Here is a 144,179-nt window from a genome sequence, read left to right as displayed (position 1 = left end):
TAAATCGCAGCCACCCGTTTCTGCCACTCAAACACCAACACAATATGGCCTCACACAGAGCTCTGAGATGCGGTTGCCATGGTAACCTCTATTCCCATCATCGTGAACTAATTGTTCAGTTTTAAAACTGCATGCTCCTGAGGTTCAGTGTGCTTCAACTCTGCCAGACCCCGCAGCCGGCAGGAAACTAAATGGTGTGTTATTATTCATCATAATTATTTGCCAACAATTTATATTTAGAAATGGGAGAGTTTCCGAAAAGGAGATTTTTTTTCAAGGGAGTCTTTTCAATCTAGGTAGGGCTCCTTTAAATATTGGCAATGGTTTTTTTTTGTTTTTTTTTTGTTTTTTTTGTGTTTTTTTTTTTTTTTGTGTCGTTGGAAAATTCTCTTCATTTTGACGGCCCATAGGTTGTACTGTCCCCATCACACACATCTATCTTTCAAGCATATTTGCATTTCCAGATAAGAGAACTTCATTGAATTGGCCTTCTTGGTTTTATTCTTTAGGAGACACCAAAGAATTGTGGGAGAATATATTATCAGTATGACTTAAGCTGTGGGAGGGGAAGAAAAAGCCTGTTAAAGGGAAAATGAACCAGCCAAAAAGTCTCCAAGTTCTCCATTATTTGGAAAAAGAAAATGGGTTTATATTGTGCAATTAATATATTAATGTAACTAGTATATGGTATGTTTTTGAAAGTATACTTATAGTAACTTGGGTCATAAAAATAAATGGAGATTTTCTTTCTATTCTTCTGACCACCCCTTTTTGAGGCAGGTTTCTATTGTGTAGCCAAGCTGGCCTCAAACTCAGTCTTTCAACTCTATCCCTTGAGTGCTGAGATTTCAGGCATTGAGAGCCATGCATGGTTTATATAACCCTTCTCATCCCCTCCCCCAAATATTGTAACCTTTATACTTAGATACTTTTCTTACTGATGGAATGCGTTAACTTCCTTCTCTGCTTGTGTTTTTACTCCTCCATTTTCAGTTCTAACCGTAATCCTCAACCTGAATCTTGGGGCCCTGAACTGTCACCAAGTATTAATGTGGAGAGATGCAGATGTAAAAGGTAGTTATGAGATGAATATAAAGTATCTTGTTCTGTTCCTGCTGCTAAAGATTATATTTATAAAAGGTATAAGTCTGCTTGTATTTATAATGTGTGGGGAGCCGACAGAAGGCGGCTCTCATCCTTGTAGCCATCTTGAGCCATATACCCTGGCAAGAGACTTGATTACATCGGCCTACAACAGCTGAGCACACTCTGATAACATCTTGGTTTAGATACCCAGGATCTTTCCTTGGGTGTGTGAGATTAAAGGTGTGTGACTTAAGGGCATGACTTAGAGATCAGATTTAGAGACAAGGCCTAAGGGCATGACTTAAAGGCGAGACCTAAAGGCATGGCTTAGAAGTGAGACATATAAAAGGCAAGAGGCAGACAGAAGAGTTCAGTACAACTTACAGTACAACTTACAGTACAACTTGGAGTTAGTTATTAGGCATTAGGTAGCAGGCACTTGGAAGAGAACTTGGAACTGGAAACTTGGAACTTGGAGGCACTAGGGACTAGGAACTAGAGACTAGGAACTCAAGACTTGGGACTTGGACTAGGAAGAGAGACTGAAGAATAAATGGGATTGAATCACACTCTGTCTGGTCTCCATTCCTTGTGTTCGTCCTCACTCTATCTCTTACTGAACCCCGACCCATGGACCGGAGCTGCTTGGGACAGTGCAGGACAATTGAGCCCCCAAGGCTTTTGGAAGTGCGGGTTCCAACACTGACAGAACGGTCCAAGACACTTGGGCCCCCAAATGTGGGACAGCTCGGGCTGTAACAATAATGTATATTAATTTCTATAAACAACAAGATCAAAGTCTCTCAGGGTGGTGGTGACATGCTCTTAACCCCAGCATGCAGGAGGCAAAATCAGGCTGTTGGAGTTGGAGGCCAACTGAGTCTAGAGAGTGAGTTCCAGGACAGCTGGGGCTACACAGAGAAACCCTGTCTTGAAAAGAAGAAGAAGAAGAAGAAAAAGAAGAAGAAGAAGAAGAAGAAGAAGAAGAAGCAGAAGAAGAAGAAGAAGAAGAAGAAGAAGAAGAAGAAGAAGAAGAAAAGGAGGAGGAGGAGGATGAAAAGGAGGACAAGGAGGAGGAGGAGAAAGAGGAGGAAGAAGATGAAGAAGACAAGGAGGAGGAGAGACAACAGGCAAAAAGAGAAAGACAGAGAGAGACAGAGAGAAGACATTGAAGCCTCATAGTTCTGGAGGCAGAAAAGCCCATAAACAAGGTCCCAGTAGATCAGTGTCTGAGGTGAACCTACTTACCCCTCAGGGTACTGTCTATGTATTCTTGAATAGCAGAAGGGAGAGGCAAACAGCCAAAGACCCTGGGCTGCTTTTATGAGGGTCCTAGTCTCGTTCGCAAGGACTTTACCCTCATGACTTCTTCACTTCCCAAATTTTCCTTTCTACCTCCTAATCTGCATTCGATTTCAATATATAAATTTCTACTCTTTTTTTCTTCCTTTTAAGATTTTATTTATTTATTTGAGTATACTGTCGCTGTCTTCAAACACACCAGAAGAGGGCATCAGATCCCCATTACAGATGGTTGTGAGCCACCATGTGGTGGCTGGGAATTGAACTCAGGACCTCTGGTAGAACAGTCCATGCTCTTAACCACTGAACTATCTCTTCAGCAGTTTGTCTTTTCTTAACAGATGTGTACATATACACACATGGAATATATATATATATATTCCAGAGTCCCTGTTCAAGAGATCCCATAGGCGCATGTGGCCCAGCTGGCTAGTGAAGTTCAGCAGGCAGTTATGTGAGCCAGCCACAGGATATCTCAGTGATTAAGAACACTTATTTCTGGGCTAGTGAGATGGCTCAGCGGTTAAAAGCACTGACTGCTCTTCTGGAGGTCATGAGTTCAAATCCCAGCAACCACATGGTGGCTCACAACCATCCGTAATGAGATCTGATGCCCTCTTATGGAGTATCTGAAGACAGTGACAGTGTACTTACATATAATAAATAAAAAACCTTTGGGCTGGAGTGAGTGGGACCCGAGCAAGAGGAAGAAGGGGGGCTGGAAGAAGGGGAGCTGCAGGGGGGAAGAACAATTCTTTCTCTTGTGGAAGGCCCGGGTTCAGTTCCCAGTACCCATGCAACAGCTCAAAACTATCCACAACTCCAGTATCAGGGAGTCCAACACCTTTGTTTGGCCTCCTAGGGCACCAGGCACACATTGGTACACATACATACACACAGGCAGAACACTCATACACATGAAATAAAGTAAATAAATCTTTTTTAAAAAATGTTTAATAATATGGTCACACTCCTTTCAAAAGAAAAGAAAGGCAGCTCAAAAGCTCACTATGTGGTGTGATCACTGGTAAATTACCCCTGTTTAACTCATGGTCAGTAATTGTTTCTGATTGGCTCTTGCACCAAGACCCAATGGATTAGAGGAAACCAACCAGACTGGAGTCAACTGGGGCAAACGGCCAATGGAAATTAACTTTGAAATTAGCCAGTTTTCTTAAAAAATAAAAACCTTAGAAGTGGCCTAGTTTCCCCAATCCAGTATAAGAAAGAACTTTCTCTTTCTTTCTTTCTTTCTTTCTTTCTTTCTTTCTTTCTTCCTTCCTTCCTTCCTTCTTTCTTTCTTTCTCTTTCTTTCTTTCTCTCTTTCCCTCTTCTTCTTCTTCTTCTTCTTCTTCTTCTTCTTCTTCTTCTTCTTCTTCTTCTTCTTCTTCTTCTTCTTCTTCTTCTTCTTCCTCTTCCTCTTCCTCTTCCTCTTCCTCTTCCTCTTCCTCTTCTTCGTTTTCTTTTTTTGAGACAGATTTTCTCCATGTAGCCCTGGCTGTCCTAGAACTCACTCTGTAGACTAGGGTGGCCTCGAACTCAGAGATCCACCCGCCTCTGCCTCCCATGTGCTGGGATCAAAGGTGTATGTCATCACAGGCCAGCAAGAAAGATCTTTTAGCATGAAAAGGAAAAGTACTCTGAAATAAACAATCATTACACATATTCATTACATATAGTTATTATTTTGTGCATATGAGTGAAGAATAATTTTGTTCTTCGTATGAAAGAAAGAACATATTGTTAGCCTGTAACATACAATAAAGAAAATATTATTTTCAGTGTCACTTGAAGCTCTAAGTTAGATGCCGTCTGACATCCTACATTTGAACCACACATGACCGCACAGGACATTAAAAGCGCCATCATTCGGACTGTAGCCTTCCACTCAGTCTGCTGCATAAGAAGCCCTGGAGAAAATAGTGATGCTGGACCAATTACAACTGATTCCCTTGAGATGTAGCCCCAGTGTGCATACTTCTAAAGCTTCCAGGAGATTCTTCACACAGCTGTGACTGAGAACAGCTGAGACTGTGGGTGAAAGTCACTCCATTGCTTTCCTGATCTCTCCTTCCCAACCCCCTTACCAGGTTGGCCAGATCACCGGCCGTCTACAAGCAGAGGTAGAGATGTCTCTTAAGATTGGGATTCCCGGAGCTGGAGGTAAAATGGCTCAGGGGTTAAGATCACTGGCTCTTCTTCCAGAGGTCCTGAGTTCAATTCCCAGCAACCACATGTAATGGAATCCAATGTCCTCTTCTAGTGTACATACACACACACACACACACACACACACACACAAATATGTATACATATAAGTCAGTTGCAAAGTATCTTCAGATTAGATGGTAGAAACCGAAAGGCTTTTTTCCTTTCACACAAACTAGTTCTTCTCTTCTCCAACATCCCCTGAGACCTACAAAAAAAAAAAAAAAAAAAAAAAAAAAAAAAAAAAAAAAAAAAAAAAAAAAGAAAAAAGAAAAGAAAAAGAAAGAAAGAAAGAAAGACCCTATAAGGAAGCTCTTTCCACTGTAGACAATCTATTCTAGAACCTGTGAGCCAAGAACCAGGGACAGAAAAAAAAATCAGGTATTAACTTTTATTGTAACAAACACATACATGTATGGACTCCCACATCTGTGTGTATGAAGGTGTATGTAATATCGATCTGAGAGCAAATAATTTTGCTTGGTGAAGCAAGACTATGTCTGAACAGAACAAAGCTCAATAAAATATGTGCCTTTCTCATCTCTTGTCTGTCGCAGACAGACAGCTGGGAAACAGGGAAAAACCTGAAGCTTCAAATCCTCCAGGCAAGTGAGAACAACAGAAATGTGCGGCTTTAGGTGCATTTCTTTAGAGGCATAGGAAGTCTGTCTATGAGAAAGGATGAAGAGTTCCCATACTCCTACCCACAGGACCAAGAGTCTTTCACTGAGGCCCAAGGTTTCAAGGGTAAGAATGTTTAACAGGACCTGTACTGTCCAGACCAGCCCAAGGTAGACTGATTTCTGAGAATCTATGACATTTCGACCCTTAAAAATAGTAACTTTCGGACTGGTGAGACGGCTCAGCAGTTAAGAGCACTGACTGCTCTTCTGGAGGTCATGAGTTCAGATCCCAGCAACCACATGGTGGCTCACAACCATCCACAATGAGATCTGATGCCCTCTTATGGGATGTCTGAAGACCGCTACAGTATACTTACATATAATAAATAAATAGATTAAAAAAAAAAAAAAACCTTTGGGCCAGATCGAGTGGGGGCCAGAGTGAGCAGGGGTCCAGAGCAAGCGGGAATGGAGCAAGAGAGAGAAGGGAAGGAGACAAATAAAATAATAACAATAAAAAAATAGTAACTTTCAGGAAAAGAAAAATAAGAGAGAGGGGGGAAGCTGAGGAAGTATACAATCTCACTTCACAAACGACACCAAAACCCAGAATCAGTGAATTAATTGATGATAAATTTGATAGTTTTTTACTTCAAGAATGCATACAAAAGTCAGGAATGAGGCAGGAGGATAACTTGTCTGAGTTAAGCCAAGGCAACACAGTAAAGCCTTGGCTCAAAATTGAAAGAAAATGAAAAGGAAAAAGAAAAGGAGGAAGGGAGGGAGAAAGAAAGAGAGAGGGAGAGAGGGAGGGAGGACTGACACACTTAAATTGGGGATAAATGACTTGAAATAAATGACTACAGTGCCTTACTTAAAGGCCATCTCAACTGTATTAACGCTTTCAGAATTTGAATGTAGAAGTAACGGGTTCATTTCTAAAATGCCTCAGACGCATGATTGATTTAATATTTGATAGTCTGTGTTCGATGTCTACAAGGTTGATTCTAAACACATGCACGTACCACTGCAGATATCCACCCCCCTGTCTAGATTCAAAGCCAGAATGCACAAAAGGATGCCAAGGACACATGAAGAACACACACAGCCTGAACTCTCAGGGACTGTTTCTCTCTCTTTATATGTCGATTTGCTTCTTGAAGGATCGGGTCTGAGTTGGGTCCTTTAGTTCAGTGCCTTGGAAATAAATGAAACTAACAATGAAATCAAGTCTTTACAGTTGCTTGAAAAGGGACAAAAATATATGAAAACCCTTTTTCATTCTTATTGTTTTTCGAGACAGGGTTTCTCTGTGTAGCCCCGGCTATCCTGGAACTCACTTTGTATACCAGGCTGGCCTCGAACTCAGAGATCCTCCTGCTTCTGCCTCCTGAGTGCTGAGGCATGTGCCATCACCACCTGGCTGAAAAACTCATATTTGCATAAATATCTAGAAATAAGAATTCTGAATATACTTTTCAAAAGAGAAAGTATGGTTCTTTGAGACCTTCATTATGTATTCTGTATTTTTTTTAAAGATTTATTTATTTTATTTATATGAATACACTGTTGCTGTCATCAGTCACACCAGAAAAGGGCATCAGATCCCATTACAGATGGTTGCGAGCCACTATGTGGTTGCTGGGAATTGAACTCAGGACTTCTAGAAGAGCAGTAAGTGCTCTTAACCACTGAGCCATCTCTCCAGCCCATATATTCTGTATTTTAATGTCACAGAATTGAAGCAAAGATAAAGTTTTACAATTTCTATGTTACTCAAGAAATTTCATTCTGCTGGGTGCAGTAGTGCATACCTTGAATTCCAGTGCCCAGGAGACAACAGAGCCAATCATATCTCTGTGAATTTAAGACCAGCCTGGTAGGCATATAATAAGACCCAGGCTAATCAGGGCTACACACAGGCTTCTCTCTCAAAAGACAATAAATAAATAAATGGGAAAAGAAAAAGATTTTGTTGTTGGATCAATTATGTCTTTGCAAAACCATTAAAAATTACAGATGAGGATCAATGAAGCCAACCACGAAGGCTACCAGGAGTGTCTCTCTCTCTCTCTCTCTCTCTCTCTCTCTCTCTCTCTCTCTCTCTCTCTCAACAGAGTTTCTCTTTATAGCCCGGGCTGTCCTGGAACTCACTCTGTAGAACAGGCTGGCCTCGAACTTGAAATCTGCCTGCCTCTGCCTCCCAAGTGCTGGGATTAAATGTGTGCACCACCACTGCCGGGCTGTAATTTTTCTCTTAATCAATAGAATACTAACTACTGTGTAGAGGTTTGTTTCCAACTCCTTAAAGCTCCTATGTCTCACTCTCCCCTCTCTAACACACACACACACACACACACACACACACACACACACACACACATCACACCCCCCAAACCACAAAATGGACCGTGTCTTTCTTCTAATAGGATCCTCGGGTGGTGGGAATTCGGCTGGCAGGGTGTCATGTGACCTGAACCATCCTAACGCATCTAGGCATTTCTCTGAACTTGCTCCCCTGCTCTATCTAGTGCCTTTCCTAAGGCAGGACTCTGTCATCTCTCAGCTCCATTGCCACCTGCCCTGACACTTTGCCACCTGTATTTGCCTTGTGCCTGAGCTCCCATTGGATTCCCAAAGGCAGCTGTGTCAGTATTCTCACCGGGGCAGCCTACAGGAACAAGTGAAAGATACCAGGAGCAGAGCACGGAACGCCGGCGTCCGCACTAAAATCCGGGCGGCAGCCATCAGGACCCGGACTCCAGGATAGACGGAATAAATAACAAACGCAACTACTGCTGATTCCAGGTCAGACAGGCAGGGGCAGCACAGAAGGCCCTGGCAAGGGTCAGTCTGCACTTTGGTGGTTCCTACCCATGAGAAAAACAGCCTGTTCCGATCTTGGATCTTCCATTGACCAACAGTGTAATTCCCCACAGGATGGATTTAATTCCTCTGAAGTGGGTCCACATTTGCAGGGAGAGATAAGCCCCATTCCCTACCCATCCCCCACCCAGTACTGACTAAGTAAGATAGGAGTGGTTCACCTTTCCTGTCCACCTCTTGGGAACTTCCTATCAAGCCATGGCAAATGCATGCCTCTGAATTCTTGCTGGAGTCACAAACCCGGGGGCCCTCCGCGCCCCTCCAGCCTCTCCCTCGTTCTGTTTTCCGTCACCGGACGAGCACACCATCTGTCTTAATCAGACATTCCACGCACATTACGGGTCGCCATTAGGTTCTCCGTGTGGGGTGAAGTGGGCGTGTCCCCCACTTTCATAATTTACAAGTCAAATTGGAGAAACAGATAACCAGTGACAACACTGTTAATGAATAAACTGGAGAAGATGCTATGGAAAAGAAATACCAGCCCTACTGGAATGAACACCACCGAGGCTTCTGTAAGGAAATGGCCTGAAGTAAGAGTTAAAAATGATAAAGGGAGTGTGAGGAAGAGGCGGCATAGGGAGCTGAGAGAAAGCCAGAGGAAATAGTGTAGAGACCATTAGGGGGGGATTAGGACTCTGGATTAGAGGAACGAGAAATCACTAAAGGGGTGTGGATAATAAAAGGAGACTTGCATTTTAAACATGCACACACCCCAGCACTCGTGGAGACAACACATTGCACTGGGGAAGGAGTGGAAATGGAGTGGACGGCGGGAAGCTGATGCTCACCGGCTGGATGGGGCACGTGACCTCCGGGACTGGGCCGGCGAGCACAGTGTGCTGCACACCGCAGAGCTGAGCGCTGCGGTGACAGGCTGAGCAAGATGGATTCGGTCTCTACTTCAGCCCAGCTTGTGAAAAAGCCAGTGAGCCAGCCGTCCGAACAGGGGTGCATACAAGGGGTGTGGAGACGCCCTGGCTGTCCCAGAACTCCTTCTGTAGAGCAGGCTGTCCTGGAACTCAGAGATCTGTCTGCCTCCACCTCCCGAGTGCTGAGATTAAAGGTGAGAGCCACAACATCTGGCAGGGACTGGAGTTCTCTGAATAGATAAGCAGAATTTCTAAAATACCGCCTCCCCCACCCCCCACGGTACTCTATCGTCTTCTGAGCTGGAGCCTGGCCCTACACAGTCCTTTCAGATAAACCTTGCCCCTTGAATCCCAGCTTAGAGGTTTAGGGATCTCACCTCAATGCTAACTAGGCTCTTTATTTATTCTGAAATAAGTACTGTATTTCAGAGTATTTCTTTGGAGATTTTACTTCTTTGAAAAAAGAAAAAAGAAATGGGCACCTCTTTAGTTCTACAATTCCAGTCTGTATCTTGCTTGTCTCCCCTGTAACCTTAGGTCCAGACAAGAACCTACTGAATGCTCTCAAGAATGCCAATTAGGAAAACCTGTGATAACGGCAGGTCCAACCAGGCGGGCATCCCAGCACCTGATTCACCCACGGGGGTGGGAGAGGATGTTAGGGGATCCCTACCCTCTCCTCTTGAGGCTCCTGTTGAGTCCTTCTGGCTCCAATATAAAGACAAGAGCACCCTTCCTTGATCGAGAAAGACACTTTTACAAAACAAAACAAAACAAAACCCTTCCATTTCCAGCTTCTGGGAAACAGGAAATTATATGTTCTCACGGTAATAGAATAACGACTGGTGAGCCGGGTGGTGGTGGCGCTCGCCTTTAATCCCAGCACTTGGGAGGCAGAGGCAGGCAGATTTCTGAGTTTGAGGCCAGCCTGGTCTACAGAGTGAGTTCCAGGACAGCCAGGGCTATACAGAGAAACCCTGTCTCGAAAAACCAAATAAATAAATAAATAAATAAATAAAAACCACGACTGGTTTGCTGAATTATATTTTTTACCATGATGAAACGATCTTAATACATTTAATAAACTATCTTAATATAAAAGGAGGCAGAGGGGAGCTAGCACATTCAAGGACTCTCGCACCAAATCCGTACTGACACTCTTTTCTGAGATAGGTGACTTTCTGGAAAGGACAGAATTCCCACGGTTGTCACATTAGGTTTCAGAGCACAAAAGGGAAAGGACAGCCTGCTAAAACTCCTGGAATCATGAAAGTAAGCTAGAAGAAAGAAAGAAAAAAAAATGGAATTTTACAGTAAGTCGTTAACCAAGTTTGGCGGGACTAGATTCACATGATAGGCTGCATGGTAAAAACCCGCTCTGAGTGTTTAATGCGTATTGCTGAATGATAATTTACACCAGTGCTGTCTGGTATACTCAGCGATTCATGCAGACTTAATAATGAGAAGCTTGAGGAGATAATAAGACTCTGCCTCAGTTAGAATAATGATTAATTCCCAACTGTAATTAGCACCTCAGAAGGTCTCAACAGAGATACTAGCTGGGTACGCAATGATGACGTAACTCAACTATGTCTGGACTGAGCCATATTGATGATGTTGGGGGCAGGGTACGGACTGTCTCTTCTTAAATATATTCACTTATTTTGTGTATACACATTGGAAAGGAGCAAACTCATGGAGGTCAGAATATAACTTGTGACACTCAGTGGATCCTGCTCTGAGGAGCAGACTCAGGTTGTCAAGCTTGGTGGCAGGTGTGTTTACACACTGAATCATCTCACCAGCCCTTCTGACTCCATATGGTTGTGGCTCATGCGTATGGGTATTTTGCCAGCATGCATATCTGTGCACCGTTATGTCATGCCTGGGGAGGCCAGAGAGAGAAATGGGTCCCCCGGAATTGTAGTAATACTTGCAAGCTGCCATGCAGGTGCTGGGAACCAAACTTGGGTCCTCTTGAAGAGCGCTTGGAAGTGCTCTTAACCGTTTAACCATCTCTCTAGGACCCCCCATCCCGTATTCTTTTGTTTTATTTTTTTAAGGATGACAGGCCCAGCAATTAGCCCAAGGCTTCTTTACTGACAGATCAAGAACCAATTGGGGAACAAGACCTTAGCATCAGAACTGCACCTACACAAGGGTTCAAAACCCTCCAGCTCTCTTTGAGGAGACCTTGAGAACTGACCTCCTGACTTTCTGACTGGAGTATCTGGAGTGCAGCCTGTTACTGGGGTGCACTGTTACTGGGAGTGAGAAGTGGAGCCTTCCCACAGCTTCAGAAATGGAGGAGAAATGTCAGAAGTCCTATAACAAGCCCTAGGTTATGAGGTGACACCCAAAAAGGCCCAACTGTGTGTATGCTATGTCATCTTCCTGGGGTTATATTTGGAAGAGGGCAAACAAACCCTGTCCCAGAGCCTTAATCCTCTGGAGAGCTGGAGGGTTTTTGAACCCCTAATCCTCCTGTCTCCATCTGTCATCTGGATGACAGGCAAGCTCCACCCCTCCCAGGCTTCAAGAACATTGAAGAACACTGACGATCTATATTGGCTATGTGGAGGACTGGGCAAGAGCAAGCCCAGGCTGAAGTCAGGCTCCTAGAGGGGTGGGCTGAGACCCTCAGCACCTGGGGCTGACAGAAGGAAAGAGCAGGTAAATCTTCCCAATTGTAGCTAATCCAGACTTGATTAAAGACAGTAATCTGTGGTCAGTAACAACTAAGCCATCAGGGAACTCTTAAGAACATGGTAGCCAGAGAGGATGCAACAACTGGAGAAATAGACAGTAGTCCTGGTCCTGAGGTGAGGAACAGAAAAAGAGAGGGCTTTTTATTCTAGCTGCACATTAGACACACTGGGAGTTTTAGTTGGTTGGTTGGATGGTTGGTTGGTTGGTTGGTTGGTTTTGAAACAGTGTCTGTTTGTAGACTGGCCTGGTCTTGAACTCACAGAGAGCCACCTGCCTCAGCCTCCAGGTGCTAGGATTAAAGCTTTATGCCACCTTGCCCTGCTGAGATATTAAAAAATCAACAACAAAAAACACGTGAGACTCTCAGGACACAAATTCTGATTTAGACTTTATTGATTTGAATGGAGTCCTAATCACTTGGAAGTGGTGTGTGTGTGTTACTGTATTTTTAATTTTTCTCAGGTTGTCCAATATGATGGCATAGACATTTAATTTTAGTGCTCAGGAAACTGAAGTAGGAGAATTACAAGTTTGAGGCTGGCCTGGGCTAAGCAGTGAGTTTGAGACCATCTGGGATATATGAATTGAGACCACTTTGAAAAAGATGATGAGGGTATTAGAGGAAGGGGAAAGAAGGAACAAAACCAGCATGCTTACCCAGAGACAGTCAAACACACTTTTAAACCAGCTAAAACTAGAAATGAATATTGGGCTGGTGAGATGGCTCAGTGGTTAAGAGCACTGACTGCTCTTCCAGAGGTCCTGAGTTCAATTCCCAGCAACCACATGGTGGCTCACAATCATCAGTAATGGGATCTGGTGCCCTCTTCTGGTGTGTGTGAAGACAGTGACAGTATAGCCACATACATAAAATAAATTTTAAAATCTTTAAAAGAAAGAAAGACAGCAGCCCGTAAGGCCTCCGCCTGCAGAGGGCACGGGCCCCTGCGCCTCTCGCTCCCCCGTGTCTCATGGGAAAAAGAAAGAAAGAAATGAAATGAAATGAAATGAATACCTACTTTGAAGAGACAGGATCTCAACCTGTAGCCCAAGTTGACCTTAAACTCACTATATGACTCAAACTGTTCTCAGCCTCTTAGTGCAGGAATTACAGATTACATCAGCACCACGTTCATTTCTATTTCTTTATTCACTTATTCATTTGTTTAATTATTGCCTTAGACACAGGGTCTCACTTTGTTCTTCTGGTTGACCTAAAATCACTTAGTAGACCAGGCTGGCCTGAAACTCATATAATATCGGTAGATCTGCCTCTGCCTCCCAAGTGCAGGGATTGAATGCACAACACCACCCCCACCGTCTATTTTTGTTTTAAATGGGGTTCCCAATTGCTAGTCTGGTAGGTCTGCATTGACCAGTGGTAGTACATCCAATAGAAGGCAGAGTTTCTGCATGATTTATCTGTATCAGTGAAGGGTTCGTGAGAACTGTACCAATAGGAATTTCTGTTTTTAGTGATGTCTGGAAAAAAAATAATAACGATGCAGTTGTTGACAGAAGGAGGGATTTAGTACACATTCGGTGGGTGTCAGGCTTAGTAACACGAATCAGCACAAAAGTCATCTTGGATATTATGCAGAGAACAAGGACATGAGTTATTTTTTTCAATATAGGAAGTGTCCCCACAGGATCACTGTCTTCTCAGGGCTGATACTTGAAGGTTGCACAGTGTTTAAATAATTATTTTTAAACTAATACAAAATTTTTATTACTTTGTCAAAGATTCGGGTGGACTATATATACAGCTATTTTCTTTTAATCAATCTGTTATGAGACAGACAATTCTACTTACTTTGGGACTTCAGACTAACATTGTGGTAAGCTGACAGCAATTCAAATATGATCTTAATATGGTTTCAAAGCATGACTTCCCAGGCTCTCGGAGCAAATGCACTGTCTCCCCTGCCCCCTATGGGTTGGAGCAAGAGAGACTGGCTCAGGTGCAACTGCTTAATTGGTAACCTAATATCTGTTTACAAAATTGGATGTGCAAGACACTTTGCTTGCCCAAGTCACCCCACAGAGCAGTTTGACCTTAACTAGCTCACAAATCTCTATTTTTGCAGACAAAAGATTAATTAGCACCCAAAACGAAATGAAGTGGTGTGTGACGATGACATATTGCTTCTCTAAGACCTTACAGGCAAATGTGATGTGTTAACTGTCAACTTGACAGAATCAAGAACCACATAGGAGTTTAACCTCCAGGTACTCAGCTAAGGGTTTATTGGGACTCTGGGCATGCCTCCAATGAATATGTTAATCAGGTTACTAATGCTAGGAAGACAAGCACTAAAAGGGGTTGGGGGAACCATTGTTAGCATCTTGTCTAGGCTCTGCCCCACAGTTACCTGGCAACAGCCAGGTGTGCCTGACTTACTATAAAAGGGGCTGCTGGCCCCCTCTGCTCTCTCTTCCTCTCTTGCCTTCTTGCTCTCTCTCTCTCTCTCTCTCTCTCTCTCTCTCTCTCTCTCTGTCCTCTTGCCCCTCCCTCTCTCCACGTGCTCATGGCTGGCCTCTATTCCTCTACTCTTTTTCTCTCTCTGCTTTTCTCTGTCTCTACTACCCTCTCAACTTCCCTCCGAGTGCTCTGAGTAAATAAACTTAGGGATGCCTCAGCATGGGAAAAGAAACTAAAACAGCAAGTTATCAAACTTGGTTTGTTCTTCATAGCCCACCTTGTCTGGTCACTGCTGAAAGGGTGGAATTGAAGAGCTCCAAACTCTGGAGACCCTTCCTCAAGCCTCAGGACATTGCTGCCACCCAAAGATCACAAGAAACCTGGATGCAATCAGCAGAGGATTATTAGGGAAAGAGCTGGCAGTGGTCTGACCAGGTACTCGAGCTGGAGTCAAGGTCCGACCTCCTTGGCCAGTCCTTGGAGGGTTTTAAAGGGAAAAACCACAAACCAGGGGAGTGGGAAGCGGGGTGAGGGGTTGTCAAAGATACAAAACATGAAAACAGTGGAACAATTCAGAGGTACTCACTCGCTGGGCGGTGGTGGCGCACGCCTTTAATCCCAGCACTTGGGAGGCAGAGACAGGCGGATTTCTGAGTTTGAGGCTAGCCTGCTCTACAAAGTGAGTTCCAGGACAGTCAGGACTATATAGAGAAACCCTGTCTCGAAAAACCAAAAAAAAAAAAAAAAAAAAAAAAAAAAAAACAAACAAACAGAGGTACTCACTCTAAATGATTAGTGTCATGTGGAAATCGCCCTGCATTCTTCTCAAGAATGTGGTTTTTACCATGCTATTGTGTCCTATCCAGCCATTTCAGATTACCATCTTTACTTTTTCCGGCTATAGGGCTATAGCCCCACCTAGGTGGTAGCATCTTTATCTGTAATCAGGAATGTCTTCCTGCCTTGGGCGAGGCTTGAGGAATGTAATCCAGCAAGTGTCCTTCACCTGGAATGTGAAGGCCTGAAATCTTATTTTCAGTTCCGCATTCTGTAAGGCGAAAAATCTACACATATTTCATAAAATGGCCTTTATAATTTTTCACTCTACAGAATCCTGTCTATTAAGCATCCCACAGTTTCCAAGAAAGAGAAAGTAATTTAGCAATTACTCTTTCTCTCTACCCTTACTCCTGCTGTCTCCTGCACACCCACCTGAGACCATTTCTAGAGATGAACCCATGGCCAAAATGCTTGAAGAAGCGCCACCCGATCTCAGCAGCTTCCTAGCCTCGCCAGGAAAGTGTAAAGTAAAAATTCACACTAATTCGATTCCAGGTTTTGTTTGTCCCACATCGAACTGTTCTCCTTCCTGTGATTATGAAGTGTGATAACCCTTCTCACACCTTATTTCCTCTGCCTAAAACTTCCTTAGGGCAAAGGGGTACCACTAACATTTGTATTTTGGCCCCTATGCCTCGGTGTGATGGGTTTAGGGGTGGAGCCTTGCGAGGTGGTTAGTGATGGGTTATTTCTCCGCTGGTGAAATGAGCCAATTCAAGCCAGATTAGAATATATTGAAGGCTGCTCTGACAACTTCAAGTTCACTGGCCCCAAGGATGGAGGCGAGGGGAGTCATGACGTGGCGGGGGATGGGACGTGGAGAAGAAAGGAATTGCGCGCAGAGAGAGACGAGAGGGAGAAGAGAAAGACTTTGAGACAAAAAGTGTCCAGATTAAACAGGGAAGAGCCTCAGGGGAGGGGCAGCCCAACCCCTGGGCCAGAGGAGAGTTCAGGGTTGGGGGCAGGGTGTGCCAGGTAGGGACAGTGGGATGCTGGGAGAACCTAGAGGCCAGGTCGGCTTTGTTATGTAAAATATGCACCTCAGCCCCTTGTACAGGAACAGCAACAGTTCCTGACAACTGAGCCTTCTGAATGGTATCAGAGCCCTTATGAAAGGGCTCCAGAAATCTCTGCTGCTTCTCTTTGAACCATAGAACTATATACACAGCCTGTGACAATCCGTGAACCAGGAAGCAAGCTCTCAGCGGTTGGGAGGACTTTCCCCCACAAGTTGCATCAAGCGGCCTGTAGGTGTGTCCCTGTATTTTCAATTGTCATTTGCTGTGCAGAGTAGAGAATTAAAGTTCTGGCAGAATGTTTGGTATTGTTCTTTGGATTGCCCATTACCAGGTTTCTATATGTAAAGGCTTATCCTTTTTCACCTTCAGAAAGGATGCTTCTCTGACATTATCATGTTAAAAAGCAAACTGTGTAGGCTTTTAGTCTAGGCTCCGCCCCAGGTGTGCCTGACTCACTATAAAAAGGGCTGCTTGCCCCCCCTTCTTGCCCTCTTGCTCCTGCTCCCTCTCACTCCCCATCCCCCCTCTCTCTCCAAGTGTTCATGGCCAACCTTCTCCCTCTCCCTTTTCCTCTTCCTCTCCCTCTCCCTCTCCCTCCCCCTCCCCCCCTCCCCTCTCCCCCTCTCTTTTTCAGCCCCCTCCCATACCTTGGATTGTTGGACTCTAAGATCCAAACGGGGGACATGCTCCTGCAGAAACACTCACGGACAGCGGATTCAATGCAATAACAAGAGGTTTACTGATAACTGGGGTTCCCTCACACACAGGCAAGAGGAACCCCGAACTAAAACTAAGAGCAGTTTTTATACAGTTTAAGGGGTGGACTAGAGAAAGTGACTAGGCACAATATGATTGGCAGAACAGTGTGACTTTTAAACTGATTGGTCTTTGGGGAATGAGGTGGCAAGGACCTCCCTTGTCTGTAAGTGGCAAGGGTTGGTCCATCCTTCGGAATGTGTCTACTGTGCTCTGGGCCTTCCGGACCTGCAGGTGGGTTCCCTTCCTTGTGGTCTGAGAATGTGAATCAACCTCTCCCTTCCTCCTCTGAATGTTAATCCAGCAAGTGTCCTCTGACTAAGGAATGTTAATTAGACTCTCCCATGGGGAGGTGGGGGAGATAAGTGTTCCAAAATTCCTCTTCATTCCCCCCTTTTCTCTTTGTGCATGCTTCAATCTTGAAGCTACTGGATAGTTACGTAGCTTGTATCTCTGGCCCTCTGTACTTAGCTCTTGATATCTTTGTCTCAGGACCATTAACTGTATTGTACCTATGTAATCTTAAAAGCAAACTGTGTTGGCTTTTAGTCTAGGCTCTGCCCCAGGTATGCCTGACTCACTATAAAAGGGGCTGCTTCCTATATTAAATTCTAAGAAGAAATTGAGCATCTTTGGAGTTACTCCAGTTGTGGTGAGGCAGCCACTAGACAAGAATTGCCTCTTTCCGTCCACAGACAAATTATTGTCCAGAAAAGGACACACTTGCAGAATAGTCAACTGATTATATCTGCCTAGACAGAGTAATCAGCCCTTAATAATTCTGCAGCACTAAGTTCTGTCAGATGATCCTGTGCCAGAAGGCAGAAGAACAGATGCTCCAACGTTTTGTAGTAGAGGGAGTGTCCAGGTGTTCAGAGGTCTCTATAAATTGGTTAAGTTTTAGAAGCTATGCTTTGTGCTTTCCACAATTATAGTTAACTCAGTCATTCTGGATTTCTGACAGGGTTGAAAACTTATAGCCTCATAGCCAATCCTGGCTATTTACCTTGAGAGAAAAGATTTGAGTGGATGGTCATCAGCTGACATTCATCCTAAAGCCAAGGAAAAAGCCAGGTTCAGAACTAAGTGTTTTAGTTAGGATAGATAACAGAGGTTCTGGTTAGTCAACAAAATGATGGACTGGGTATTAGGACTATCTTGTACCTCACTGGTACAAATTGGCATAATTATGCTCTAATTGTATTTTGAGAGAAAAGTTTCCTTTTAACAGGAAAGGTTATATGTAGGAGGAACTAAGGTAGGAGGAATACTGAGAAGAAGAGAAGGAGTAAGAAGAGGAGGAGAAGGAGAAGAGAAGCTAGGTGATGAGAGAGAGAAAGAGGGGGGAGACAGGGAGGCAGATGTTCATGTATCTCCACCAGTCAAAGATAGTTAATATATCTAGGTTGGGTAGTGGGTTACACCTCCGATTGTGCAATACCAAACTTATAAAGCCTTTGATTAACATTTTTTAAAAAAATGTATAAGTGCAAAAAGGAAAAGGGGGCATGGGATAGGGGTTTTCTAAGGGGGGGGGGAATGGGAAAAGGGGATGGCATCTGAAGTGTAAATAAAATATCCAATAAAAAAAACAAAAACAAACAAAAAAAAGGGGGCTGCTTGTCCCCCCTTCTTGCCCTCTTGCTCCTACTCCCCCTCGCTCTCCATCCCCTCTCTCTTAGTGAAGGCCAGCAGCCTTATAGTATACAGATGTCTCCGAGTCTTCATTACTAAACCTCAAGCCGGATTCCCAGAAGCCCCCACAATACTCAGCAGACTCTTCCAAGTTCCAGAACTCAAAGAATTAAACGTTTACTGTTTAAACCACTCAGCCCATAGTAGTTTCTGATAGTAGTCTGGAAAAACACTAGGTTAAAATGCCTTGGTAACTCTCCATCATGCAGAGTTGGAAGCCACTAGATAAAATAAATAAAACGATAAGTATAGGAGATTAGGTAAAAATAACAAGAAAATTAAGATAGACATAGCTAAACGTGTTAGGACTCATAGGGCTGGCTACTAGTTGGGAGGAGAGGGAGGAGGAAGGTTTATAATTGCATTTTAGACTGTCCTAAACTAATTTTTTTTTTTGCATCTGCATTACTTTTGCTATAATATTTTTAACTTGTAACTCTTTAATAAGCAGTGTATCTCAGAGATACCTGAGGCCTCTAGAGAGGAAGCAAGGTATTATTGTAAGTGTGGCTGGCAGCTATTTTCAGTTAACCCCAAGATGTCTAGGGGCCCAAACACTATGGACATTCAGTTTCCGATGTCAAGGTGATGAGCTACACAGCTGTAGGTGGTGAGCCAGGGCTGGAGGAACAAGAGGAGGGAGGAAAGCCTCTGTTCTACACAGTCACTTAAGAACCAAGGTGGGGGCTGGAAAGATGGCTCAGTGGTTAAGAGCACTTACTGTTCTTCCAGAGGTCCTGAGTTTAATTCCCAGCAACCACATGGTGGCTCACAACCATCTGTAATGGAATCCGATGCCCTTTTCTGGTTTTCTGAAGACAGCTACCATGTAACTCATATACATAAAATAAATAAATCTTTAAACAAACAAACAAGAAAGAAAGAACCAAGGTGGGTTGGCTTTTTCATTTTTAACTTGTAGTTATAAAGGTCACCATCCAGAAGACAGAAAAAGAAAGAACTCCGGACAGCATCCAGAAGAGGATTATTATGAGAGGCACAGCAGGCCATGTACTTCTGCCTACAGCGGTAAAAACTCAATCACTCAGCCCCACTAAACTACAAGGAAGCCTGGGCAGTATGGTCCCCATGCATTCTCTATGGAAAGGGCGAGCTGGACTTGGTCAGTAGCTAGCAGTCTGTCAGTGGGTTACCACTAATCCTTGGAAGATGCCTGGTTAGATCTAAAGACAGGAAACCTCATTCTAGAGATAAGAGAAGGCTGGGCGCCTCTCTCAGCCTGCCTTTTACTTCAGTGGAAGTTCAGCAGTCCCTAAGTTCGCACCTTGACTGGCCAGTAACTGAGCTTGTAACTGGAGTCATGGGATTGAAAGGTTGACATAAACCCCATTTGTCTTCCTTTAAGGACCAAACCTGATTTCAAAAACAAAGCCTTAAGACACCAGCTCCAGGAACAGACAATAAAACCCAGAACAAGATCCTAAAGCCCCCTTCCAAAGAACAGCCTGGGGATAACCACAAAAATGGGGAAATACCTTATCTCAGGATGGGCCAGCTGTGCTGGGCAGCCCTATCTCATCCTGTGGCTAAACATTCAAGACATAGGAATGCAGACCACTGACCACCTGTGACCTCCCCAGCACCCACCAATGCAATCTTAAATTACCTAATCCTTCTAGAGCGTCCCCCACCCCAACCCCGGCCCCATTTCCTATCAAAAGGCCTGCATGCCTTTGTCTGGGGTCGCCATTTCAAAGAATGGTTAACCCCTGCATGCTGGATGTTTCTGCAGTATAAACGTTCTTTGTCTTTGCATACTATCTGAGTCTGGGGTCTTCCTTCAGCGATTTTCAGACCCTTACAGGGATATAGGTAAGTTATCCTAAAAGTACAAAGGATGAAGACCCCCATGAACAAATCGGAAGGTGGAGTGGACCTGGCAGGTACGAGGAGAACCCATCAAGGTTTCCTTCATTTCAGACAGACAAAAAAAGAACTTCATGCTTCTCTATAGATGAATAGCTCAATGTATTGTAGTAATAAAATTGGAATAGTACACAGCAATGATGCAGGAAAACTAAAAAAATGGTATAAGTAACACATAGGCTGCATAGATATTAAGCTGAGTATAAGAAACATAATTTAAAAAAAAAAATCTATACCTATACCTGTATACCATCTAATTCCACTTTTACAAATCCAGAAATAGATAAAACTAATCAGTGAGATGACCTGGCATGGTAGCACACACCTATGACCCCAGCACATGGGAGATGGAGTGTACCCTTCCCCCCACCATGAGCAGGGCTGAGAGACCTTGTTTACCACAACAAGGTCAAGTGACAGGATCCAGGTGGAGTTACCCACCTTGGCTGCCCAGAACACAGAAGCAGAACTGCCCCTGGGCTTGCCTTGAGACATCTCCGACCGTGACCTGGACTGGACTATGGATTATCCCACCCATCTGAAACCAGGAGGGGTTGTGGGTTGGGTCTTCCCCTTTAAATTGAGAGCTGAACATTAAAGCTTGGGGCCTTGATCAGAGAACTTTGTCTTGGCCTCATCTCTTCTTGCCCTCCGTCCCCCTTCAATTCCCAGCCCCCCCTTTCAGGTGTACCCAGTTTACTTGTGGCAGCGGGCGGCTACAATGGAGGTCATCTTTAGCAAATTTGAATTGAATGTGGTCTGTGTAAAAGACCCTGTATTCTTTATAGTCCAGTGGACGATCTATATAGCCATGTGTCCACTTTAACTGAGTTTATCACGAATATAGCAAGCTGAAGGAAAAGAATAAATAGCAGGTTCCAGACAGCCAGACAGCCAGCAAGGAATCATCAACTTAGGTACTCAAAGCATTTAGCAGGGGCTGGAGAGGTGGCTCAGCAGTTAAGAGCACTAGCTGCTCTATCAGAAGTCCCAGGGTTCACAACCATCTGTAACTCCAGTTCCAAGAGATCTGAGGCCCTCTTCTAGCCCTCTACTGCATGCATGTGGCACACACACACCCAGGTCAAGCAAACATACACATAAAATAAAACAATTAGCAAACATTAACCAAAGAAGCCCCACTGAGGCAGTCAGCTGGAGTTCCTAATATAGAGAATCTCCAGCAAAGTAGAGTGTCCCTTTAGGTAAAGCTTTTGAACAAAAGAATAGTAATGAATAGAAATGACATCATACAGTCTGGTACTCACAGAGTTCTAAAGAAGTTAAGGCAGTTCCTGATTGACATTTGTCTCCACCGATGAGCTTCCTGTGAATGGCTGAACACCTGGGTCCTCTCTCAGTACAGGCACTTTTATATCATGGGATAAACAATAGTAATTTCTGTTTGGAAATGGTCCGTATTCTAGATATTTTCAAGGACATAATGTTATTGGCGGTTTTGTTATTTTGTTTGGTTTTTTCAGACAGGGTCTCCCTTTGTAGCCCTGGATGGCTTGGAACTCACTGGGTAAATCAGGCTGGTCTCAAACTCACAGGGATCTGCCCACCTCTACCTCCTGAGTTCTGAGATTACAGGTGGGTACCACCACAACTGGCCAAACAGTTTTACGCTTATAAGATTGCCTTCTACTCTCCCTGTCAGCGTTTAGGGAGCCACAAATCCCTACACAAGGGGCCTTGGAGAATACTTTGAGACAAACATGTTTAGCTCTGAAATGGAGGAAGGAGAAGAAGAAGCCCCACGTCCAGAACCAGATTCTCAGTAAGCTCAAACTGCACATGTCAATTTACCAATATTACAATATACCAAAGTATATGTAATATGTAGCTTCCTGTCTAAAACAAACAAACAAACAAACAACCACAAATAGACCAGACCTGGTGGCAAACACTTTTAATCCCCCCACGTAGTCAAGGAGGCAGAGGCAGGCGGATCTTGGTGAGTTTGAGGAGTCTGATTTACATGGTAAGCTCTAGGACAGGCAGGGCTCCATGATATGTCCCTGCTAAAACAAACACAAACAAGAAAACTAAAATCCACTATCCAAAGAAAAAAAGAAAGAAAGAAAAAAAGAAAAGAAAGGAAGAAAGAAAGAGAAAGAGAGAAAGAAAGAAGAGAAGAATGATCCACTCTAGGTGGGGATGCAGTACAGACTGAGAAGCAAAATGAACGGGGAAAGAAAGGACAGAGAGGGTGAGAGGCTAAGAGGGTAAGAGATTGAGGAGGGGGCAAGCAGCCCCTTTTCTAGTGAGTCAGGCACACCTGGCTGTTGCCAGGTAACTGTGGGGCGGAGCCTAGAGGGAATAAACGATAACACTCAGGATTGCTGCTTTTGCTGCATGTATATTGTCCCTCTCTGTACATATTTTAAAATGTTGACAGTTTTACCGTCATGAACTATTTGGAGAATGAGGGGACGTATTTGCCCCAAGCCTTGGCGAGCTGGAAACAGAAGGTATGGGGGTTACAGAGCATTTCTCATCGTAACCGACCACACCCTGCTAGCCTCTGGGGTGCAGGGCCGGAGTGTGCTCTCAGGACACCTGTCTGGAAGGCTGGTAGAGTTAAGGTCCTGGAAGCTCAGAATCCTGTCAAACATGTCTATGATCATTTTGACTCCTTTGGTGACATATAAAAGAAACAGTGTAGTCTCAGATAGAATTCCTCGGATTTAGAGCTAAAATGCAATTTCATGGGCGTGATGCAGGGTTGGAGTTTTTATTGCAGTAGCCAGTAATGGAGATCTGGGATGCAACTAACTTGTGTGAGCACAAATAAGCCCAGACCGGAATAGACAAGCAGGAGAGGCCTTCCCTTCCCTTCGGCTAAAATCATCCTAAAACTGCATCGAAATTTGTGGTGGCCCTGGGGTCCTCAATGAAGGGCGGGGCCCAGGGCACCTCTGAAAGCTTTCATTTATTGAGAAACCTCAGTTTAAATGAAGCAGCAGGTGAATCCTTTCTGACACCATTGTTATTAAAAGTCTAAATAAATCCCCCCCCCCATAACGTGGATATGAAAGCATAGTGAAACCACTGAACTAGACCACTCTGTGGGTAGGAAAAAGGTTTATTGGGGATCAAACTTGCCAAGGCCATGGGCGTTGGGAGCAAACAGACAGCTGCACAAATGACAGGAAAGCAAGCAGGTTTTCTATGACAACAGGTGGGGTCCATGAACTGACGCAGGCTGAGAATTAGATGTCCTTGCCCAATGTAGACCTTTGAGGTGGTTAAGAGAGGTTCCTGGTGGTTAAAGGGACATTCCTGGTAAACAGAAACCCACCTTTAGACCCCTGTTTACTCAGTAACAGCCATCCTGTTAACCCAGCTGATGTCCTTCTGTTTAGGACTTTGTCACCAGCACTGCCATTTGGGGGACTACTCTGAACCTAACACTAAGAAAGTTGGTGTTGGGCTGGAGAGATGGCTCAGTGGTTAAGAGCACTTTAGAACTAAGAGTCCTGATTTCTTGTTAAATCCATAGATACTTAATCACCCAGGAAGCTCCCCCTCCCAGTCTCCAGCTGACTGAATCTGCCCAGCCTGGCAAGAGACACACGGGTGTTTGTGTGCAGGTTGGATGCTTCCAGCCACTGTCAAACTGCAGCTGCATGAACAATCCTGACTGTGAACTACCTTCCTGAGCCCCATCCGTCAGCCACCATAGCCACAAGCACTCAGAATACTAACACAGATGTCTTCCAGTCAGGAAGTTGTAGCTCGTCATCCATCCCGAAGATGATTTTTGGTTTGATGCCTAACTCGCTTTTCCTTCAAAACTCCTAAAAGAAACTTCATCAGACAACTAAAGCACACATCAGCACCTAGTGACAATATAGAACAACCACACTTCTGCCTTAGTAGAGAATATATGATCTGTTTCCCACCCATATTAAATGTCTGGTTTAAGGTGATGCTTATTTAAAAAAAAAAAAAAAAAAAAAAAAACTATGGACAGGGATGTGTGTTTCTCTTGATTTTGTAGACACATTCTTTGATTTCATCCACACTTTGAAAGTTTCCAACTCAGCAGTATTTCTTTGGTGTCTAATAAATGAGCTATGAAGGCCATGCTACAACAGTGGTTCTCAACCTGTGGGTGTAGAGATCCCTGGGGGTTGGGGGGGGGGCATCGAATGACCCTTTCATAGGGCTTGGCATATCAGATATCCTGCATAGCAGACCTTTACATTACAACTCATGACAGTAGCAAAATTACAGTTATGAAGTAGCAACAGAAATGATTTTATAGTTGGGGGGGGTCACCACAGCACGAGGAGGAACTGTATTAAAGGGTTACAGCTTTAGGAAGGTTGAGAACCAGCTATACTAGAGCTTCATACTACAGCACTATACTATACATACTGTAGCTGTGAGAAAACTCTGTAGAATTTGCTATAGAATAGTATCCAGGGCTGTTTACCATACCCCCACAATGTTCCAAGAATAAAAGAGCAGATCAAAACTCAATCTTAAAGTTAATTTGTTGGCATTTAGTCTAGGCTCCGCCCCACAGTTACCTGGCAATAGCCAGGTGTGCCTGACTCACTATAAAAGGGGCTGCATGCCCCCTCCTCTCTCTCTTGCTCTGTGTTCTTGCTCCTGCTCCCCCTTTCCCCATTCCCCTCCCCCCTCTCCCTCCATGTGCTCATGACCAGCCTCTACTTCTCTCTCTCTCTCACTCTCTCTCTCTCTCTCTCTCTCTCTTTCTCTCTTTGTCTCTCTACTCCCTCAACTCCCTCCCCATGCCTTGAATAAACTCTATTCTATACTACACTGTCTCCTGGCTGGTCCCTCATGGGGAAGAGATGCCTCAGCATGGGGCTTCAGAGTCACCACCTTCCCCCACACCTGACGGCACATTCACCAAACATACTCCCTCTCTCCTCTTTATTTTTTATAAAACACAACATAATTTCCTATAAATCTTAAGAAACCATTAGCCTTTGTAGTCAAGATAACCATGCTTGGCTTCCGTTTCTTTCAGCAGAAAACCTAGTACCAATTTGCAGCTGGGCTTAGATAATTAGGTGCTGTCTTATTGCTTATGCATCGCCTTCCATTCAACTACCTTGTGCTTGCCGGATGTACGCGTCTCCTGATGCTGGCTTTATTTATTATTTATATTTCCTATTTGGCGCACGATCTATTACAAGCTTTCTCAAATCCCCGTGGAGGAAGACATAATAATTATAAAGCAAGAAGCAGACGAATATATAAGTGAATCAGCCTTCTGAGACCTTGCCAAATTATAGGCCTCCTATACGCCTGATTTGATGATTGGTTCATTTGCTTCCAAACATGGATTAAGCGTCTATTATGTCTGGGCAATTTATTACAGTTGAGGCTGAAAGAACGCTTGAACCCGTTGTCCTTACCTTTAACAAAACAGAATGCCTGAGGGATGTCCAAAGGCTTGAGGTCCAGTGACAGGAGCTGGTGATTTCAAATGGTGCCATCTCTGAGTGTCATACTTGTCATGAAGCCAGATCTCTCAATCTTTTCCATAAATAAGCCGGGGGTGGGGGGTGGGGTGAGGGGGTCTCTACAAGTTTGAATTTGTTTAGTTTGGATAGTTCAAACATTTTGAATAGTTTTGAATAGTTCCTCTAGTCATGGAGAAAAGAGTCGATAAAACCAGTACCTTGGAAAGCTTGGCTATTTCTACACTGACCGTGGAAAGATTTAGTTAGCCTCTACGGGGGGGGCAGTTCTCAACCTGTGGGTCGCGACCCCCTCTGGAGGTCGATGATCCATTCACAGAGGTCTCCTAAAACCATCAAAAATATCAGCTGTTTACACATCGATTCCTAACAGTAGCAAAATTACAGTTATGAGGTAGCAATGAAAATACTGTTATGGTTGGGGCTCACCACAGCATGAGAAACTGTATTAAAGGGTCGCAGCATTAGGAAGGTTGGAAACTGCTGATCTACCAAGGCTGACTCTTGTGTCACTCTGGCTTGTGACTTGGCCACTAGCTTCACTTTCACACTCACTCTTTTCTTCTTATTTAAGTCACCTGCAGCCTTCATTCACACATTTGTCTTTGGGGCATGCTAGACCCTCAAACCACAGAAACCCCCAGCTTGTCCTCCTCACTATTATAATGATAAATACAAACGTCCCTGTAACTTCCGCCCTTCTATTCTGGGTACCTCACTCTTGACCGCATTTTCTGCTGTTTGTGCTGGCCTTTGCTAGTCTTTGCCAGCAGGGGACGCTCTACACTTGTTACCAAGAATGCCTTCTACTTCCTGGGATATTTTTGTTTTGTTTTTTGTTTTTTTTTTTTGTTTGTTTGTTTGTTTTTTTGTTTTTCGAGACAGGGTTTCTCTGTGTAGCCTTGGCTGTCCTGGAACTCACTCTGTAGACCAGGCTGGCCTCGAACTCAGAAATCCGCCTGCCTCTGCCTCCCAAGTGCTGGGATTAAAGGCGTGCGCCACCACCACCCGGCTTCCTGGGATATTTTTATTTTTTTTCCAGAGTGATCTTTCTTCACTAGTAACATCTCTGGCAAATGGGATTAATACTCCCCATACCTTCAAATCTAGATAACAAAGATGTTCGACTTGCTAAAATAAAAATCACATCCAAGCAATGCGGGTCACATTCATCACTTCATCACAACCCTGAAGACAGAGGTCTTCTCTGAGCATCTGCTCAATCTATCCACACTATGGACCAATTGTGGGTAGTTGTGGCTGGGAACGCTGAGGGTTTCTCCAGGGGGAAGTTAGGCACCGCGGCTGTGGCTATAGCAGCTCATTAAAGTCTTCTCCAAGGTTCCTCACAGCGCAGACACAATGACGCGAGAAAGTCCATGAGTTTTACAGGCTTTATTTTCATGGCGGATGTAGATGGATCTGGATGTGCACGCCCCTGAAACCCAGGGCAGACCTGAGTTAAATAGGGAGGGAGAGAAGGGGGAGGGGCCAGGGAAGAATACTTAATTGGCTCCACCCCCTGGCCTTCAGGCATCTTATTAGTATGTAAATCTCTCTAGGGCCTGAGGCTTGTTCCTCATGACTGATGACCATAGACTTCTCTGTGGGATGGGTTGTGGAGGGTTGAAGCTAAATGAAAAGAACCAGGGCCCTGGAGCAGAGCTGTTTCTCACAGCCCACTATTGCCCCACAACCAATAGTTGGTTGGTGGCTTTCATTTAGTTTCTGTGCACGAGTGTTTTGCTAGCATGCATGACTATATCACATGAGAGCCTGGTAACTTCAGAGGCCAGAAGAGGTCATAGGATCACCTCCAACTGGAGTCAGATGGTTGTGAGCAGCCATATGGGTGCTGGTGTTGAGGCCTAAGCTGGCCCACTTTGGGCGGCCAAAAAATGTTGAGAGCCGCACTAGCCCCACATTCGGGCGGCCAAAAATGTGTTGGGAACCGCACTAGTCCCTGTTCGGGCCCCAAAAATGTCACAGCCTGAGCAAAATGTTGAGGCCCGGGCTGCCCCACGTTTGGTGGCCACTGTGTCCCGGCCCATCAATCCCGTTTATTCTTCAGTCTCTCTTCCTCTTAGTGTCTCTTCTCTGTCTCCTCTGTCTGATTCTCTGATCTCTGCCTCTGCCTTTTATATGTCTCACTTCTAAGCCATGCCTTTTGGTCACACCTATAATCATGCCCTTAGGTCTTGTCTCTAAATCTGATCTCTAGGTCACTCTTAAGTCACACACCTTTAATCTCACACACCTTTAATCTCACACACCCAAGGTATCTAAACCAAGATTATCAGAGTGTGCTCAGCTGTTGTAGGCTATTGTAATCCAAGTCTCATGTCAGGGTATATGGCTCAAGATGGTTGTAAAGCTGATAGCTGCTTTCTGCTAAAAGTCGGCCCCCAACATGCTGGGAATCAAATCCAGGCCCTCTGGAAAAGCAACCAATGTTCTTAATGGCTGAGCCATCTCTCTGTTCCCCCATGTGACTGTTTGAAAGATATAATTTTAAGAGATACTATTTGGAGTTGGGTACATTAAGTAAATACTAGAACTTAATGGTATGCTCCTACAAAGGACTGTTAGTTGAAGCAAAGCAGGTTTTACACACAATATGCTGCATGTCTTTACCCAGAATACTCACCTTTACAGAAAGGATTCCATACCTGCTATTTTCCCATATCTTCAAACACCACCATTGCCCTCAGAACAAACCAGAATCTGTAGAAATGATAGGTTTTTATGGAAAGCTGTCAAATAGTATGTGGGTTTTGTTTTTTTTTTTTTTTTAACTAATGCGGACCAAGAAAATATACTTAACTGAGGGAAGGGGCATCATGCAGTTGCTTTTCTTTTGTAAAAAATAATTTAACCAAACCAAATTTTGGCTGGGGGGACGGGGGGTTCATGTCGTGCAAAGGTCCAGAGTGAGGGTAAGCTTTAAGAGGCTTAGAACTGCAGCACAAACCACATCGTGGTGCAGAGAACAAGGTTTCCTGCCATCTCACCACTCCAATGGCCTTGGCCATAGTTCCAGCACATTCCATCACAGACTATTGCTCAGGCAGATGCAAACGGTTTCTGAGGAGTTGGCAAGCTTTTCCAGAAACCCTAGAAGACTTCCCCTTGGGACTCAGCTACGAGCAAAATGCAGAAGCAGCCATCAACACATAACTGACACCTAGCAAGTGAGTTTGGAGCTGAGAGTGGGTGTCCCGGTGAAAGTCAGTGTAAGAAATGGAGTCTGCGAAACAAAGACACTATCCATTCTACTCTCCTACCCCACACGTGTTTATCTTATCTCCCACAACTGCCTGCCTTACCCAACCCCTTGCTTTATGGTATTTCTGTTTTCAACCAAGGGAAGCACTTTCCCTGGGTTATCTCATCCACTGTGGAAGGCCTAGAAGCCATCCCTGCAAGGATGCCCCACAGAAGAGGTAACGTGGACTAGAGAGTTAAGAACACATGCTGCCCCTCCGGAGAACAAGGATCCAACTCCCAACACCCACATGGTGGCTCACAATTGTCTATAGCTCCAGTTCCAGGACATTCTATGTCCTCTTCTAGTCTTTGAGAACACTGTGCATGCATGCATGTTGTATAGACATACACTCAGTCAAAATACCCATACACATAACATTTAAAAATAAATTTAAAAATTTAAAGCTGATATTTGGAATTTGTTTCATCATAGTCTAATGGAGGGAAGGGAAGTGGTTACAAGTAAAAATGAAATTGGATAAAACTGTTTGTTGGTATAACACAAGTTTTATATCAATTTATCCACTTCTGTATACATTTAACACTTTTTACAAAAAAAAAAAAAAAAAAAAAAAAAACCAAAACACTTTTTTTGAAGCATCTTAATCTTTTTGAGACAGGCTCTCATATAGCTTTGTAGACCAGGCTAGCCTTGAGAGATCCACTTGCCTCTGTCTCCCAACTGTTGGGATCAAAAGTGTGGGCCACCACACAAGGCTCTATAAGAAACGTCTTAAAATCAATCTATAAAAATTAAGATAAAGAATCAAGATGCATGGTACCAGATTTACGTAAAACTCTGGGATAAGCTGGGCGGTGGTGGCTCATGCCTTTAATCCCAGCACTTGGGAGGCAGAGGCAGGTGGATTTCTGAGTTTGAGGCCAGCCTGGTCTACAGAGTGAGTTCCAGGACAGCCAAGGCTATACAGAGAAACCCTGTCTCCTTTGGCAATTCCAGGAACCAGATGGCTCATACTTTTTTTTTAAAAAAAATGTTTTAGATTGATTTATTTTATGTACATGAGTGTTTTGTCTGCATATATGTCTATGAAACACACGCATGCCTAGTGCCCAAGGAAGTCAGAAGAGGGCATTGGATCGCCTGGTACTGGAGCCATAGATGGTTGTGAGCCACCATGTAGGTGCTGAGAACTGAGCCTGAGACCTCTGTAAAAGCAACAAGATGATTCAGATTTTGACCAGAATGAAGGAAGACAGGGAGAAAAAAAATACTACTGCTTTTTAAGAATGCCACCCAGAAGTCACGAACATTAGTTCAACTCAGAAACTAATCACAAGCTCAGCAGTGGTGGTGCTTGCCTTTAATCCCAGCACTTGGGAGGCAGAGGCAGGCAGATTTCTGAGTTCGAGGCCAGCCTGGTCTACAGAGTGAGTTCCAGGACAGCCAGGGCAACATAGAAAAACCCTGTCTCAAAAAAAAAAAAAAAAACAACAACAGAAAAACAAAAACAAAAGAAATTAATCATATAACCATGTAATGTAGTTGCAAGCAAAGCTAGGCTCTTTCCCCACAGCAATGCAGCAAGCTAAGGGTTTTTTTTGGTTTTTTTTTTTTGTTGTTGTTGTTGTTGTTTTGTTTTCTTTCTTTTTTTAAGATGGAGTGTTGTGTTTTATAAAAAAGAAGCCAGAGGTATGTTTTGTGGAGGCGTGGTATAGTGAGGTGGTTGGGGGTGTTTCTGCAGGCCCATGCTGAGGCATCCCTTCCCCCTGAGGTACCAGCCACACGACAGATATAGTATGGAATAAAGTTTGTTTAGGAGATGGGGAGGGGAGTTGAGGGTGTAGAGGAGGCGGGGTGGGGGGAGGTAGAGGCGGGCCATGAGCGCGTGGTGAAAGAGGGGGGAGGGGAATGGGGAGAGAAGGGGCAGAGAGGAAAGAAGGTAACAGAGCAAGAGAGGAGGGGGCAAGCAATCCCTTTTATATTATAGTGAGTCAGGCACACCTGGCTGTTGCCAGGTAACTGTAGGTGGAGCCTAGACTAAATGCCAACATGGAGTATCACTATGCTGCCCAGGCTGATCTCAGACTTATGGGGCTCAAGCGATCTTCTAACCTCAGCCAGGAGTCCGAGTGCACCTACAGGCATATACCATGGTACCTGGTTTTTGAAGCTGTTTTTATACTAAGAAGAAAGGGACTGCGACCACTGACAGTCCCTGGCTGGGTTTTTTGTTTGTTTGTTTGTTTTTCTGTTTGGGTTTTTTGATTGTTTTTGTTTTTTTGTTTTTTTGTTTTGAGAAGATGTCTCTTTAAGACCAAGCTGTAGGCAAGCCTGTGTGGCATTTTCTTAATTAGTGATGGGGGGTGGGGGGGGAAACTCAGCTCATTGTGGCTGTGCCTATCCCTGGGCTGGTGGTGGTTGATTCTGTAAGAGAACAGGCTGAGCAAGCCACAGGGAGTAAGGCAGAAAGCAGCGCCCCTCCATGGCCTCTGCATCAGCTCCTGCCTCCAGGTTTCTGCCCTGTTTCCCTTCAATGATGTACAGAGAGAGAGATAGAAACATAAACTGAATAACTCCTTTACTCCCCAAGCTTCTTTGGCCATGTTGTTTTATCACAGCAGTAGCTACACGAAGACAGCATCTTAAAAATACCCTGTACGTTCATGAAGCCTTTTGCCTGTACAGTGGTGTTCAGAGGGATCTGTGGGCAGTGAGCACACCCCGAGGACTCAGATGTCATCAGTGATTGGTCCAATGACGGGTTCATAGCCAATCACTCATAGCTTAGAGAAGTCTCGACTGTACGGGGGAGGGGCAGCAGAAAGTGTAGGAGGCAACCCCCATTTGGAGAATACTAAGGTTTCCAGTTTCTTCATTGTACAGCCCTTCCTTCTCTGCTGCCCTGTTACCACGAGCTAAGCAGTGTTGCTCCACGATGCTCCTAGCTGTGCTGTTCTGCCTCCTCACAGGCCTAAAAGCCAGGGAACCAGCATGCCATCAACTGAAAGTTCTGGAAACATGAGCCAACACATCCCCTTTCTCCTTTACACGGATTTAATCTCAGGGGTTGTGCCGCAGCCATTATAAGTGAGCACACTGATTATTTCTGTTTTCTTTAAAATGTCCACATATGATTCCTCATGACCTGGAAGCTTGGGATTTGAATGAGTCATCTGCCTCCAGCCAGTTTTCCTAAGTTAAAAAGAAAAACTAGGAATGCTTTTGTTTTTTTCCAGGTAAATTTCACTGTGGGGCCTGGGCTCATCTCAAACTTCTGGGCCCAAATAATCCTCCCCACTCAGTCCTTCCGCGTCAGCCTATTGGGTAGCTAGAATTAAAAGCAGGCATCATCGTGGGGGAGCACAGAGAAGCTGTGTCCTGGGCTGGAGAGCTGGCTCAGTGGTTAAGAGCACTTACTGATCTTCCAGAGGTCCTGTGGTCAATTCCCAGCAACCACATGGTGGCTCACAACCATCTGTAATGGGATCTGATGCCCTCTTCTGGTCTGTCTGAAGATAGCTACAGTATATTCACATACATTAAATAAGTAAATTAATAGTAATAATGAGGAGGAGGAGGAGGAGAAGAAGAAGAGTGTTGCAGGTAATATTTTTAAAAATGGTGCCTGGTCCAGCTTGATTTCGTGCAGCCACCATTTTCCCGAGGCTCCAGCTCTGGACAGTGCCTCTGGCTATCTAGAAACACCAGCTCTGGCACCCTCGAGTCGCCAGCGTGGGGGATGGCTCTGACAATCAACCACGCTGCATCTACAAAGCTCAGCTGAACCCCAGACAAATACCTGCCATCCGAGACTCTTAAAGTTTGAAGGTTATCCAGTTGGTTTATACATATTTGAAAATGCTGAATTAACAAGATGCCCACACAATTACAGTTGTTACCCAAAATCTAACCTTTTGATACGTTACTACCCAGGACTGCTCTCGAACCATCCACAGTTCTTCTTGACTGCTAACCTCCTTTTTCCTCCTCCCTTGTCTCCTCCCCTTCCCTTCTCCTCACTCCGCCTACCTCTCATACAGCCCAATTGCTGAACTTTATTACAAATGTAGTCAGAAAATATTCCACTACAGAAGAGTGGTGACGTCTTGAACGAATGTCACAGCCTTGTCTAGAACCAACTACTCAGACCCATAGGCATGGCAAAGCCCTGCCTCACCCCCAGGGTGAGGTTGAGAGCGATATCAAACCCTTCCTTTGGTCCAAGTGCAAATGGTGACAATGTATCCAACAAGTGTTTACAAACCATTGGTCAGTGTGTTTAAAACAAAAACAAAAAACTAGCTTCCTTCTTCCAGCGGTTTTCAACCTGAGACTGTTTCTGTGCAGAGACCTCCTACAGAAGCAAGCTAACTTCTCTGGTCTGTGTTGTCCATAAAAGCATCCAGGTTCCAGGTTGTTGCGGTAGTAGGTGTCACTCCATCAGAGTGTGCACACCCGGTGTAGCCCCGCATGTGTCTGGGTGTCTTTTCTTTCTTTATTCCCCACCCCTACCCCCACTCAGATTTTCCAGGGCAAGCTGTGTGGGAAGTGGTACACCATAGAGCTCTGCTGCTGCTGCTAGTACTACTTACTGTTTAAAAAGAGAAGATTAAGAAGTGCAGAGCTGCCTCTGATTTGTTACAAGCCTCGAATTCCACAGCGTAATTACTGCAACGACTTCCGTTCTGGTAATGGAGTAAGTTTCTGGTTATCCCACCTGGAATGTCACACAGACTAATTTCCATTCAGTTAACGCTTTCTGACTGTGTCTAAGTGAGATAGATAGACGCGCTCATACCACTGGCTGAGCTTGAGGCTTCTTTGCAAACACCTTTAGATCTAATGTAGCTGCCAACTGTCTCCTTTCCTGCTGCGCACAGCCATGCTCCTCCTCAGGGCTCCACCCGCCGCTCCTCCTCCCAGTTTCTGCTGCTCTGCCACGTCTTTTGACGCACCACATCCTGTACAGAGATCCGATAGCCTAGATGATTCCTTACTTATTTCTATATTTTACGGAGCTGTTCTTGAAAGGTGACCTCCAAGGCCATGACTATGTTGTTCTTCTGAGCGTTGCTGACCAGTGTCTGCCTCGCCTTCTCCAACTCAAGTCACATCTGGGATCATTTGATGGTCACTCTCTCTACTTGAGCAAGTTTTGCTTACTGAGTTTATAAACAAATTCTCTAATAGAGGCACCATGTATTTTTTAAATTTAATTTTATTTTTTACTTATTCACTATACATCCTGCCCCCCTCCCAGTCAGCCTTTGCCACAATACCTGTTACCACCTTCTCCTCTGAGTGGGTGGGGACTCCCCTGGGTATCTCCCCACCATGGCACTTCAAGCTTCTGTGAGGCTAGGTGCTTCCTCTCCCACTGAAGCCAGAACCATATATTTTAATGATATAGATCATTAACCCCATTACCGATATAGTAGAAAAGGTCTCTGGGGTAATCATACATATTTCTTTGCATGGAAAATACAAGATAAGCCCAGTTTCAAGGGTGAAAATACAATACTATAAAAACCATTATGTCAAATGGTGGTGGCATATGCATTTAATCCCAGCACCCAGGGGGCTGAGGCAGGCAGATCTCTCGTGAGTCTGAGGCCAGCCTGGTCTACAGAGTAAGTTCCAGGACAGCCAAGGCTGTAACATAGAGAAACCTATGGGTAACATAGAGAAACCCTGTCAAAAAAAAAAAAAAAAAAAAAAAAAAAAAAAAAAGGCTAGAATAGATAATATATGCATTACACTGATGAAAAATTTCTCGCTATAGAAAAAAATTTACATTATGCGCTTGGGTAGATGGAAAAAAGATAACTATTATGACGCCGTTTAGAAATGTTTTATTATTGGATATTAAATAAAATAATTGGATATTACACAAAATAATAGGTCTAGGGCTCTTTCAGGAATGCATATACTTTGAGCATAACAACCTCAATCACCTTCTGACCTCTCCCTGATACTCCCATCTTCTTCCTTTATGGGCCCCCTTCTATTTCCACACATCCCCCAACACTCAGATTGAGAGAAAATATACAAGACTTCAGTTTCTGAGTCTATTGCTCTTTTTAGCATTTTTATTTGTTTTCTGGAGAGTTTAAGCTAGGGTTTCTCTATGTAGCTGAAGCTAGTTACAGGTTTACTATCTTCCTGTCTCCTCTTCTTACGGGCTGGGGTTATGAGCATGCACCACAGTATCTGGCTAGGATACAATTTTGCAAACACACAATGTACATATATGGATGTCCAATAAAGTGCCTGAAAGGATAGATATGAAGTATTAGTTATAATGCTATCCTTCCTTTTGCTTTTTGGATACACATCTCTATAATTATTGCATATTCGTTTTCTATAAAATATAAATAGACACAGTTATTTCCAAGTGGGTGGAGGAGTAAAGGGAAATACTCAAGAAGATACACATATTAATACTAGTCATTGCTACATAATGACTTGGGTTTTGTTTTTTTAAGATTCATTTATTTATTTTATGAATATTTAAGATTTATTTATTATGTATATTTATGTATGTACACTGTCGCTGTCTTCAGACACACCAGCAGAGGGCATCAGATCCCATTTACAGATGGCTGTGAGCCACCATGTGGTTTCTGGGAATTGAACTCAGGACCTCTGGAAGAGCAGTCAGTGCTCTTAACTGCTGAGCCATCTCTCCAGCCCACAATGTCTTTTACATATGTTCAGACAGTTCTTTGAGAAAGGTATACCACTGGCTTTATTCTTATTTGTGATTTTGTCTCCTAAATTCTCTTTGATTTAGTATTCATATAGTTGCACTATCTCCATTTTGCCTGGTATGTGCTCTTACCCCTGTCTTTATTACGGTGAAGACTATATATTATGTCTGTAACAGAACCAGTATATAGGTTATTTCTATTTATTCTCTCATCTTTAGCATATTGGTGTTTGCGTACATGTTCTGTTGTATGGTTCTATAACTCTGTTGTGTAACATTTATATTCAAGGCAGTAAAAGAGGATTGAGGAGGTCAAAGGTTTTATCTCTATTAAAACAGTAAAAATAGTCTCTGAGCCAGGTAGAGATGGTGCATGCCTTCACTCCTACCACTCGAGAGGCAGAGGCAGGTGAATCTCTGAGAGTTCAAGATCAGCCTGGTCTACAGTTCCAGGATAGCAAAGGCTACATGGAGAAATCCTGTCTCGAAAACCAAAAAGAAAAAGCAACAACTACAATACAGCCAAAAATATTCTCAGTATGCTCCTAGTAGAATTCCAAGCTCCTTGAGTCCTCTCCCCAGCTACTGTAGTGCTTTGGGACCACGCCCACCCCAACTGACTCCCCTCTATCCCCTGCGCTGCCAGGAGCCATCTGAATCTCCTAACCTTCTCAACTTCCTGAGCCTTTTAAGTTTGGTGCATTCCTGGATTTCCTAACTTTAGCATCTGAGTGTCAGGAGCCTCCCTCCTCCCTCAAGGAGCGAACGTTTCAACTCAGAGGAAACAGGGTCTAAGGTCGATCATGAGTAGAGTGGCACAAGAATTTTATTCCTTAGGCTCTTCGCTTAGTAAAGGCACAGGCGGGTCACGTGATCCTTTCCTTGCAAACTCCGCCCCTACTTTCTCTCCTTACAGTTAATGACGACTTGTTGATTCTCTTGTCCCTGCAGGCTCCTTGTTGGTGGTTGCCTGTCCTAAGGCATTTCCTCATCTTTCATTACTTTCTTTTAGACCTGACATATACCCTCCTAAGTGGTTACTTCATCAAAGTCTCCTCTATTTCACCCCCACGGAGAGTGCCATTTGCTTCCTGCCAGCTTTTGGCTGACACAACTTCCGAGGGATTTTCAAAATAACATCTACACTCTGCTCAAGGATTATCAGTTCTCTCAATTACATAGTTTGTAATTTGAGTTGATGCTTGCGAGCCATTTACCTCAGGGACCCGTATAAATTGCTTTGAACTCAATAATTGTTGGCTCTTTTCCATCCCCTTGTCACCAATAAATACTCCTCCTGAGGGAAGTGTTATTATCTCTATTTTTTTTTTCTTTCAAACAGGTTAACTGTGGTCAAGCATCTCTTGCTTAAAACAGCACAGCTAGGAAGTGAGTGTGGCGGCTCATACCTGTAGCCTTAGTTTGTTGGCTGAGAAAAGATTGCTTCAGCCCAAGAGTTAGAAGTCAGTCTGGAAAACACAGTGAGACCTGCTTCCAAAAATAAATAAATGAAAACAAAACGACACTCACCCTCCAGGAGAAGCGGCAGAGGAAGACCTCAAAGCAAGGTGTAACCCACATCTTTCTACACCGGATCCCACTGTGTCATGATGGAATCTTATTGACATAGTGGTCCAGACCAAGCTAACGGTACAGTAAAATACTTGTGGAATAGTGAAGTGAATACATTCTTTTATCATTTCTATGTGGTTTTAGTTGTCATATATGTTGAGGGGAAAATATACAATATGATTGTGTCTTAGGGTTTCATTGCTGTGAGAGACACCATGACCGTGGCAACTCTTATAAGGGCAAATATTTAATTGGGGCTGGGTTACAGTTCAGAGGTTTAGTCCATTATCATCATGGCGGGAAGCATGGTGGCTCACGGGCAGACCTGGTGCTGGAGAGGGAGCTAACAGATCTGGATCTATAGGTAACAGGAAGAGAGAGATACACTAGGCCTGCCTTAACTTCTGAAACCTCAAAGCCCATACCAGTGACACACTTTCTCTAACAAGGCCACACCCACTCCGACAAGGCCACACCCACTCCGACAAGGCCACACCCACTCCGACAAGGCCACACCTCCCAGTAGTGCCACTTCCTATGAACTTATAGGGGCCATTTTCATTCAAACCACCACAGATTACGTCTTATTAATTTATCCAACGTGTCTGTTGATGCTGTAAAGATATTTCTGCCTAGGCTATTATTACTGTAATTTGCCTTTTGCTATGCCTACTCTTCTCTGCTGTATTGTGTCCTGTGCCCCTCGCACTCCGCTGTTCTTCCTTCTCTCCCACATAGCCCTGACCATGTCCAGTCTGCATTTTTATCACCCTGCCTTCTCTTGACTTTTCCAGTTGCTTCTGAATAGTCTCCCTCTCTTGTAGACAATAGCTGCCCCCCATACCCATTATGGAACAGCCATTTTGGCCATTTTATTACTGTATCCGTCACATACAACAATTACAACAGTTTCCCAAAGAATAGTATTTATAACTGCTCCCTATCTGTTAAGCATTGTTTCTCCTCCACACAGCCCTAGTGCCTAGGATAACAGCACATTTAGGTCACACTTTGTCCCTGTTGTGGACAGTGTTCCTCTGAACAAGGTCTCCATCTCCCTCAGATCAGTTGGGCCTGCTTGTCAGAGTCTTATCAGGAGTGACCCATGGACTATTTCCATCCCCTCAAACAAGGAGGAGGGGGTGGCCCATGGACTCTCACCCTGACCAGTGACTCTCGTCACCCCTCCCATCTATTTGAATGTGATTCTGCTTTAGGGTCTCAGGAGGTGCTGCTGTGGTTCTCAGTGGGTCCTGACTGCTTTAGGGGTTGAACAGGGGTCGAATATCAGAGATTCTGCCTATCAGATATTCACATCATGATTCATAACAGAAGAAAAATGACAGTTATGAAGCAGCAATGAAGGTAATTTTACAGTTGGGGGGTCACCATCCTGTGAGGAATTGGATTAAAGAGGGGCAGTGTTAGGGAGTCTGAGAACCACTATGCTACTGTATATAATTAAGTCCCGGGAGGTTGATTGAAAGGGACTAGCACTGCCTACAGAGCTATGGAGAAACCATCATCCTTTCTGGGTCAGGACTTTACAGAGCCTCTACTTTAGGGTCATTTACGTTACTGCCAGTAATCCCTCACTCATGGTCTGTGTGTAAACCCAAAAACCTACGGGTTCCCCAGGTTGAACATCAGTGAATTGTACTTTGGTTTGCCGGTGAATAAGGGTAAATATTGTCTATACCTTCTCGGGGAAGAAACTGTCACAGCAAACACAGGAGCTGTGGGAGTCAACCCAGCAGCTGGGTAAATATTCATGACAATCACTCCTACCCCAGATTCCCAACAACAGTTGACACACACCACACTCGTGTTTCCTTTGAACCCCAAGTAAATGTTCAACATACTCATATTGAACTCAGATCACTATGTAAGATGATGACTGACAGATGAGAAAAAGAAATGCAAACAGTCATCTCAAACAAATTGTGGAAGCTACCAGTGGAAAAGAAGGAGTTTTTTTTGTTGTTGTTTTGTTTTTCGAGACAGGGTTTCTCTGTGTAGCCCTGGCTGTCCTGGAACTCACTCTGTAGACCAGGCTGGCCTCGAACTCAGAAATCCACCTGCCTCTGCCTCCCAAGTGCTGGGATTAAAGGCGTGCACCACCACTGCCCGGCAAGAAGGAGTTTTAATCAGTAACTTCCTTAGCTTCCTAGTAATCCTTGCTATAGAGATAGGTTCTACAATATCGAATATTAAGGTGACTCTTTTTAAAACATGTTTGTTTAAAAATTATTTTATTTATTTAAATATTAGTGCTTCATCAGCATGTACACCTGTATGCCAGAAGAGGGCATCAGATTCCCATTACAGATGGTCATGAGCTGGCATGTGGTTGCTGGGAATTGAACTCAGGTCCTCTGGAAGAGCAGTCAGAGCTCTTAGCCACTGAGCCATCTGTCCAGCCCCTTAATGTTACTCTTTCACATAGTCATATAATTGTAGGATCTGGAAGAGTCTAGAGCAGAAAGAAAGAGAAGGAAGTAGACTGAGGGGCTGGAGAGATGGCTCAGTGGTTAAGGGCACTGACTGCTCTTAACCAATGCTGCCCATCCTCCTTATAGCCCAGTTATTCTTGCTATTCTCTCTTAGGCACTTGCTCTCCATCACCCACTCTGATTTACTCTGTCTCTTTCTATCCTCTCCTCTCTCTATATCTTTCAATATATACTCTAGTCTCCATCTTTTGCTATCTTGACAACTCTACTATCCTCTCCTGCTCTCCTAACCCTTGCCATGTTCAGTCTTCTTTCTTTCTTTCTTTCTTTCTTTCTTTCTTTCTTTCTTTCTTTCTTTCTTTTATGTATGAGTACACTGTAGCTGTCTTCAGACACTCCAGAAGAGGGCATCAGATCCCATTACAGATGGTTGTGAGCCACCATGTGATTGCTGGGAATTGAAGTCAGGACCTCTGGAAGAGCAGTCAGTGCCACTGAGTTCGTTCTCTCTCTCTCTCTCTCTCTCTCTCTCTCTCTCTCTCTCTCTCTCTCTCTCTCTGCTCTAGACTCTTCCAGATGCTACAATTATACAACTATGTAAAAGTGTCACCTTCAAAGAGGTTTGTACTGCTGCGGGAGCCTAGAGGCCAGCATTAGCCTCGAAATGCTGAGTGGTGTCACCAGGAGCCATTTGTCCCTTCCTCCAGAGGTAACAGAAATGACTCCTTTTGGCAGATGGAAACCAGATTTCCTGAGGAAATCTGACTTTTATCTAACCACCAGAAATCCTACAGTCCAGTTTAAGATCTGGATATCAGTTTAATATTTTTGGGTATCTGGACGACCTGTGAGACCTAAGAACAATAAACTGAATTTTTATTTGTTTGTTTGTTTGCTTGTTTTGTTTTTCGAGACAGGGTTTCTCGGTATAGTCTTGGCTGTCCTGGAACTCACTCTGTAGACTAGACTGGCCTCAAACTCAGTAATCCGCCTGCCTCTGCCTCCTAAGTGCTGGGATCAAAGGCGTGTGCCACCACTGCCCAGACAATAAACTGAATTTACAGTGGATGATATATCATGTGGAATGACACTATCATGAAGAATAATCACAGTAAAGGTTTGTGAACTATAAACTATAGCATCACAAAATACCCAAGGGATTTGGGGTTGGTTAGTTGGTTGGTTGGTTTGGTTTGGTTTTTGTTTGTCTGAGACAGGTTCTTATTGTGTGGCTCTGACTGGCCTGGAACCCAATTTGTAGACCAGGCTGGCCTTGAATTCACAGGGGTCCACCTGCCTCTACTTTTGAGTACTGGATTTAAGGTCTGCCCATGTGCCATTCTTAAATTTCTAAAACCTATTATTTTTGTTGTTTATAGTTAATAACAAAGGTAAAAAAAATAAAAGACTAAAAAAATAACCCAAATGACAGGCGCTTAGGTATCCTTGTGAAAATGTGCTGAAGCATGGAGTGGATGTGTAAGGATTGGAAGAACACACCCATCACAGTCGTAGGCGGTCATGATGAGGCCTTGAGGCCCAGAGGGCAAACCTTCAGGTTAAAGAGAAGCCTCATTAGAAAAGACAGCAGCTGTGTACAGCATGAGGGCAATCCTGAAGAAAAGAGCCTCCAATTCCCTTTAGTCCCAAGGACTGAAGAGGAGTTTATTGCTCCTACAGATCTGAAGGGAGGACATTTGCATACCTTGTGACCCAGCCTAGGTCAGAAGTCACAAGGCAGAAAGGCACTAGGTACAAATAAAGTTATAATTCACCAGACAGTGGTAGCACACACCTCTAATGCTTGCACCTGGGAGGCAGGGGATCTCTTGAGTTCAAAGCCAGCTTGGTCTACAGAGTGAGTTCCAGGACAGCCAGGGCTACACACAGAGAAACCCTGTCTTGAAAAACCAAAAATAAAGTTATAATTCAAGGTTGTCTTGGGCCTGGAAACCGATTTATTTTAGTTTCAGGAACTGTCTCAGTCTGACCAACATGGAGGAGCATTACACAGTTTTGTGAGCCTGGCTGACAGGAAGGTACCCTAACGAGGAACTCTGAAGAATTAGAAGAATGTAAATAGGGGCAGGTGAGATGGCTCGGCGGTTAAGAGCACTAACTGCTCTTCCAGAGGTCCTGAGTTCAATTCAAAACACATGGTGGCTCACAACCATCTGTAATGGGATCTGACACCTTCCTCTGGTGAGTTTGAAGACAGCGGCACGACGGTGTGCTCATATACATAAAGTAAATAAATAAGTAAATAATCTTTTTTTAAAAAGAAGAATTTTTTTAAAGAAGAAGAGGAGAAAAGGAAGAAGAAGAAAAAGAAGAGGAGGAAGAAGATGGGGAGGAGGAAAAAGAGAAGGAAGAGTGTAAGTAACAAAGAAAAACTCTATTCCAAAGAAAGACAGAAACATCTGGAATTACAAAAGAAGTGAAAGGATGGGCTGGTGAAAAGCAGAGAGAAACAGAAAAGTAGGAAGGGAGGGAAAGCCAAAGCAAAATACAAGGTGAGTCAGGCATCCCGGAGAAGACACTGGCATTCCTAGCCAAAGGACAACATGTGACTTACATCTTGGGAGGTGGTTTGCTGTCACGTGGCTTCTCCTGTGTGGCAAGTGAACCCTTAGTTCTGGAGTACTACAATCAGATGCTGTCTGGGGTGGGGTTCTATTGTTTGAGACTGAGCTGCTCTGGAAACTGAGAACGGTTGCAACTTTAAGAATCTGGGAGCAAAAACCCGGCTGAGCCACAGGACATGATTGTAACTATGTGTGCACCAAATGTTTGTGTGACCAAATTCATAAAATGATCAGTACTGGATATAAAAGGACAGACTGGTCCAGATTCAGTGATAATGATAGTGGGAAATGACAATACCTCATCTCTACCTTGAAATCATCCAGTTAAAAATTAATAGCCATCAGCTAAACTGCACCACAGATCAAAGCGATTTAACAGACACCCACAGAATATTCTAACAGCTATTGGTTACAGATTCTTCTCAGAATCTCATGGAACTTTATAATAAACATATGATATTCTAGATTAGAAAGCAAGTTTTAACAAATACAAACGAATACTGTCTTTTTCATTTGTGTGTGTGTGTGTGTGTGTGTATTTGGAGACATGTTCTCACTGTGTGACTTTCCTGACCCAAAACTCCCAGAGAGCTGCCCGTCTCTGCCTCCTGAGTGCTTGGATTAGAGGAACATGTAATTTTTACTATCTTATTAGATGATAATAGAATAAAAATAGAAGCAAATAGCAAAAGAAATGACAAAAGAAATACAAAGACATGAACATTGAACAGTATACCTTTGACAGCAAAAAGTTCTGGAATACAGTAAACCATTTTTTTTTTTTTTTTGAAACAAGGACTTTCTATGTCACCCTGGCTGTACTAGAGCTCACTATGTAGACCAGACTGGCCTTGAACTCAGAAAGGTCCATTTACTTCTGCCTCTTAATTGCTAGGATTAAAGGTATGTGCAATCACACCCAGCAAGTTAGTCATTCTTTTATTTTTAGTTGTATTCTGTGTGCATTGGTGTTTTGCCTGCATATAGGTCTTTGTGAGGGTATCAGATCCCCTGGAACTGGAATCATGTAGAGGCTGGGAATTGAACCTGGGTCTTCTAGGAGGAGCAGCCCAGTGCTCTTAAAACCACTGAGCCATCTTTCCAGTCCCCAGTAAGTCATTTCTATGAAGAATTTTATACCTGTGAGTGCTTACTTTAAAAAAAAAATCATAGAGAATTCAAGTAAGTAATGTAATGTTGCGTCCATGGTCCTAGTAAACAAAAGCAAATGCAAACTCAAGAGTGGTAGAAAGAGGCTGGAGATGGCTCAGTGGTTAAGAGCACTGACTGCTCTTCCAGAGGTCCCGAGTTCGATTCCCAGCAACCACATGAGATCATCTGTAATGGGATCTGATGCCCTTTTTTTTTTTCTTTTTTCTCCCCCCCCCCACCCCCCCACCCCCGCTTCCCTTCTCTGTCTTGCTCTGGCCCGGATCGCTCCAGGCCCTGCTGATGCCCTCTTCTGATGTGTCTGAAGACATCTACAGTGTACTCATGTGCATACAATAAATAATTCAAAAAAAAAAAAAAAAAAGGCAAAGGCAGACAAATTTCTTTGAGTTTCCAACCTTGTCCAGAGAGAGAGTTCCAGGATAGCCAAGGTTATACAAAGAAGCCATGTCTTCAAAAACAAACAAACAAACAAACAATGTGAGGATATGTAGGGGTGATATTTAGAAAACTATGGCGGCCTGGCTTGTTCATGGGCAGCCACCATGTTCCCACTGCTCCTCAGCTCTGACCAGGGCTCCGGCTAGCTAGATGAGCAGGCCCTGGCACCCATGAGACAACAGCGTGGGGGATGGCTCTGCCAATCCCCCACGCTGCTGCATCAACAAAGCTCGGCTGAACCCCAGACAATATCTGCCATCCTTGCAGTACCCGGTAGAAATGAGACTCTTAAAGCTTAATGATTATCTAAAGAATTTACATATTTAGAAATGCTCAATCAACAGGATGCCCACACAATTAGAGTTGTTACCCAATATCTAACCTTTTGATAGAAGTTGCTACTCAGGACAGCTTTCGACCCATCAATGGTTCACCATGGCTGATAGCCTCCTTCTTCTCCTCCCCTTCCTCTTTTTCTCCCCTCCCCTTCCTCTCTTCTCCCAGCTCCACCTCCTCCTCTACTGCCTAATCACCGAGCTCCACTGTGAATACAATGTAGCAGAATAAGTATCCTGCTACACCGATATAAACAAACAAGAGATTAAAGCATTAATTTCCCAACAAAGAGAAGCACAGAACCAGCTGGATTAATCACTGAATTTTACCAGAATTTTAAAGAATCGCTAACATCAATGTTCCTCAAATAATCTAATATTTTTTCCTTTTTTAAAATTTATTTTTATTTTTTATTTTTTTAAAGGACTTCACATTTTTATTCTTTGTGCACAAAGACTAGCATGATCAGTTTCACTGGGTAGACAGTCAAATAATCCATTCAAGGTCACGTAGTCCAACTTAATGAAGCCTATGTCCTTCGAGTACTGGCAGAAGCACTGACAGCACACCTTTAGCCGTATTTAGGGATCAGACTGTGGCGGTTACAGCAGACGGGCAAGAGCGAACCCTGACTGAACTTCCGTGGGTGACTCCAGGAGGGCTGCTAGTGACCCATCTTGCCTCCAGATGCCCAAGGAGGAAAAAGTAACGAGCTGGCACACACAGGCACTCTTCCTTTCCTTCCACCCCCTTTTTAAAAATTAATTTATTTTATTTATTGAGTACACTGCTTCTGTCTTCAGACACATCAGAAGAGGGCATCAGATCCCATTACAGATGGTTGTGAACCATCATGTGGTTGCTGGGAATTGAACTCAGAATCTCTGGAAGAACAGTCAGTGCTTTTAACCTCTGAGCCATCTCTCCAGCCCGCATATTTTCTGTTAAGGAAAAAAAAAAAAAAAACATTTCCAAACACACTCTATGAAGCCATTGGTATTCTGATACCAAAGAATGGGTAATGGTAAATCAACAGCAAAAAAAGAAAACTAGGTTCAGTCTCCCAGTGATTACAGGTATAAAAGTTCCTAGTGTGATACACTTTCAAACTGACTTCAACAACATATTAAAGAGATCACAAACCATGACCATGTTGGTTTCCTTCCAGCCATGCAAGGATAATTCAACAATCAATAAATAAAATTCAGTACATCCATGCAGGAACAGAAACCACATGATCCTCTCAAAAGACACACAAAAGGCCATTTGCTAAGTTCCTCAGCCCTTCATGATGGAAAGTCTTGAAATAAGAAATACATATAAGCACAATAAAGGTTATATATGACAAGCCTATAGTCAACTTTATGGTAGTTGGGGGAAAATGGATGTATTCCCTCTAAAATCAGGAACAAGAAAAGAGAGCCCATGCTATTGAAATTTATTGAATATACTGCTTGAAGTTTTAGCCAGAGAAATGCAGCAACAGCAATTAAAGAGATACAAACAGGAAAGGAAGAAATTAAATTATCCCTGTTTGAGGATATGATCCCATATTTAAAAGATCCTAAAGACTCTACCAGAAAATACTTTCAGGAAAATAGCAGCCTATAAAAATCAACATACAAAATTGGTAGATTTAAAATTATTTATTTATTTGTGTGTTCCACAGCCCTTCATGATGGAAAAGCTATGGAAGTGTGTGTGTGTGTGTGTGTGTGTGTGTGTGTGTGTCTGTGTGTGTGTCTGTGTGCATGTGGAAGTGTCATATTGCACACATAGAGGTCAGAGAACAACTTGAACAGGTTCTTTCCTTCTAGAGCCATTGTCAGGCTCAGTGCTATCTGGCCAGTTCAAAAATCTGTAGCTTCTTCTCCTTCTTCTCCTTCTCCTCCTCCTCCTCCTTCTTTTTCTTCTTCTTCTCCTCCTCTTCTTCCTCCTCCTCTTCCTTCTTCCTCTTCTTCTTCTTGCCAATAATAAACATGTTGAGAAAGAAGTTGGAAAACAGTTTTATTTAAAATTGCCACACAACAACCCCCCCCCCCAAAATTTTTAAAATGAAAAGAAAAAGCCCCTAGGAATCAACATAACCAAGGAAGCGAAAGACGTCTGCAATGAAAAAATTAAATGCTGATGGGAACAGAAGATGCTGCTGGGGAGATGGTGCAAACTGTAAGTCCCAGCATCAGAGAGATCTGCCTGCCTCTGCCTCTTGAGTGCTGGGGTTAAAAGAGTGTGCCACTACCACCAGGCTAGTTTATTTAATGATTTTTTTTTTTTTTTAATGGAGGCAGGGAAGAACATGACATGACAGGTGCAGCAGACAGGACAACTTGTGGGAGTTGGTTCTCTACTTTAACCATATGGGTTCAAGGAACGGCAGTTGGGTAGGGGTCAGGTGCTTGACCGGACTGATGCATAGGAAACGTCTGACTCAATGTTCTGACTGAAACTGGGCCAGCTTCTGGCCCAGAGTAAAGACCTGAAGAGTCATTGGACTGCAAGAGTCCTCAAAAAAGCCTCATAGACATAGGACTGCCATGGGATCCACCAGCTGCTTCAGGTGCTGGTCAGGGAGGAGCAGCTTGTAACCCTCTATGGTCAATAGGTTAATAAACCAAGATCTTAGTTAGGGTTTCTATTGCTGCAATGAAACACCATGACCAAAAAAGCAAGCTGGGGAGAAAAGGGTTTATTTGGCTTATACTTCTAGATCACTCACTGTTCATCACCAAAGTCAGGACAGGAACTCAAACAGGACAGGAACATGGAGGCAGGAGCTGATACAGAGGCCATAAAGAGGTGCTGCTTACTGGCCCACTCCCCGTGGCTTGCTCAGCCTGCTTTCCTATAGAACCCAGGACCATCAGTCCAGGAATGGCAATACCCACAATGGCCTGGGCACTCCCTCATTGATCACTAATTAGAAACTGCCTTACAGCTGGATCTCATGGAGGCATTTCCTCAACTGAAGCTCCTTTCTCTCTGATGACTCTAGCTTGTGCCAAGTTGACAGAAGAGGACAATTAGATCCCTGTTTTATACCTTATACGAAAGTCAATTCCAGATTAGAGGTCTTCATTTAAAGTACTACCTGAACCTACAAAAGTACTAAAGGAAAATACTTCCAGATACAGGGTTTGAAAAGACTTTCTGAAAAGAACTCCCCCATCCTTGGAATAAAAGCAAGAATGACAAATGGGCTTGCAAAAACAAAAACAAAAACAAAAACAAAAACAAAAACCACTCTTGTGCAGTAAATGAAAGAGTGAGTGCAGATAAAGAGGCAGCTGACAGAATGGGAGACAAACCTTTCTAGTTCTTTTATCTTACTCAGAATTAATATTTATGATATATAAAGAATTTATAAAATTAAAGGATATACAAGTAGTTGATAAATATGTGAAAAAACATGCTCAATGTCTTTAGCCATTAGGGAATTGCAAATCAAAATTACATTGTGGAAGGTCGTCAAGTTTTCGTGGCTGGTAAAGACACTTGCCACCAAGGCTAATACACTGAGTTCGATCCCTGGAATCCAAACCAGCTCCTCCGGTATGTGCTGCGGCCTGTGAGCACACTCCAGCTTCCCCAAATAAATTAATGAAAGTTTAAAAAATGACATAGGAATTCTATTTCATACCCATCCAGAATGGCTGTCATGAAGAAATCAAATAACAACAAATACTGACAAGGTCGTAGTGGAAGGGACAGCAGTCGATTACTGCTCACAATAGCTAAGTTATGACATCAGCCTAAGCGTCCCTCAACAGATGAAAGGATAAAGAAAATATAATGAACACAAAATGGAATTTCATTTGGCCATGAGGAAGAGTAAAATTATGTCATTTGCAAAAAAAAAAAAAAAACAAAAAACAAAAAAAAAAAAAAAACCAAAAAACAGTTGTAGGTCAAAAAACAGTTTTTGGTCACATTAATAAAAAAAAAAAAAAAAAAAAAAAGCCAGATTTATAAATCAAATATTCTGTTTTTGCTCCTATCATATGTGGAATCTAGATATTAAAAAAAAAACTTAGAAAACACTAATATAAAAGAAAGACTACTTGGAAGGGGGAAGAGGAGCAGCAGAAGGAGGAAGGGGTGTACAAGAGTGGATAACAGGAGTGTATGAAAACAATTAAAGTGTATGATATTTATGTGTGAAAATGTCAGAATAAAATCGCTTAGGTTTTTTTTTTTTTAAAGATTTTTTTTTATGTATTTATTTTATGTGAGTACACTATTGCTCTTTTCAGACACATCAGAAGAGGGCATTGGATCCCATTACAGATGGTTCTGCACCACCATGTCGTTGCTGGAAATTGAACTCAGGACCTCTGGAAGAGCAGCCAGTACTCTTAACCACTGAGCCATCTCTCCAAGCCCCAAATCTCTTAGTTTTTTTTTTTTTTTTTTTTTTTTTACAATGAATATATGCTACGTTTTAAAAATGAGGCAATTAGTTGCTCTCTCCTTAGATTTGCAACTGGAACTAAGGCAGCTGCCCTCTTTCTTGCACAGTCATTATTTGAACCCCAGAATGCGGTTGCTATTGTGGTAGGGCCACATAGATGGAAAAGATAAAAAGCTCTCTTGTATCTTTGAAAGTAGGTAGATGCACCACAGGCCAGCAGGCCTACCTTTCCACTTCTTTCTGACTCTCTGAAGTACTTTGGTAAGCCTTTGGCTCTTTAGTTTTTGCCAACTTGGCACAAGTCAGCGTTACTTGGAAAAAGGGACCCTCGATTATTGGAGAAACTGACTGCAAAGATTGATCTGTGGTTAGGTTTGTGAGAAACTATCTTTTTTGTTGTTGTTGTTGTTTTTTTTGTTTGTTTGTTTGTTTGTTTTTTGTTTGTTTGTTTTTTTGAGACAGGGTTTCTCTGTGTAGTCCTGGCTGTCCTGGAACTCACTCTGTAGACCAGGCTAGCCTCGAACTCAGAAATCCGCCTGCCTCTGCCTCACAAGTGCTGGGACTAAAGGCGTGCGCCGCTGCCGCCACCACCACCTGGTGAGACTATCATTTTTTAAAAATGTATTTATTTATTTTATGTATATGAGTGCTCTATCTTCACACCCACACCAGAGGAGGGTATTGGATCCCATTACAGATGGTTGTGAGCCACCATGTGGGTACTGGGAATTGATCTCAGGACTTCTGAAAGAGCAGTCAGTGTTCTTAACTGCTGAGCAATTCTCTCCAACCTTGGTGAGAGACTATCTTGATGACAAATAATGTGGGGAGAGTCCAGCCTACTTTGAGAGGCACCATCTCTAAGCAAGTGAACCTGGCCTGTATAAAAAACAAACAGACAAATAAACAAAAACCACCCTACCTGAGCACGAGCCTGAGAGCAAGCCAGTAAGCAGCACCCCACTGTAGTTTCTGCTCACTGTCCTATGTTGAGTGCCTGTCTTGACATCCCTCAATGGTGGAGTGTGACCTGAAAGTGTACTACAAATAAACCCTCTGTGACAGCTGTTCTTGGTTGTCACCTCTGTGACGGCTGTTCTTGGTTGTCACCTCTGTGATGGCTATTCTTGGTTTTCATGCTGACTCCATCTGGAATTACCTAAACCCCAAAAGTATTGTCCCACACCTGTGAGGGATTTTCGATGAAATTAAATGAAATTAAATTATTAAATCTTTCGATCCACTTCTAATCCAGAAATTTGAGGTGGGAAGACTCAACTTTAATTCAGATCTTTTGAGGTAGAAAGACCCACCTCTCATCTGGGCCACACTTTCTGCTGGAAGCCGATATAAGAACATGGAGAAAGGAAGCTTTTGCCTTTGCCTGCTTGCTCTTGCAAATGGATAGCAAGTCCGTTCCTACTTCTTCAGGGTTCTGGTGTGTATTGAAGACCAGCTGAGTCATCCAGTCTGAATTGGCTACTCAGACCTTCCATTCATAGATTACCATTGTTAGATTAGCTGGACCACCATCTGTAGTACATTCTACTAAATCTCATTTCTATATATTTAAAGAGAGTCATTCTACAAATTCTGTTACTCTAGAGAACCCTGAGTAATATACCCTTTCTTTCCTAAATTGCTTCTGGTTAGAGTGTTTTATTACAGCAACAGAAAAAGTAACTGGAACAACCTTGTAAAACTTATATTGAGCTTCTGACCTCTAGAACTGAGGATAAAAACATATCTGTATTGTTTTGGTCCCTAACATTGTTACTAAGTTGTTACAGTAGCAATATGAATCTAACCCAGGGAGGTCAAAGGCCATCTGTGTGCAACATGTAACTTACTATTGTTGAATTTCTCCTAAAGACATGTGGACTTTCTGTACTATGTAGTCTTGAGACAAAAAGATTTTAGAACCTCCGTCAAAAATTGAGAGGAGCTGGGAGCCAGTGGCAGCGCAATACCTTTAATCCTAGTACTCAGGAGGCAGAGACAGGTGGATCTCTGAGTTCGAGGCTATCCTTGTCTACACAGTCCAGGACAGCCAGGGCTACACAGAGAAACTTTGTCTCAAAACAAAAACAAAAACACCCCTTCCCCGCAAAAAAAGAAAGAAATTGAGACGAAGACTTCTCTAGGGTTATTTGGCTAGTCAGCTTGAGTAAACAAAAACTTGTTTCTAATTTTTTTTTTCTGGTTTTTCGAGACACAAGTAAGTACATAAGTAAACATAAAAAGAAGCGTAGGACATAGTCCCGTAAAGGCTGTGGAGAGAGTGGACTAGTTCCCAATTCCTTGTCCCTTCGCCTACCCCACAGCACAAAAAACTTTCCTATAGCCTTCTTTGCCTTCATAAAAGAAATGATGTGTGCAACTTGTAACTAGGTGTTTATGGATTAAAGGAGAATGGAAGAAAAAAAATAAGGGTTTTGAGTTATTATAATTTTCCTTTGTAATTTACACAAATATTTTAAATTTTGAAAATTGTCAAGTAAAAAGGTACTCTGGCCAGGCAGTGGTGGCGCAGGCCTTTAATCCCAGCACTTGGGAGGCAGAGGCAGGCAGATTTCTGAGTTCGAGGCCAGCTTGGTCTACAGAGTGAGCTCCAGGACAGCCAGGACTACACAGAGAAATCCTGTCTCGAAAAACAAAACAAAACAAAACAAACAAACAAACAAAAAAAAAAAAAAAAAAGAAAGAATAAAAAGGTACTCTGAAGTTACATTTGAAAAAAAAATAATTGAAACAGTCTATCTATTTATTTATTTATTTGATTTTTCTACACAGGGTCCTTATGTGTAGCCCTGGCCGTCCTGGAATTCACTCTGTAGATAAGGCTGGACTCGAACTTTGGAGACCCAACTGCCTCTGCCTCCCGAATGCTACCACTGCCTGACATCAAAACATTCTCAAGACAGTGTGTGAGCACTCACCAGGCAGAGAAGTGGAAAGGATGGGGCCTCTGTATGGAGAGTGAGTCTACTGTTGCGGGAATCTCAAAATGTAGCTGAGGGATAAAGCTGTGGTTTTGACTGTTTTGTTTTGTTCTGGGTTTTGAGACAAGAGTTTCTCTGTGTAGTCCTGGCTGTCCTGGAACTCGTTCTGTAGACAAAGCTGGCCTGGAACTCGTGGAGATCTGCCTGCCTCTGCTTCCCAAAGCACTGGGATTAATGGTGTGGCCCACCACTATTCAGCATGCATTTGACTTCTAATTAAACAAAATTTGGAGTCTAGGACTTTTCAACAGTGGTGGCCATCGTTAAGTCCCGTTTGTACCATGTGGTCAATGGCGCTGGATTCTCTTCCGGGGTCAGGGTCTGATTCCCAACACCCACGTGGTGGTTCACAACCCTTTCTTAGCCGATTGATGCCCAGTTTTGTGTGTGTGTGTGTGTGTGTGTGTGTGTTCCTAGGGCACTGCACACATGTGTAGTACACATACAGACTGTGTGCAGGCAAAACACCCGGACGTATAAAACAATATTTAAAGAAATGTTTATTCAGATTACAAGATTAGTCTGTGTGACTTCAACCAAACTTTTACAGCCATAGCAAGCATAGATGTTTCTTTGGGTTTTTGATGATTTCAGACCAGTCTGCAGCTGGTGGGTTTTTTTTCCGTTTGTTTTTGTTTTTAATAAATATTAATTTATTTATTTGTTTGGCAGGGTGGGGGTGGAGGTGGGAGTAGCCAGAGGTGCTGAGTAGATCAGAGGACTATTGAACAGTCTTTGGTTCCGGTTCTCTCTATTCTTCTCGAGAATGCGGGGAAGGGAGTTGGGGGAGGGGGGGTTCACCTGAATTTATCAAGCACTCAGGCAGCTGAATGACCTGGTGAGTTTTTAAACGGGAAGGAAAGAAATAGGTGGAGCCGTTGGAAAAGGAGAGAGATCTCTGAATCATAAATCGGTGTCAAAGGGCGTGTACCTTTACAAGCCATGTGACCCCAGTTAAATAACTTATGTTCTATGAGGCCTTAGTTCTCTCATCTGTAAAACGGGATGTTTGGACCTCAAGCTACCTTTTTAATTTTCCTTCTAGCTCAGCATTCTGAATCCAGGAGCTCGTTGACAGGATACATCCACTCCGTTGTGTGTGCTCTAAAATGAGGGTAGAAGTCTCTGAACGATGGCTGGAGAAAATCTACCACAGACATAAAAAGGTAAAAGTAAGGGCAATGGGGAAGGAAGGAGGAGGAGGAGGGAAGAAGCAAAAGGACGCTTTCAACTGCATAAAGATAAGAGATGCAAATATGCAATATGCAAATAGCAAAAAAAAAAACCCAGAAAATTCAGTTGTCTGAGGAAGCAAAAATAAGACATTGGCCAGGGCATCATATTTTGTTTTTTAATTGCGTACATATAGCGCCCATCTCTCAAAGCCTTAGAAGAAAAAAAAAAAAAAAAAAAAGTAGGAAAAAATGAAAGCGTAAATATATATAAATATATGTTTATATTTATGTATATTGCCAGAAGCCGTTTGAAAAGACAGTCTCTGGAAACAAGCGGGTTCCATGGCATGCACATGGCGGGGTAGCACAGGAAATCACGCCCCTGCCCCAGCAGCGGCTCAATCCTGCACACAAAGGAACTAGTTAGCGCCTCGGAACCGCCGCGGACCCTCAGCAGGGTCCCCCGTCAGCACCAGCCAGCCGCTGCGCCCTCGTCTCCGCCCCTCGGAAGTGACGTAGAGCGCCCCGCCCCCACCGCTAGATCCGCTGCTGCTGCCTCGGCGGGCCGACCTGCAGGAGGCGGCGGCGGCGGCGGCGGCCGAGGCCGAGGGAAGATGGCGGACGGTGTGGACCACATAGACATTTACGCGGATGTGGGCGAAGAGTTCAACCAGGTACGTGAGGGTCCGGGGCTCCGCCGCCGACGCGGACGGTGCCGCGGCCTGGACGCTTGGCTGACCAGGGCCGCCGCGGGCCGCGAGCCGGCTTCGCTGCAGACCGTGCGCCCTTGGCGCCTCCGGGCCGCGCCGCCGTGCGCGACGTCCCCTCACCCCTTGTTCTCGCGCGTCGTTTTGCGGGTCGCGGAGCTCTGGAGCGCGGGGCCCGGTCGCCGTGCAGCCGCCGCCGCCGCCCGCCCGCCCCTTCCTCAGGACGGCCTCACACCCCATTGTTGGCTCGGTGGCGGGCGCTTCCCGCCGAGCTAGGCCGCGTGTGCGGGGCGGGGAGAACGGGCCGCCGCGCCCCCTCCCCCGCGGCCGGCCTGAGGGGGAAGCCCTAGTCCGGCGCGCGCTCGCCGCCTCCATCCCGGCCCTGCCGCTTCGGGTTCCGATTCCTCCCGCCGCTCCATTTTGTGTCTCTGTCCGCGCACGGTCGCCTCATGGAAGGCCGCGTTCATAGCCCTTTGTATCCCGCGCGCCCGCTCTCCCTGGGCTCCTGCTCGCCTTCGCGACAGGTTTCGGCGTGGCGCCCGGGTCGTGGCTCGTCGGTCCCCTAGGGGAAAGGCTGCTTAGGTTTGGTTAGGTCTGCAACAAGTCATCTGACTTTTGGACCCACCGATCGCATTTAAAAGTCGGTGCGTCGGCCCGCCTTGATCATCGAGGGCTCGCAGTGCCTCCGAGGCCCAGTCCTTGGCCTTTGTGAAGAAAAATATCGGTGAAGATAAATGGCTTGCGCCAAAGACTTGGAAGGAAGCGCGGTGGGTGGACAGAACAAAAAGATGGTGGTACCTAGCTTAACCGGTCAGAGAGATTGAAACGAAGACCGGCCACTCGGAACCCTTGGTAGTGTAGCTGACAAGTCGTTGTGGACGTGACTTGTAGTTTGAAAGCTTTTGCCCTGTGGGCTCCACTTCACATTTGAAAGGCTGGAGAATGTGAGACGTGTAAGGTTCCGGTCTCATCGGCCTCGGATGCCTAGCTGTTGTGTCTCATGATGAATATCTTTGAAAGGGTCTGGTTGCCAGAGTTTGTAACGTTTAGCCTCTTACTCTCCTTTGTATTTTTTTAAAATTGCATTTCATATATCCACGGTTTTCAAATTACACCCAACCACATTAAAAACTCCAAGGTTCGGATGAGAACCTTAGTAAAATGCCATTGGTTTGTATGGGGTTTTCCCTTCCATTATTTATGACTAGGGATGTAAGATTTAAACAAAACAGTGGAAACTCTTAAAACCTTACTGTTTTTTTTTTTTTTTCCAAGAATGACTGTGCCTTTGGCTTAAATATTAGAAAAGAAAAGCAAATTTTGGTAGGGTTTTAGTTACTGTTGACAAACACAGTTTCTCTGTAAAGCCCTAGCTGTTCTGGAACTCATTCTGTAGATCAGGCTGGCCTGGAACTAGAGAGATCCGCCTGCCTCAGCCTCCCGAATGCCTGGCGAGATTAAACTTTTTTGACCCCAACGAGGAACTACTTTGTATGCCTCTTTTATAAATGTAGCTTTTCAATGACTTGTACTTTTAGCATTGTATCTGATACGTGGTTGTGTACTTTTACAAGTAAAATCTTTGTAGGTTTAAGTAGATTAATTGTGAGATTTAAGTAACTTTCCCCAAAACCTCTTGTTTGCAGCTCTGGGTACTGAACCCAGGACTTTGCACATCTGGGGTAATTTTACCCCTGAGCTATAGTCTAGCTCCAGAGGCGTTACTTGTTACTGTTTGTGTATAATTGACTTCTATGATTTGCTTGCTCCGAATTCCCAAACAAAAAAAGTAGCCACAAAAAGATTGCGGGCTATTTTAAGATTTGTTGTTTTCTGTAAGTGTTACTATCATTGCACTATTTTTCTGAGACCCTACCAGAATTGTTAAAAGCAACAACAAAATTATTTATTGATTCAATCTTCTGATCTCTCTCCCCCTCCCTCCTCTTCTCTCTCCCTCCTCTTTGTTAGTTTTTTTCCCCCTGTCTTGTAGCTCTGGTTGACCTAGAACCTACTGTGTATTCCAGATGTCATTTTTTCTTTTATTTTCTTTTAAATTAATGATTGATTGCACCTGCCAACCCCTCCCCCCGCCCCCCCCCCACCCCCCCAGTGCTGGGATTACAGCCTGTGTCTGGCTCACTTGCTCCTGTTTTCCCCTTTACTGTTGGGAGTTTGCACTCAGGCTCTTGCACATGCTAGGCACTTTTTATTCCTGTGTAACGTCCCTAGTAATCCGATCTCTCTTAATAGATGGTAACCTTATTTCTACTAGCTACTATAGTAAGTAACCAGTGTGATTATTTGATTGTAGTTGAGCAAAATATTTTTCAGAATTGATCATTAGACTTTTTAAATTATTTTGGGTTCTAAACTTCTATAAACGTTAGTTTTGTATTTTTTTTTTTAAACTTTTTCTTACTCTTCTTTTTTTAAAACGTGTATGAGTCTTTTACTTGCATGAATGTCTGCACTATGTGGGTGCCTGGTGCCTGAGGAGTCCAGAAGAGGGAGTCAGATTTCCTGGAACTAGAGTTACAGAGGGTTGTGAGCAACCATGTCGGTGCTGGGAATTAAATGTGTGTGCTCTGAAGAGCAGCCTGTGTTCTAACCAGTTAGCCATCTCTCTAGCCCTTAAACACATCTTTTGTTGTCTAGTGTGAGCTGCAGTTTTAATTGTACTTTGAAATTCTGTCTAGTCATTAGTCTCTTTTGACTATTTAAAATGCTATACTTTTATAAAGCTTTTGCATTTTTGGCAAAGCACAATACATTGCAGAAAAGTATGAGACTGAGCATTAATCTTTATTGGGGTTAGGATGAGACTTAGGTTAATGTATTTACTTTCTTTACTAGGTAATTTAAAAAAAAATTATTTATGTATGTGAATACACTGTCTTCAGATACACCAGAAAAGGGCATCAGACCCCATTACAGATGGTTGTGAGTCACCATGTGGTTGCTGGGAATCGAACTCAGGACCTCTGGAAGAGCAGCCAGTGCTCTTAACGGATGAGCCATCTCTCCAGCCCTTTTTCTAGATAATTTTAAGAATGGAGAATAAAGATAAGAAGGGACCGAAACACATCATCTGCTTGTCTAAAAGCTTTTAGATGTGGACAAATTGAGAAGAGTTGCTCATTGGAAGGAGAATATTAGCTACTTCTGAATGAATCTACATTGCCTGTACTGACTTTGGAGTTACACAGAAAGCAGTTTGTCCCACCCCAAGATGTACTTATTCTTTTATGTTTATGGATTGTTTGCATGTATGCATATGTGCATGTGTGTGTACCTTGTGCATTTCCAGTGCTCACTCATGGACATCAGAAGAGGCCATCAGATCCTCTGGAAGTGATTACAGATGGTTGTGAGCTACCACGAGGGTGCTAGGAACTAAACTGGGTTCTTTAATTAGGCATGCTCAGTTTATATTCTGTACAATCAAATAATACATATTTTGTTTATCTGGGGGTCAGTCGAAACAGTTTATGTAGTTTAGTGTCTACTCTATCAGATTGTGGATCTTTGATAACAACAAGTACTAATTTAGTTACCTGATCACCTAACTTTAAAAGCAAATGGAGGAATGGCTGGGTTTGGGGTGTCAGTTTGTAAGTAAGGATTTAGATGTCCCCAAAAGTCTAATTTTATTGAATGAATCATTTTACTTTATACTTAGTCATTTTATGTTCACTGTAAAACAACTATTATTCTGCAAAACTTTATGATATGCTTAATGAAAATATCTTAAAGATAAATCTATAGGGGCTGGAGAGATGGAATAGTAGTTAAGATCTAATTTAATATTTTACAGGAATTACAAAATTAATATACTTAGCATATCCATAATGTGATATTTTCTGTGGAAAAAAGAATTCATATTGTCTGTATTCTAAAATTCACCTGGAATCAGAAATCCTGGCTGGGTGAGATTGCACTTGTACTGCATAGCTACAGACTTCTTGCCATTATTCCCTAAACTGATACAGTATAATCACTTTTTTAATATAAATATTTACAGTGTTAGTTTAAAGAAATCTTGATAATTTAAAATATGTGAAAAGATATATAGTTTATATGTAAATACTGCATCATTTTATATAAGAGGGTTAAATATTCTGAGTAGATTTTGCTACTGGGTTTTTCTCTTATATAGATAGCATTGAATACATTTTGTCATGCAGAGTATAGCTCCCCTTTTCTTACAATGAAATAACTATTCTTTAAATGGAATGATAATGCTTTTTTTAAAAAATAGGGTTTTTATTTTTGTTTTTTTGAAATAGGTGCTGGCCTTTACTGGTAGTACCAATCATGTACAAGTGGTATTAACTGTGATTCTAGGAATACCAAAACCATGTTGTGCCCAGCAGGGAAAAGGATAACCCCAATAAGTGGTATATACTATATACCATTTATCTGTAGTAGGAAAAATTATAGGGTATAATTAGGGGGAAATTGTGTAAAAATCTTGAAAGAAGGTAAATAGTGCTAATGAAAAAGATTAAAACATTGCCTTAAGAAAATGAATGGGATGTTGATCATTTTTCTATCCACTATACCTTTAAGTTTGTTCTTTGGGAAGCAGTTTCGTGTATCTTGTAGGAAGAAAACAATCACCCTGTAATGCAAAATCTTGAGAGAGAGCCTCCCTCCTTTTTTTTTTCCCTCAACAAAGGCTTGCTTGCCTGTGTCCCAGGCTTGCTTCTGCCCCAGCCTTCTCCTAACTGCTAGGATTATTAGGACTGTCAAAGCTGGTCATACAACCATTACTGGATTTGGATGCCTTGCTTACCGTTAGAATGATTATAGTGATTCAGAATAGTAGGGGTTGAGAAGAATTACTTGTTACTCTTTTCACAAACCCTAAGAGCTGTTTTTTTTGTTTGTTGTTGTTTCCTTTTTTTTCCTTTCCTTTTTTTTTTTTTTTTTTTGAGACAAGGTCACACTATGACCTGGAAAACTCACAGATTATTTACCTGGCTTTGCCTCCAAGTGCTAAGATTAAAGGCATTGCCACCATTCTGAACTGCCAAAGAGCTGTTGTTGCTAGACAGTAGTAGATATGCACCTTTATTGATGATTAGATCCTAGAAACATGAATAAGGCTTTCGGGATCTGAAATAATTAGGATATTTTGAAATTTTCCATTTTTGAATGCCATTGAAATGTATTTGAAAAAGACTTCACATAGCAGAACTTGATGCTATTGATTTTCCTTGACAGTAGAAAGGCTTTAGTTTATTTAGTATATCTTCAGAGTTCAATTTTATATCTGACCTATGGTAGGCATTTTGCTTAATTTTAGAGTATGTACATTTTCCACTTGAAGTAGAAGCACTTGAATGTGTTCTGGATTTTTTTTTTTAAATAATGAATCTAAAAAAAGGAAGGCTATAGATACTATTAACTATTCTTTGAGTTGCTTTCTTAGCAATGGCAGTATATGTATTCAGATTCATTAATGTTTCTTCACCAAGTCCAATGTATACCCTTGAGGTTAAGAATACAGTCTGAGGTCTTGGAACACAGCTACTAACTAGTCCACATGGAGATCCAACCCCAGGACCATGGTCTCAATTAGCATCACATCAACCACTTGGAAGCAATCCAACTACCAGACAAAATGGCTGATTATAGTCTTCCTTGTGAACGTAGAAAATATGCTTGGTCTCACTGTAGGAAGTCATGGCCATACAAAAATAGTGATTGTAATGCCCAGGTTAGTGTAGCTTCAGTTACTGCCTGTAAATGATGGTCTACTTATATAAACATTTTCATACATGTGCAACTAATGAAAATTATATCTTAATCTTTTCCTGTTAAGTGAAAATAGAAATTTAAATACTTTGCGTCTTATATTCAATAACCTTTGCATTCTTTTTTACTTCCCTCAGACTGTAAAACATAATCTCTGTTGAGGATGGAAACACAACTCCCTTTGAATAATTATAAGAATTTTACTTGATGTGCAGAACCTGCTTCTAAAAGTGCCCAACTATACTGTTTTTATATTTTTGAAGACTGTGGGGCAATGGTTGCAGCCACATGTCCAGAAGGCTCAGCTAGCCTCACAAAGCTCACCTCCTGTTTTCTAATTTTTACTTTCAGTGCAGTTTGAGTAGCTTCTTTGTTTGATAAAAACTCATTACATAGACATTATTTTGTCATCGTTGTACATTAAAATCAATGGCAGTGTTCAGTGACTTACCTTAATTTCTGCCTTTTGATGAAGGTGGCTTTTCTTTGATTTACTTTCATATCTTAAGTTTCTTATTAATTTAGACTTACAGACATCCTGCCTTGTGATAAGTTGATATGTAATATTAAATTTTTAAAAAGTTACATAGTTCATTATTAATGCAGATTACCTAAAAAATGGAAATTTGAGGTCTCTATGGCTTTGTCTATGAATAATGATTTTCCTTTTAGGATTTTCCCCCCTTTTTCTTTAAAATATGTCTTATTTTGGCATTTTGGTGAAAATGGAACAATAGCTCTGCTCTCTTAGTACCTACAATATCTTTTGGTCGTATAACAAATCTTTACTTGATCATCATATTATATTCCCTAAAACTCTTGAATGCCATATGTATATGACAGTTCTTAGTAAATTGTATACATGGGAGATTGTTATGCCTAACTATATCTCTTAATTTTTTTTTCTCTCAGATTTCCCTCAAAAGGGTAAATAGTTTACATGGATATTGATAGAGTTACTTAGTCATAGAAAGGGATGTTGACAAATTGAATTACTTTTTTCCTCCTCAGATCAGTTTCTTTGTTGTTTTCCTCTTCCTGGTTCATCAGTTAGGCATGTGAGTGACATCCTAGCATTGCTTTGATTCTGCTGATGACAGTGACAGTTGTACTAACTCCTATGTGTGTACTTTTCACTTGCTAATGTGCTTGGCTAAATTTAAAAGTCAGGTAAGTAGTAGCTCTTGTAAGATAGTATTGCAAGATTGTATTTGAATAGTTTTACATATTTTTTTATTTTACTAGATAATTAAGACTTTGAAACGTATATATTCGTACATATATATATCTATCTTTGTGTGTGTATTTTTGTTACCTGTGACTTAGCTTATAAAAAATTAGCTTTATCAGAGTAGGTAAATAAGATCTGAATACCAAAGAAAATACTAGTGTTTTATAGTGTCACATATTAAAGGGTTATAATACCTTTGTGTGTGTGTGTGTGTGTGTGTGAGAGAGAGAGAGACAGTATTATGACAAATATTCTTTTGGAACTTTACCTATTTGCATTTATGTGCGGTTACTTTTAAGAATATTTTACTTTCAAGGAAGGTATTAGTATTAGTTAAGTCACCAAGAACCCATTTGTTATATAAAGTAAGAAGAGACTTGTATTAAAATCTTTGGGCCTTTTCTTGTCTTTATCAGATTTTTAAAATTGAATGAATTGGTATTTACATTTATTTAGTATTCTGACTGTCACATAATCTAGAACATTATTTCTGTCTTAGGAAGCGGAATATGGTGGGCATGATCAGATAGATTTGTATGATGATGTCATCTCTCCATCTGCAAATAATGGCGATGCCCCAGAAGATCGGGACTACATGGATACTCTTCCACCAACTGTTGGTGATGACGTGGGTAAAGGAGCAGCACCAAATGTTGTCTACACTTACACTGGAAAGAGAATTGCATTGTATATTGGAAATCTAACATGGGTAAGGACAGTTAACACAGATTCTGGCAGTCATTTTGAACTGCTCTAGTAGTACATATTTTTGCCCAGCTTTTAAAAAAATGGACATTACTACATAAAAAATAAAGTATTTTTTCATATTTACCCAAGAGATGAGAAGGGCAAAACCAAGTTCTTTTAAAAAGACATTACAGTTACTATAATTTTGAATTTTTTCGTTTGGTTTGGGGATGGATATGCTACTTGAGTTAGTATTTGTCTTCACTCGCCCTTTTTACATTCCTACCAGTTTGACAAAAATGTTCACACAGGGTCTCAAATTAAGAATTTAAGATTATGGGAGAAAGAAAGAAAATACCACTACAGTTTTTAGATATTTCTTATTTTCTAATTCATATTACAGATTTAAGTTTCATTTCTGACCTTAAGTTTGCAATTAGTTAGAAGTTGTTAGATACTTTGTAATATTTGTTGCCTTGGTATACTTTGTATTTTAATTGTGTTCCTAAGATTCTGAGATTGTTGGTTAAATGCAACTTGTCTGTTAGCTCAGGCCTGACATAGTCACTAAAGCAGCCTAGAATGTCTTTATCTCAGCTAGTATATTGGAAATTTAAACATTATAGCAACATGTCGACACCCTTCTACCCTGTTTATAGAATTTTATGTAAAGATATTTAACCTCACTTTGCTTTATTGTTTTATGTATACGGGTATTTGTGTGTATGCATGTTTGTGCACCACATGCATATGGTCCCTCAGGGTCTGGAAGAGGAAGACTAGAGGTATATGGTTGTGAGCCATCATGTGGGTGTTGGGAATTGAATCTGGGGTCCTCCATGGGGCCATCTTCCAGCCCTCACATTGACCAAGTGTCCTGTCGTCCAATCTGAACAGTCTTCACAAAATTGGAAATAATGACAGTATAACATGAGATTTTAGTTGCTAAATAAGAATTGACAGTCTGGTATGGTGGTGCACACCTTTAATCTCAGCACTGGGGAGGCAAAGGCAGGTGTTTGAGGGCCAGCCTGGTCTACGCAGTTAGGTCCAAGATTACATAGTGAGATCCTGCCTCAAAAAACAAAACAAAAAATGGTGCTCTTGCTGGATTTGGTGGTGTATGCCTTGGGAGACTGATCTTCTGAGTTCAAGGACAGCCTGGTCCTCATAGTGAGTTCTAGTATAGCCATGGCCACACAGAAACCCTATGTCAAAGAAGAAAAAGAAAGAGAGAGAAAAAAAAAAAAGGAATTAGCATGTGTTTATGTTTCGTGACTTTGAACAAGCTGTTTATCCTCTGTTGCATCTCATGAAAACAATGACTTAGGTCAGAGTTAAGTGAGTGATAAAAACCTATATATTGGTATTAGTTACCTACTATAGTATGGTAGATTGACGGACAGTAACTATACTTAGATTTGCAAAAATAAAAAATAATCTTCTCATTGTTTGTTTTCCTTTAAACATTAAACGTTAAATTCAGACAATACAACCTGAGTATGTTTAATGGCTAATAAGGGAAATGTTTTGCAGTGGACAACAGATGAGGACCTGACTGAGGCAGTTCATTCTTTGGGAGTAAATGATATTTTGGAGATAAAATTTTTTGAAAATCGGGCAAATGGACAATCAAAGGGGTAAGATAAGAGTTTAATGTTTTTCCTAAGGTAATCTGATAGTGATTACAATTTACAAATTAGTTTTCCTTAAGTTAATGCTGATAACACACATGTAGAACACATGAACACATTAGCACTGACAAGATGGCTTAGGTTGTAAAGATCCTTACTGCACAAACCTGACAACTCAGTTCCTAGGAACCCACATGAACACAGCAGAAGGAAGATCTTAGCAGAGGTTCATACTTGAATTTCGTATTTCTTGTTTTTTAAAAACACAGAAGCTGCTTGAAATGGGACTGTGGATAGACTAGACCTGTTTCCTGACTTTACTGAGTACACGCCTAAGATTAAAATAACTGTGCTAAGAAGCATTGTTTTTGTTGTGATTTAAGAGATAGAGAAGAGCCAGGTAGTAGTGGCACATACCTTTAATCCCAGCGCTTGGGAGACAGAAGCAGGCAGGAGGCCAGCCTGGTCTAAAGAGCAAGTTCCAGGATAGCCCGGGCTACACAGAAAAACCCTGTCTCAATACCCCCCCGCCCCCCCCCCCCCCCCCAAAAAAAAAAAAAAAAAAAAAAAAGATAGGGAAGGTCTGGGCATGTAGCTTGGTGCTAGAACCACTTTGATCCCAGTACCATAAGAATAAAAATGATGGAGAATAACAATAAGAATAATGTGGTGTCGCACGCCTTTAATCCCAGCACTTGGGAGGCAGAGGCAGGTGGATTTCTGAGTTCGAGGCCAGCCTGGTCTACAGAGTGAGTTCCAGGACAGCCAGGACTACACAGAGAAACCCTGTCTCAAAAAACCAAACCAAAAAAAAACCCAAAACAACAACAACAACAAAAAAAACCACAATAAGAATAATGTAGCCTTGTTCCATTTCCCAATAAGGAAATCACACACATGAGATAAGATTATTATATGAGCATTATATAATGCAAGTATCTAAATGTAAAAAAAAAAGAATTGCTACACTTTTACCATTTACAGATAATCACTTTAGTGAGTGTGCTTTATGTTTTTGCCTAAAAGATAGTATTATAATTCACTTTGTCATGTTTGATTGGAAAGAGCAGAAGAAATGCTTAGTGATACATACATCTTTTCTTATTTTTGTATATTATGGTTGTTTTCTCTCTTGCCTCTTATAAATAATATGGTAAACACATAATTGGATCTATTTACATTAATTTATTTTGCATGTATATGAGTACAATACAGTACTTAAAAATACATATTTACAAAGTTAAGCAACCATTGTAACTCTAATTTCAGAACATTTCATCACACTAACACCACCACCACCATAGAAACCCTGTATCTGTTAGCATTCATCTCTGGTTTTCCTTGTACCCTTTGTTGACAAGCATTCATGTACTGTCTACTTCAGATTTTCTGGATATTTATAAGTAAAATATACTGGGTGTTTTATAAATCCAATAATATTAATGTCCTGTATGTCTGACTTCTTTTGCCTAGTGTAATGTTTTCAAGGTTCCTCATGTGACAGTGTCAGCATTCCCTTTTGCACCTGAGTGAGAAGCCCATATAATGGGGTAGCACTTAAAGAGGAACCCAGGATTCATCCACTGGTGAATGTTTGGGTGGTTTCTACTTTTAGCTATTAAGGTGGTCATCCTTAAAAATATAGTGTACTGTTTTGTGTGAACATAAAGTTTTGCTTGTTTTGGGCATATACCTAGAAGTGGAGTTAGTAAGTTATATGGTAAGTCTGTTTAACTTTGGAGAAGCTGCCAGATTGTTTGTACATTCAACCGTGCAGGAGGGTTGTATCTCATTATCTTTACCAGCACTGAGTAGCTGTCATTTTGATTATAGTGGAGAATTGGATCTCTATGGTTTTGATTTGCACCTTGGTGGGTAATGGGGTAATGACACTGAGCAGTAGTTCATTGTTTTATGTGTATGGGTGTTTGGCTGCGTGCGTGCGTATGCATTCTGCATATCCCTAATAACCATGCAGACCAGAAGAGGAGGGAATTAGATCCCTTGAAACTCTTGTAATTGGAGTTATGAATGGGTGTGAGCCAGGTAGTGGGAATTGAACTTAAGTTCTGGAAGAACAGTAGTGCTGTTAACCACTGAACAATCTCTCCAGCCCCTCAATATCTTTTTGTGGCAATAAAAAGTGACAACAACCCAAGTGTCTGCTACCTGATGGATGAACTTAAAGCAAAACAAAAGTAATGTCTATAATGGAACGTTACTCAGCTATTAAAGGGAATGAATTAGTGATGCATGCTATAACATGACTAGACCTTTAATGCTCAGAAAAGCTGGTTGTAAAGAGTTTCATACTCCATTTATTTGAAATTCCAAATGAGGCATATCCATAGAGACAAAATAGATTTATCATTCCCTGTGATTAAGGGACAAGAGTAAATAGGAATAGTGGTAGAGGCTACGGATTTTCTTTTGGTAATGATGAATGTTATAACATGAACCATCATGATGTTTGTAAAACACATGAATATACTTTAAAAAGTTACTAGATTGTACATTAAGAGTGAATTCTGTAGTGCATTATAAAAGATAGTGTAAGTCTGTGTAGCCTTAAACAGTTTACTTTTTCTTCTGATAAGAGTAAATTAAAGGGCTAATGGCTCAGAGGTTGAGAACACTGATTATTCTTCCAGAGGTCCTGAGTTCAATCCCTGCAACCACATGTTGTATCACAACCATCTGTATGGGATCTGGCACCCTCTTCTGGTGTGCAGGCATGGATGCAGGCTGAACACTGTACATAATAAATAAATCTTTCTAAAAAAGACTAGGACCATTTCTTTTTTTAATCAACAGCAACGGTCTCAGTTCCTCCTTGCTTTTTATTCTTACCCTCTAACATCTTTTAGATTTGCCCTTGTTGGTGTTGGATCTGAAGCATCTTCCAAAAAGTTAATGGATCTTTTGCCTAAAAGAGAACTTCATGGTCAGAATCCTGTTGTAACTCCATGCAATAAACAGTTCCTGAGTCAGTTTGAAATGCAATCCAGGAAAAGTAAGCAAATAAATCTCTCAGCAGCCTTTTTAAAAAAAATGTATTTAAGCAGTGTTGCTGGTATTTGTTAAATATTATACTTAGGAAGTCATGTTGCTATTTAATTTTTCATGAACTTGATTTGATCATTCTTATGACTACACTGGACACGCACTTCCATTCCAGCTTTTTCTAGATAGACCAATCAGTATGCGGCAGTTTGACCGCTCTCTGGTGCTGGCATTCTTGTCCTGCTACTCATCACGGAGAATGACTGGAGCTACATTCTAGCCCTTAGAGGAGGAGCCTCTCTGTGTATATGTGTTCTGACAGGAGAGCGGCTAGTGAAGTAGTTACTGGGTTTCTACTTGCTACCAAGGCCTTTACTGCTTGGTAAAATAAATGTAGAAGAGACTTGTTATTAGAAATTCAAGTGGTTTTGTTTTAATTTTTTTGCAATTAAGACTTAACTGAAGAATATATTACACAGCATAAAATAATCTCTTATTGAAATTAAGATTTCTGTTGAAGATTTTCTGTTTTGGCTATTGTAGATAGAGTACTGGTATTTTAAAAGTGACTTGTTTATCTCTCAGTGGAAATACATTTAAACTTGACTATTTTAAGACTAAGTGTATTTAAATGTGAATGTTTTTCTTGCCAAGTACTTTTATATAGGTCCAAGGCATCTATAAATTGATGAATAGTATAAATGAACTTTGAAATAGTTTCTAACAACAGTGGTAACAATTGAGAAAACTTTTAATAAGTGCTATTTATGAGTATTTGGATGTTTGCAGCTACACAATCAGGACAGATGTCTGGGGAAGGTAAAGCTGGTCCTCCAGGAGGCAGTTCACGGGCAGCATTTCCACAAGGTGCTAGAGGACGGGGCCGCTTTCCAGGGGCTGTTCCTGGTGGGGACAGATTTCCTGGGCCAGCAGGACCAGGAGGGCCACCTCCACCTTTCCCAGGTAAAACTTTTAAAGTTTATTATGGAGAAAACATGTCTGCCTAATACCTCTTTTCCTTTCTCTCTTTCAAGTAATGCATTATTAATGTGACTTACTCTCCTTGTTATGCTATTTTTGGAACCCAGGAAATTTGATCAAGCATCTTGTTAAAGGAACTCGGCCTTTGTTCCTGGAAACTAGGATTCCATGGCATATGGGGCACAGCATAGAGGAAATACCCATTTTTGGCCTAAAAGGTCTTTATTTTTCTCCAAACTTGCTTGACTTTATATATAGAATATTTACATCCGTCTTAATTTCTTACCTCTTAAAAAGTCCTTTCAAGACCATTTTCCCTGTTTCACTTTCTAGCTTGGCATCAGAGTAGAATATAAGGTGGGTGATTTCACTGTGAGAAGTGTGTATGCTGAAAGATGGAAACTCTAAGTGTTAAAGTCTTACCAAGTTTTTTGTTTTAGTGGTTTTTCTTAATCATAATTTACATTAGTTAAATTTGTAAGGATATTCTTTATCTTTGTAGATATTAGAGCATTGCTCTATGGGTTTCATTCAAAGAACGAGTCATGGTTTATAAATTCTGCTTTAGAAATATATTCTTGACATGTAATAGTTAAATATCTTTATTGAAGTGATCTTTTTTTTTCCTTTTCTTTATAGCTGGACAAACTCCACCGCGTCCACCTTTAGGCCCACCTGGCCCACCTGGTCCACCAGGTCCTCCACCTCCTGGTCAGGTTTTGCCACCTCCTCTAGCAGGACCTCCTAATCGAGGAGACCGCCCTCCACCACCAGTTCTTTTTCCTGGACAACCTTTTGGCCAGCCTCCGCTGGGTCCACTTCCTCCTGGGCCTCCACCTCCAGTTCCAGGCTACGGCCCCCCTCCAGGTCCACCGCCTCCACAGCAGGGACCACCTCCACCTCCAGGCCCCTTTCCACCTCGACCACCGGGTCCACTAGGGCCTCCCCTTACACTTGCTCCTCCTCCACATCTTCCGGGACCACCTCCAGGTGCCCCACCACCAGCTCCACATGTGAATCCTGCTTTTTTTCCTCCACCAACTAATAGTGGTATGCCAACATCAGATAGTCGAGGTCCACCACCAACAGACCCATATGGCCGACCTCCCCCATATGATAGGGGTGACTATGGTCCCCCTGGGAGGTAAGTTAAACATGTAGTACTGAAACTCTTTAATCAGTAAAAGATAAAGTACTTTGAACTCTTGTATTTTAGAAATGTAATTTCTGTCCTGTAGAAAGATCAGATTTCTAAACTGCAACAAATTTCAGCCAGAAGATGGTAAAAAGGGGAATTTGATTGGATAGGGAAAATAGCATTCTCCAATCTGGAAAAGTAACAACTGTCTCTAAAGCAAATGCCAAAAGCTGCTTTTATGGAGTTGTTTACATTGTTACTAACTTTTTTTTTTGTTAAGTAACAACTTATCATTTCTTTGTCTTTTGTAGGGAAATGGATACTGCAAGAACACCTCTGAGTGAAGCTGAGTTTGAAGAAATCATGAATAGAAATCGGGCAATCTCAAGCAGTGCTATTTCAAGAGCTGTGTCTGATGCTAGTGCTGGTTTGTATATTTGTTTCAGTCTTCCTTCCTATTTATGTTAAGAATCATTCTAAAACCAGGGGCTGGAGAGATGACTTAGCTGTTTGGAGCTGGCTGCTCTTTCACAGGACCCTGGTTTTATTAATAGCCATCTGTTCATTACAGTTCCTGGGGATCCAAGGCCCTTTCCTGGCTTCTGCAGGTATCAGCCGTGCTTATAAGTGTAAAGACAAACAGACATGCAGTCAAAACACCCATACACATATAATTTAACATTAAAACCCAAAGCTTAAGTGCAGTTTATAAAGACAGTTTTCTTAACACCATATAATCTGTATAGTTAGTCCCAAATCATTCTCTGTCACTTAGTTTTAAAGTATTGAAGGAAGATACATGTCAGTGTAGTGGGAAGACCACCGATTTTACATTACTAGTTTTAAATGCTTATTGGAAGTGGGAGAGGTGGCTCTGTAGTTGAGAACACTGGGTGCTAGTGCTGGGATCCAGTATCCTCCTCTTTCCTTAGTGGGTACTAGGCACACACATGGTGCACACACATACATGCAGGCAAAATGACCGTATACATAAAGTTAAAAATAAATTGCAACCAGGGAGTGAAAAGGTAGCTTAGGAGTTACACTGGCTGCTCCTCTATAGGATTCAGGGTTGATTTCTAGCACCCATGTGGTGGCTCACAAACTTATATAACTCCAGTTCCAGGGGATCTGACATTCTCTCTGGCCTCAGTGGCCACCACTCTTTCTTTGGCTACAAAGACATATGTAGGCAAAACACTTGTGCACATGAAAAGATATAAATAGTAACTTTGGTATTTAATAGTTTAGAGTCCCAGAGATAGCTTTTTTATTCTCATATTTGCAAAATAGTAAGTATGTACATGACAAAACAATCAATTGCATTAGCTTCATGAAAACGAGAGTCTTTTCTAAATTCCAAAATACTGAACGAAAGTCATTGTTTATGGTCATTTTAAAAGACAATTTTCAGGTCAGGCTGAGGTGACACATGCCTTTAATCCCAGCACAGGATTTGGGAGGCAGTCGAATTTCTGAGTTTGAGGCCAGACTGGTCTATAGAGAGAGTTTTAGGATAGCTAGAACTATTTCAAAAGATAATTTGGAAACAAAAATTTGTTTGATAATTAACTTTTTCTTTTCTCCTGCAGGTGATTATGGGAGTGCTATTGAAACATTGGTAACAGCAATTTCTTTAATTAAACAATCCAAAGTGTCTGCAGATGATCGTTGCAAAGTTCTTATTAGCTCTTTGCAAGATTGCCTTCATGGAATTGAGTCTAAATCCTATGGGTCTGGATCAAGGTAAAATGTTCCTGTCTCATGTATTTTTAAAACTTTAGCTAACACACACACACAAGGGACTTCTAAAAAAATGGAACTGTGATTTTACTTATTGTATACCCAACAGTCGGTTTTATACACACGCACGCATGCACGAACACTTTCTGGAATCCTTAGACACAAGGAACTCTATGACTTCTCTTTATTCTTAGACATCTGTGTTCATTCAAACACCTTGTGTGATATAATCTCTCCTTTGATTCTCATAACTCCCATACTTATTCACCGTTCTCTAGCCAAATGTGCCTCCCTTCTCATGGGCACATTAAGCATTTGACCACCTTACTGATTTTTGTGCTTGATATTTCTTCTTGGAACCACTTTTCTTGTTGTTTTCTTCCCCCTAAACATTTATTTGCCTCTCTATTTCTTCATGTTTTACCATAATCTAGTCTGTCAGAGTCTATTTCTTTTGTAGTATTTGCTATAACCATCTATTCATTATTGAAGCCCATTTCTTAGTGAACACATGTTGAACAAAGCAAGTGTTTTAGCAGTTAAACTGCTTTATACAAGAGACAGTGTTTTTGAAAGAGGGAGTTATGAATGAGTGGTTATTTTGTAATAGGTGCAGTTTTATTTTAGATTTATGTATTTTGTGTGTGTCAGTGGTTTGCTAGCAAACATGTATGTATTTTTCTGGTGCCAGAGGAAGTCAGAAGAGAACATTCATTGAGCCCCTCAAACTGGATAGCTATGGTGGTGGTAAGTCATCACGTGGGTGCTGGGAATCAAACCTTGGGTCCTCAGAGCAACAGGTGCTCTGAACTACTGAGCTAGCTTTTCAGATCCTGTAATAGATACTGTGTTTTGTTTGTTTTTAAGATTTATTTAATGTATAAGAGCACATGGTTGCTCTCCAGATGCAACAAAAGAGGGCATTGGATCCCATTACAGATGGTTGTGAGCCACCATGTGGTTGCTGGAATTGAACTCAGGACCTCTGGCGGAGCAATCAGTGCTCTTAACTGCTGAGCCATCACTCTAGCCTCTAGATACTGTTGTTTTTTGTTTGTTAGTTTAGATTTATTTATTTATTATGTGGTCAGTGTTTTGCCTACATGTATGCCTGCAGACCAGAAGAGGGCATGTGATTCTACTACAGATGGTTGTGAGCCGCCATGTTGTTGCTGGAAATTGAACTCAGGATCTCTGGAAGAGCAACCAGTGCTCTTAACCTCTGAGCTATTTCTCCAGCCCTAGATACTGTTTTTTAAAGGTTACTTTTAAAAGCATTTTTACCAATGATGAAATTTTATGTATTTTGCAAGGTAAATGTTTAATCTTTATATGATATCTCTTTTGAGAGTGGGTCTCACTGTGTAGATGAGGCTAGCCTTGAACTTACAGAGAGAGAGCAACCTGGCTCTCCATTCTTTCACAGCCACAGTTTGACTGTTTTGATTTCATATATGTGAGTGTTTTGCCTGCATTTCTGGCTATAAACCACCTGTGCTAGGTGCCGGCAGAGGCTGCACAAGTGCCTTGGATTCCCCAGAACTAAAGTTAGAGGTGGATGTGAGTCATTATGTGGGTGCTGAGAATTGAACCTGGATTCTATGGAAGAGCAGCCAGTGTTTATAACCTTCGAGCCATCTCCCAGTTCTCCACATGATGTTCTTCTGTCTGTCCTTAGTATGCTTTTCCTGGAGGTAGTATCCTAATTAAGAATAAGGAGTTCATACTGGACAGAGTTTTTACTTTGTTATTACCTTTTTGGCTCAGTGTAGAGTCTCTGAACAAATTTCTATAACTAGAGATGATATCATGCATTGTCTTCACTGTGGGGACACCGAGCTTCATCAAGAAATTTAGCACTTAATATTTAAGTTTAGTTGCCTGCTCCAGCAATTAACATAATAATTCTTACTTAAACTAATGGAATTATTATGAGGTTTGGCTATAATTTTGGGGTCTTTCAGATGTGATGACAGAATTTGCAATAATTTATTTTTTTCTTCATTGTTTCATGTGTTCTCACTGTAAACCTTAGCAATTTCAACATGACCTTTTCTTTCCCACTTAAAGGAACAATGTTTAAATTGTCAGCATCACTACTCTCCTACTTTGGTGCTACTATTATTAAGTAATCCAAGGATTATTTAAACAGAAGCACTGTGCCATCGTGATGATACTTAAGACTGTACTGAATAGTTAATGGGCAAATATTTAGTGTTGGTGTACTGGGCAGAGGGATGGTTCACAATGCAGGAAGGAAGTAGCAAGATGACAAAATATTTCATCATGATGATTGGCTCAGTCTAGCTGGCCTGGGTCTTGGAAACATGATTAGGGGCTGCAAGGGAATGAAGAAAGGACAGACACACTTAGATACAGCCAGAATCAGGGGTCTTACTGCTGCAACCTGGAACTTCCTGGATGATCGGTGTAATAGTAGGACAGGGCCAGCTAGTCTAGGTAGGAGGTCTCTCTAGACTACCAATTGCTGTCTGAAAAGCCTCCCAGAGGAAGCCGCTGTAAATTTTAGTCTTTCTTCACACTGATCTTTGGTTCATAAACACTCATACTCAGATTCCTCAGTGTAGCTAGCCACCCCAATCAGGGACTCTTTGCCAGTGTCCTGGGGTTCAGTTAGGTAGGGCCTTGGGACTCCTACATGTCCATGGCAACAGTACATGCATTCAGAGTTCATTCACTAGGAGCTGCCTCTGCTCCTACCCTAATCAGAATGGCATAAGGTCGTTTGTTTCTGAAAGTTTGCATTTAATATTTTTGGATTGGTGGCTTGTAGCTGAAACCATGGAAAGTAAAACTAGTGATAAAGGAAAGACAACTGTATTAAATATCTTTTGAAGGTTTACAGTTACGGACAGCATTAATCCAGTAATTTCTTTTAGAAGACGTGAACGATCAAGAGAGAGGGACCATAGTAGATCACGGGAAAAGAGTCGGCGTCATAAATCTCGGAGTAGAGATCGCCATGATGATTATTACAGAGAGAGAAGCAGAGAGCGAGAGAGACACCGGGATCGTGATCGTGACCGTGACCGTGAGCGTGACCGAGAGCGAGAGTACCGTCATCGTTAGAAGGTGGGCATTCCTTTTTATTATTTTATTTAGTATGTGTGTATTATTAACAGTAATTATAACTCCAAGGCTGTTGTTTATACAGTAAATATACCTACATTTTAAGTGGTCCAAGTACTTGTTCTGATTTAATCTTCTGGAAACATCTGAAAACAGGTAAGCCATCACAGGTAAACTATTTTGACCTTTTCTCCCCTGAATATTGTATTTATGAGTTATCTGTGACTTTTAGATTTCAGATTGTTTATAGTCTTAAAGCAAGAAAAATAATCAAGAGGACTCATTGTGTACTTCTAAAATTTGAAAATTGGGATTCTTGTAATCACATACATTGTTTTCATGTGATTTTAAAATATTTATGTGCTTGGATTTTTAAAAATAAAATTTTTATTCTTTCTTCCTAGAACTAATTTCATTTGTCCCTGAAACTTTTAAAGAAAATCTAATATAAAGGTTACAATATAAAAAAGTTTTTAAGCAGTGAAACAGGATTTTTCCTTTTTAAAAATTACTTTTGAGATGAGAATTGCTAGCATTTGATTTTATTTTTAAAGCAACACTATCTTTTTAATTTGCAAAGAAGGCATAAAGTGGGTTTAGGGTTCATATCTAAAAACTTAAAATTGTGCCAAGCCATACATCCCAAGTTAGAAATACTTGGAAATAATTTTCTTTGATGTTTCATTCATAAGCCATAATCATTGTCTTTTTTTCTGTATTTTAAAAATTTCTTGTGTACATTTTTCATAAAGTAGAATGAGTTGTCTGTTTATGCTTCATTTTTACATGTAATTTTATTTTATATTTGTGAACAGTGTTTACTCATGAAGAGTGGGGAAAGAGCACTGTGAATCTTTGGAATGTGCCAGGTTATCAATTCTGTAAACACCTTTGCTCCATATATGAATTATAATAGACTTAAAAGAAATCCTCTATAAGTTTACTTATAAGTAAATATTTTACATAAACTTATTGAAAATCTAGTTGGAAAATTGTTAATACTTAAATTGTAATTGGCTTTATCGTGCATGTAATTCTGTGACTAGTAGTTTCTTTAATCATCACACACATACACACTCACAAGATCCCTTTTGAAAAGAAAAAAATATAAAGTAAATTTTATGAAATACAAGTTTCATATGTTTTTGAAGTGAGGAAGCCTATTTTAATATTTTGTCTTACATCTTGAATATTAAAACCTTTTTACTAGTTATATGTTACACTAAGATTTTAATTTTCAAAACATTTCTCTATTAGTTTCAAAATTCCTAAAATTGATATTGTTTGGATATAAAAATTGGATGTTGTATTGTATAAATCTAAACTAAATTTTAAATGGAGTTTTTTTTTATTCCTAGTAAAAATCCCTTAAGGTGGATTGGGATCAGGTTATTACTTGCAGTGTCTAATTATCTGTCTTAATAAGGTACCGATTTTACAAATTGTATTTTTATTTCTTCATTTGTTTATTTATTTTAAGCTTTATAGTTTATTAACCATCTTATAGTTACCAAAGATATGATAGTAAAATTGGATACATTTTCAGTAATTCAGTGTGTCCATCAAGGGGCCTCTAAGCCAGTTCATATGTAGCCTTAATTAGCAGGGTTTTTTTTTTTTTACAGGTCTTCATAAAATTAATCCAGTAAACCAAGTAGGCATTGTTACATACTTTGAATTTATATTCCAGTCAAGAGTAATCACCTAAATATATCATTTTGAGTTCCATGTCATTCAGACATTAACTATAGTTTCTTAGTAGGCAGTTTTTTGCAATCAGTGATGTACCATTCCCCAAATCCCATGTTTTGTTTGTACATTAATCAGAATTGAGTTGTAATATTGTTATGTGCCTTCATCCAAGCAAAATTTTACAAAAGCCTTTTACAGTGGGGGAAAGAAAAAAAAAAAGATTATGTTTTTCTGGATCATTGTACTTTTGCTATACCAAATGGTACTTATTGTGGAAATAGATGTGAGTAAAAGGGTGAGGGTGGGCTTAAATACATATATACAAGTGCAAACCTATTTGCAAATTTTATTACTGCCATTATGAGGTCTGTTGGCCTTTTAGAAGTTTTTAAATATGAGTCCTTTTGAACTTCCTTGTCAATTTAAGTGGGATAAATGGAATAAGGAACACTTCACCAATAAAGTCAATGTCAGTCTCTGTGTAAGTCAGTAATATGCTGTCAAGTGCTGGTGGTACAGGCAGGCTCTGGAAGCGTGATGTTGACAGCTGTCAATGTCTGTCCCATCCAAAGTTTCTTTGTGTTTGAACTGTTGAGTAATGTTAATTGCATTCTCATTTGAAAAGTGTATTAGTTTTTCTAAAAGTTTTCCATATCCGAGTTCAAATAGGTGATGATACTTCAATGAGAAAAATAACAGCTTTGTAAATTTCAGTGTATAAATGCATTATGCTTCATATTCTGTAATTTTTGCCTTTATTCTCAGACCACTCTGAGCAAAATAAAAGCTGTAAGGTTTGTAATAATGTTCCTGTTGAGTTGCAGCTTTGCCCCTTTCCTTGGTTGTGTTGCTCTGACCACTTGTTTAGAGTAGCCCCACTCGGCAGTGTGTGTTAACAACTACATTCTGTGTGCTGAAGAACAATGGAAGCAAAGTCTTTTTCTAGATGCTTTTTATTCAGGCTTCTCTTCCTAATTTATGAGATTCTCATGTTCTCAAATGATTACTTTTTTCCTCCTAAGTACTGTGTTTGGAATCTGGGTTATATAACTGTAAGTGTATGGCCGTGTGATTACTTCTGGCATTAATGTCATGAACTTGGATTTAATTACTGCACAGGATTTAGGATGCTTTGTGGTTTTTTTATCCAGATTATTATAGGTTGTGTTAATTTGGGGGAAAGCCCAAAGAAAATCATTTCTTTTATATTAAGGTGTTCCATCTTATCAGGAGTGTTGTGTTGAGGCTTTTGCGAAAATTAAATTCTTTTTCATTGCCTGGTGAATGATAACTGACTGTTAACAAGATTTCAGAATTTCTTCTACAAGTCGTAGGTTACATGTTGTTACTTGCCTAGTATTCTAGCATTGTTTGCTTGTGGTTTTCCATGTATCTCAACTGCTCCTCCTCTTTATGCTGTCTCTCATTTCTTTCCCGATTTCTCATATTTTAGTACGTGTGAAATCTGACTCCACTGTTTTACTTGAAGTGCAAGAGAGGGTAGCAAGAGAGGGTAGTAAGCAGCCTCTTGGATGGATGTATAGTGTGTTTTGCTCACTGTGGTTTAAGAATATAGTTTGTTTATAAATAATTGATGTTCTCTGTCTTAAAACAAATTCAGTGCCAATGTGAGTCACCTGATTTTTCACCTTCATCTCAGTGTGATATTTTTGCCATTGTTAGTTTGTACCTTGGATACGTAATGTTTCAAATACATAAATGAATTCAGTTAGCATTGTTTAAAGGAAACCTACTAACCAATAAGAGAAGAGTGACATTCATGTTCTGTAAATTTATGCTTTTGTGTTCTGTAGTTAGCAAGTTTTAACTCTTGAAGTGGGTGAATTCTAAATAACAACCAGCTTATTTTGAAATATCCATATTTTTTGAGTGACTCTCTTTGGCACAAAGCTTTTTTTCTTTCGTTTTCTTTTGTGATGCAGTTTATTTCTGTGTAGTCAATTGCATAGAACACTTCATTGTACATTTTGTACAGTAATAAAATGATTTAGTTGAAATGGGGTAAGTATGATGTTCAGAGAAAAACAACAGAATATAAACTTTCAGTAGCTACAAGCTTTTTGTGATCAGTAATAAATGGAATTGTTTTCTATGTAATGTGTTCTAGTCAATGTAAGAAGAAACTCAGGAAGAGTTAATATGTTTAGATGCTTCTGTTGCCTACCTCATTCCTCATTAAGGAGAAATTTTTAGATATAGAAGGGTAGATTTTATTAATTTAAAAGCATTGCATTTCTAAAATTATGTGATGATCCTTTTTAATTCAACACATTAATATGAAAACCTGTAAGAGCAGGGTGTGATAGTACACCTGTGACCTTAACAACTAGAGACTGATGCAGGAGGATGCTGTGAGCTCCAGGTCAGCTTGGTTTACATGTGGAGTTTCATGCTAGCCAGGTTTCTACACTAAAACCATGTTTCAGAAGTAAGGACCAACACTCAACATAAAAACCTAAGAGAATTCTTATTAAATAAATATTCAAATGTTTTACTTACAAGATTAATTTACCATGGGTTTTAAAATACAAATAATACCAAGATTGCATATATAATTAACACTCGATTTGAGTTGTTCCTAACTGTTTAATAGTACATTATCTTAAAATGTAGGCATTTTAGTCTATTGAAATTTTACTGCTTGCTTTAGCTTGCAAACTTTAAGGCTAGTTTCATTGTCTTAGTTTATTTAACAGCTGTTTACATAGGTTCCTTTTTATAGCTGACAGGTAAAACAAGTAATTGTGTGGCCTTGACATTACAGATTTGATCAAATGCAATTTTGAACATATGGGCATCAAATGTATTTGTTACTTTTAAGCTTTTTGCTATCTTTGTTTATGTAGATGTCTACTTAGACATTTGAGTATAATATGGAATTGGATTATTGGAAATGGGTTGTATTGCCTTCAAATTTTGCTTCCGTTTGAGATTGTAAATTTGTGTTTATGTAAAGTGTTTAGAACTAGAAATAAAAGTTTCTAAACTATTCCCTAAATTTTATGTCTGTATGGTAAAATTTCAAGATTTATCAGTTAGTAAAGATCAATTTATAATATAATGAAGCAAAAGATGAGTGCATTGGTTCTGCATAAATGTGTGCTTTATGACCTCACAAACAGGCTTGCCTGTATACAAGTAATAAGTTTCCATTGAGGTCATGGTAATATATATCCTGTAGCTTTATGAAAGATTGATTTATTTTTTCTCCCCATACTGTGACTTTAAGTAATTTTTTTCTCAGTGACTCATTCTTCATCCTTTACAACACAACAAAAATATTGGGGGAGATAGCATTTCTTTTTTTAGTAGGATTTACGAATTTTCTACAGTCTTTTTGTAGATTAAAATATCTGCCTTATCTTTCTCTAATGATTTACTGTTTTTAAATTTCACTCGTGCTGGAATGTTAGTGTAGGTCATGGGCTTTGTATGTTGTGGAGTACTGGATTCAGTCTTCAGCATCAATCCCAGAAAACAAAGATATCTACCAGAATTGTAATCTGTAAAACTAAAACATTTGAAAACTAACATTGTAGATTTTTTTTCTGTTAAATAATTCCTCTGTATAAGCCTATTAACATATCATGAAAGTGAAGGTACAAAAGGTGATTACTATAAATAGATGACTCTTTAAAGAATGCAGTTGAGAAAGATTTTTCCTTTTGTACTTTTAAGATTTTATTAGGGAGGACGAATATGTATATACATACTTATATTCTTAAGATTCTCCCAATAGAGAAATGAACACAAAATTCAGAGTTGTTACAGAAATTCCTCCTAATTACAAAGCCAAGGATTTTTTTAAAATTATTTTTATGACAGAATGCCACTAAGTATTATGTGCTTTTGGAAAATATTAAAACACCCCTTAATAGTTCTATTTTAAATATTTGGTATAAAAGTGATCATTTTTTAAACTAATGTTTCTTTTTTGGACATTTACTTGAAATTTACATAAATATGTATTCCTGAGCCTATAGTGCCAATTTTATTGTTGGCTTCCCCTCTCCCCCTTTGTGTAAGTTTTCAATGAAATTTATCATTGTAGACTCTCATTAGTTTGTGTTTGGTTAGTGGATATAGGTGAAATAGAATGAAAGTAATGTCTCAAATTTGTATTGTGTCTGAAGATTTGTATGTGGATGTCATATTTAATGACCATACTGAGGTACTTATTTATAAATTTTGTAACATGGAACTCCATTGGTTTATAACAAATTGGCAGAAGTTCATGTATGCTGTCAAATACAGTTAATGTGTAAATTTCATTGCATTTTATATTCACTTCAGCATTTGTTAAATATATTGATATGTGGATGAATGAAAAAAATCTACATTCAAATCCAAGCATTTTCCCATTTATTTTGTAGTGTGCATATTTTAGACAATGACTTACAGTTGTTCTCATCATCACAAAAACAGTAGCTGCTGTAGTTTCATTATCGCTGTAATTTTATTCTTTTAAAAATTTGCCATATTTTGCACAAAACAGTGATCTTATGAGAATCACTGGATTTCAAAGGAAGTAATATGTAAAAAGAATTGAAATGTGAAAATTTCTTATTTTGAATTTGTAAATTCAATTTGTAAACATAGGAGCATTTCTCCATCCACCACGTAAGCAGCTACTGTTGGAGTGACTTTTTATTTTGTTAGACTCCCTAACAGGGACTAGTTGCACGACTTGTGTATGTATAGCTAAGCCAACATTTTTTTGTGTATTCTGGGGAATAGCAAAATCTACATCACAAATTTTGACACATTACAGCTGAAGGAAGAGGAACACCTTCCAAGACAAAACAGTCTTCACGGGGGAAAAATGACGCTTGTCCAGCAGTTTGCTTCTTGTGATTGAACTGAACCTGTAAGGATTCATGGATAAACTGAACAGGAATAGATCTGAATAAAGCAAATCTGCATAAATGGTAACCAGTAGCTCTACTTTTATTTTTTATGTTGCTTAAACTGTTTTATTTGAAGGAAACCTGTGTGATTTAAAAAGTTAATAGCTTTTGCAACTTTATTACTGGTTATATATATTTGGCCATTATAATGTGCAAGCAATTGGAAAAAGTCAAGTAAATGCTTGTTTTTATAGTAGTTTGTTCTTGTTAAAATGTTCATATGATAATGTCTGTAAACAGCACCAATTTGATTACAATAGATGTAGTGTTGTAATAAACTGTTTAATGGGGCTGATGTGTAAAGCTGTTCAAGTTATTTGATGTTTACACCTCAGGGAAAGTCTTGTGTTCAGCAATATCTAAAGATAATGTTACTATGACAACATTTTTACTGTCCTTTAAAAAAGCATTGCAATAGCGTGTTTGGATATGCATCAATCTAATCTTGCGTTCAGTGAATTAAACATGACTAATTAAGTGTCTATTGCCCTTGATTTTGATATTAGAATAGGTGATTACATGGGTATTTAATATTTCTATATTCTGCTTTTCTAGCTGTTTTTACCTAGTTAGCTTGTGATTTTGCTGAATGGTATGTAAAAGTGTAAAAACTGAAATTTGACAGAGCAATCCACTCAATGTGTTAGGGGTCAAAAAATTTAAGGCTGTAACATTTTTGGTAAAATCTCATGTATTTGCTATAGTAATGCAGCTTAATTACAACCCAGATATACTGAAACAATACATTGTGAACTGCTAGCATTTAAGATAGATTTTGATAATTCTGATTTCATGCAGTAATTTACTGTTTCATGCTGATGGTGCCATAGGCAATGTAACTATGGCTATACAGCAAGATAAGTAAAGAAAGCCCTAGTATTGTACTTGATACAGATTTCTGAAGGGTGTGATGTTTATTATTAACATTGGGTTGTATTCTTCAGTGTGAATAATGAAAATTTACAGTTACACTGTCTTCATGGCTCAAGGAATTCTGTGTATATTCCTGTAACCTTGTTGATTTATGCTTGATTAGAGTTAATCAGTTGATTTTTTTTTTTAGATATAGCCTTAATAAAAGGTTGAATTAAAAGCACCTGATTAGCATGTGTTCTGCAAAATTAGCAGAGACAGACTATCAATTTGATTGCCTATTTTTATAGGAGGGTAAAAATTTGAATTACTAAAGAAATTTTAGATAAAGTCCTTAAGCTAATTTGTGTTAAATGTTTTAAAGATCTTATTACTTATGAGAGATCTTTGGATAGTATGCATTGGCTTTTAAAAGTTTACCTAAAATTAAGAGCAATGCTTAAGGTATGTACCATAGGTTGAGATAACGTGCAACTTGAGAGATTTGTACTTTTTCTTCTTCAGTTTTATCTTTTCTGCTTTTAAAATACTCAAAAATATCCATACCACTGCCAGTTCATTTTAAAACATTTTGTGAGCAGAGTATTTTTGGAAGGGATCATTAGTGTTTACCAGAACTGTTGTTAGCTCTCAGAAATGATTTTTCTTAAGTGTTAATCTTGTTGAAATGCAATTACCTTTAATTTGGGAGTTGTATCAAAATCTGTTTTCTTGTTTTGTATATAGGTATTGTAAGTTCTTGTCATTTCTTAGCTTTTTTTAATAGTTCAATTACAATACCCTAATGTGAAGCTGTTTGGACATACATGTGTTTACAAGGGAGATTAGTTAATAGTGAGATTAAAAGGTAAGTACAATGTCCATAGATAGAATTTCTCTGAGTATTTTTAAAATGGAATCAAAAAAAATACATATACTTGAAATGAAACTGGAGATTTTGTACTAATTTTAATCCTTTATTACCTTTTATTTTTTTCTTTTTTTAAAAAATCAGTTGGAACATTTCGTTGCTCTATGTCACCCTTCTTGCTTGGCTTATTTCATTAATAAGTGGCTTTGGATGCAGATAGTGCGAGTGTACTAGCCTTGTTTGCTGCTGCTAATCCATATTTTAAGTGTTGTCAGGAAGAAATAAAAATTTTGGTTTGTCTAATTTTGCAATGTCTCCTACCTGATAACACATGAATGTATAGCAGTAAAAGTAAAAATTACAAACCTTGCTTTGTCAAAGCCCTTCTGTTGTTTAGGAGCCAGTTTCATTTGAAAACTGGTTTTTAATGTATAAAAACAATCCAAAGATAAAATTTTGCAAAGACACCAAAAAAAAAAAAAAAAAAAAAAAGAAAGAAAGAAAGAAAGAAAGACAGAAAGAAAAAGAGACAGACAGACAGACAAGAAGTCAGAAGAAAAAAGGAGCTAGGGAGAGATTTTTAAGAACTGAAGTTCATGTATCTAGTGGCAATGAAAACAAGCTTGAGTTAACCTTGAATCCTAGCATTGCCTAGTGCTGTTCAGGCACATTCCTTGTAACCAGTAGTAAAACTCCAGGGGCGTGGGACAGCACCCACATGCTGTTTCTCCTGGAGCAGCACTTTGAATTCAACTGACTGCTTTGAGGTAAAGGAAATCCATTTGTAGAAAGGATTCTTTCAGTGTAAATTGACATGTGTTTATGTTTGGTCAGTTTTCATCAGCAAGGTGAGCAAGCTTCTGAGTGACTTGCCATAGCTATTGATCATATGGTAGGCCGTTTCATGTCTCCTTCACTTAGAATCTTAAGCAGTTAACTACAATTTGGAATTTACAAATAGCATGTAGCTTAAGGTATTATTTTAATTTGATTCTCCTATGGAGACTGTTGCTTTAGTTTTTACTAGTTTAAAGTCAGTTCTAAAAATAAACATGGAAGTTTTCATGAATGTTGTATAATATTTTATAGTAAAGGGGGGAAGTTGTTGAAAAGGGTAAGACTATCTTTCCCTGTGTTAAAATGTGCCAATAGCCTGAGTACATTCTGTTTCATACGAGATGCTACTGCAAGACTCTTCGATTGGAGTGCTCTTGACACTGTAGTTTTGCTACCCAAGTGGTCATTGCATTATCTGTTATCTTGCGAGGTGGCCCTGATATTGTGTTTTAAGCTTCAGCTTAAGTTATTTTAAGAGGAAGTTTTTATGTTCTGATTCTTTACTGAGAATACAGTATTGAGATCCTTGCTATTGCACAGATAAACTGAGTTTTAAATTTTATTCTTGAACTTCATTTGCATCCCATAGCAGCCCTCTGTAAATGTTTCCCCCAGTTGTATGTACGTACTAAGTGCACGCTTTTTCATTGTACATACTGGACATTTTTTGTGCTAAAATATATTAAGTAGGGTTTTTGTAGCAAAGCATTCTATTTTTATGTTCCAATAGTATATGTGTTAACATTAATATTCAGTTTGAACACTGGTGTATTTATTTTTAGCAACTTGACTCCTAGAAGCCTTAGACTAATTTTTAAATAAACATTCAACCAAAAATTATGAATTTCTTGAGATGTGGCCTTATATGTGATGTTTTCTTTGTTCATAATGTGAGATTTTTTTTAAATTTAGATTTTATTTAAATCAAGATTTAGAATTAGTTTCATTTTAAGTCAAAATAGAAAATGTATTAGCGTCTAGGCTTCTGGGAGGAAGTTCTTACACTCTTCTTTCTTGGCATTAGAAAGAAGCAATATGAATTTATGAATATTCAAAATATTCAGGCCATTGTATTATGTTCAGAATGCTTTAGGTTTGTTTTAGCCCAGTGTTTCTTTAAAGTTCCAGATGGTTGCCATTCACTGAATATACAGCTACTATGGTTTTTATATGGGGTGTATGAACTCTTGGTTACATATAGGCAGATTTCAGTGTTTCTAAAGACTTCCTGCTACATTAATTATGCTGTAGCGGGAGGCATTTAAAATTTTAGGTAACACTTAATTGAAGTCACACAGGTCTTGAATGGTATTTGTGGATAGTAAATACTACGAGCAGTTTTTCATATCAGAGAGTACCCTAAAACTCCACCATGGGAGTAAATTACATTCATTTCATAATTGGATATACCCTTCATTTTTGTAAAAATACTTCATTTTGAAAGTTATTTTTTGCCACACTGTTACTGCGTAACACTTCTCAGCATTTTTGTATGCAAATTATTTTAAAATACAGTGATAAATTCATGTTTGTTTATTTTTTACTTTGGAAATTGTAGTACTCAGGTAGTATTTAATGGGAAATGATTCTTTGAGGTGAATCATAATGTATTTTGAGGACTGCAACTATAACATTTATGACTTTAGCCTTAAGAAAAGGTCTATTATTCCTTCCTTTGCATCCCATGGTATATTAGCAAAGTAGTTTACAGCCCCACACAGCCTTACAACATTGTTTTACAAGTTTTTATGGAAAACCCTTAACAAAAAAACAAAAATTGTATCATATTACAATACCTATGAGTTATTGAATAATCACCCTTTGTAAATAAGCTGTCTAATATGAGAAGGCCAAAGAAAGTCTTGAGATTTTAGCTATTGAATGTGGTGACTTCATAAGATTTCTGTGCAAAAGGTAAGGTGATATTCCATCAACAGGCATTCTTTTGATGTCCATGAAAATTAGACTTCCATATTAGCTTCTTTCAAAAGGCTCATTCCCATTTTATTAAAATGTTTGTTTGTACTTGCAATTTTGTGTTTAATGTTTACTTTGTCTTTTCTTTCTTTAGCATTTAGGTGACTGTTCAGCAGTTTTCTATATGGCCATTGTTGGCCTTAAACTGCGCTAGTAACAAGCATGGTATTTATCTTGTATTGAAAATAAAAACAAAGTTTTGGTACTACTTTGCAGTTTGTTCTTTTTGTTTTGGCTTATAATTTTGTTAACTATTTCATTTCACCTTGAAAAATACCTAGTGGGGAAATGCAATATTAACAGAGATTAGACTTTCATTTGTATTTTGTCTAAGCCAGCATTTTTGAGAGTGGTTATTTTCTCCTGGCATATTTTAAAAGTTTAAATTCAATCCATTTTGTGTTCGTGCATGCATGCATGTGCCAGCCATGGCCCAAGTGTGGAGGTGAGAGGACCACTTGCAGGAGTTAGGTGGCTTTACTTACTGAGACACCTGGCTAGAATTATAGTCACCTTATCTTAAGGAGATTATGGACCTCGCTAGTCCTATAGAATTAAGAATATTTTTGGATGATAGCAATAGTTACCAGTTAACTTGGGAACATTATGGGACATACTTTTAAATAACAGATTAGTTCCATTGAGGCTGGAGATATAACTCACTTGGTGTAGAGTACTTGTATACAGTGCTGGAGGTCTGGGTTTGATATATAGCACCTGCCACGGTCTGGCACATCTGTAATCCTAGCACTCGGAGTCAGAAGTTAAGATTTATCCTCATCTGATGAAATTCAGGCCATCTTTGGGTATATGAGAGTATACTTTAAAAAAAAGAAATATGTGATATACAATAGTTGAAGTTGTGAACAAATTCTTACATGCAAATACTAATTTCTTCTCTATAACAATACTGAGCAATTTAGATTTCTCATTAACAATGCTAAATAATTTAGATTGAAATAATGCAGGTTACCATCAGTGTTTGTGTAGCATTGTTAGGTTTCTTGTTACTCTTTATGAGTATTTTTTAAAAATTATGTATTTAGTTTATGAGTACACTGTAGCTGCCTTCACACACCAGAAGAGGGCATTGGATCCCATTACAGATGGTTGTGAGCCACCATGTGGTCGCTGGGAATTGAACTCAGGACTTCTGGAAGAGCAGTCAATGCTCTTAATCGCTGAGCCATGTCTACAGCCATCTTTACAACTTTTTGAAGTTGCATTCATTGGAAAAATTTGAGGCTCTCTATCTGTAGCCTTTCTGTAACAGCAAAGAGCATGTAACTGTGTAGAGTTGGTGGGAATATCCTGAGTAAAGAACACATCAAACTAAAACGAGTCAGCCACAGCTTTCATTGCCTCACACTTAGGGCATAGCTGAGGATGACATTGAATTTGGGATCCTCCTGCCACAGTTTAAGTGCTGTCATAACAGGCATAGTGCCGTTCCCATTGTCTGCAGGGCTAGGGACTGAAACTCAAGACCACCTTTCTGCATGATAGTCAAGCACTCTACCAAGTGAATTACAGCTCCACAAACTCTCAAGCTGTCTCCCCCTGCTACACAAGGGATTTAAGATGATTTTCCTAGTCTTCCTACTTGGGTTTCCTAACCCTGACCATGAGATAGCTACTCTGTGGCTATCTTTATCTTGCATTAACGGTGCTTAGGAATTTGTGTATGCACATTGATTCTGTTCAGGTATGCAGGACATACTTTGAAAAGTCCATAGAGTGTGGTAATATGTGCCTGTAATTGCCAGCACTTGGAAGTGGAAGTTGAGAATCTAGTTTGAGGCTAGCCTAAGTAAGTTACCAGTGAAGCCCCATTTATGTGTCTGTGTTGTACAGGCACTTGACTGTCAGATCAGAGGACAGCATATGGGTTAGCTCTTGCTTTCCACACTCCAGCCTAGCAGGCTTATGGTCAGATGGGTGAGTATCCTGTCTGTACATCAGATCTCAATGTGAGTGCTGAGATTAAAAATGTGTGTCACTATAGTCTGTTTTTGACTTGAGTTTTAGGAATCATGCCTTCAGGCTTTTGTAGCTAGTGCATTTATCCAGTTAAGGCCTACATTAATGGGTGGAAAGTTCCCACACTCAGTTTATAGAAAGCTATAGCCTGTTTCTTTAACTTACTAAAATCTAAAGAGTAATGCCTAGCAAAGAAGGAAGCACCTACTTTCTTGAGTGGAAAAAAAAGACCCCTTGGCAAGAGAATTTGGTGTGGTAGGTAGGAATTTAAAGACTGCTTGTTTGCCTGAAGCAGATATTGAGGAACGAGAGGGATTTTGCGGTCTACGGGGAGAACTCATGTGGATTCCCCTCTGTACACAAGTGTAGTTGCCCACACCTCCCAAATTCATGTAAGTTGAAAAATAGCCTAAGTATCACAGGAGTGACTAGTGTGTATGAAGGGGCACAATTCAGGTAGCATTTCACAGCGTCTTTACAGATTCAATTGGGAAAGAGGGGAGAGGTAGGTAGGACCATGGAGTTTACAACTCAAATCAGGCAACGCAATACAAGGAAGAGAAACACAGGTGAGTGAGAAATGAAGAGCTTGTGCAATGCTATGGCAGTGACAATGGAGCACATTTAATATTTTTGCTCTCTATTTTGTCATCTTCTAGTCATGATTTTGAAGTTGAGAACTGGGGTTAAATCTTAGGTTATGTAATTTTGTGGTTTTGTTTTTCGAGACAGGGTTTCTCTTTATACCTGGCTGTCTTGAATTCACTCTGTAGACCAGGCTGGCCTCGAACTCAGAAATCCTCCTTCCTCTGCCTCCCAAGTGCTGGGATTAAAGCCACCACCACTAGGTTATGTAATTTTTAGTTACAGTTAAAATGTAGATAAAAGTAAATTTGGTAAGAACTTGGACCAGTGGTGAAAGGAATGTCAGGAGTCCAGTTGCTATAGTCATACTTTTTGAGGAAGCAAACCAGAGTTACTCACTGAGATCAATAGTACGAAGTACTATTTTGGGTGGAAACAACTTTTTTCCGTTGGGCAGTGGTGGCACACACCTTTAATCCCACTGCACTTGGGAGGCAGAGGCAGGAGGATTTCTGAGTTCAAGGCTAGCCTGGTCTACAGAGTGAGTTCCAGGACAGCGGTATACAGAGAAACCCTGTCTCGCAAAACAAAACAAAAAACCCCTTTTTTCCCACAGGCCAATAAATACATAAAAGCTTACAGGTTTGTACTTAGGTGGTAGAAAGTTTACAATATTCATATTTAATGAACTGCCTACTTTGAAGTAGAAATTGAGAATATTGTATAGGTATGGTTTATTTTTAGAAGTAATATTCTTAGCTTTATCAAGGCTTGGCAAGTATTGAGTTTTTAGGCTCCATTTTATTTGTAGCAGTTCATTCACATGCATCTATTTTCCAGGAGGAAATGAATGAATAAAGCTGTGGACAAAGGCTGTCATCTTAACTTTGCAGTTTGGTGGTTATCAGCCTAGCCACAACACACAGCTTACCCATTCACTCCCTGTTTGAGGGTGTGTGTTATAGAATGGGTTTTATACTTTTAGCCTTTGATTTATTTTCGTCACACTTTATGGTAGATTTTACAAAGGAAGCTCTGAGGAGTTACGATGGGCAGAATGGAAGTTAGAAAATGCTCCTGGGATTCCCAGTTTAGTTACTTGTCCATCCCTATCATGCCAAGCCCCAATGTCATAATTTTTAAGTTATTGATAATTTACCTGTGATTATGAATATGTTTATAAATGAATATGTTTATAAATGTTCACTTCCACAAATCTTGAGTACCTATTCTTTCTGTAGATCTTGTGAGATGCTTTGTATTTAGGTTGGGGCGTAGCAAGCAGCTCAAGTAATATTTTGTTTTCTTAAAGTATCACAAATATTTATGCAGAGGCAGAAAGTTTGACTTAGTGGTGAAGAGTGTACTTTCCTTGGCAAGCATCCAGGAATGCTCCTCGCTCAGCAGCCACATCTGGTAGTACTTAACCTCCATGGTCACTTGGACTTATATGCACAGACACACGTATACATCATTTAAAAAAATTTTAAATACTGGTACAGACTCTACATTTGTGATTAACTGTCAGATACTGGGGGCTGAAAAGATGTCTTAGCATTAGGAGCACTGGCTGTTCTTCCAAAGGACTCAGGCTCAATTTCCAGCACTCAGTAGCAGCTCACAAGTGTAATTCCTACACAAGGGATGTTCATGGTACATAAATATGCGTGCAAGCAAACTTTTATACACATAAATGATAAAATATAAATTACAGATTATACAAATTTAGTGTAGAAGATTGGGCCCTGCCTTCTACTTTGAAGCATCTCACTCACCTAGGAGCACAGCTGATGTAGAAGATGTGTAAGTTACAATGCTCAGCTAGCAGCTATGTGAATTTACTGGTTCGTGGCTTTTTACAGCCAGCAGCTGATCTCAAGTTATCTTTAGAGAATCCACATGTCTTAGAAATGTAGGGTGTATGTGTCTGCACACAGAAACTACAGTTTGTAGCCCACTTTATTGTGCTGGTTTAGATTAGTGATCTGAGAAAGGTATACAATGATGTAGTTGCCTTCCAGTTATTTTCCTTGCTCTCATATGTACTAAGTACAGAACACGGCATCCTTTGTCAGGCACAACCTGAACTGTCAAATGAAATGTAAAATTCACATTATTTTTTAAGATCCTTAGTGTGTGTTTGTATCTTTATTTTTGAGTATTCCCAAGGGAGTTTAGTCTCCTTGCTTTTTTTTTTTTTTTTTTTTTTTTTTTTAACTTAGCACGGCTGTAAGCTGTACCTTTCTTTTCTTGAGACTGGGTTTCTCTGTATCACCCTGGTTGCCCTGGGCCTTGACCAGGCTGGCCTTGAACCCAGAGATCTGTCTCCCAAGTGCTGGAACTAAAGCTGTGAACCCCACACCCCGATTCTGTCAGTTTCGGATTCAATCCTCCCAAACGTTTTTGCTTAGTGGCAAAATTCACTTAATAGGAATCTGGAACTTAACATGCTGAGACTGAACTCCTCAGTTACACTTTAGTTGTTATGTCTGGTAACTTGGAGAGCTCCTCTTGATCCACCACATTTCACATCCAAATACATCAGGATATCCACCATCACCGAGTACCCAGGACCACTTCCTATCTTCACGCTGCTTTCTGCCCTTGATACCACAAACCGTCTCTTTATAGCACAGATACCGGTATCAGAATCCTGCAGTGGTTTGCTCCCTGTGTCTATCAGTAAAGCTGTAATATCTAAGAACTAACTTCCTTTCTGCGCTCTGGGTCCTACTTTCTCTGACCAGATGATCTAATTTGTCCCTTTCCCCCATTCTCAGCCTATTCCTGCCTTTTGTTATTTCTTCTCCCGTTTTTTCAGACAGATCAACATGTTCTTCCCTTTGAATCTTTGCATGGTACATATGGTGCTGCCTGGAGTATTGTGGTTATCTGTGCTAGTGTTTCAACTTTATCCTCACCATTTCAGCCAAAATAGGGTTTAGCAAGTAAAGATACACACACACACACACACACACACACACACACACACACACACACAAGCAAGCAAGGTCAGAGGACTCAGTTAACTTTTTGGTCACCCAGGGCTCTGGACATGGTAGACAAATGCTGCACTGGTCAACCTGGTCTACATTGATGTGAGCTCAAGGCTAGCCTGGAGTATATAGTGAGTTCCAGGACAGCCAGAACCACATAGTGAGACTCTGTCTCAACAAAAAAGTAAATAAGATATAAGACTCATCGAAGTTGGGCGGGGTGGTGCCTGTCTTTAACCCTGGCGTTGGGGAGGTAGAGATAGGCAGATCTGTGAGTTGGAGGCTAGACAGGTCTATAGAGCAAGTTCCAGGAAAGCCAAGGTGTTTGCTTAATACTGTGGAGATCAAAGAAAAGTTCTGATGGCATGTTAAAGTAGAAACAACAGTCTAAAGCATAGTACTTGGACCATGAGTTTTTGAGTGCTCGATTAAGTCAGCTTTATAACATTTTCTCGTTAAAGGTCTAAAAACTCTGTAGAAAGTGGTCTATAGCAACATTGACACCGGTGGGCCTGGGGACTGAGTTCTGCATTCCATTACAATTACCGAGTATCTACACACTACAGGTTTACAAGTTTTTCTCTTTTGTATTTTTGTTTGGTTTTTTGAAACAGGGTTTCTCTGTGTAACGTCTTGGAATTTGATTGGTAGACCAGGCTGGCCTCAAATTCACAAAGATCCACCTGTCTCTGCCTCCTGAGTGTTGGAGCTAAAGGGGTGGGCCACCATGCCTGGCCTTGTTTGGTTTTGTTGTTCTTAAGATAGGATCTCATTCATGCTGCTTTTGAACTTAGAAACATGCTTCTGCCTCTTACCTTTAAGAATTAGACCTTAGCCGCCCTGCCCAGCCCATTTTAGACTGCCTATAATGTCCATCTGATACTTAAATTTATTTACCATAACTTAAACTAGTTCTTATCACTGGCTATTTGGGTTATTTCTCTTTTTGTTACTATCAGGGGTCACGTATCTTTTTTAATCTTAGTACATATCTCTTCTAAAAATTATTTCTTCAAATACATGATTAAGAAAATGAACAGTTGTGGGGCAGTGGTGCCACATGCCTTTAATCCTAGCACTTGGGAGGCAGAGGCAGGAGGATTTCTGAGTTCGAGGCCAGCCTGGTCTACAGAGTGAGTTCCAGGACAGCCAGGAATACCAAGAGAAACCCTGTCTCAAAAACAAAACAAAAACAAAAAACTGAGGCTGAAGGGATGGCTCTGGAGTTAAGAGCACTGACTGGCTGCTCTTCCAGAGGACCTTGGTTCAATTCCTAGGACCCACATGGCAGTTCACACCTATTTATAACTGTAGTTCCAGGGCATCTGACACTTTTACACAGATAAGCATGCAGGTCAAACACCAATGGACATAAAAGTAAATTATACATTAAAAAAAAGAAAGTGAACAGTTGAGAGTTTTGAACACATTAAGTTTCCCTGATAATTAATTTTTAAGCATACTTCTTTTTGTTTTTTGGTTTTATGGTAGTTTTGTTTTGTAACATTACAGATCCACTATGTGGCCTTTTAACATTAGGCAGGCACTACCGTTTGAGTTTTAACCTCAGCATCTTTTTACTGAATTGTTAGTAGTATACTGCCATCTAATGATAGGTTTGCATACATTTTGTAAATTGTGTAAAGGGTAAGTCCATAGTATTTTTCATTGGGAAAACTTTTCAGTAAAGAGATTCAGGATCTGCTGGGCATGGTGTACACACCTTTAATCTCATCACCCAAATCTGTGTGTTCAAGCCCTGCGTGGTTTACATAGTGGTTTCCAGAACAGCCAGGGCTGCAAAGTGAGACCTATCTCAACCAAAAAGGGATTGAGAGCCTGTGATGGCTAACACTGGTTGTTAACTTGGCAGGATACAGAATCACCTGGAAGGTCTGTGAGGGATGATCTAGGTGAGTACTGTAATTTTGGTCTAAACATGTATCATGCTAATCTAGGTCAAGCTGTAGTTCCAGTTCCAGAGGTTCCAGTATCAAAATGCCCAGGGCTTCCGTTGTGGGACATATGGTCATTGCAACAGAATTATGAACAAGGCATCTCTAAAGGGCAATGACTTTTCTAAATATAAACCCAAAAGAAGGCCTACACTTCTGGGGGTATGTAGTCGATGTTGCAAAGATAGCCATTGGATCAGTGAGTGTAATCCAAAAGAGCTGTTGAAGGTAATTTCTTACCATTAATTACCATTTTATGTCCATATCCAGTTGTACCAGGAAATGGTCTCCGGGGCCCAGCTCAGGTACCTCCAGCAAAACGCCTAAGCCATTTGAGCCAAAGAGTGGCATGCAGAACAGCAAGTGCAGGCATCATGTCTCTAGACTTGTCCACGAGTAAACGTCTTACTCTAGCTCGAAAAATTCAGTGTTATAAAATAGCTATTGGAGTTGATGGTCCTTTGCCCTCAGGGACAGTATGGATAATCTAGGAAAGGGATGGATTGACTTCTCAAGATTCACTGTGCATCCAGGAATTACAGATGAAGGTTTCAAAGGAGAAATAAAATGATGGTCTATGTCAAAGAGATGTAATTTAACACAGGTGGTAGGGTTGCTCAGCTGCTACCGCTTCCCTGCATCAAAGGCAAAGCCACGCCAGTAGAATGAACAGGAGAGGTCCCCTTAAAGCCTTGGCCACTGACTCAGAAAGCTCTTATTTCATTGAAAATGTCTGTTCATAATTTCCCACTACACCCAGTATAATTAATGGTTTAATTAATGAGAAAAATGATGCGAGGATTCTGGAATTTTAGTTTCCTTTAAAACAGAACATTATAGTGTGTTTTTGTTTTAATCTCAGGTGTTGGGATGTGGAGCTGTTTCGAGGTGACCACAGCAGCAGACCGTTATGATTGTCCTGTGTCTATCAGGCGTGGTTTTGTCAGCTGGAGATAGTTTCTGAGATTGTGCAATGTTTGGAATTGTGGGAACTTTTCAGAGGGTTTATAAATGCTAGGGCCCCGAGAGCCAGATTCGGTGGTTGGTAGTCATTCGGCAGGGGTTGGTTGCAGTTTATTAGTAGTCTTGCTCAAAGAAGAAACTAAAGGAAAGAAATTAGGTTCTTTCTCCTCTATCCTTCTTTTTCTATCCTTGAGGGCAAAGGTCCATAAATTCTAATAGCTATTTTATAACACTGAATTTTCCCAGCTAGAGTAAGATGTTTACCCATAGACAAGTGATAGGCTGTGAAATGGGGGTGGGATGGGGTAAAGAGTGAGACAAGGAGCCCACAAAGTAGCCCCACAAAGTAGCAGAGGCTGGCTATACGGGTTCTCATTTAAGGCTTTGGTTTTCAAACAAGTGTGTGCTGTCCTAAGTTCTGAATAAAATGTAAGAGTCGGGAGTTAATGCATTGGGAGATTAGTTTACCCTTAGCCCTAGGTGAAAGTGTATAGATTTGTCTTCTTGAACCAGGAAATGAGATGCTTCTCCCAGTGACAAAAGTGATGAATGTGCAATGTGTCTGCACATTGAAAGAAAGCATTGCACTGTGTAAGAGAGGCGAGAAAGACTAACTGGGCTGTCTGGAAGGAAGTGGCGACTATGTAATATATACTGACCACTTTCTTAGTGCTGTGAACATCAAAACCCATTTGGGCTCCTCATTTTAAGGAATAAAGGTGTAGATTTGCTTTATCTTGTAATCAAGGGAGAATGTGACAGGATTTTTTTAAAGGAATTATTTGCAAATACACAATGTGAACTACTAGAATCAAAAATTAAGCAAGCTAAATTACAGAATCAATTTAGAAACCAATGTAGCTAATGTCAGGTTTAATAAGCGCAAAGTCCGTTTTGCTGGAAGTGTTAAACTTATTGGAAGACATTAAGATAGATGAAAATCAATGCACATGTTAGGAAGAGTAGTATTGTAATGCAGTTTCTCCTAAATTAGTTTTTAGAATCGATGAAAATTGAATTAAAATTTCAAGAGATTTTGTTAACGGAGTGTAAGTAGCAGTCTGGTTGGAACTTTACGTGGGAGTCGAGAGGTGAACGAGTGCTAAGACAAGAAAGACGACGCAGGACTTGTTTAGCCAGGGACTGTGACCTGCAGTAGTAAGTACAGGCTCAGTACATCCGGGGGTAGAGCACAGGAAACAATATGGACAGATAGGAACGGTGCGTGTGAAGCTGGCTTGTGGTAGAGTGGGAATTGCTGAAGGCTATACTGAGGGGCAGATGGTACAACAGGATAGTTACCTCGTGCTATATAGAAACATCAACTCTGGGTGGGCCAAATAAGTACTGGATGTTAGAGGCAATAAATAAATAAATAAATAACTGACCTTGGATTTCAGAAGCCTAGGTATTTTGTTTCCTTATTCAGACCAGTTTTACATGGTAGTCCAGGCTCCCTTGAAACTCGTTCTGTAACTCAGGCTGGCCTCTTAACTAATTCCTGGCAGTCCTGAAATTGCCATTGATGAACTACCACAGCTGGTGCAAAGAGTAATTTTAATACATAATAATAAAAGGGCAATACTGGTTATTGAATACATTAAGAACTAATGATAAAGTGGAAAGAGGAGGGAAGGTCCTATCCTGGGAGAAGAATTTTGAAATACGCATCTCACTGAAGACTAATGTTTATAACAGGGCTGAGGCTCCAGCAGTAATAGAGCACTTGTGTGCCTAATGACCTAGGTTTGGTCTCCAGTGTAAAAGTGGGGTTGTTCTTCCTGTCCCTGAGCTCCTGAGATAACAATTCTGAGACTTAAATTATGTTTACAAACACCATGGCCATAAGCTTTGGCTGTTCCCCGACTAGCTCACATATTAATCATCCCGTTTTTCTGTTGTAAGTTCTGCCACGTGGGTGGTTACCTCTGTTCAGGTTCCATGCTTTCATCCTCCTTCATGTTCCCAGATTGTACAGATTTATCATACTAGGGAAAGTCTAATTGACACCTTGAGTAACACGTCAAGTGGGTGGTGCTAAACTGTACTGGTGTTTGAGAGGCAGAGGCAGGAGGAACTTGAGTTCAAGTTCAGTCTGGGCTTTGCAGCACCCCGTCCCACAAAAAGAAAGGTGGGCAGAGGGAACGACAGACATGAACTGACACTTCACAGAAACAGTCCATAGATGTGAAACGCAACCTCATTAGAAATCTAGGACATGTACATTAAGATCACAAGGGCTATTTTACAACTATAAGATTGGAGAAAAGCAGTTGTGTATTTTGGCTCAGATATGGTACAGTAGAAGACAGGGTAGTTGGAAGTGTGGATTGGCCTAGCATGTCTTGTGATGTATGTGCTAGAGAAATTTGTCTTCACATAGGAGATACTTACAAGAATACTGTAATGTCTTTAAGAGGGGGAGGGGATCAGCTCAAATATCCAGAATAAATAGTACAATCATACAGTAAAACATTTTGTAGCTTGATAGCGACTCTTAGCCAGGCATGCCAATTTGTATGAGTCACGAAATTGACTTCAAGAAGTTAGAAAAATTCTTACTATTCCATTTATGTACGTTCTGAGAAAGACAAAATTGCAAATGTATAGGGGTTTTGTATTAGGAAAGTTATGCAAGAAAGCAGTACAAGAAAATGATTAACAACATTCAGCATGTTAGTTGTAGGGCAGGGAAGTAGAGGGACCCAGTCAAGGAGGAGATCCTCCAAGACAACATATGTGCTCTGATGTGGCTGACAAAACAGGTAGCTCTCATCCTCTAGTCTCCTGCTTGGGCTGTAAATAAGTCTGTGTCTGTCTGTCTCTGTCTCTGTCTCTGTCTCTGTCTCTGTCTCTGTCTCTGTCTCTGTCTCTGTCTCTCTCTCTCTCTCTCTCTCTCTCTCTCTCTCTCTCTCTGTCACACACACAGTACCATAACCTATTATATAAAATATATTCTAGACAATTTAAGCTATTATGCCTAGAAAAAAAATCATCTTAGATATTTTTCCCAAAACATGACAAAAAACACTACTTTAAAACAATCCTTTGCTTAGAGAATTTAAAAGTGAAGAAAGGTAATGTAAGTTGAAAAATGATTTAAAAGTTACCCTTGCTTTGAATTTTTTATTTCAAATCAAATCAAGGCATCTATTTCTTAGGAATGGGATTGTGATGCTGTCTTTCTTTCAGAGCAGCCCTGATGTTATTCTTAACATAGCACTGGGTAGAGAAAAATTACGGTGTTAGACAAAGGGTCAGAACAAGTGCAGCTAAGGAATAGTAAGTTTAGGCCAGCAGCAAGTAAATCTAAGCTTCAGGTCCCAGGTGATGCCTCAAAAAGAACCAGCATCCATTTTCTTGGGACAGGACAGTGAAACATAAACATGCATCCTGTTCATCATCAGCCTCTCCTGAAGCATACTCCTGGGAAGTGCTCTCCTTGAGCTAACGCTGATGAATCTTATTCCTTTGTACCTGACCATAATCTTTCTGTGGCAGACTATTTCTTTCCCGGGAGAGTCTCTTTGTTTCTTTCCTTCCTTCCTTCCGTTTTTTTTTTTTTTTTTTTTTTTTTTTTTTTTTTCTTTCCAAATGTTAGTTTGAATCCAAGCACTAACATAGTTATGAAAGGAAAATATACCCAAGTCAGTAGTACCACATGCAGACACTAGGTGCTGCTCTGGTGCTGTGATTGCCGTAGCGTAAAGCAGCCTGAATTGAAATCTTAACAAATTTCAATGTTTAAAGGACACGCACAAGCCAAAGAGGTCACCTTCCCAGAAAACGTTTTTGAAACACCTGAATTCTCTAGTAAGGCTATGGGAAGTTTCCAATATAAGACTAGACCCTAAAGTCTGGGAAAGATGGTTGACTTTTAAGACAAAAGTGGAGACATGACCTGTGATGATTAATCTCAATTGTCAGTCTGAGAGAGGACTTGGAGATAAGACTCTGGATATATATGCCTTTGAGGGATTATCTTGATTAGGTTAGTTGAGGTTAGATTAGCTAAGGAAGGAAGACTTTCCAAAGAGGGTAGCACAATTCCATGGGTTATGGCATAAAAAGGAAGGTAGCTGAGCATTGTCATTCATCTCTATGCCTTCTGATTGGATGCAATGTGATGAGCATTAGACTCCTGCTGTCTTTTGTCCTCTACAATGAACAGTGAGTGGTGAGCCAAAAATAAACCCTTTGTCTCTTAGATTGTTTTTGTCAGGATACAATATTAGAATAGAAAGGTAAGACACTCATTTAAACAATGGGTGTGGAAGATGCCTTAGTTGGTAAAGATGATAGTCATACAAGCATAAAGACCTGAGTTCAAGCCCCAGCACTAGCATTAAAAAAAAATTGACAATGGGTGGTGGTGTGGTGCAGTGCGGTTTGGTGTGGTGTGGTTGCTCATGTTTATAACTCTAGCACAGAGTTGGGGAGAAAGGGCAGAGCTTTCTGGCCTGCCATTCTAGATAATCAGTGAATACTGAGTTCAGTGAAAGATGAGGTGGAGTGCACACATGTATGCATACTCTTAGAGTTTTACTGCTGTGAACAGACACCATGACTAAGGCAACTCTTAGGAAAAACATTTAATTGGGGCAGGCTTACAGGTTCAGAGGTTTAGTCCATAATCTAGGCAGGAGCATGGGAGTGTCCAGCCAGGTATGGTGCAGGAGAAGCTGAGAGTTCTACATCTTTGTCTGAAGGCCGCTAGAAGACTGGCTTCCAGGCAGCTAGGAGGAGAGTCTCAAAGCCCACATCCACAGTGACACTAACTCCAACAAGGCCACACCTAATAATGCCATTCCCTGGGCCAAGCATATTCAAACCACCACATCTGGTCCCCATAGGCTTGCTGAAACACATGAGTCTATGGGGGCCATACCTAGCTGTAGCTAATGTAGAATACATTTAATCCAACTTCAAAAGTCCCCATAGTTTATAGCACTCTCAACAATGTTAAAAGTCCAAAGTTCAAAGTATCTTCAGAGATTCACACAGTCTTTTAACTGTAATCCAGTATAAAGTCAAAAAACACTGGACAGAAAACCAGCTGGGCAAACTCCAGACTCCACATCTCTGTGTCCAGTGTCAAAGTGCACTTCAGATCTCCAACTTCTTTCATGTTTATTGACTGCTGTTGGCAGATCTGTCATTCAGCTGTAACAAACTTAATTCTCTTGGGCTGGTTCCACTCCCTGTTAACAGCTTTCCTCGGCAGGTGTCCCACAGCTCTGATATTGCTAACATCTTGGAGCCTTCAAGGCAACTTCCACTTTACAGCTTCTGATTCCAGTGTCTGGGATCCACACAGGATCTTCTGGCCTCCTTCAAAGAGCTTGAGGCTGTTCTCCGGTACTGTACTTTGTAGCACTCCAGGCTCTGGTTGACTCCACTCCACTGCTGGTGCTGTTCTTGGTGATCATACCATGATACTGGCATCTCTTTATTCAATGGAGTCTTCTGCTGCAACCAGGCTTCACCAATAACCTCTCATAGGCTCTCTTTATGGTGCCAAGCCTCAGTTTCTTTGCATGACCCCTTCAGTTCTGGGCCGTCAACTGCAACTGAGGCTGTACCTTTACCAGTGACCTCCCTGCCCTCTCACAGTGCTAAGCCTCAGCTGCTCTCCATGACCCCTTCATACCTTCAAAACCAGTACCACCTGGGTGACTCTTACACATTACTAGGTGCTGCTGCAGCACAAGGTACAATGTTGGCTATCTCTGGAACACAGCTTCTTTGTTCTCTCAGATAATACTTTCCAGATTTCACCTCAGTGACACTGGTCTCTTCTTAATCACTGCTAATTTCTTAGCTTCAGCTAACCAGCATCAGTTGTCCCAGCAGTCCCTACTGTTTTTGACTCTAAAACCAGAGCCACATGGCCAAAGCTGCTGAGTTCTGCTGCTTACTGGAACATGCCCCCTTGTTCTATTATATTATCACCAGCCTTCTGTTTTCTAAATCTATCACTGCCTAAGCTTGGCTGTCCTGGAACTTGCTCTGTAGATTGACTTTGAACTCAGAGATCTGCATGCCTGTCTCCTACGTGCTGAGATTAAAAGTGTGGTCCTCCATGCCTGGACTTTGTTAGAACTTGCTCTGGACTTAAACTTAGCTGGTTGGTATCTTGCCCCAAAGTTACCACTCCCTTGATCTATTTCCTTGAACACAGGACTTAGCTCCATTGCACTTCCTGGTGCCCTTTTACTCTTTGAACCATACATTTTGTATTTTTTTATGCTTGCTACTTTTCATTAAAAAGCCCTTCATAAGAGTGAACTTTAGTAACCACACAACTGAATTTATGCCAGGCTGTTTTGAGACTTCTTTGTCAAAGCAATTAATCTAAATCTCTTCACCTTAGCCTCAGGCAGACTCTTCAGATGATGACAAAAAGCAGCCACATTCTTCACCAAAATACCACAAAAACAGTCTCTAGACCACATACTAAAAGTCTTGTCCTCTGAAACCTCTTGAGTTAGATCTCCACACTCAGGAACACTATCTACCAGGCTTCTACTAGTATGGCCCATTAAGTCCTACTTAAAGCATTCTGCTGCTTTACAAAGTTCCAAAATCTACATTCCTCCAAACAAAAGCACGCTCAGGCCTACACAGCAATACCCCACTTCTGGTAACAACTTCTATTTTAGGGTTTTACTGCTGTGAACAAACACCATGACCAAGGCAAGTCTTATAAGGACAACATTTCATTGGGGCTGGCTTAGTAGATTCAGAGGTTCAGTCCATCAAGGCAGGAGCATGGCAGCATCCAGGCAGCCATGATGTAGGAGGAGCTGAGAGGCCTTTATCTGAAGGCCACTATAACACTGGTTCCCACAGGTTTAGGAGGAGAGTCTCATTGCCCACCCCCACAATGACACACTTCTTCCACCAAGGCCACACCTAATAGTGCCACTCCCTGGGCTAAGTATATTTAAACCATCACACACATACCAGTTTCTAGAAGACAACTTGAAGAATTCAAAATTACCACAAGGATGCTTTTCAAATTTAAAAGTACAGACAACTAAGAAAAATCAGGAAATCCATATATGGATTTCCATAAGAAGGAACTGAAAATGTCAACAAAGAGATAAACTGTAACAGAGAGCAAAGCAGTTATGGAACTGGAGAATATATTTCTGTATTGAAAATCTTACTTAGGGATTGAGTGCCAGATTTGAAGAGGTATGTATTAGCTTTGCATAACTATAACAAAATATGGGCATTTCTTTTAATTGGCTTACAGCTTACGAGGTTCCCACTCAAGGTTAGACAGTCCTATGGCTTTGGATCTCTGGCATTGATACTGAATGGTCATGGTAGGGTGCACATTGTTGGGAGCCATCTAGGATAGGCTAAGGCTAGCAGGTGGCCTTTCTGGAGGTGGCCACCATTTTTGCATGATCTGCAAAGAGTGAGCTTGATGGCAGAATCCAAAGAGACTTCATCCCAGGATTGCTGCTTGCAGCTGATATGCCTTTCCTGTCATTATTAAATTAATATAATAATTCCAGGGCAGTAGCCCACCCTATTGATCAGATTTCCTGCATGTCAACATAAAGATGCCTTTCATGAATTAATGCTGTTTAAATGAATTAATGATTCTATAGAAATTCCCATTTTCAAATAATTTTAGGAAGAAAGTTTTAAGAGATGGTCTGATTTGCTTTGCTAGGAAGATGTACCAACATCAGAATCAAGAATAGAGTGTGCCCACTCCTCACTAAAAAGAGAAGAAATAGACTTGGGCCAAATTTATGTTCAAGGAACAACATTTAGGTCCAAGGATAAAGCCACAGGTGTGCACTATGATAAGACAAGGCCACTTAAAAGCTGTTGCTTTGAACTTGTAATGAACATATTAGACTGAAACACTGCTTTGAAGTTAATGTCAACATCCTTCTGCAACTCCCATTTTATCTCTGAGGTAATTTTCTAAGGAACTGTTTGTCTAAGAAGGTATAAGAAGGCCAGCTAAAAGAAGTAAAGTTGTTGGTTAGATGGTTTGGGTTGGGTGTCTCTGCCCCATCTAGCCATCCATGTGTAGATGTCTGTTTGTCTGTATGTGTGTGTATAGGTACATGTGGGTATGTAAGCATGCATGAATAGTCGTGGAGAGTATGAGACAGGTGGTTGGGCCCAACAAGAATGTGAATGTGTTAATGTGTAAATGAGAACGTGAATGAAAATGTAAGTGTATGTGAATGTATATGTGTCTGTGCATATTTACCTGTAAGGAGCATCTTAATTCTTTTCCTTTCTTTCCTCTCTGGTTCACAAAGAGTTAATCAGCCAGGGCAGTGAAGGGTTTTTTCTGCCTGGCAATGAATCATTTACCTAATCACCCTGCTGTTAGCAGCAAGTGTGGATAGATCCAGAAGCCTGCAGCTTCTGGCCTCAGAGGAACTTAAAGTCAAGGTGGGCATATGCTATTATAGAAAGCAACTTTTACATTTGCAAGACCAAGTCTTGTCCCCACCAATGCTCTTCCCCCTAGGCTGCTTCAGAGAGGACCTAGCCTGGGCTAAGCTCCCAGCAGCACATGTTGAAGTAAACCATTTACACAAGCCAGGCAGCAGAGAGAGGACCAAATGAAATCTGATACTCCCTTTACAGGCTAAGGAGAACTTAAGAACTTCCCATAAGGCATCTCTTTTCAATTTCTCCCATCTCTCAGTAGCACCACACCTGGGAACCACATCTTTAACATATGCACTTTTGGTGGACACTCATCCAAATCATAACAAGGTAAAATAAAGATTCAGTGAACCTGCCAGTCATGGTGGTCCACACTTAAATCCCAGCACTCCGGAGACAGAAGCAAGTGAATCTCTATGAGTTCAAGGCCAGTCTGGTCCATAGTTAATTCTGGGCCAGCTAGGGATACATACATAATGAGACCCTGCCTCCAAAAAACAAAACAAAACAAAACAAAAAGAATCAGGAAAACTAACAGGCAACAATTTTTGAATTTACCAGGGCAGAGGAGAACAAACAATGAGGAAAGTCTATGGCACCAAGGAGCTGAACAACAGGCACATTGCTGGACATGCAGGCTGAGAAGGAGCAGAGAGCCTACTTGAAGATCAGAGAGAAATGGACATGCAGATGAAAGGAGCTCCAATAACTTCACAGAAATAAACCAGAATCAGACTGCCAGACCATAGAGAGTATCACGAGAAAACATATACAAGAGAGGTCTCATGAGAGGATGAAATTTCTCAGCAGAAACTTTGTATACAAGAAAACAATGATATGAAATATTCAAAGTACTGCCAGCCAAGAATATACCTGAAAAAATATTATTAAGAAATTAAAGCTACTTTGGGAGACCTAGATAAACAGAAGCAGCATTCTTACTGCTCTATCAACACATAAAATACTAAAAGTCCTTTAAGAGACTTCAATATCCATGAATGTTGGTATCCATATGGGAATCATGCCCAAATACCACTGTATACACATACAACCAGTCTGGCTTTTAGATTACAATAAATTAAATGTATGAGTGCTTTGCCTGCATGTGTCTGTGTGTATCATGTGCGTGCCCGGTGCCCATGGAGGTCAGAAGAGGTCAGGAACTGGAGTATGAACCACCATGTGGGTGCTGGGAACTGAACCTGAGTCCTCTGCAAAGAAACAAGTGCTCTTCTGAGCCTCTCTCCAGCCTCCTTCCTTCTTTAATGTGTGCATGTGATGTGTGTGTGTGTGTGTGTGTGTGTGTGTGTGTGTGCTCAGTACACAAGCATGTATGTATATGTCTACTCAGGAGCACATATGCCACAACTGTACATGTAGATATCAATGGACAAGTTAAGGGAATCACTTAGCTTTCCTTCCTTACACTGTGGGTTCCAGTGACAAACCAGGTCATCAGCCTTGGCAGGAAGTACCTTTACACAGCCTCATTTCCCTGCTCTGAACATGCAGCCAATCTTAGTGTAGTGTCGATATATGTTCTAGTCTGCTTTCTGTTACTTTGATAAATGCCATGTTAAAAAAAAAAAAAAAAAAAAAAAAAAACCCGAGGGAAAGAAAGGTTTATTTGGCTCACACTTCTAGGTAACACTCCACTCTGGAGGGAAGTCAGGGCAGGAACTCAAGTAGGAGCAGAGGCAGGAAAACAAAAGAAAACTGCCCAAAGGCTTGCTTCCTGCCTCAGTTTCAGCTCCTTTGGGGCTGGTTGGCTGTCCTGGAACTCTCTCTGTAGACCAGGCTGGCTTTGAACGCACAGAGATCCGCCTGTGTCAGCCTCCCAAGTGCTGGGACTAAAGGCTTGTACCACCACCTGGTTTAGTTACCCTTCTTACATAGCACGGGCCTACTTCCCTCCCTAGGCATGCTCTGTCACAGTGAGCTGTACATCAGTTAGTGTTAGGGTCCAAGAATTTGGGAAATAATCCACCATGAAAACCAAGTTCAAGCCAACAAAAATGTTTTTATTCAGAAACTGATATATCAGGGAAACAGTTGGGTTTGGGATCAAAACCATTGTAATGTGGGGATGAGGGGGGTCAGGGGAGAATGACACAGAACAACTTTTAAAACAAAAAACAAACAAAAAAAAACCCCAAACCATAATTTAGGTAGGGCAGGAACAACCAATCAGGTGTGTGCATGTTGTATGTTTCTAACCTTTTTTCACGTCTGACGTCTTAAGTGGGTCACTACCTGTCAGGTACTTAGGTGGCTTTCCTGATGACTTGGCCTGGATAGAGAAACAGCTGCATGGTTTCAGTCCTGCCTGGGTGCTGACCAGCAAAGCATAGGGTAAGATAGTGTCGTGTAAGTTCCTATGGGGCACCTGGGGCCAGAAGCCGTTTCTGGGAATTCAGCTGTTCTTAGAATTTGACTTAGTACAAAGTGGAGACAGTGTACAAGATGGAGTCTCTGAATCCAAAGGGGCAGTCAACATTAGCAATCAAGAAATGTCCCAGGGAAACTCCTCCAGGCCTATCTGAGGGAGAAGGTTCTTCAGATGAAGTTCCCTCTTACCAAGTATGTCATGTTGATATCTGAGATTAGCCATCACACCACATGATCCAGCAAAAATTTTGAAGACAAATAAATAAGCTGCATGGTAGTGACCCACACCTTTAATCTCTGCACTTGGGGAGGCAAAGACAGGCAAATCTATGAGGCCAGCCTGGTCTACACAGTGAATTCCAGGACAGCCTGGGCTACACAGAGAGACCCCGTCTCCAAAACAAAACACCCCTGGGGAACTGAAGAGATAACTCAGCAGTTACAAACATATGTTGGTCTTTCAAAGGACAACATTGGACAGCTTATGTCTTTTGTAACCACAGCTCTAGGGGATCCAACACTCTTCTACCTCCACAGACATTGCATGCACGTGAACAAGTGCACGCACCTGTGTGTGTGCACACATACACACACCTACCTTCAAAAAATGTCTGTGGACCTGTGGCCTGGGACAAATGCTATTCTTAGCTTCTTTTGTAGCAAATGTCTGTGAATGGAGAAACTCATGGTGGCTCCAGGTGCTGAGGGTAACTTAAATGTCGAGTGTTCAGCCCTTTTGGCCTGTGGGAACACTGAGGAGGAAGGATCAGAAAGATATAAAATCTCGAGTGGGAGGGAAACACTGTCTTCTAGACACAACATGAGTGTTTGAGTGTTGCAATAATCGTGAAGTCACAGCAGCTCCGGCTGCCTGCCCTGGGCCTGCAGGAGCCTGGAACTGCCACCATTCAGTCTATATGGAGGAAGCAGCCACGGAGCTTTGTACCTCCATGGGAAATACTGACTATTGATACATACTTGGGGATTGCGAGTCGTTGTCTTCAGGAATGTAGACAGGAGTGAGTTTTTCAGACTTCACTGGCTAGTTCTATAGCCTTGGTCATGGGTCATTTACAAGTTGTTGAAAATGTCTCATAGTCTTCAAAGTGTAATTTCAGTGAAGCCATGAAGTAGGCAGTGATACCCTCACACCGGAGAGATAAGCTTTATAGAATATAAATAACTGACTAAAGTAATACAAATTAGCGATGCCTCATCTTTTAAATATATTTTCATGGTCTCTGGGGGCTGGAAAGTTCCAGATCGAGAATTGATGTCCTTACATCACTGAAAGACAGAAAGAAGCCAGTGAATGAAGAGATTGCTTAGGTACATATCATATCAGCAAGGCACCTGAAGCCAAATTTGTATCACGCACAGGAACTGTGATTTCTAAAGGTGCTAATTCAGCTGTGGATGACCTGTTCATGGTAAGATGATGTTGGGAACTTGAGGGTTTCAGATTTTTATATCTGGAATGGTACCCTCTCTTACTTTCCTCCTCTGATGCGCAGATGTGTTTGACTAATTAAGGCTCTTACTGACCGTAATTAATTATTAGAAAATCATGCTCCTTCTTCTGCAGACTCCTCTTCCTTTGAGAGTCTGTGCCTCCAAGGATGCTTATTTATATAGGGTGTCAGTCCCCTTGGCGCCTGCTTCATCTTGAAGCTGCATTCCAGACAACTCCAAAACTGATGCATTTACCATAGCCATTGCTACTTTTTTGTTAGCCTAATCCTTAGGAAAGGCCAGTAAATGGTCCTTTTGCCACGGAGACACAACAGTTGCTCAAGAATATGGAACAGATTTTCTGCTTGTTTTCTCTGTTGCCAGGATGCTGATTGTGTTGTTGCTCTGTCATGCATCAACATGGTAACCTAGGACTGACCACTGAAAATTGAGGTTCCCTTTCAGCCCCAGAGGAGATGACAAAGGCAAATCCTTCCATACCAATCTTGTGCTTTCCCCATAGCATCTGGAAGGACCCTCTCTTCACCAGGCTCTCAGTGTTACATCCAGAAATCCCATCAAGTTGTTGCAATAGTGGAATAAATAAATAAAACAATCCAAAGCTTGACCAAAAGGAAACTAAAGAGAAGAGAAGCTGAGAAGGTGGCTTCATTGGGAAAGTGCTTGCCACCCAAGCATGAGAATCTGAGTTCAATGCCCAGTGCCCACATAAAAAGCTAGGCGGGGTAATGCAAACCTATGATCACCATGCTAGAGAGGCAAAACCAGGTGGATTCCTGCAGCTCAGCTCACCGGTGAGCCAAGCTAGCAAAATCAGTGAGGTCTAGACTAAAAGAAGAAGAAGGAGAAAAGAAAATAATTAAAGGAAACACCTAATGTCGACATCTGGCTTCCATAGACACACACACACACACACACACACACACACACACACACACACACACACGGAAGGAGAAAAAAAGAAACAAAAGCTAAGCATAGTGAAACACACTTGTAACCCTAGGACTTTGGAGCTCCAGACAAGGCGGCTGTAGAGTTTGAGGCCAGCCTGGGCTTCATAGGCAATTCAAGGCCAGCTACTTGAGACGCTATCTAAAAAGCAGAACAACAAAGAAAATACAGAAACCATATATAGAGAGTTAAGGAGTGCTTTGGGGGAAGGAAGAGGCCACAGCTGTGCTCAGTACGGAAACAGAAGGAATAGCCCATTGTACATTGGGGTAAAGAGAAGTTGACCTATTTTTCATTGAAATTTAATGGCCATTTAGTGGTAGAGACATTTAGCTGCAGAGAAAGTCTATGTCCAAACATTCACTGTGTTTGTTTGATTAAGAGCTACTTACTCAAGGGTGATAGGCAACGACATTAGAAGTAGAGAAGTTGAGAGGGAGCCCCTCTTGAGGCATGTGGTCATTCCTGTAAGTTCACAGAACTTTCTGAAGGCAAAGGGAACAGGGCAGGAAAGTTTAAAAAAAAAAAAAAAAATCCCCCAGTTGACTTGACTGACAGGAGCAGCCTGGGTATTTCTGTCTCTCAGTCTCGTCTCTGAGCTCAGGAGCACTTGTGAGGATAACAGGAGACTCGAGCCTTGTTTTGTAATCCACTTAGCCAGCCAGTGCCTTTAAATTGGAGAATTAAGGATGTGTGCACTGGACTAGAGAAATGGCTCAGTGGTTAAAAGCATTGGCTGTTCTTTCAAAGGACCTGGGTTTGATTCCCAGCATCTACAAGGCAGCTCACAAACATCTGTACCTCCAGTTCTAGGGGATTCAACATCCTCTTTGGTCTCCTCTGACCTCCATAAGCATCAGGAATGCGTGTGGTACACAGATGCACATGCAGGCAGAGCACCCATACACATAAAACAAAGGAAGTGTACATTAAGGAGTATACAGTGGTAACTGGAAGGTGATTGTGACTATTGTAAAGGTGGTATGAACTTCATTCTAGAAGAATGGGCTTTGCAGGGTCCTCTCAGAAGAAATGTTACAGGAGAGTGATGCCAGGAACCTGGCTGCTACTCCCCTCCTGCTCCCCCCCCCAAAAAAAACAAAGACAAGAACAGTAAGAAAAGAACAAGGAAGACTCAAACACTGAAGATATCTATTAAAATTCAAGGAAAAAAAACACAATTATTGCAGTTCAGACAGAATGCAAACTACATGAGTGTGAGGGGTAAGCAGAGACTCCATATACAGAAGGATGGGAGCGCCTTCAGCTCTTCCCAATGGTCAATGTGAGGATTTGCAGAAAAGTCAAGGAATGTAAGACACCTAGGAACCCTTTAGGACACAGAGTTCTGCTTAGATACATAAAAGAATTCAGATACATCAAAGAAGAAACTGTATGCCTATACACAATGTAACAACATCCTTATCACAGTTCCCTTAGATGCCATAAGAAGATTCACAATGGAGAGAAATCATATGTGTGCCAACAATACAGGAAAGCATTTACTTGTCCTGGTTCCCTTCAAAAATCTGTAAGGATTTACAACAGAGAGAATCTCTAAATATAGAACGGGAAAGTCCATCACTGCAACGTTGTTTGTTTGGTTGGTTGGTTGGTTGGTTGGTTGGTTGGTTGGTTGGTTGGTTGGTTGAGACAGGGTCTCTTTACATAGCCCTGGCTGTCCTGGAACTCACTATATGGGCCTCAAACTCACAGAACTCTACCTGTCTTTGCCTCCTGAATCCTAGGACTAAAGGTATGTGCCACCATGCCAGGCTCCACATCTTTCTAGTAAAAATGCCAATATATAATAAAGAAAAGTTCCATCAGTATAACACTCTGGAACCTTTTTAGTCTTCTCCATACACTTTAGAAAGAGAGAGAAACATTGATTAGAAGAAATCTAAAAGATTATGTGGATACATATTGCATCAAAACCTGAAACCCTGTCTCAAAAAAAAACCAAAAATAAATAAATAAATAAAAAAAATAAGCCGGGCGGTGGTGGCGCACGCCTTTAATCCCAGCACTTGGGAGGCAGAGGCAGGCGGATTTCTGAGTTCGAGGCCAGCCTGGTCTACAGAGTTAGTTCCAGGACAGCCAGCCAGGGCTACACAGAGAAACCCTGTCTCGAAAAAAAAAAACCAAAAAAATAAATAAATAAACAAAACCTTATCAAAGTGAAAAATAGTATGAAATTGTCACTGTTCTGTGACAAATTTCAGTGTGCCATGAAAATCCTTCATGGGGCAGAGAAAAGCTGCCATCAAAGGCCAAAGGATAGGTGGCCAGTACGTGTGTCGAGACCTCCACTGACAGAAGCAAAGTCTAAACTGAAGAACAAAGACACAACACCCAACAACTCATTAGGCTGGTACTGTATCCCTACAGTAGCAGTATGTTCACCTACAGTTCTGAAATGAAGTGACCGAGCCTGAAACACAGGTAGATGGAACTCTGGGATATTGTTAGTTCTCAGATCAAAGGCTCTGCCGGAGGAAGATCCCTCATGTCTTACAATATCGAAGAGGAAGCCGGGCAGTGGTGGCGCACGCCTTTAATCCCAACACTTGGGAGGCAGAGGCAGGCGGATTTCTGAGTTCGAGGCCAGCCTGGTCTACAGAGTGAGTTCAGGACAGCCAGGGCTACACAGAGAAACCCTGTCTTGGGGAAAAAAAAACCAAAAACCAAAAAAAACCAAAAAACGAATAAAACCAATATCGAAGAGGTGGAGAACAATGTTAACAAAACAAACAAAAACCTCCAACACAGCCAGCCACAGCTCAACTATGTCTCTAACTGACTTAATTTCATCCCAGTATTACAGAGAAGAGTGGAAACCATCTTCAATTAGTCACCATAGAGACGAAGTTGCTATTTCAGTTGAGGTTACAGTTTTATTTCTGGTTACTTAGTGAGCTTAAATGGTATTATTTATGTGTATATATGTGTGAAAAAGGTGGATTTGGATTCATATATCCACATAATTAACTCAAAAGAGATCATAAACTCAAATGTGAAACTTAAATAAAAATATTGAAAGAAAACAGAGCAAAAATAATCTTTGGACTAAAGTAAATATAGCCCATAAAAGAAACCTACAGATTAGACCTAATGGTAATTAAAACCTGCTACTCTTCCACAGCTGATGTTAGGAAAGACAAGCCACACAACAGAAGAGAAAATGTTTACTTACAATGCAAGTACCTCTTTAAGTACTTTCAAAAATTCAGCAGTAAGAAATAATAACCCCTCAACCCACCTGGCCAATGGGTGACACCTTGTTGGTGGTGTTCATATATCAATCAGGGGCAGAGCAGATGGCAGTCCTTTGTCCATCCTAGCTTGATATCTGGCTTGGTAGCCAAAGCTGTCTTCTGCCCAGGACTCATTAAAATAAAAACAAATTAAATCTAGGCTGCCCGGCCTGGAGGAGGAGGAAGACAAAGATCTGTGGCTGCCATGCAGACTCAAGGGTGGAGAGGAGTAGCCTGTGGAGTGACCAGCCCCACCACCTGGGGTCCTGCTGAGGTCCCAGGCTAAGCTGCTGCTAAAGGCTATGTCTGAGTCCGTGGCTGTGCAGCGAGCAGGGTCTGTGCCACTCTCATAGTATCACTAGAGAACATGGGAATGCCGCTGGTCAGGGCAGTCTGCAGGGACCACATGGCTATCCAGGGGCTGTGTATAATTGGACCCACCTCTCACTGGATGCAGCATTCCGGAGAGCTGGCCCTGTCTCTCACAGGCAGGAGCACTTGGGAGAGTGAATCCTGTGCCTTGCCCAGGCAGCACAGCAGGGCTGGCCTTGGTAGCAGGGGTGTGGATGAGCCGGCCCCAAGGGGATAAGTGTGGGAGATCTGAGCCCACCACTGGTCTGCCATAGGGTGACACAAGTGCAGAGCTGATGCCTTCCCCTGCCCCCACCTTCCCACCTCCGGCAGTCAGGAAAGCTGCCCACAGCAGAGTCATGAGCTCAGGAAAGCTATCCCTTCCCTGCGCCTTACCAGCTGCAACACGGGAACAGGCCCTGCTCCTCACCTGGACAGCACAGCAGAGCTGACCCTGGTGATGTGGTGCAGGTAAGCCGGCCCAGAGAGCTAGAGCTTGGGAAAGCTGGCCCCGCCAGTCCTCTGGGGTGGGTGCAGGGGTGATGCCCTGCCTTGCCCTCATCATCTACAGCAGTTGAATGAGCTGCCGCTGGGGTCATGACAGCAAGATAGCCGGTGCTACCCCTCTCTGGACCCAGCACTTGGGAAAGTAGGCCCTGCACCCCTGAGCAGCACAGTAGAGCTGACCCCAAGGGCTGGGGTTCAGGTGATCTGGTCCTGGGCCATAATCAAAGGAGAGCTAGCCCCCACACTCCTCTGGTGTGAAGTGGCCTGTGGGGTTGGGGCTGGGTAGGGGAGATGCCCTCCATCCCTAGACACCTGAGGCAACCAGGAGAACTGTCCCCTGGGTCATGAGAAGGGGTGAGTGGGCCCTGTACCTCACTTGGGCAACACAGTGAAGCTGGCCCTGATGCAAAGACCCAGGTGAGCTATTCCTGAGGGTTGGGAGAGAAGAGCTAGCCCAGCCCCGACAGGCTGTAGTACTTGGGAGAGTGGACTTTGAACCTTGAGTGAGCAGCACAGTGGGGCTGGCTCTGAAAGCTTGGGTGTGGGTGAGCTGGCACAGAGGTCATGAGAGCTGACCCTACCTCCTGCCAATGGGGTCATTGGGTGGCTTAGCTGCCATGGTGTTGAAGAGCTTGCCCAAAAGCCTGCAGGCTGAACAGCTTAGCTACCACTCAGGACCAGATCCAGGGCTCGGAATTGGCCCACCCCAAAATCTGTATCTGTCAGTGGTTGATACGCATGCTCAAAAGAGTCAATCCTGCTGACCCAAAGCTGCAGGATCTCCATGAGGAAGCACAACAACATGATAACCAGGAGTCCTGATGAGAGCCAATATTGATGGCCTCACAGAAGCCAGAGCTCTAGAACCAGCCCCAGGACTCACTACAATGAACATTTGCAAGTGATGATGTGTGGACAGAAGGCTATACTGTGGAGGACACATCCACTACACACTACAGCTTCCACGATGAGATATTGTCTATGCTTTGTTGGGTTTGTTGGTTGGTTACTGTTGGTTGTGGGTTTTATTTTGTGGGGGAAGGCTGCAAGGGTGAAGGGCAGATCTGAGGGGACAGGGAGATGAACAGGACCGGGATGCATGATTTGAAGTCTACCAAGAATCAATAAGTTTTTTTTAAAAAAAGATAATAAAAAAACAAGGAAAAGAAATGGTTCCTTCGAAGGGACAGTATTTCTATAGACACTGCCAAATAACATATGAAGTGCACGTGCATTCAACATCATTAATTACCACAGAAGTGAACATTCAAAGCACGACACATCACTGCGGTCCTGTTAACATGGCTAGAATGATACAGGCTACCCGCAGCATGTGACTTCAGGCATGCTGCAGAACCTGTTACAGGCTGATGGTGGAAACGCAAGGTGGTAAAACAAATTTGAAAGATTGGTTAACAGTTCCTTTTAAAAATCAAGCCTACCATGATGCTAAAGAGATGATTAAAAGAGTGTCCAGACGTCGGGCAGTGTAAGTTTCCTTTGCAGGGGATTTTTCATCATCAACGTGGAACTGCCGATTGTTACTTCCTTTAACTCTTAACTTTTACCCTCTCCAGCTTAGTCGCTTGTAGTTACAGAAAGGGAACGGTGCATTCTCCTTTTAAAAATTGGAATTCCCACTTAGAGTAAATGCTAAAGAAGAGAACTTTCAAAGGAATGTTTTCTTTTTTTCTGAACTGTAGCTCCATCCTCTCCCTGAAGGACCCGGGATCCAGCTGCTTCCATCCTTCCCCTCTTGTATCTCAGGCATATCACAGCTAGGTTCTCCTACTCACCGGGTCTAGCTGCTGGCATCCTCCATTCCTCATGATCGACCCAACAGAAATCTATCTGATGCTCTCTGCATTCTTAGTTTTGGGGGCTGCTGGAAGCTAGTGGATCTGCCCAGTAAATAGATTTCAAAGGTTTTTATCTGTGAGTTCCAACACAGTGGTGAACAAGGAACTTGCTCTTCTGGGGGTGAGGGTGTGTGAGGAGGGGTGGGGGTGCTAAAAGTAGTTAAGTAAAGGTAAGTAGCCTCTGGGCCTGGAACCCCCACTCTCCACAGCACTGAAATTCTAATTAGTCTCTGCAGAGTCAGCTTCTTTTGAGGAGTGTTAGTGAACACTCTAACAAAGGAAATGTGTGATACACTGATAGTAACAGCCGCCCTCATCTCTAGGTGAGTTAGCCTTGGTCAAAAGACCCATGCTTCAGGCTTTGACTTTACAGAGGGTCTCTCCTCTGTGTACTTTCTGTATATGAGTGTTTCCTCAACCCCAATAAAAGCCTTTCTTGACTACCTGATTTCTGTCTGCTCCTGTTTTCTGAGTTTGAGAATTTCCCTGCTGCTGCCTGTCACACTCAAGAACCTTCCTGCTTTCATTCTCTAACTGGCAGAGAAAATGACCTTGATCAAGACCCCTAGGTGGTTACGTTTTTGAGGCCTCCTCTCAGGATTACTCCTGAGGAATATGGACTCATAAGGTAAGTATAACCAGGCCAAACCCTAGAAGGACAGGAAGGTGTGTGACTATTGAGCGACTGGTACCTCCCCCACCCTGAAATCAGATGGTAATTTGTTTGTTTGGGGGCAGGGTTTCTCTGTGTAGTCCCTGGCTATTCTGGAACTCACTCTATAGACCAGGCTGCCCTCTAACTCACAGAGATTTGACAGCCTCTGCCTCCCCAGTGCTGAATAAAAGGTGCAGTGTGCCACCTGGCAGGCTTACTGGGAAGGTAGTTTTGCTTTCTTCCCTCTAAGAAAGAAGGTCCCCTTGGACAGCTGTCCTTCTAACTCTAATGTCTGTGTATCATAGGAAGCAAGTTAAACTGTTAATCTCGAAACCTGTGAGCAGAGATGAAAATGCTCTCTGAACCCAAAGCTTGGCTCCAGCAGTGCCACCTCACACCTCAGGGTAAGCCTAAGCCGGGTGCTACAAGCAGGCGTATTCACTGGAAAGTTCCCCTTTGTGGAGACAGTCGAACCTTGAGAGAGGTACCAAGCCTATACCTCCCATCCTTCCCTGGTCCCTTTTCCAAATCAGAGAGGCTGATGGTGGCTAAGTTTCTTCTCCTTCCTTTTCTAGAAGTTATTAGAGAGCAACCTTACCCGGACTGTAGCTGCTCTTACAGTTGCCCGTGGATTCTGCTTTTCTTGAGCTGACATCATGAAATTCCTTTCTGAGTTTCTGGTGCTATCTTAGGCCCACCTGCCTAGGCCACCAGCAGTGTTGCCTGTATCCACACTAACATAAGGTGTATTTTTAAGAAAAAAGATGTAAATGTTCCACATATAATCTCCAAGATGTGTGGCCCCCACAGAGACTTGTGCCTGATGGGATAGGAGATCACTTTACTATGGAGATGAGCTCACCATGAGCAGAAAACAACCATGCGGTTGGCTACCCTCTTAGCTGCAGATCTCTGTAAGATGGAGGCAACCATGTGACTTGGCCACCATCTTTGCTCACTGATGATCTTATAAAGAGGGAAAATACCAGGTGAATTTATCACCATCTTGGTTAACGTAACCATGCAGTGTAAAACAAAATGACATCGCTCATAAAGCTTCCAGGTCCGACGGAGACCTCTAGGGATTGCTGCAGCCCTTTTCATATGAGACTAAGGAGGTGACACAAGATGTCCAAGGTGTTCTTTCTCCCTATTTTTGATCATTAGTTGTGTTTTAATTTTGATGATATATAACATATTTACTGGTTTCTAGAGAAGACAGAACTAAGGGATTTCCCAGTCCCTTACATAAATAATACATAAACACATACGTAAATGAGCACGTGTGCATCATGATTTCTTCCTATCTGAACAACAACAACAAATGTAATCTAGAGTTACAGATTAAGAGACTAGGAATCGGGTCAGGAAAGCCTAGAGCATAGGAGCTTCCCCCCTTTCTGTGTCACCTGCAGGAATGTGGACCTCCTCCTCCTCCTCCTCCTCCCCCGAGCTCCATCTGCCAGAAACTTTGAGAGTTCATGTCAGGCCAAGGGAGTCCTGTTAGCTATCACTCCTCCAGGCTATATCTGAGATGTGCTGATATTCTACCCCCATCTGCATGAGACGAGAAGTCACCTGAGTTTACTTCACCACAAGCAGGACCTAAAGCCATTATGTAGCTTCTAGGAAAAGAAAAAGTTCTGTCCTCAGGGGCATCTCACCTTCATCTGTCCCAGGGATAAGGCTAGGAGAGAACTAATGTACTTCCAATAGTGGTAGCTGAGATATCGCTGGAAACCAGTGGGGACTGGACTGAAGCCGTGGGTAAGCAGGAGTCGTCCCACACTGGGAACTAGTCCTGGGGTGTTTGTGTCAATCCAACCACTTCTTCCATTGGCCGGGAGCCTTCTCTTCATACCGGGCTGAGAAACTTGAGTAATATTAACTGACCCTCCATCATCCATCCATCTCTTCCAGTCTGCTTTTGCTTTACAGATAGGGACAGAAGCCATCTTCAGAGTCCCTGGTGGCTTGCCTCCAGGACAGTTGAGCAAGTTAAACCCGAAAATGCTTAGGAAGAAAACCCATAAAGCTCTTCTGTAAACAAGAGGGAAAGGCCCTATGTCCAAATGTCTTTTTACCTGCAAGACCATCCAGAATGTGCTAAAAACTGCAGGATGGATATATAGACTCTAACAAAACCTGATGCCAAATTAAGAAAACAAAGCCAAGACAAAACAACAACAACAACAAAAAAAAACCAAACATGTTTGTTGTTTTTTTAAATATATTTTCTTTATTTACATTTCAAATGTTATCCTCTTTCCTGGTTTCCCCCCAAGACACCCTCTATCCCACCTCCTCTCCCTGCTTCTATGAGGGTGTTCCTCAACCCACCCACCCACTCCTGCCTCTCTGCCCTGTCATTTCCCTACACTGGGGCATCGACCCTTCCTAGGACCAAGGGTCTCTTCTCCCATTGATGTCTGACAAGGCCATCCTCTGCTACATATGCGGCTGGAGCCACGCTGAAAGCAATCTACAGATTCAGTGCACTCCCCATCAAAATTCCAACTCAATTCTTCATAGAGTTAGAAAGAGCAATTTGCAGATTCATCTGGAATAACATAAAGCCCAGGATAGCAACAACTATTCTCAACAATAAAATAACTTCTGGGGGAAGTCACTATCCCTGACCTCAAGCTGTATTACACAGCACTAGTGATAAAAACTGTATGGTACTGGAACAGAGACAGGTAGATCAACAGAAGACCCAGAAATGAACCCACACACCTATGGTCACTTGGTCTTTGAAAAAGGAGCTAAAACCATCCAGTGGAAAAAAGGCAGCATTTTCAACAAATAATGCTGGTTCAACTGGCAGTCAGCATATATGCAAATCGATCCATTCTTATCTCTTTGTACAAAGCTCAAGTCCAAGTGGATAAAGGACCTCCACAAAAAAAAAACAGATTCACTGAATCTAATAGAAGAGAAAGTGGGGGAAGAGCCTCAAACACATGGGCACAGGGGAAATTTTCCTGAACAGAACACCAATGGCTTATGCTCTAAGATCAACAATAGATAAATGCGACCTCATTTAAAAATGTTTTAAAAAAGCTTTGACCATATGAAATGAATCCCTGAGGATGTAGTATAACCTCTGGGAAGTTCAAAAGCCTTAGAGTTCTGAGTACCCTTGCCCTCCTTGCTCAAAGGAAAGAAAAAAAAATAAAGCACTCCCCTTTTGTAGCGAGCTGTTCTTGTTAAGTTCTTCAGGATGTCTGCCTCCATTTGCAGACATACATACTGACTGTGAGCACAAGTTTTTAAATAATTGGTTACTCCCAGACTAGCCGGGAAGAGGGTCCCAAGTTAGACAGTAAAGGCAGATACCTCTGTCAGCTTGATCCCCATTGATCATGAGTACAGGCTGCCATGTACCCATGACCTTACCAAGTTTAAAGAAACCAAAGGATAGCCTTTTAAATAAAAGCTTTCTGGTAGCACTCTAAAAGATAACAAAGTGCTTAGTCGCTTTCAGTCCCTGTTTCCAAAGTGAGACCCCACAGACAGGACTCAGCTGCAAACTCCATATACAGATGCTGAAGACAGATGCTTCGGAAGTTCCGTTCCATATACAGATGATGAAGACAGATGCTTCGGAAGTTCCGTTCACTCAGCAGCAGGTTTACTGACTAGGATTAGCCACTGAGTTCTGTTTCACAGAGAAGCAAATGATTTTTGTGTTATATTGGCAATATTTTCCTGTGCTGTTTAAGTTCTCTGAAGCGGCTCTAGGGGTGGGATTTGGGTTTCCCGATTTAAACTCAAGCATGCTTGTCTCATCTCAAAACAGCCTCAAAACCCATGTCCTCACACAGTTTGGCCTCCTGACCATGACAAGAAAAGAACAGCAAAATAGCCCAAAGGTAAAGGCGTTGTACCTCTAAGGACAGTGAATGGCCAAACTATTTTCTAGCACAGGTTACTGTTATTTATCTCTTGATTTAGAAATGGCTATGATAAAAACTAACGGGTTCCTTATCCTGGAGAGGCCAGAGAGGAGTTTCTGCCCAGGGTGAGCTTTGGTAAAACCAGAACTTTGGTTTGTCATTGGAACCTAATTTACCCTACCCCCAAATCTCACAACAGATTGGCATCACTGTGTCTCATGGTATTAAAAAAAAGAGAAAAAAAAAAACCCAGGGGGCTAGAGAGATGGTCTCGTACATGGTCCAGCCAGTTACATGATTACACATCTTCACCTTACTAAGTAGGACTTAACTTATGCTAATCATAATGTCGAAGAGGTTTTCTCATTATCTTTGTCTCTTCATGTTGCCCCTGAGGTTGTAATGGAGGAGACCCTATGGTCAACTTCTGAACCTACACTAGCCAGTGAAAAGTCTCAAGCACTTAAGCACTTAAGCCTGAACCAATGACCTCTCTTGGGGTATGTATACATCATGCAGTGGGCAACAGTGGAAAAGAAAGAACCATCCAGGCGGTGGTGACACACGCCTTTAATCCCAGCACTTGGGAGGCAGAGGCAGGCAGATTTCTGAGTTCGAGGCCAGCCTGGTCTACAGAGTGAGTTCCAGGACAGCCAGGGCTACACAGAGAAACCCTGTCTAAAAAAAAAAAAAAAAAAGAAAAGAAAAGAAAAGAAAAAAGAAAGAAAGAAAGAAAAAAAAGAACGAACCAAGCTTGCTACACCTGTGTCAAAACCTGCCAAGAGTTCTTTGGATGGTTTTCCGCCTGTTCTTTTCCCCTAATAAGGGCAAAAGGCCATGAGTATTTCCCAAACTACACTCTCAGTAGAGATTACAGGAGTACTAAGAGTCTCACCCTTTGTGTGTTATACACACTACCTCTCTCAAATAACATAGTTCAAAGGGTCCATGCTGCTGTCACAGGACTGGATCTGTCATCTGCTAAGTTTTATGGCGGCTCCTTTGATCGGTCCCCCTTTGAGGCACTCTGCCTGCAGCTCCTTCTGTATTATCTTCTTTGCCAGCTTGGGCACAATTAGAGCTTTCTCTAAACCTTTAACAGTTAGGGTGACCTCAGGGGAATGAGGGACTAGGAGTTAGACAGATTCCTTGATGGGCAGACAGATAGGGAGAGGGGCTGTGTCTGGGTCATAAAGATGGTGAACTTCCAAGATGGCCGACTTCTTCCTTACCCTCCTGGCCTAAGGCAAAAGCCAGCAGCTTGAAACAAAGACCTTATGGGCTTTCCTCCTGCCGATAGTATTCCTACTGATGGACTGGCTCAAAAAGTTCAAGGCCATATTAGGACAAGTTTCTACAACAGTTTGAGGCAAGTCTTTCTTTAAACTGAGTAACCCTAAATTAGGGGAGGAAGACCCTTCAAAGACTTAAAATGAAAAGACTTAAAACAAAAAGAATGGAGAGGCTAGGCTTCAGCTTCCCAGGTCCCCATGCTGTTTTTTAGAGAATCTTTTCTCTCTCTGTGCCTGCCGTATGTGTGTTTCCCCACCCCTAATAAAAACATTTGACCTCCATAAAAGTTTTTTTAATGTATCAATGATGCTGTGTTTGTGAGTTCAATTTCCACTCGACTAAGACATAGACTGTCCCATGCAAGCAACTCAACACCTCCAAGAGTTGTAGGAGAGAGGAAGAGCAGAGTAAGATAGCTAAAGTAAGGTCCTGACTAGCTTAGGAGCCTTCAATATCACGGTGGGGGATTGCTTGCCCAGTGTATGTGGGGACCTGTGCTTCATCTTAACGTAGAACCTTATATTACCCTGATTATCACTGACCACTTAAGAATCATGTCCAAAAGGAAGAGAGGACTATCTTCTGCTGTATGAATAGATACAAATTACTGTTGCTAAGAAGTTGGGCTGAGGCTCTGGCTCTGTGGTAGAATAGGACCACAGAGCCAGACATAGAATGAACAAACCTGGATCCTGAGCCCCAGTACCAAGCGAAGGAGGAAGGAGGAAGTTCAAGCACTTCATGTTGCTCGCTAAGTTTGACTTTCCTCATTCTTCCCCACAGTTTGTACTCTTATTACAACTCATTTGGAAGTTGAAATAAACACTTCTTTGTTCAAGGAGAGTGAATTTAACAAGTATCCTGTTGTGTAGATACAAGTGGAAGCATTGTGTGGAACTTCAGAGACAAAGATCACACTGAATACAGAAATGAAATCTTGAAACAGGAAACAAAAATGGGAACACTCCGGATCTTCACAAACAAGACTGGATTTCATAACATGTTGGAAAATTTACTTAGAGATTACACTGTAATTTCCCAATTATACTTGTTGATGTGTAATACCCGGTCATTGTGTAAATTCCGAAGGGAATTTTATAACATGTCCAAAGTAGGAAGGAAACATCTGAGTATAAGGTACAGAGAGGAAGACTTTCAGCCAACGTTCTGTTTGCTTTTGTCCTAAAAACTTAAGATACCAGAGACAATGGAGAACTGAGAAAGTGCTCATAAAGAGACATGTCATGACCTGACAAACTTTTCAACAGCAGTGATATCTATTCACAAATGCTCTCCAGATGCTTAGAGGTACTCCCTGTCCTAGACAAACATCTTAAAAGAAAACTCACAGCTTAGAATAAACAATTTTTTAGATGTATTTTGTTATTTGATGTGTGGGAGTGCTTTGCCTGCACATATGTGTGTGCACTATGAGCATGCTACACTTAGAGGTCACATTTTCTGGGACTGAAGTTACAAATGGTTGTGAGCCCCCATGTGGGTGGTGGAACTTGAACCCTGTTTCTCTGCAAGGGAAGCAGATGTTCTTAGCCACAGAGCCAACTCTTTATCCTGAAAAGTCATGTATTTAGATGTATAGCTATAGATAGATAGATTGATAGATGGATAGGTAGATACAGATAGATATAGAGCTATATGATAGATATTGATAGATACAGTATGCAGAATGGTGTCAGGAACAGAAATCAGAAAAGGGATAAATGGATGCCTTACAGTGTGTAGGGTAGGAATTGGGACAGGTAAATAGACACCTTATGTGTGTCAAGGGTTAGAATTGAGTCCCCAAAGAATGTATTCCCTTTTCAGTTCTGTTTTACAAGGATGTGTGGTAGATACAAAAGAGGAATGAAATGACCTGAATCTAAACCCGAGCTACTTACAGCATTTATTTGGGTATGATACTTTACACACACACCCCCCAATACAGTATACCTATTACTCATTTGTAAAATGTATATTTATGCATATGACTTTGTGAGAATTTTTAAGTTTAAGTGATTGCTCCTTTGAACATTTGATAATTAAAGGTATTGTTTCTTTTTCATTTATAATCATATAGTCTAGGTAGTGATCAACTCTTGATTATACACTTTAAGAACTATCTCCTGATGCCTCTTATTCCTTCCCATAGCCTGATATACTCCAGCACCCAGATATGTCAGACATATACCAGCTCTCTCAGAGTTCAATCATACATGATTTTTAGGACAGATTTTGAGCCTATCACTCCCCAGTTTAGTGTTCACAAATAGTTTCTGCTTGTCCTTGGGGTTAAGTAGTAGATTCCATTGCTTTGGGGATCCAGCAGTTAGGTCTGGCCCTGTCCCTTCAATCTCCTCTTCCTTTCTGTTCAGTAGCTCTCTGAACTGTTCTCAATCTTCCTCAGGCTTTTCTTGCTATGCTCTTCTTTTTCCCTCTAAGATTTAATTTTATGTGTTCAAATGTTTTACTTGCATATGTATGTGCAACATGTGTGTGCCTGGTGCACATCAACCAAAATAGGGCACCAAATCCCCTGGAACAGATGTTACAGATGGTTGTGAGCCACCATGTGTGTGATGGGAACAAACTCTGGTCCTCTGCATGTTCTTAACCTCTGAGCCATCTTTTCAGTTCTTCCTCTGGTCTTTTTAACAACATGCCCCTCAGGCCCACTCTACCTAAATTTCCAAACCTTTTGAAGGGATCTCTTTATCCCATTTTGTCTGCACTCAAAAACTAGGCCACAAACCATTTGCTCCAGCAGCAGACCCCAAAGTCTAGGAACAAGACAATAAAATCCCCTAATCGATGAAGAGCTTAAAGATAGCCATGTGACTAGGAGATGTTTTATCTCAGGATAGGCCATCTGTGCTGGGAAGCCCATCCTGTGGTTAATCATTCCTGACCCAGGAGTGCAGCCCATATGGGGCATCTGGTACCTATTAAGCTTTTAGATTACTTAAATCTAACAATATATTAATAAAACATTTACCTATCTTAAATGTAAGTTACCTTGAAGTAGCCTTTGTTCTGTCTCTACAGGAACTGCATTGGTGACTCTAAGTTGAAGTCTCAAGAAGAAGAAGGGGAGGGAGGCCTGTCTCTGCTCTCTGTTCTCAGCCCTTGTGTATCACTCAGAGCACATGATCACTTGTACTCTGTGTAGTGATTTAAAAATTCACTACAAGTTTGCACATAAATTCAGGCCATAAATTGAGTAAGAGGTTTATAACAGAGAATGTCTGCATGCATATCCACTAGGAGCAATTATCTGGCTAAACATTCATCATTTGTTACTAGTTTACAAGTTCATGGAGCGTTAAAAGACATAACTAAGTCATCCTTGCAGTTTTGTGTAGATAAACCCAGTCAGTATTTTATCTTCTGTCCTTGTACCTATAGTGTAAATCCTTAGCTCCTTCTTCATGTCCTTTGGTTAATGGTTTCAACCCCTTGCAATGTGCTTTAGGTTTCAGATGCCTGTTTGTTATCTCAGAAGCAATTAACTTGTGGTACTTGAAGACTTGCAGAGTGCCCATCGCAGTTTTGACATTCGAAAAGATTTAATAACCAGTTTTGTTATTAAAAGGGCTCGAGTGTCTTTGTCTGGGTCACCATTCTGAAGCAGTGATAACTCCTGCATGCTGGTTATTTCTGCAGAATGAGCACTCTTTGTTATTGCATACTATTTAAGTCTGGGGTCTTCCTTCAGTGATTCTCGAACCCGAACACTTTCTCATTGTGATACCTGTCATGTACATCCCGGATGGAACCTCCCGCAGTGGGTCCTCATGTCTGTCTATTCCCACATAGGCGCTGAGCCTGGCTTTTGTACAATTCACACTTGAAAACTGTTTTCAGTCACCGTGACATTCCTGTATAAGCTCTATGAAGGCAAGAACATTCTGTTTCCTGAGGAACAATTAAATGGCTGTCATGGGCAATCAGAGTTGCTTATATCTCCAACTGAGAATCAGCATTGTCCACTGACAGAGTCAGATTGCAAACATGCAAAGACACCCCAAATAGGAAACTGTTAAAAGTTAGTTAGGAGCTTAAAAACAAGGATGTCTTTCACAAAACTGGTTTCACATTTCAAACATAGCTACACAAGGGTCTTAACATTCAGTATCTTTTGTACTGAAATGTTTTTACTGTTTTCAGTGACTCCTCCAGATGTGCATGGCATCTCTTCCTTGCCTCTTCCACACAGCCTCCTTTCCCAATACTGACCATCCTCCCTTAGCTCCTTCAGTAATCTGCATGACTTGTTCTTTCTCAAGATTAGTAAGAAAGAAAGTTGCAAGCAGGAAAATGCAACAGAAACACTCTCAAAACACCACTGAAGAAAATAGAAAAGAACATTGCACTCTGATGGCACAGAGGTGAGTTTCAGAGCACAAGTTGATTTCCACAGGCAAAAGGGGAGAGGAGGAGCTCAGGGATTGAGGAACTGGGCAGAGAGAGTGGGTGTGCAGCAGCGGGGGTGAATCCCAGGGCCGCTGGGTCCAGTGGCAGTGGTATCAATGCATAGCAGGTTCTTCCTGGGCTACTGATTTTTTCAGGCTACTTGATCAAGCAACATGTTTTCCACACACCAGCTTCTGAGTCTTGCTCAAAACTGTAGCACGGTATTGGCTGGGTGCAGTGTAACTAATTCTTTTTACTTGGTCCTCTAGAATATTCTTCTCACAATAAATCTGACCCAAAAGGCAGTATCAACAAGATGGTAGCCACTATTAAACATGAGTGAGGCCCAGAGTTTGCATGGAGGCAGAAAACCCAGCTCTCCAGCATCTCCAACTAGTTTTCAGTGAGAGCAGTTGCAGTTGCAATTACTGATCACTAAAAAGTCAGAAAGTGATCATTAATCTTTTAATAAAAACACACCGGTCCAGATTCAGTGCACCCAAATTATGTGCCATTTCCTATCAACTCAATGCAATTAATTCATGGGACCATTTAAATGCTGTGTGAGCTGGGGTCAAGTCTTGCTGAGACAGGAAGCAAATCTAGCCCAGAGAATGTAGAGGTGCTGTTCTTTTGTCACAAAACTATTGTCCAGCTAGATGAAGGATTGCTTCACAATGGAGAAAGGACCTTTTGGTGTCTGGTTTTCTCTCAGGTGAAAAGAAAGGGTCCCACCCCTACCTCCTTTGACTCTTAGAATCTTTGCTGCCACAACATAGATGAGGGTAGGAACTCTATACTCCATGAGCATAGCACGTCTGAGTAATGAATGGAGCGCAGCTGCCCACCAGGGTCTTCTGAGGTCCTCACCCAACAGCCACAGGATGTAAGCCTTCAACCCTGTCTTCACTCTGACAAAAACCACACCAGAGATTGCTTTCAGCACCCCAGGTAATCTTGATTTACAACATCAAGGACTTTCAAAGGTTGTTTGCTTTCATGCACGTCCTCCCCGCCCCCCCGGCCCCCACATCCTTATACAGTGACCCAAATAAATTTTAGTTATTTACTACTAGTAGAAAATAGGACCAGAGTGAGTTCGAGGCCAGTCTGGTTTACAGGGCAAGTTCTGTGTAGCCAAAGCTACACAGAGAAACCCTATCTAAAAATAAAAGAAAGAAAGAAAAGAAGAGAAAGTGTGAATAGGGTTGAGGAAGTAGCATTACAAGAAACTCAAACACCTAGGTTGCCTTAAGGTACTGGGATCATGGGACCAAAAAGCCATTTGCAGAAAATCAGTTCATTCATGGGATTCCCAGGCACTATCTCCCTTCCAGTTTCCACTCTCATTCTAAGTATGACCTGGTTTATAATTTAGAGTTTTCCTTGTTATTTCTTTATTACAGAAGCTTTGTTTGTTCCATACATGTGATATTCTCTCTGATCTCCAAAGCATTCATTGTGATTCCTATTTTTATTTTGTGTTGCTTCACTATCTCTTCCAGCGGCCTGATGATGCAACCCTGTAATACAGCTCCTCATGCTGTACTGAGCCCCAGCCACAAGAATATTTCTGTTGCTACTTCATAACTGTAACTTTGCTACTGTTATGCATCGTAACTTAAATATCTGACATGCAGGATATCTGCTGTTCAAAAGGAGTTGTTCCCTGCTATTTAGTCCCTATCCTCTGTTTTGTTCTTTCAGATCTTGGCTTTCCTCTAGTGTCTGGTGAGCTTTGGTTGACTGTAAACAGTCTTAAAACTCCATGGAACCAGATGGAAAGCCCGTGATCGGGGTGGGGCACACCAGCGGAATTGAGAACTTACTGTTCTCAGCCTGAATGTTAGCAACAGTAGATCTTTTGTCCTGCTTGCCAGGGAGGGACAAAAGTTACCCCAGAGAGGGATCTTAACTGGCTCCTGCCTGGGAGATAATTATGGCAGACCCAAATCAAGGTGCCCAGAACTCAGAAAGGGCTGATTCAAAGTGAGGGGCTTTGTGGCTCACGTGAATCCCAGTGCATGTGAGGCTGGGGCAGAAGCTTTGTGCATGTGAAAGGTGAACTTCGGTGAGTTCCAGGATAGCTTCAGCTAGGGTGAGGACTTGTCTCAGTAACACCAAAGGGAAAGGGTGAGGGACTTAGAATGTAGACTTTGAATTTCCCTATTTTACATCTGCCTTTTTCTTGTGACTCATTCCCCCTCCCCCCTTCTCCATTTCTTCTTTTTCTTTCTAAGTGTATGGTTTTAAAACATGCCTTATGAATACAGGCAGCACTGTACCCCAACCTACATCTCATATCACAGCTGTGTAATGAAGTGCCAAATCCAGAATCTATAATTCATCATTCCAAAGATTGACTTCCCATCTTTCTCTACAGATGAAAGAGTCAGCCGGCTGTTCTCCTGTCTGAGGGTTTAACCCTGTACGCAGAAGACATCCAACCTGTCATACTCCTCCTAAACTGCCATACAGTGTGGCTTCTACACCTAGTACCTGCTAGGTTGTAAGTCAAGAGCCAGTTTGCTTTTCTTTGATTTTTCTTTCTGTACACACTTAGGTGTCAGCTCCCCTATTCTATCTTGATCACAAAGTGTTTTAGTGTTTTATTTGTTTTGTTTTGGTTTTTGGCTTACATACTTAAAATATTTTTATGTATATGTATGTTTTGCCAGCTTGTGTCTCTGTGCACCACATGTGTGCCTGGTGTTGTGGAAGCCAGAAGTGTCAGATCCCCTGGACTGGAGTTACATACAGAGAGTTGGGAGTCACCAGGTGGATCCCTTTGCTTGGTTTTTGAGAACATCTCCCTTTGTGGTTCTCAGGCTGTTCTCTAACATCTGTGCTCAGATGAACACCTACCTCAGCTACCAGAGTATGCAGTAGAAAAAGCCAGTTGGCTCCACCTGACATGTGTACTTAAGAATCTTTACTCAGGAGTTGGTTTCTGTTTCTTCCAGACAGCTGGTCTGGTCTCAGAGTCTTTGCAGCTTTCTCTGCTTATTCTGGCAGGGAAGGGCATATTGAATCTGGTCAGTTTCAGGGACTTCCTGAAGCTATTTTGAGTTGTTTACAAGGAGTTTCCTGAAGGATAAGATGTTTCAGTCTTGGAGGAAACTAATAGCAAGTTTATTTCTACAAAGAGTTTTTTTCTTTGATTTTTTTTCCCTTTTCTTTTTTCTTCTAAACTTAGTTAAATAAATGGGCCTCTTTTTGTTGGGGGCCTTATCCAAGCCAAAAAAAAAAAAAAAAAAAATCAACTTTACGCTGTATTTTAATGACTTTTGCAAGGTATCAGAGTCAGAGCTGAGGGCCTAGCTCTCCACCCACAGGTCATTCTTTAGAAACATAAACTGTGACAGAATCTTTGTTTTTTACAGTTGACTAGCATTTTATACATGAGTTAAAAGTCAACTAGAAACTTCATGGATTCTCTCTCCTAGGCCTGAAGCTTCCATTACTCTGCATAGGGAACTATTTTCCTCTACTTTTGGCCACAAGGAAGCTGAATAGATTGTGAATCAAGAGTAAGAAAAAGGTAGCTATGCTTTGTGGTGTGGAAATGTCCACAGTCCCAGCACTTAGAGACAGACATCTGAGGATACCCACAAACCCGAAGCCAACCTGGCCTATATAACAAGGACGTGTGGGAAATCTCACTACCTTTCTTAAGATAGCAAGATTCAGGAGCGGGAGAGACGGCTCAGCACTTGAGACCAATTATTCTCCCAGAGAACCCAGGTTCAGTACCTCAGCACCCATGTGGTTGCTCACAGCTGTCTGTAACTCCACTCCAGGGGAGTTCTGGTCTCCAAAGGATCAGGCACATAGAGGATACACAGACATACATGTAGGCCTATACACATAAAATACAAATAATAATTGAAAGTTTTAAAAATCCACACATTCCATTTGTTGTTATCTCTGTAGAGCCCCCTGAGATGATCAGTTTAAAAGGCTGCACATAGTTGTATTCATGTCTTTGGTATTGTTTGACAGGTCAGGTTTGAACTTGGAGAGGAGATGCAGAAAACATGGCGTGAAAGGGGCCAGGAGTGACGTCTGCAGGAGTATCCACTACACCAATACCATGAAACGAACCATAGGCACAAAGCGCTCCACAGTAGGAATCAGCTAAACAACGTGATGTCCTGTGACACATCCTTATTAAGAGGAGGTCCGTGTGGCAGGTCCATTTGGAGGAAACATACACTCAAAATGATTTAAAAAAAAAAAAAATCAGTGTAAAATGATGGATGCACACAGAATAGTTTACTGTGAAGACATGTTAATGAAAGTAGTTGCTGGCTTTAAATATAAATATTAGTTGTTCTCTTTTTTCTTTTAGTTGCTTAACTTCATAATAAAATGGAAGGAAACTCTCATTTAGAAACAGAAGTATTTATCCACCCTTAACGAGCCAAATCTTTAAGCAGTTTAGAATACTGTGTACGTATTCCTGAGCCTGCACACCTCTCATCAAATATATGAGGAAGAAGGCCAAGTGCTGAAATCCATGGATGTGTGAGAACTTCCTGCTTTGCACACAGCTCAAAAGTAAGAGGCCACAAACTGTTGGGAAAGGAGGAACTTGGAGAATGCTTAAATAGCAGGCATGCTTTCTCTAGTCAGCCAGCAGCTGATCCAGCCACTGGTCACCATGAAGGCTCTCCTGACTCTGGGGCTCCTCCTGCTTTCTCTCACTGTAGAGGCCAAGGTCTATGGACGCTGTGAGTTAGCCAGAATTCTGAAAAGAAGTGGAATGGCTGGCTACCGTGGAGTCAGCCTGGCAGACTGTAAGTCTCTTCTTCCTCATGCCTCCAGCTAAGCTTTCAGAACAGGGACAAGGGAGCAGTGAGTGACTGGAGAGGGAGTTGTATCATATGATTTCATGTTTGCTTCCCTTGTGACTGACTTCATTTGACTAAAGCATCAACTTGTGTCTTTTGAATCAGATGCTGGGGTGAGGGTTTGGAAGGGACATTTTGTGCCACACTAAGGCAGTAGGACCTGAGGTGCTCTTGGACTGACACTGGGTTTTCCAGTTGCTTGAGACTCAACAGCCCATGAGAAAGGGGGCTGAGGACAGGTGGGAGACTCAGTCATTCAGAACTTGGGATCTGAGATCCTGGACTGACATGGTATTTGTCTTCACTACCCTTACCATGGTGCACAACTCTTAAAATAATTAAAAAAAAATTGACCTTTCTACACAGAGCAGAGGGATCCTATTTGCCCCCAGCTGCTGTATAAATGAGGTCCTCAGAAACTGAGTATAAAGACACTCAGTAGTGGTCGTCACCTTGGGGTAGCCTGTAGTTGCACACAGCCGAAGGTGTGGATGGGGAACACTTCCTTATGACTTACATCATCTATGTTATCACAATCACATTCGATTCCAGTGGCTGCTACTCAACAGAGAGATGTCTGTGGGTGGACAGATGGATGATGTTGCAGAGCAGCCTTTCCTGTTCTGATGTTCTCACTTTCAGTACTCTCATTAGACATGTGTGATGTGCACACTCCTGGAATCCAAGCAATGGCATGCTGAGGCAGGAGACTGCCAGCTCAGTGCCAAAGATGGACAATGGTGACACAGAGTAGAAGAAAAAGTTCTAACTTAACATGCAAATTCACAGTGATTATAAGAACAATCTCCCTGGGCAGTGGTGGCACACGCCTTTAATCCCAGCACTTGGGAGGCAGAGGCAGGTGAATTTCTGAGTTCAAGGCCAGCCTGGTCTACAGAGTGAGTTCCAGGACAGCCAGGGCTACACAGAGAAACCCTGTCTCGAAAAACAAAACAAAACAAAAACAAAACAAAACACAACACAACAAAAAAGAACAATCTCGCTGAGAAAAATCCTTATTTTCTAATATTAATACTTCTAGCAGCATATGCATTTCATATTAATTAATTAAATGTGCCAGACTACTATTTGCAAATCTATTTTAGGCACAGGTATCTTGAAGGATGAGATGGTGTATGTGGGTTGTAAAAAAAAAAAATGGAAGAAATAGTTATTCTGTCTGGAAAGGAACATGGTTTCACTATATTGCGTTGGCTGGGACAGAACTTGCTATGCAGACCAGGCTGGTCTCAAACTCACACAGATTCACCACCAGCCTCTGCCTACCAACTGCTGGGAATAAAATTGAGCACCAGTGTGACAGGTTTATGTTTTAAAAGTCGCTTCACCTGCTTATTCTTGGTACAAATTGATTTATCCTACATGGGGTTCTCTTTGAGGCACTTGAAAATTACTTGTTGATGTGGCACAGCAGTTCCAGCTACTAGAAGGGCAGAGACAGGAGGATGACAGGAGACCTGAAACTACCCTGAGCAACACAGCCAGATCTAGGCTGAACTAGTGGTAGTATATTATATAATTTAACCACATGATTGAACGTCTAGTGCATCACTTCTAAAGCAGAGCCAGCTCATAGGCTGATTTGGTATCAAGTATAGATCCATTGCTGTTGATGCTTACTGATCACTTTCCTTTTCCTTCTCAGGGGTGTGTTTAGCTCAACATGAGAGCAATTACAACACACGAGCTACAAACTACAACCCTGGAGACCAAAGCACAGACTATGGGATATTTCAGATCAATAGCCGATACTGGTGTAATGATGGCAAAACCCCAAGAGCAGTGAATGCATGTGGGATACCCTGCAGTGGTAAGACAAGGCGGGTTTACATTGACAGTAAACAACCATTCTGCTGTTACTGCAAGAGCAGAGATTCTGTGCAGGAGCCATAACACTGCAGGAAGCATCATGAACCTGGGAAGACTGCCTTTACTGTTAGGAAGTAACTGTTAATTCCATCAAAATTAGTCAAGTAAGGCATTAATTAGGCTTATGGTGTAGTTTGGTGATAGAATGCCCTGTCTACAAACCAGAGGTCCCTTGTTCATACTTCAAAAATCAATACATGAATAAATAAATGAAATAAATAGAGACTGGATAGATACTTCTGATGGAAGAGTCATCACGGTTTAACCCCGAGCAGCCACAAAAAAAGCTGAGTTTGGTGACATGCATTTGTATCCCTAGCACTAGGGAGTCTAACACAGGCAGATGCATGGGTCTCACTGGGCAACCAGCACAGCCTGCTCTGAAAGGCAGTTCCCAATGCCAGACCCTGCTTCGAAAACACCAGGGTCTGCTCCTGGAGCAGCCCTCTGACAGTGGTCTATATTAATTCCTGCTCTGTCAGATTCAAGTGTTAATTTTTCCAAGATGGACTTTGGGACATTCTTTGTAACCTGCTTAGTCTGACTTTAAGAGTGTTCTGTGCTCTCACCAATGGTCACTGGAAAGTGTTAGAAAACACCAGCAGAGGAGTGTCACTCCAGTGTGAGCACCCAGGATAGACTTAACCGGAAACCTCTGGAAAAAGCTCCTGTAGAATGTCAATCTATGCTGTCCATACTTGTAAACATATATGATGCACATATGTGTTCACATGAAGACATGTAACAATTTTACAGTTTTGTGTAAATCATACTTACACACCTTCGTGATGGGGTTATTAATCAAAACCACCTCTGCAGCAACACATACTGACCCAGATTCTCATCTTAAAGAGGGAATAAAATTACAGGAGCAAAATTCTGTGCTTAAGTCTTATGTCTTAAAACAGCTGGGCTCCTTCCTTTCTGTTCCTTATAATCTGCTAGGAAGAGCTTTCTACATAACAAGCTTATATTCTGTTTTCTTTTTTAAAGAGTTAATTTGCCGGGCGGTGGTGGCGCACGCCTTTAATCCCAGCACTTGGGAGGCAGAGACAGGCGGATTTCTGAGTTCGAGGCCAGCCTGGTCTACAGAGTGAGTTCCAGGACAGCCAGGACTACACAGAGAAACCCTGTCTCGAAAAACCAAAAAAAAAAAAAAAAAAAAAAGAGTTAATTTATCTGTGTGTGTGTGTTCGTGATTTTTTCCTGAGATGATTCTTTGCACCATGTGTGCCTGGTACCTGTGGAAGTCGGAGCAGGGCTTCAGATCTCCTGGAACTGGAATCACTGAGAGTTGTGAGCTGCCACGTGGGTGCTGGGAATCAAATCCTCTGGAAGAGCATTGGGTGCTCTCAGCCACTGAGCCATCTCTCCAACCCTTGGTTTTCTGTGAGGATAAATTTTTACTGGTAGATGCCCAGGTGACAGTCGTCGGACTGCATTGTTTCCCAGTGTGGGAATGAACAGGGTCTTCCCCTACTCTCGCTGACATCCTCCACTGAGTCCTCCGTACCTCAATGGATTCGTTACTTTTTATCAGGCCTGGGATGCTAAGAAGTGGAAAAGTTGCACATGCTCCACTCAAGCATATCCCAGATGGACCAGGAACTCAATAAATGGGAAATAGGGTGACTTACACCAGGTCACACGGAAGGAGCCCCGCTGCTTTAAGACATAAGACTTAAGCATTCAGTTTTCAAGCACAGAACATTGCTCCTGTAATTTTATTCCCTCATTACGATGAGAATTCAGGTCTGTATTTGTTACTGCAGACATGGTTTCAAAAGACAATCAAGAGACTGTCTCCAGTAATCACAGATGCACAGACACTTGGAAAATAATTCCTTGAATTCACTGCTCACTGACATAGAGAAACCAGGCTGGATCTGACCTGAGGTGGTTCTATAACTGTCCTTGTCATTCTTCACTCTTGTCTTTCAGCTCTGCTGCAGGATGACATCACTCAAGCCATACAATGTGCAAAGAGGGTTGTGAGGGATCCCCAAGGCGTTCGAGCATGGTATGTTGGAACATTGGAAGGGGAATGGCTGGCTCTGTTGATATAAGCTGTGTGTCTCTCTAAGGCCTATGTGTCATTCTGAAAAATGAGGGTGCAGCTGGGGGCTTTTCCTACATGATCATTTTTAGGGAATTTCTCCAGGTGGTGAAAGTCCCCACATGTGACTACTTCCTTCTCAGGCTTGCAGACTAGTTGTAGAATCAGTGGACTGTACAGTACACAGGATGCAACATCACTCTTCAGTATCCTGTGCTCTGCTGAGAGGCAGAGCATCAAACCTCCTTGTAGACTCAGGTCCATAGTTGTAGGGGTGATATTTATAAAACGGTGCTGGGTCTGGCTTGTTCCCGGGCAGCTGCCGTGTTCCCACTGCTCCTCGGCTCTGACCCGGACTCTGGCTAGCTAGATGCGCAGGCCCTGGCACCCACAAGACACCAGCATGGGGGATGGCTCTGCCAATCCCCCATGCTGCATCCACAAAGCTTGGCTGAACCCCAGACAATATCTGCCATCCTTATAGTACCCGGTAGAAATGAGACTCTTAAAGCTTAATGATTATCTAAAGGATTTATATATTTAGAAATGCTCAATCAACAAGATGCCCACACAATTAGAGTTGTTACCGAATATCCATCCTTTTAATAGAAGTTGGTACGCAGGACAGCTTTTGACCCATCCTTGGTTCTCCAGGGCTTCTTCACTCCTTCCTCTCCTCCCCTTCCTCTTTCTCCCCACTCCTTCCTCTTTTTCTCTCCTCCCTTTCCTCTTTTTCGCCCAGATCCACCTCCTGTTCTACTGCCTAATCACCGAGCTCCACTGTGAATGCAATTTAGCAGAATAAATATCTTGCTACAGTCGGAACAGCTTCTGGCTGCAGGTATAGCCTGTGTGTCACACTAGCTCTAGGCACAGAAACCAATATTCTTTAGTATCGTGCTCACAATATACTCCCTCACAACGTTTGAGTGAGTGTGTTTGTTTGTGTGTGTGTGTGTGCCAGAGGAGACAAATTTTAACCATTTATCTCCCTGTCTCTCTCCTCTACAGGGTGGCATGGCAAAGGCACTGTCAAAACCGAGATCTATCTCAGTATATTCGGGACTGCGGAGTCTGACCACTGTGTGCTTCCACTACAGCTCATTCTGTCTCTTTCTCTCTATAGAAGTAGGTGTGGCAAAGGTCACACTTCCTCGCTTTCCCCAAACTAACAGGACTTCAGCAGAAACAGGACAAAATGGAGACTTATTCCTAAGAGGCTTAATGCTGATACTGTTTGTTGTGTTTAAGTAAAGTTTCACTCACCTGTCAGTCAGATAATGCCCTGGATGCTGCTGAGATTCTTCCAGCAGAGTGATGGCCACACTCACATCTCTGTGCATCAGTTCTTTTTCACCCAGGAAGTAATTCACATTGAGTTCCATTAAAATTCATCTTAACCAGGCCTATGCAATTTACAGCGATTTATAACAGCTATTTAAGGAGTCCAGTTGATATATAGCAATGGCAGTTGTGTGAGCTCCAGGGCTTTGTGAGGCTAGGCACATAGTTAAAACAGCCTCTGTGGGGGTGGAGAGGGATTTCTAGGGCACAGGACTCTCACTGGATGAGAACTGAGGCTGCCTGAACTCAGAAACTGATCCTGAAACTTGTGGCCTTTCAAAAGCGTATCTTCTTAGAGCTGGAACATTTATCCTGCTTAAAAAATAAATTCTCAGCCCATGTGTCAGTCTGTGTAAACCCTTGAGAGGATGTTCGTGAGGTATTAGGGGGAACTAGTGAGCAGTGCTTGTCCTGGTCTTTCTTAAGTGGCTTCATGCATATGAACTAACTCTGACACAGATGAGCTTGTGTGAGCAAATAACCACAGGAGAAAATCTAACCTCAAAGTGAAAAAGTACAAATAGCATTAAATGACTTTCAATGCACAGGTTGTCTTTTGTCTTTACTTTTGATTGGTGTGTCTGGAGGAAATTCTTCATGTATTGGAAAAAATCAACTTGGAGTCTTAACTGGGCCTATACTCCCACCTACACATATCCAGATGAATATATACACTCCCACCTACACATAACCAGATGAATATATACACTCCCACCTACACATAACCAGATGAATATATACACTCCCACCTATACATAACCAGATGAATATATACACTCCCACCTATACATAACCAGATGAATATATACACTCACTCCCACCTATACATAACCAGATGAATATATACACTCCCACCTATACATAACCAGATGAATATATACACTCCCACATACACATATCCAGATGAATATATACACTCCCACCTACACATAACCAGGTGAATATATACACTCCCACCTACACATAACCGGATGAATATCTGGTAAAATTCAAGAGCAATCTGGCCAATCTCTCTCCATCCCTAAGTGGTCCTTGAGAGAGTGAACCACTCTTTACCTTCAGAGTCTACTCCAGCCCAGCCTCATCTCTAACAGGCTGCTTCTTCCCACACCTTTGCTGACTCTTAGATTGTGACTTCCTCCCTCAGTGCTCAGGGAGTGCACAGGGCTCTGTTACCAATTTTACATTTATTCATGATATACTTACTTACTTGGTAACTTCCCCATTTGAGACACTTACTCACCAATAACCATGATCTAAAGATATGGAATAAAAAAAAATCCAAAACTAATATTGGCTCTGTGAGATTTTCCTATCATATTCCATCTGTGGAAACCCCAATGCACTACCCGGTTCTGCCCAGCACATAACCTTGTCCAGAATACCCACACTGTGAATACCACACACTTCCCAGTCACTGAAGACCCTGTGAGCCTTCAGTTTCACCTGCATGTTTGTGTGACTGTATTTAGTTTTTATCTAGTTTATTGAACTTAATAATAATCTGTTCTAATTACCTGCTGTCAATCTCCTACTGTGCTGCACTCATGAAGTAAGTGTTCTCGTAGGTTTGTGTGTGTGTATATATATATATATTATATATTAATATAATATATAATTAATATAATAATTATTATATATTACTACATATTTATATATAATTATAAAATTAATATAATATTATATGTTAATATATCATATTAATATATTAAATATATGTATATATAAATGAGTCTAAAATATAATGTATGTGGGATTCTGAATACTAGCTATGATTTCTATCTCCTAATCTCACCATCAGAACCAGAACAAGCAGCACATTGCTTGTGATTGCTAAACAAGAGTGAACTCAATACACTTCCCTTTGCTTTATCGCTCACATTCACAACACTTGCTGGTTAACTCTGCTACCTTTTGAGCCTTGAGGCAATGACTATCTTTGCAAAATGCCAGCAGATCCCTCATAGTCAGATAACAGGGAGTGGGGTGACAGCTGTCTCCTTCCAATCCTGGGGACCTGAGTTCAAACCTGGCTAGCACATACTGCAAGGAGAAAATGCACACATGACTTGTCTTAGTGTTTTGTAAATATCTTCTCCATCACCTTCTGATTGGTCTAATAAAGAGCTACTGCCTATAGATATGCAAGAAGTAGAAGGTTGGACTTCCAGGAGGAGAATGAACTCAAGAGAGAGTCAGGTGCTGGAGAAGCCAGACACAGTGGTAGAAGCTGTCTGGCACTGAAGGAGAGGTAAATTATGAGCCACGTAGCAGAACATAGATTAATGTACATGGGTTAGTTTAAGTTGTAAGAGCTTGTTGGGAACAAGAGTAAGGTAAGGCCTAAAGCTATAATTAATAAATACAGGTCTCTGTGGTTATTCAGAGCCTGGATGGGCATAGAAAGTCCATATGGTTATACACATGTATAAATTAATGTAGTATTTTAGACTTTAATGAAATTAGGAGGGGCCTTCAGCTAGCTTCATTCTGTCATGGTCATGTCTGTAACATTCACATGGTGATTGTTGCCCAGCAGAGGTTTTCATGCAGAGGCATCGGGCTCCTCCCCAGTGTGTTGACTGAAAGGTAGATTGGTGCCTACCCAGCTTCCTCAGGTTTGCATACCGCCCAAGAGAGACTCCTTCCACTGCTCTGGGCTTCCTGCTCAAGAGTGTGTGAACAGAATACCTCTTCTGGAAATGTGTTCTTATAAACACCAAGGCTTATTTTGTTTCCCTCAGTATGGCACTCTTCCTTCTCTGATCTCTCCAAGGCAGTCATCATGACTCATGTTTCATTTTCTGTTACTCACAGAGGGGTACTAAACTAAGACAAAGTGCATTGCTTTTGATAATGTATATTCCACCACGGTTAAGGGAGGCTTTCTTGTCAGAATGACCTAAGACAGGCTTAGTCTGGCTTGTGTAATAAAAAGGGGGAAATGTGAAGAGTTTTGGGGGCTACCTGGCAGGAATCTGACATTGGCCAAGGACAAGGAAATGGGCAGCTTGGAAGGAATCTGACATAGGCCAAGTAAAAAGAAATGGACTCCAGGCAGGACTCTGACATTAGGTTGGAACAATGAAGTAATTTTGGGCGAAACCTAAATCCTAGGCTAGAACACAGAAGTAGTTATAGGCAGGAATCTAAATCTTAAGCTAGGATAAAGAAGAAGGCTTCAGGCATGAAAATGACTTTGAGCTAGGACAGGGAAGTAGGCTCAGATATTTTGATCATCCTGATAAGCCCTTAGAAATAGTGATCACAGGAGTGATCATGGGACTCTGCTTATTGTCCTGCTTGTTCTTTGACTATCTATAATTTATTGTTCTTTGACTATCTATTTACTGTCTTGCTTGTTCCTTTACTATTTGCATCTATTGTATTGCTAGTTCCTCAACCTAGAACTGTCCTTAATACTTGCATGTAATTTAAACAGTATAAAGGCAAAAAAGCAGGAGGAAGGATGGGGAAAGGGGATAACATCTGAAATGTAAATAAATAAAATATCAAAAAAGCACTCTTATTGTACTTTTTGTGATCATTTGAACAGCAAGTATATATGGCTGTGTGCATAAGAGTTAATACCCACCAGGGCCAGAAGCACTGGACGACCCTGGAGCAGGAGGCACAGGCAGCTTCCAGCTGGGAATCAAACTCAGGTCCTCTGGGAGAACAGCACGTGCTCCCAAATTTTGAGCCATTTCTCTAGGCTCCAAAGCACTCTTTCTCATTGATTACAGTAGTTGGAACCACTAGAATTACTACTGAATATGGTGGAATCTTTTTTTTTTTTTGTACTCAGTGCGGGAAAGTAAAACATGGCAGTTGATATTTTTACTCAGCAATGTTAAAAGTTTTTCAGATACATTATTATAAGTTAGCTATGGAGGACCACAAGACTCAAGATGAGGTTGTTACTCTATCCAGGATGTTCCCAAATCCCATCTTCACCCAACCTAAAAGAGAGGACTTCCGCTCCTAGACCAAGCAGAGAGGGGCCACCCAGAACCCCCTCTGACTGGCAATCTGAATTCTTGCTTAGGCTGCGAGGCTAAGCACTGCAAGGGAATATAAATAAAAGTTAAAAATATCTTTCTGGGTTCCCTGAGGGACAAGCCTGACTGCATAGGGGTTGATGTCAAAAGTATCCCCTCTCCAGAAAAAAAAGACATCAGGATGGGTATGGCCCTCATGCCTCACTGGACAACGACAGGAGGACTGGAGCCATTACAAGGTCCCCTTTAATTACTGGAGGTCAGGCCTCTATCCCTGCCTGGGCAAGATTGTAATCACCATGGCCCTTCTATACTTGGAGAAGGGAGGAGATGTCAGCGGCAGCCCTGCTTATACACTGAAGGCCTAAAATCAGCCATAAGCCTAAAATCAGCAATAGGCCTGATATACATGCCTGATAACACAAAGTATTGGGTCTCTGTGGAAAAACACTGAAACAGATGGCTAGAAGCTATTGTAAACAGGCAGCTTCTGTGGAAATTTACCAGCCTGAGTAGTCATAGACCTTGTAAATAGGCAGCCTTGGTGGATAGTACCAACTTAGATAAGGACAAGTGAATCATAGGCAGAGTCATAGTAACCTGTTCCCTGAACCTTTACCCAGCTGATACCCTTGTCTGAAAGATATCTGTACTCCACCTGAACATCTATGCTCCTGTGTCATCCCCTTCCCCACATCCTGCCTTTTTGTGTTTATAACCCGTGTGTTAAAAAGTAAAAATTACAATTTGATAATTAAAAAAAAGAAGTCAAAGCATAAAAAAAGTTTCCACTTCAAGTGAACTTTATCAAAAAAGGAAAGTAATTACTCACATTTAGCCACTGTTAAAATACAGGGTACGGCCCAGTATCCAGAGGTGGGCTATTTCAAGAGAAGCTACATATTTGTTTGAATTATTTCTATTTTTTTTTCTTTTTTTTCTTTTTCTTTTTCTTTTTTCTTTTTTTTTCAAGACAGGGTTTCTCTGTGTAGCTCCGGCTGTCCTGGAACTCACTCTGTAGACCAGGCTGGCCTTGAACTCAGAAATCCGCCTGCCTCTGCTTCCCAAGTGCTGGGATTAAAGGCGTGCGCCACCACTGCCCGGCTGAATTATTTCTATTTTTAAGTAATTTCAGGGAATTATTTTAGGGACTACGTGTGTGTGTGTGGTACAAATGTATAAAGCTTAAACTCATTGGTGTGTAGCAGGGACATCTCTGATAGGAAACATCTCCCTAATTTCTCCATTCCACAGCTATCCGTGCAATTTAGTTTAAGCAATACAAAGCAATTTTATATCTGGAACTACAGTTCCTTCTTCCAGCTCTCTCTACAGTATCTGCTTAGACTTTATACCAAGATGAAACCGATTCTCAGTTCCTTGTCTGTCTCTTTCTAATGCATGTTTTCTTTCTATCCTTTATTATAGCACTTGTTGCACTGGGATTGAAATTACATGTTTGCTTTTCCATTTCTGGGTGGCAAAGTGAACTCTTTGGAGAGAAAAAAACTGGGACTCTTGCTTTTTTGTATCTTAAAGTCTGTAAGGCAGTTCAAGACAAATTAGAGGTATGCAACAGATGTCAAATAAATCAATTGTCAAAATGAGCAATGCAAAAAAAAAGTTTGCCCAAAGACATGTACCCAATGTGTGAGAGTAAAACTGTTCTTGGAAGCTGGAGAGATAGCTCAGAGGTTAAGAGCAATGGCTGCTCTTCCAGAGATCCTGAGTTCAATTCCCAGCAACCACATGGTACCTCACAACCATCTCTAGTGGGGATCCTTCTGGTGTGTCTGAAGACAATGACAATGTACTTACATACATGAAATAAAGAAACAAATCCTAAAAAAAAAAAGGATGAGAATTCAGATCTGTATATCTTACTGCAGACATGGTTATGAGAGAATCAAGAGACTATTTCCAGTAATCACACATGTATAGACACTTGGGAAATAATTCCTTGAATTCACTGCTCACTGCCACAGAGAAAGCTGGCTGGATCTGACCTGAGGTGGTTCTATAACTGTCCTTGTCATTCTTCACTGTTGTCTTACAGCTCTGCTGCAGGATGACATCACTCAAGCCATACAATGTGCGAAGAGGGTTGTGAGGGATCCCCAAGGTGTTCGAGCATGGTATGTTGGAACATTGGAAGGGGAATGGCTGGCTCTGTTGATATAAGCTGTGTGTCTCTCTAAGGCCTATGTGTCATTCTGAGAAATGCCAGTGAAGGTGGGGGCTTTTCCTACATCATCATTTATAGAGAATTTCTCCAGGTGGGAGAATCCCCACACGTGACTACTTCCTTCTCAGGCTTGCAGACTAGTTGTAGAATCAGTGGACTGTACAGTACACAGGATGTGTGTGACATCACTCTTTAGTATCCTGTGCTCTGCGGAGAAGGCAGAGCATCAAACTTCCATGTAGACTCAGGTGCAGAGTCAGCAGCAGCTTCTGGGTGCAGATATAGCCTGTGTGTCACACTAGCTCTAGGCACAGAAACCAATCTCCTTTAGTGTCATGCTCACAATAAACTCCCTCACAAGTTTTGAGTGTGTGTGTCTGTGTCTGTGTGTGTCTGTGTGTGGCAAAGGAGACAAAATTAAACCATTTATTTCCATGTCTCTCTCCTCCACAGGGTGGCATGGCAAAAACACTGTCAAAACCCAGATCTATCCCAGTATATTCGGGACTGCGGAGTCTGACCATTGTGTGTTTCCACTACAGCTCATTCTGTCTCTTTCTCTCTATAGAAATAGGTGTGGCAAAGGTCACACTTCCTTGCTTTCCCCAAACTAACAGGACTTCAGCAGAAACAGGACAAAACTGAGACTTCTTCCTAACAGCTAAATGCTGATACTGTGTTTGCTGTATTTTGGAAGCCACACATGTCAGTCAGCTAATGCCCTGGACACTACTGACAGTCATCCTCACAGTGATTCCCACACACATCTCTGTACATCAGCTCTTCACCCAGGAAGGAATTCACATTGAGTTCCATTGGAATTCATCTTAGCCAGCCCTGTGCTGCAAAAATATACAAGAGCTATTTCAGGGTCCAGTTGATCTATGTCGATGGCAGTTGTGTGAGCTCCAGGGTTTTGTGAGGCTCAGCACCCAGTTAGAACAGCCTCTGTGGGTGGTGAGGGATTTGGAGGGCACAGGACTCTCACTGGATGAGAACTGAGACTGCCTGAACTCAGAAACTGATCATGAAACATGTGACCTTTCAAAAGCACATGTTCTTAGAGCTGCCCTGTTTATCCTGCTTGAACAATAAATTCTCAGCTCATGTGTCAGTCTGTGTAAACCCTTGAGAGGATGTTCGTGATGTATTCAGGAGGAACTAGTGAGCAGTGCTTGTCCTGATCTCTCTTAAGTGGCTTCATGCATATGAACTAACTCTGACACAGATGAGCTTGTGTGAGCAAATAACCACAGGAGAAAATCGAATCTCATAGTGAAAAGGTACAAATAGCATTAAATGACTTTCAATGCACAGGTTGTCTTTTGTCTTTACTTTTGATTGGTGTGTCTGGAGGAAATTCTTCATGTATTGGAAAAAATCAACTTGGAGTCTTAACTGGGCCTACACTCCCACTTACACATATCCAGATGAATATATACACTCCCACATACACATAACCAGATGAATATATACACTGCCACCTACACATATCCAGATGAATATATACACTCCCACCTACACATAACCAGATGAATATATACACTCCCACCTACACATATCCAGATGAATATATACACTCCCACCTACACATAACCAGATGAATATATACACTCCCACCTACACATATCCAGATGAATATATACACTCCCAACCACACACAACCAGATGAATATATACACTCCCACCTACACACAACCAGATGAATATATACACTCCCACCTACACATATCCAGATGAATATATACACTCCCACTTACACATATCCAGATGAATATATACACTCCCAAATACACATAACCAGATGAATATATACACTCCCAACCACACACAATCAGATGAATATATACACTCCCATCTACACATAACCAGATGAATATATACACTCCCACCTACACATAACCAGATGAATATATACACTCCCACCTACACATATCCAGATGAATATATACACTCCCAACCACACACAACCAGATGAATGTATACACTCCCACCTACACATATCCAGATGAATATATACACTCCCACCTACACATAACCAGATGAATATATACACTCCCACCTACACATATCCAGATGAATATATACACTCCCACCTACACATAACCAGATGAATATATACACTCCCACCTACACATATCCAGATGAATATATACACTCCCACCTACACATAACCAGATGAATGTATACACTCCCACCTACACATATCCAGATGAATATATACACTCCCAAATACACATAATCAGATGAATATATATACTCCCACATATACATATCCACATGAATATATACACTCCCATCTACACATAACCAGATGAATATATACACTCTCACCTACACATAACCAGATAAATATATACACTCTCACGTACACATATCCAGATGAATATATACACTCCCACCTACACATAACCAGGTGAATATCTGGTAAAATTCAAGAGAAATTTGGCCAATCTCCCTCCATCCTTAAGTGGTCCTTGAGAGAGTGAACCACTCTTTACCTTCAGAGTCTACTCCAGCCCAGCCTCATCTCTAACTCGATGCTTCTTCCCACACCTTTGCTGGCTCTTAGATTGTGACTTCCTCCCTCAGTGCTCAGGGAGTGCACAGGGCTCTGTTACCAATTTTACATTTATTCATGATATACTTACTTACTTGGTAACTTCCCCATTTGAGACACTTACTCACCAATAACCATGATCTAAAGATATGGAATAAAAAAAAAAAGCCAGAGGCCAGCCTGGTCTACAGAGTGAGTTCCAGGACAGCCAGAGCTACACAGAGAAACCCTGTCTTGAAAAACCAAAAAAAAAAAAAAAAAAAAAAAAAAAAAAAAAAAAAAAAAAAAAAAATCCAGAACTAATATTGGCTCTGTGAGATTTACCTATCCTATCCCATCTGTGGAAACCCCAATGCACTACCCTGTCCTACCCAGCACATAACCTTGTCCAGGATACCCACACTGTGAATACCACACACTTCCCAGTCACTGAAGACCCTGTGAGCCTTCAGTTTCACCTGCATGTTTGTGTGACTGTATTTAGTTTTTAGTTATTTAGTTTACTGAACTTAATAATAATCTGTTCTAATTACCTGCTGTCAATCTCCTACTGTGCTGCACTCATGAAGTAAGTGTTCTCGTGGGTTTGTATATATATGTATGTATGTATATATCATATATTAATGTATTACATATATATGTATATATAGATGAGTCTAAAATATTATGTATGTGGGATTCTGAATACCAGCTATGATTTCTATCTCCTAATCTCACCATCAGAACCAGAACAAGCAGCACATTGCTTGTGATTTGCTAAACAAGAGTGAACTCAATACACTTCCCTTTGCTTTATCGCTCACATTCACAACACTTGCTGGTTAACTCTGCTACCTTTTGAGCCTTGAGGCAATGACTATCTTTGCAAAATGCCAGCAGCTCCCTCATAGTCAGATAACAGGGAGTGGGGTGACAGATGTCTCCTTCCAATCCTGGGGACCTGAGTTCAAACCTGGCTAGCACATACTGCAAGAAGAAAATGCACACATCACTTGTCTTAGTGTTTTGTAAATATCTTCTCCATCACCTTCTGATTGGTCTAATAAAGAGCTACTGCCTATAGATATGCAAGAAGTAGAAGGTTGGACTTCCAGGAGGAGAATGAACTCAAGAGAGAGTCAGGTGCTGGAGAAGCCAGACACAGTGGTAGAAGCTGTCTGGCACTGAAGGAGAGGTAAATTATGAGCCACGTAGCAGAACATAGATTAATGTACATGGGTTAGTTTAAGTTGTAAGAGCTTGTTGGGAACAAGAGTAAGGTAAGGCCTAAAGCTATAATTAATAAATACAGGTCTCTGTGGTTATTCAGAGCCTGGATGGGCATAGAAAGTCCATATGGTTATACACATGTATAAATTAATGTAGTATATTAGACTTTAATGAAATTAGGAGGGGCCTCCAGCTAGCTTCATTCTGTCATGGTCATGTCTGTAATATTCACATGGTGATTGTTGCCCAGCAGAGGTTTTCATGCAGAGGCATCGGGCTCCTCCCTAGCGTGTTGACTGAAAGGTAGATTGGTGCCTACCCAGCTTCCTCAGGTTTGCATACCGCCCAAGAGAGACTCCTTCCACTGCTCTGGGCTTCCTGCTCAGGAGTGGGTGCACACAATCTCTCAGATGGAAATGAGTTATTATAAACACCAAGGCTTATTTTGTTTCCCTCAGTATGGCACTCTTCCTTGTCTGATTATCGAAGGCAGTCATCTTGACTTGTGTTTCACTTCCTGTTGCTCCATTTCCTCCTACTTCCTCCCTTCCATTTGTTTTTTTGTTTGTTTGTTTGTTTGTTTTGTTTGTTTGTTTTGTTTTGTTTTGTTTTTTCTTCAGTAGCCTCTACCTAGTACTGGCGATTGACTGTATATGATCTTAAGCACTGTGGTGCTGAGTGCAAAGCCCAAGATCAGGGCAAGTCTTATCAGAAGTTGAGCAAATCTGGTGTTTCTTTGTGGACCCAAATATTAGCATCTTTGAATGCTTTATCAGGAATCCTCAAGGCAGCCTCATTCTTGAAGGACAATTGCATCAGACAGAAATAGGGGCACTTGGTTCAAAAGGTATTGGTGGATAGTGACGGGCTAGTGGTTGACACATCTGATCCCAATACTCCTGAAGCTGTAGCAGGAGGATTCCCCCAAAGAAAGGCCTTGATTGCTTTGTCTCTCAGTTGTCCATTAATCTGGTGTCAGCCAATAGCCTCGTGATTGTTAGACAAAGCATCTGCATGGAGTTACATCCCAGACATTCAGTTCTGCCCTGGTTGTCAAAGTCAAGAGCCTAGAGTTCATCCTCTCTAAACTTTTTTTTGATGCCCTGTCCTTCGCAGATCCAATCAGGTGTTCTCTGAGTCTGGGGGCCTCTGGAGAAGATCTGGGAATTCATGTGTTCCCCACAGAGGCAGCACAGGCGCCCCACTCACACTCTGACCTACAGCACCTCCTCTGCTGCCACAGGGGCTTCCCTATAGCGAAGTTCCATTCTGCAGCCAGTGGACCACGAGCTTCCTGATACCCTATGTTCCCAGTCTTTCCTTGTCAGTTACAGAATATTGTGGTCATGTCTTATCTGTCTTCGGTTTGTTTTTCATGTACTTGTTAGCTCACACCTTTTTGGTGGGGAGGCACAGAGAACAGCTCCCTAGATGCTCCGGCTGTGCTCTTCCTCATTGGCTCAAGGGACCTCCCATGTCAGACTCTGAAGCATGCTCCCTGACTCAGGCATCTGATCCTTCATATGCTGACTTTTGTATTAGTTACCTTTCTGTTATTTAATAAAATCCTATAACTAAGGCAACTTAAAAGAAACAAGAAAGAGTCTTTTAAGGCTTACAGTTCCAAAGAAATAAGAGTCTGCCTCAGATAGGGTTTCTATTGCTTAATGAAACATCAACTTGAGAGTCACATGGTTTATTTTCCTTTTTTTGTTTTTGTTTTGGTTTTTGTTGTTGTTGGTTTTTTTTTGTTTTTCAAGACAGGATTTCTCTGTGTAGCCCTGGCTGTCCTGGAACTCACTCTGTAGACCAGGCTGGCCTCGAACTCAGAAATCTGCCTGCCTCTGCCTCCCAAGTGCTGGGATTAAAGGCGTGCGCCACCACTGCCCGGCTATGGTTTATTTTCCTTATACAACCCATAACAGTTTTAACATCAAGGGCAGTCATGGCAGGAACTCAAACAAGGCAGGAACCTGGAGGCAGGACCTGACACAGAGGCTGTGGAGGGTGCTGCTTACTCATTGGCTCCTCAAGACCTACTCAGTCTGCTTTCCTAGAACACCCAGAACCACAGCCCAGTGCTGACATTGCACACAATGGACTGGGCCATCCATATCATATGAATCACTAATA

General features: G+C 41.5%; 2 protein-coding genes, 1 non-coding gene and 2 pseudogenes across 10 annotated transcripts in view; 3 read left to right on the top strand and 2 right to left on the bottom strand.

Moving 5' to 3' along the window:
- The window catches only part of LOC143436218 (large ribosomal subunit protein eL20 pseudogene), a 23,924-nt pseudogene extending 1,370 nt beyond the window's left edge, over positions 1-22,554 (bottom strand). Inside the window, exons 1-2 of the transcript XR_013106377.1 lie at positions 21,574-22,554; positions 1-556 (exon numbers count right to left, since the gene is read on the bottom strand). The exon at positions 1-556 is cut by the window's left edge and continues 1,370 nt beyond it. The product of XR_013106377.1 is annotated as a large ribosomal subunit protein eL20 pseudogene (transcript). The remainder of the gene's footprint in view (positions 557-21,573) is intronic.
- A 22,136-nt stretch (positions 22,555-44,690) lies between these two features.
- LOC143435723 (small ribosomal subunit protein uS14 pseudogene) lies at positions 44,691-44,944 on the bottom strand (annotated as a pseudogene).
- Positions 44,945-53,369: 8,425 nt separating this feature from the next.
- On the top strand, positions 53,370-112,136 carry Cpsf6 (cleavage and polyadenylation specific factor 6). 7 transcript variants are annotated; one of them, XR_013106376.1, is made up of 12 exons: positions 53,370-53,530; positions 61,057-61,266; positions 62,781-62,884; positions 65,746-65,891; positions 66,671-66,844; positions 66,970-67,080; positions 67,502-68,006; positions 68,312-68,427; positions 69,593-69,746; positions 72,644-72,836; positions 72,919-72,989; positions 79,318-84,198. XR_013106376.1 is itself a non-coding variant. In XM_076920301.1 (11 exons), the coding sequence occupies exons 1-10, from the start codon at positions 53,471-53,473 to the stop codon at positions 72,831-72,833; spliced, it is 1,770 nt and encodes a 589-aa protein (XP_076776416.1). In that variant the 5' UTR covers positions 53,370-53,470; the 3' UTR covers positions 72,834-72,836; positions 101,464-112,136. The 7 variants fall into 7 exon arrangements, 5 of the variants coding, with proteins under 5 accessions (XP_076776416.1, XP_076776417.1, XP_076776415.1 ...); XR_013106375.1 differs by having other exon boundaries at positions 73,649-84,198; XM_076920301.1 differs by lacking the exons at positions 72,919-72,989; positions 79,318-84,198 and adding an exon at positions 101,464-112,136.
- On the top strand, positions 108,970-109,108 carry LOC143436538 (small nucleolar RNA SNORA48). Its single transcript, XR_013106501.1, has one exon. It is a non-coding gene; the product is annotated as a small nucleolar RNA SNORA48 (small nucleolar RNA).
- Positions 112,137-126,566: 14,430 nt separating the features above from the next.
- LOC143436216 (lysozyme C-2) lies at positions 126,567-132,636 on the top strand. Its single transcript, XM_076920299.1, has 4 exons — positions 126,567-126,747; positions 128,468-128,632; positions 130,633-130,711; positions 131,759-132,636. The coding sequence occupies exons 1-4, from the start codon at positions 126,567-126,569 to the stop codon at positions 131,823-131,825; spliced, it is 492 nt and encodes a 163-aa protein (XP_076776414.1). The 3' UTR covers positions 131,826-132,636.
- Positions 132,637-144,179: the final 11,543 nt, after the last annotated feature.

This window comes from Arvicanthis niloticus, chromosome 22, assembly GCF_011762505.2.
Source record: "Arvicanthis niloticus isolate mArvNil1 chromosome 22, mArvNil1.pat.X, whole genome shotgun sequence".
In the NCBI taxonomy this organism is placed as follows: Eukaryota; Metazoa; Chordata; class Mammalia; order Rodentia; family Muridae; genus Arvicanthis; species Arvicanthis niloticus.
This window is presented reverse-complemented; position numbering and strand designations above follow the sequence as displayed.

What these genes read in the sequence shown, in the direction of transcription:
- Cpsf6 (XM_076920301.1), top strand. Translation starts at nt 53,471, where the DNA reads ATGGCGGACGGTGTGGACCACATAGACATTTACGCGGATGTGGGCGAA. An exon ending in ATATTGGAAATCTAACATGG is followed by an intron (nt 61,267 to 62,780) that starts GTAAGGACAGTT and finishes AATGTTTTGCAG; the next exon opens with TGGACAACAGATGAGGACCT. An exon ending in TGTGTCTGATGCTAGTGCTG is followed by an intron (nt 68,428 to 69,592) that starts GTTTGTATATTT and finishes TTTCTCCTGCAG; the next exon opens with GTGATTATGGGAGTGCTATT.
- LOC143436216 (XM_076920299.1), top strand. Translation starts at nt 126,567, where the DNA reads ATGCTTTCTCTAGTCAGCCAGCAGCTGATCCAGCCACTGGTCACCATG. An exon ending in TGGAGTCAGCCTGGCAGACT is followed by an intron (nt 126,748 to 128,467) that starts GTAAGTCTCTTC and finishes TTTCCTTCTCAG; the next exon opens with GGGTGTGTTTAGCTCAACAT. An exon ending in ATGTGGGATACCCTGCAGTG is followed by an intron (nt 128,633 to 130,632) that starts GTAAGACAAGGC and finishes CTTGTCTTTCAG; the next exon opens with CTCTGCTGCAGGATGACATC.